At 41.3% G+C, this 144,179-nt stretch overlaps 3 protein-coding genes and 2 long non-coding RNA genes across 19 annotated transcripts; 3 read left to right on the plus strand and 2 right to left on the minus strand.

Annotated features, from left to right (window-relative positions):
* The first annotated feature begins 1,242 nt into the window (after positions 1 to 1,242).
* Positions 1,243 to 49,533, plus strand: LOC135185647 (neurabin-1-like). 7 transcript variants are annotated; one of them, XM_064162570.1, is made up of 19 exons: positions 1,243 to 1,434; positions 2,135 to 3,985; positions 14,047 to 14,179; positions 14,632 to 14,752; positions 15,266 to 15,370; positions 15,546 to 15,666; positions 16,779 to 16,925; positions 17,910 to 17,963; positions 20,271 to 20,500; positions 22,282 to 22,378; positions 22,461 to 22,650; positions 24,027 to 24,178; positions 24,970 to 25,300; positions 28,922 to 29,009; positions 30,162 to 30,233; positions 30,793 to 30,988; positions 37,284 to 37,400; positions 45,709 to 45,897; positions 48,036 to 49,533. In XM_064162570.1, the coding sequence occupies exons 2-19, from the start codon at positions 2,381 to 2,383 to the stop codon at positions 48,201 to 48,203; spliced, it is 4,116 nt and encodes a 1,371-aa protein (XP_064018640.1). In that variant the 5' UTR covers positions 1,243 to 1,434; positions 2,135 to 2,380; the 3' UTR covers positions 48,204 to 49,533. The 7 variants fall into 7 exon arrangements, with proteins under 7 accessions (XP_064018640.1, XP_064018633.1, XP_064018659.1 ...); XM_064162563.1 differs by lacking the exon at positions 1,243 to 1,434 and adding an exon at positions 1,495 to 1,605; XM_064162589.1 differs by lacking the exon at positions 1,243 to 1,434 and adding an exon at positions 1,495 to 1,605 and having other exon boundaries at positions 22,461 to 22,635.
* A 525-nt stretch (positions 49,534 to 50,058) lies between these two features.
* On the minus strand, positions 50,059 to 66,405 carry PDK1 (pyruvate dehydrogenase kinase 1). The gene is made up of 11 exons (XM_064162747.1): positions 65,955 to 66,405; positions 61,236 to 61,377; positions 59,482 to 59,553; positions 58,681 to 58,865; positions 58,324 to 58,413; positions 57,732 to 57,809; positions 55,844 to 55,920; positions 55,036 to 55,134; positions 53,976 to 54,086; positions 52,767 to 52,880; positions 50,059 to 52,640 (listed from the first exon to the last, which is right to left on the minus strand). Exons 1-11 carry the CDS (start codon positions 66,070 to 66,072, stop codon positions 52,500 to 52,502), a joined length of 1,227 nt encoding a protein of 408 aa, XP_064018817.1. The 5' UTR covers positions 66,073 to 66,405; the 3' UTR covers positions 50,059 to 52,499.
* On the plus strand, positions 64,021 to 90,165 carry LOC135185713 (uncharacterized). Its single transcript, XR_010306577.1, has 7 exons — positions 64,021 to 64,084; positions 64,557 to 64,632; positions 72,712 to 72,864; positions 75,773 to 80,417; positions 80,765 to 80,901; positions 81,563 to 83,296; positions 89,972 to 90,165. It is a non-coding gene; the product is annotated as an uncharacterized LOC135185713 (long non-coding RNA).
* Positions 70,686 to 116,446, minus strand: ITGA6 (integrin subunit alpha 6). Of its 9 annotated transcripts, XM_064162626.1 has the most exons (27): positions 116,286 to 116,446; positions 94,495 to 94,622; positions 94,014 to 94,093; positions 91,716 to 91,971; positions 90,157 to 90,288; positions 89,017 to 89,133; positions 87,867 to 88,077; positions 87,258 to 87,451; positions 87,055 to 87,143; positions 86,232 to 86,359; positions 84,507 to 84,596; positions 83,972 to 84,033; positions 82,457 to 82,614; positions 81,486 to 81,644; positions 80,898 to 81,013; positions 79,884 to 80,073; positions 79,717 to 79,800; positions 79,452 to 79,531; positions 79,237 to 79,314; positions 79,032 to 79,134; positions 77,803 to 77,976; positions 76,976 to 77,074; positions 76,467 to 76,577; positions 76,285 to 76,383; positions 75,816 to 75,941; positions 74,395 to 74,524; positions 72,675 to 72,763 (listed from the first exon to the last, which is right to left on the minus strand). In XM_064162626.1, the coding sequence occupies exons 1-26, from the start codon at positions 116,444 to 116,446 to the stop codon at positions 74,417 to 74,419; spliced, it is 3,333 nt and encodes a 1,110-aa protein (XP_064018696.1). In that variant the 3' UTR covers positions 72,675 to 72,763; positions 74,395 to 74,416. The 9 variants fall into 9 exon arrangements, with proteins under 9 accessions (XP_064018684.1, XP_064018751.1, XP_064018760.1 ...); XM_064162614.1 differs by lacking the exon at positions 74,395 to 74,524 and having other exon boundaries at positions 70,686 to 72,763; XM_064162681.1 differs by lacking the exons at positions 74,395 to 74,524; positions 116,286 to 116,446 and adding an exon at positions 116,157 to 116,237 and having other exon boundaries at positions 70,686 to 72,763.
* Positions 116,447 to 116,463: 17 nt separating this feature from the next.
* Positions 116,464 to 117,535, plus strand: LOC135185719 (uncharacterized). The gene is made up of 2 exons (XR_010306578.1): positions 116,464 to 116,760; positions 117,057 to 117,535. It is a non-coding gene; the product is annotated as an uncharacterized LOC135185719 (long non-coding RNA).
* Positions 117,536 to 144,179: the final 26,644 nt, after the last annotated feature.

Raw genomic sequence — 144,179 nt, forward strand, 5'->3', positions numbered from 1 at the left:
CATGCTCTGTGGAAGTAACCATGCTAGAAGCTAATGAGCCATCCAGATTCTGTCTTTAACTGGTAAGTAGGTTGAAGCCAGTATTTTTATTTGGGCAAACAAACTAGAAAACTGGACATACACAATACTGTGTATATCCAATAACCACGCTGTGTAATTTGCATGGTTATTCCATCTACAGGTTTAGTTTGGACTCTTTCTGTCAATCTCCATAAGAATTCTGAATATTATGGGCTACTCAGTTACTGCACCAGATCAGAGCATCTCAGGTCTTTTAACCAGAAGAGACAGTAGCTGCATTTGCTAGGTGTAATAGAAAATGTTGACTGTGCTACCTTTATGACAGATGGTAAGATGGTGAGATTTTCAGTTCTAGTACTTTAGAGGTGTTCGAGAAAAGACTGGATGGGGCACTTGGTGCCATGGTCTGGATGCTTGATAGGGCTGGGGTATAGGTTGGACTGGATGATCTTGGAGGTCTCTTCCAGCCTGGTTGGTTCTATGATTCTGTGATTCAATACTGCTTGCAAAACTGCAGTTATTACTGCCTAAGGCTACCCACGACGAGCATCCTTCCCTCAGTAGTGGAGAGCTGCAGCGCCGTTCCGCCCGGGGAGCAGGTGAGACGCGGCAGGCTCGCCAGATCGTCCTGCGCAGACATGTACAAGTATCCACGAACTCGCCCGCCGTGCGCAGGTAAGTGCGCTGTGAGCCTCCCGTGCTGAGAGCAACTGCAGTTCTGCGCGGGAGCTGCCTCTGCTCTGTTCTTCTGCTTGGGTCTGAGACTTACCTGTCCGAAAGAGGTTTAAAACAAGGTGATTTTTCCCAAGACAGAAGAGGGGGAAAGCAGTTTGGCACTGCTGCCACTTCCGGCTCTCCGAGCCTCTGTCGTGGCAGCTGCCGCGACTTTCCCTCCACCCACTGAAGCACGCTGCTCGGGGGTGAAGCCGAGGCTTGCCGCTTCGCCCGCCCCGCTAGGTGCCCTGGCTTTGAAAACAGCGCGCAGCTCCCCAGCGCTGGCAGCTCGGGTGTCTCGTTTCCTGACGGCTCCGTGGCCCCGCGCCGTCCCTAGTCATAGCGGCGGCAATTTCCCCGGCGGTGGGGTCTGTAAGTGACCCCCGGCCGCCGACGCTGCGCTGCCCAGGGCGACCGGCTCCAAGCCCACTCGCCTCCCCGACATGGTATCACCCGAAACCCGTGTGCCGCTATGGCGTGGTATATCCCGGCGCGGGAGGCGCTTCCCTCAGGCCGGGCACGCTCGCCCGCCCGCCGCGCCCCCAGCCCCTCTCTTCCCTCACGCTGAGGAGAACGAGGGCGCGCCCGCCGCTCCCTCCCTTTGTGTGCGAGCGAGGGAGCAGGCGCGGGCGGGCCCCAGACACAGCGCGGGGGGAAGGCGCCGAGCAGCCGGAGCGCCGCCGCGGAGGCGGGAGGAAGGTGGAGTGAGGATCGCGGGGCGGTGGCGGGGTAGGGTGGGAGGGAGGGAAAGAGGGAAGGAAGGAGGGCGGGAGGGCGACTGGTGGCGGATAATGATGGCGTGGTGTGTGCGGCCGCTGGGCGGCCGGGAGCGCTGAGGGGGAAGGAGCCGGCGAGACCCCGGCCCCCCAGGTAGGCTGGCGTGGAAAGTTTGGGACTAGGTGCTGGGGCGGCTCCGCTGCGCGCCCCGCAGGCCCCGCGCCGCAGAGGAGCTGCCACGGGAAAGCCCCAACCTGGGCACGAAACTTGTGGCTTCCCCCTTCCGGGCAGTGCGGGGGCGATCGGCCCCTCCTCCACGCCGAGCCGCCGTGCGTGCGGCGGGGTCTGGCCTTTGCCCAGCCTCCATCGGGCGGCAGGAAGGGCTAAGCGCTGCCCCCTCCCCCGCCGCCCGGCCCGGCTCGACTCGGCTCGGGACAGCCGTTGGCGGGAGGGGCGGGCAGCCGGGAGAGGCGGGGGGGCCGCCTGCCGCCGCATCCCTCGCGGGAGCCGCCAGGTCAGTGTCCGGTCGGGCGGCGGGGAGCAGCTGAGGCCGCGCGTCCCGGCAGACACAATGGCCTTTATCCCACGGGGAGCTCTCGGACGGCGTTTCCCACTTTGAGTTTCGGATTCGTGTCACACGCCGGCGAGGCCCCGAGTTAACGAAAACTCTGTCTCTCCGCAGATGGCTCTACGGATACCGCGATCCGCGCTGGGAATAATACCCTATGTGGCCATTTACGTGCTGTGATTTCTTTCTCTGCGTATTCCTGTGCACCACAGCAGTGTGAGCGGGGAGGCTGGCTGAGTGAAAGGCTGCTTTTCGGATATTCTGTGGCATCTGCCTTGCCTGGTGTTGAAGGGTAAAAGCTTTGTGCCTCGAAGGCATCCTTCCCATTCTTCAGGAGTCGAGGGAGCTTGCGTTCTGACAATGATGAAAACCGAAGGCAAAGGGGAAAGGACTTTAAGAAGTGCTTCTCCCCACCGAAATGCCTATAAATCAGATTTCCATGCTATCAAATGCTCTTTTGATGGTGTAAACAATCCTGAGAATGCTTCCAACAAAACAGGCTTGCATCAGAAGCTGGGCATCTCTTCCAATGGAGGGGGAAGTGACCCACACAGTCGAGGCAGAGCTGCCACTTATGGCAATAGAGTACATAAGATCAAGAATATGTTTCTGCAAATGGGAGGCTCTTCTTCCACACCCCCTTGTGAAAGCAGTCCACCTGCTGAGACCAAATTAATCAACCGGGCGACATCAGCAGAATATGGACCTTCTCCAGGTAGTCCATCTTTCCTCATTGTCCAAAAGAATAATTTTCTTAATACAAGTACAAGCCCCTGTGGCAGTCCTGTGGATTCATCATCTGTGCCTTCTGCTACTACTGACAAGGTCATCCGTACCAATGATGAGGCAGACTTGGACAAAGTTGCCCTGGCAGAAAAATTTTCGGAAACCAGGAAGCTATTTGAGAGAAACATAAAACAACGGAGCTCAGTGGACAGATACTCCCCCGGCAAATGTGAAAGAAGTGAGGATAAGAAGAGACGCAGTTCAACTTCTGATTGCAACAGTGTGGTTGACCACATTAGTTTCAGTATGGAAGCAAGTCCTCCAGTTGCACTGGAGAAAGTTGAGAATCAAAGTTATGAGGAGTTGAAGCCGCAGCATACCAGTAGTGGTTCCAGATCTTCCTTCCTGAATGCAGGGCCCATTTCCAGAAGGCTAGAAAGTTTTCTGGGTGACAGTGACACTGAAGAATCCAAAGAAATTTCCAAGAATCATGGTCCTCAGAATCGGGACCCTTTGAGAGGCCACCACAATTTGGATTCATTTGCTGTTGCTGAAGGATGTCCAAAGGCAACTGCATCCACCAAAGGGTCTGTGATACTCAGAGATGAGATGAGTGAGGCATTTGGAAAAGACAAAAGAGAGCAACTTGAGAGAAGCCTATGGGATATGGGCAGTATGCCTGGTGAGGAGGCTCAGCAAGCAGATTGTGCCCTCTCCCGGGTTTCTCCTGTGGAGGAGACTTGTACAGAGCTGGTTGCACAAGATGAAACCTCAGGGCGTGAAAAAGAAGGTTTGGAGAAAGATCACATTGTTCAAGAGGATCAGCTGCTCAAATGTCACATACAGGAAGGAACGAGGAGCTACTATTCCTTGGAAATTGTAGAAGAGTTTACAGGAGGCAGCAAGACCAATCCAGAGGAAGAAACAGATGGGATGTCTGTGGGAGATGATCCAGTTACACAAATTCAGGGTGTTCTAGAGCAGGAAGGGGATACCGAAGAAGAGGAGCAAGTGGTGGAAAGGCAGAGCGAGAGTCTAACTGCTTTTGGAATAGAGAATGCAGCTTTTGATGATGAGAGGAATACAGAGCCAGAAAACCAAGGGCCTGAGGGCAAAGAAATTTTGGAGGGAGAGGAGGAGTATATGTATGACAGTGAATATGAGGAGTTTCCTGGGCTCTCTGAGGAGGAAGATCCTAACCCAGACCGAAGAGTCAAGTTCTCAACAGCTCCTATCAAGGTAACTACACTGGAATTTTATTTTTATCTTTAAATTTTTTTTTTTTTCTGTAAAAAATACCCAGGACGTACATTTTGGTGCTGTGGTTTTTATTTTGTTTCGTTTTTTTTCCCCAAAGCTCTAAAAACTCTTTCTTTAAAAATGTAAGTTTATGGCTTTTACTCAAAACTGAGTAAGTTTTGAGTAAGATAGACAGAGCAAGACAGAAATTACAGCCACTCTAGTTCTGAAAATTAGAAATTACTCAAATGGTTTCCAAATCACAGGAGTTTCATAAGATAATCAGGATAGTGAAACACGTGAGAGCTTTCCTCCTGGACATTTTCAGGAATTCATTCAAACACATGACCTTTAATACTTTCCATCATCTCTTTAAAATTGAGGCATTGCATTAGGAAGGATTTTTTTCGGTTCTACCGTTCATACAAAATTTAAAACTCCCCCTAGCAAACCTTAGGATTGAGCTTTAAGACTTGTGTTCAGAATTAACTGATGAAAATATCGAATCACTGGTTCCAGCTATTTAGCCTTTTGGAATTGCCTCTAATCACAACCGTATATGTATTGTTTGGTTTGTTGATACTGGCTTGGTGAACAAGCTGCAGGAATGCTAACATGAGTATTTTTGAGTAACAAAGTTGCAGAAGTTGCAAGGCAGACTGGATAATGACAAACAGCGTAAGTTACAACGGTAGCAAGTAAAAAGGATTTAGGTATCTGGTCTTCCCTCACCAAAAATACCCTCAGAAATCATTCCACAACTCAAACTATGTTTACCTATAGTCTTGTTGCAGACTTCATTGTAAACCTTCTTAAACATTGGGAAGAGAAGTGGGAGATGCAGATCAGGATGAGATGGGAAACTGCCTGGGCGTTCTCAAGCATGCTTGTCTTCTGCAATATTACATGAATGAAAAACATAATCTTTAACAAACAGGTTTTATGCTTTGTTCATTCGTAGTCTGGACTTGTTTTTATTGATCAGAGGGGTACAAAAATTCTGTTGACTCCTGTGCTTGCTGCAGCAGAGAGTTGTAATTTCCCAGTTTGCTACATATAAGCCAGTGCTGGACCCCAGAAATGTTTTGTATTTACAAGTTTTTGTTGCATGTAGGATTTTTTTATAGTCTCTCAGTAGGCGGATTGACTTTATATGGCTTTCTAGTAGTTGATGCTACTTTAGTGGTGATCTGGAATGCTGAAGGCAGGAGCGCTAGTACTGGAAACTGCAGAACAAGTCTAATAAGAGAGACAGAGGGGTGTCAGTCCATTTTCTCTCACATTTGTGCACTGAGTATTAAAGGAAAGTGCCATGTAGAGTCCACTGTAAATGTGTGTTTGTTGAGTGATTGCTGGTTTCCTGCTGCAGGCAGGTTTTTACTGGTTATTGCTGAAATCCTACTGAAGCAGTGGCTGTAACAAATTTATTCTGCCTTCTCTGTTACATTTGTGCCAGGCTTAGTTGAAAGTATTGGTAGAAATCTTTCTGCCAACTATGATGGAAGCTCTTCTATAGATGAAATCCAGTTCTTGAGAACTAGCACTGTTCAGTTACACCTGTTTCTCTGAAGGCAACAGAACTAACCTGTATCAGATTATGAATTGCACAACAAGAGCTGAAATGTTAGCAGCAACTATTAGCTGCTTTCCAATAAAAATAACATAGTTTTGCCTTACTTGGATTGGCACAATAAAATGTACTTAATAGCAGTATGGTGACCTTTCTTTCTAATGTCTGGACAAGTTGAAACTTGTGATACTTACTTTACTTTATCTGTTTGCAGTGAAACCTGACTGTATTTTTCCTAAAACAGGTATATGGGTCTCTTTCTGTGTGTAATTTTCAGTTTCTTGTTCCTCATGCCTAAGCAATTGTTTTTTACCCCTTTTTGCCTCTTCATTTTGTATTTTCTGTGATATGTAGCAGGAGTGAGTTCTGGTATATGAGGGTTTTTTTTCTCCTTTCATGCTCTGTAAAACAAAGAAATCCAATTTTTCTTGCATTGTCTCTAAATCCCTTTTTTATTAAAATACCTTTAATGTCTCATTAACTCCTTAGAAAATGCTACTTTCAGCTCATAGCAGAAAATATCTCTTGTTTGACTTCATGTGTAAATTTAGTGCATCATAAATTGGAAGACAGAAAAAGTGTCCTGAGTTGTAGTAGAAGATTATTCCTGGTCCCCACCACATCTTGAGCAATGCCATAGCGAGAAATGTATCTCAGTGGCTTCTTTATTCATCTTTATTTAGACTAAGATGTTTGACTGAAATCCGAGTGCCATTCCAGACACCCATAGCCAATAGAGAAGGGCAAGCTAGCTTTGGTGCTTTTGCTGTTTTCCTTCTGCAGTTCTGTAGTGATGATGAAGAAACCATCTTGGTCATTTGCAGCTGTTGTTTGTTAGGTGCCTCGTAAAGCTGGAGAATTCAAAATATTTAGAAGGTGTTCAGGGAAGAAAAAGCACATGGTCAGAGCATCATGGTTTTGCAGTGATGGAGCTCTGACCATTGTAATTATTGTACCCAAAAGGGAGGCTGAATATGTGTCATAAGTGATATCTGTTACCTACACACCCTAAAACCAGTGCTGAGAGAATGTGATTAATGTATTTGTTTCTAGTCATAAAAATTGGCAAGGCTTTTGAGTAACAGAAGGAGACTGTGGAGCTCCCAGGGGATGTATGAGGTAGCTAATACTGTTAGCACTGCATCTGACCCATGCTAGAGATCCATAATTGTTGACATCTGTAGCAGGGCTTAAGAACATAATTTGATCTAGTAATTTAAGGAAATATGGAACATAATTAGACAAATGTTCCATGCTTTTGTGTTGCTCTGTGCCTATGAACATAAGCATAGATGAAGAACATTTCAATTTTGTAGAAGCCAGTGATAAATGATGTGTGGGAAGATTTCTTACTTGCTGTGTGTGGCCTGTGTCTTTAAATCCTGCTACTGTTCGATCTCTTCAGACCTTAATGAACTTTATGTCCCCATTGCTTGTTTTGCTTACAGTAGACAAGAGAGTGATACTGTGTAGATTTTAGTAGAACTTCACAGACTTAGTTTCTGTTATGGTACATGAGCTGTTTTTAGTCCCTTGTTGCCACGTATGAAGCCAGTAAGGAATGTAAAGCATACTCAGCTGTCCAAGGTATTTGGAAGGGAACTGAATTTGTCTTTGTCTTGAAGTTTTCTGAATAAACTCTAAGCAACCAGCATTAGAGATGATGCAAATGGTGTCAGATAACTACTGTCATCCATTTTTGTTTCACTTTGCTTTGGTACTGTAGAGATTAAACTCACTTTCAATTATACAATTACCTTGAAAGGCTTTAATTAATATAAATGTAATGTCTGAGTGTTGTTTGACATTTGTAATTTTGAAACTTTCCATTAGGAAAACAAATGCCTGTTGCCAAATCAACTTCTTGAGATGATTTTACCTCTGACTGTGTCAAACTTTGTTCTTGAAACCTTTAATAGCCCTATGACTAACTTCTGCAATGATTTATGATCCTTAGAAATTCTGTAGCTCAGGTAAGCTCAGAAGATAGCACAGCTACTCTTTGCTTCCACAGGTGTGTTTAGTTAGCAGTGTTATCCAGATTATATTGCATGGGAGTGTCCATTCCCAGCTTTTTGTGAATAATTTTCTCTTTTAAGATCATTAAGTCAAGAACAGTTTTTTTTTTAAAAACCCAAAGCACAAATCTCCATAAAGGTTTTACTTTTATATTTATCACAGCTGAGCCAGGAGTTTAAACTTATTTCTTAGATAACAGAACGGTTTCATAGCTTGTGTGGTGTCCTAATCTGTCCGAGTATCAAAAGCTTCTGAGAGGACATAGAAATCCTTCATAATACTGCCATGTCTTGCACATCAGAATAGAGCTGGTTTATGTACAGCTAGGGCACTAATGGTAATCTTGTTCAGCCTGATATGCTCCTCAGTCCTTTTAGTACAGAACTACTTACTGTGGAAGTTAATGAAGCAGAAAATGAAGATACAGCCAAATTATAATGATTTGCTGTATAACAGCATATCTGTAAATACTTGCCACTTTAAGGGGAAGCAGAATTTCTTCTAGGTCAATGTGGTTCCAAAAAATGTTCCAGAATAGTGCTTCAGCTTCATATAATCTCTGACTTTTGGACTGTAACTTCTGTTCTTGCACTGTTATGCACAGAAAGGGATAGAAAATAACACTTATTGGTGAAAGATACAAACTCTGGATTTTTTTTTTCCTAGGTATTGGAGAATTGATCATTGTATAAGTGGTCAGTTGTGTTTTAGCTATCAGTCATGCACTTCAGTAAAGTACTTCTGTGGCATTAAGAAAGAACTATATAACACGGATGTACATTGATCTAGAAAAATGGAGATGTGCTTTGAGAGTAGATTTAAAATTACTGGTATGTGGGAAGTCATCTGCCTTTTTTTTCCTCTCAACACAAAATACTGTAAACGTATTTCCATTGTGCTTTGCTTCTGGTTCTTTGCAGTGACAACTTGTTTGTTGCAACTCAAGGAATTTAATTGTTTTGAAGCTTGCTTGCATCAGTGTTACATTTGCAACTTAACCTCATAACAACTTTGTGTTTTTGTCTCAAACTCCTCACACTACTTTTGATAGAAAAGAACCCTGTTTTGTTCTGGCAGCATCCAAGAGTACAGCATTTCCTGCTGGTTGACTCAACAGTGTGAGATGTTAAAACCATGGATTTTAACTGGAGGAAGAAGAAATATATTTTCATGTGTGAATATTTCTTTCAAAAGTTCTACCTTTTGAGAAAGATGATCTCTAAATTTCTATTGAAATCTCAATTTTCATAAAAGTTTGATGTTTATGAACCTTAAATGCAATTATTACTGTACATAAGTTTACCTGGTTTTAGAAAGTTCTGTATCCAGTATTTGTGATCCCTTTGTGGTCTTTGTTATGTTTTGATTCTGTGACCCTCATTCAGCACTCCAGGCAGAAGCACTTTCAACTCCAGCTTTGATTTTAATGAAATAGTTGATGTGCATGTTTTACAATGGTAGATTGATTTGGCATTTTGAAAGTCTTTGGTTCAGAGTCCAGTGCCAGGTTATGGGACGGTAGAGCAGAGATCTAAACCAGAACAGAAAAAGCAAAGAAATTCTTTTTGTAACCCAGCTCACTGCTAGGAAGACTTTCTGCATTAATATTTCATTGTGTTTCTACCTGAACTATTCCCTGGATGTGCCTATATGCCATGCTAACTGCCCTGTTGGATATACTTGGTGATTCTATAGAACTATAGGCAAATAAGAGAATGCCAAGATTAATGGATGTCAGATGAGCTGACAATGAGAATGACCTCTCTGTCCTTACTCCTTTATCACTCTCTCCAGCTTCCTAGCAGTTTTACCTGTATTTGACAGGGAAGAGAGATTTATTAATTAAAAAAAATATTCTTGAAGTACTGCTTGGTTTGGGGAAAATTTGCACTTGCATCAGAGTTGCAAATTCATGCTCTCACTGATGGCAGGGCATGTTTAAGTTACCTGAACTTAATATTAGCTAATCACTATGCACTTCCAGCCTGTGCTGTTTTGCTCTGAGAATGGTTGTAGGTAGCAGGAGAGAGGAAATTGAGGTGGATAAGCATTTCATGGGAGATGGAGTCAGAAGAAATACCAAGGAGATAGCAGAGATCAGCAAAGGTGAATTTAAAGGGGACAAGTTATTAGCTCAACAGTTAAGGTGCTAAAAGAGGCAATCTTTTGCAGATGATGATTGCTGTTATTAGTACCTGGGAGTACTTAATCTAGACTGGATAAAGAGTGAAGAGGCAGTAGATGAAACTTGTTTGTAGTTTATCTTGTGAGAGATGGAAACTGAATTGGTGGTGGAGTACAACCAGGTCACAGCAGAGCTCCATTTCCATAGAGGGAGAATGTGGAACATCTCTCAACTTCTGCTCAGAATGTTTGAAATGAAGTAAAATCAGTGAACTGAATCTGAGTGGATGCTTTCTCCACCTTTGCTGTTTCCTTCGTTGGAATTTAAAAAAGAAATAGGTAGCATAACTTGACTGAAACAGGTGTCATGTTGTCTTTCTTGCCCTCTAACTCCAGTGCCTTTGCTCCTGCAATGAAACACAGAATTGGAGAACAATATTTTCCTGGTTTTGTCAAGAATTAAGCAAAGAATAGTGAGATTGGCTAAAAAATTACTTAAATGACCAGTATGAAATTATATGTAGTGCATGTATGAAACAAGATTGCACCTATGCCTTTGTGTAAACTTAACCTGGCTGAGGTTTTTGATTAAGTCATGCAGAGCTACAGGATCAAGTGCCTAAGTGTGCACAACCTCCCTGTGTACCTGCGTAGTAATGGGAAATGCTACACTGTGCGTAGTGGCTTATAACATTAACCTGTTCAACAATTACCAACCCTTCTGAATGCTTTTTGAAGAGAAGCATAACTCTTATTTTCCTTAAAGTAAGCAAGATACGGTGATTAAAGGATTAGACAGTATAAATTGCCTTAAATGAGATACAGTCACTTTTTGCTTAAATGACAAGCAGTGGTAATAACATGCTAAGTGTGTATCTTTTGGGAACAGAAGGAAGAGTGGGTAGGGGTAATGAGATGTCTACTTTAATTGAAGAGGGAGGTTGTAAGAGTATGTAAGAGTAAAGTGCAGGTTATACTTCAGTCCTGCTTTAGTACTACTGTTACAGGTGACTATTCAAGTTTACTTGGGCACTTCACATTTTCCTGGGTATTGCAAAGGCTGAAACTGTTCACTGTTAGATAATTTTCCCTGAACCATACCTTGTCCTTTGAATATTTGGCTTTAGTGTGTATCAGTAAACTCACATGTTCAAAGTCAAGATTGTGTTTCAGAAGAAATGTGAAGCAACAGGTGTAATCATTGCTGGGTGTGGTATCCAGACAGGGATGTCAGAAACAACTTCAGAGTCCCTCTGAGCTGTGCAGGTGTTGTGAGGCTTTCCAGCAAATGCTGCCCTAATACGTGAGAATTTCAAAGTGGTGTTGATACTCCTCCCATTCCAATTAACTGTAAGACCTTCTGGGCAGATATTGATTGCTGAATCTTACTGTTTAATTACTTTTGTGATGTTCTACTTTAGATCAGGCACAAACAATTCTATCTACTAGAAATTAATATGGGAGTAGAGTTCTTTGGACTGTGTTTTATGACTCTGTAACATGCACACACATGGTAAATTAGTGTTTGTTCTCTAATAAAGTTAACATTCTGCTAAAGCTAACATAGCCCTTAAGTAGAGCTTTATATGTGCTGCTAAGAGTTTGGATTGAGCAAGGTCACTGTTGCTTTGCTATGATAATGCTATTTTTTATTATGACATTTAAGATGATGTATTGGAGATTTTGTTGTTGTTCTGTATGGTAACAGGGAGCACAGCAAGATCTTTTTTACAGTCTGTTACATTCAGTTCTTTTGAATGCTGATCTTGATGATGTTAGGAAGAGGCAAACTGAATTTTGCATTCAAAAAGTGATTGATTTCCTTAGTGTTCTGTCTCTGAATAAATATATTTACTGTCCAAGGTGTAAGTATATACTTAAACATTTTGAGTTATGTGATTTAACAATTAAATTATTTAAAATTCTTCTAACTTCTTGGATTCAAAATATTTTTATTCATTCTGGAGAAAAGAGGCCTTTAGTGTAAAAAGAAATTACATATATGTGCATATATATAAGATTTTCCATCATTTATTAGCTTGAAAAGATCCAGAAGTCATAAATGCTAAATATGTGCATATATAAGTATTAATAGATGTAGATATTAATGTTAGATGCTCCTGGATATGTAACAAGCTATGGTAACAGGCTTGTAAAATTCACAGGGTTTCCACAGTAAAGTTAATCTATTTTCTCCCATGTAGAGACAATAACTTGTGTTTGCTAAGGCATATCACTAAAAATTATCACTTGCACACTAATAATTTTATGATCTCTGGGTAGCAGTGGCTTCTAAGTAATAAGAATTTCTTTTACTCCTAATGCATTACATGAAGTGACAGACACAGCCTGCCAGACACAGCACAGGGTTGAAGTGCATTTAGTTTTCTCACTGATCTTTTTAACTGTGTAACTTCTAATGCATATTATTTAGTATCCACATTTTAACTGTGTTTAATGTTACTTTTGCTATTTTGCAGCATCAGCTTTCTGAGTACTTCTGTGTTTTTTGCATTAGTATAAACAATTTTACTGTTTCAGTCTCATAAAGGATGAATACCATGTTATGATTCCACACATGCACAAGAAATATTTCTATCGTCTGCCCTTGGCTCTTGCTTTTCTTTTTTGTTGTTGCATTGTTTGGCTCTTGGTTATGTATCTGGTTTAGTTTTCTTCTCTTCCTTGTAATTTCATGGTTTTACTCAAAATTACTTTTCTGGAGTTGAGGGGAGAGTATTTACTTACTATTTTGAAATGGGTCTGTCTTGTCTTATTTGTGAGGTTATGGTTTTTAGACTATTACTAAATATTCTAAAGCACTTCAGTAACTGTTTTCATGTGACTGAGGCTACTGCCATGCAAAGCTAACACCATAAAGTAGTGGATGGAAATTCACTGGTAAAATGCTGATTGCAGCTAATTACAATTAGTCCTGTCTTATTTACATGATTGCAGTTACCTGTCTTAGGTCTTAGTGGGGAAAATGTAAAAGCTGCAAAACCTTAGCAAGCCAGTGTAAATTAACTTTGTGTCAGTACTACACATTCTGATTAGGGAGATGGCTGCTACAGCTGCAGTCTTTGCTTTTTGTTGAGTGAACCACTCAGTGCCTGCAAAATCTTCAGCAGATAAACTGTTGTTTTTAGATAAATGAAGGGTGATTTATTTTTATGTTTCCTATCCACACATATTAATTTAAAGGCAACTAATGAACATATTAATAAGTAAAATGGATCATGTTATGGATAGCTCATTCCTCTTTTCTAGATTTCTGACTGAAGTCGTGTTGTTTATCTTTTATTTTTAACAATTCAAAAGTTCAGCTGGAGTGATTACTAAAAATAGTAATGAATGTAACAAGGCATTTCCTTTTCCTGGGAAACTGCATGATTCCCTTGCAAAATCAAACTACATCTATTTGAAGCACTCAATTGGAAGATGGCGTGGGGAGGAGGAGAAGGGAAGAGAGGAAGAAGCCATGCTACCTCAAAGAGAGGATGACTGATTTCCCTGACTGATTTCTTTTAACTATTTGGTGCATTTACAACACAAAAAGAATTTAAGGAATTGCTTTGAAATTTCTGAAATATTGTTTCTATGTGAGTTAGAAACTGTCTTGCAGCAGAAGCAGGCCAGTAGGACAAGGGAGATTATCCTTCCCCTGTACTCAGCACTGGTCAGGCCACACCTTGTGTACTGTGTCCAGTTCTGGGCCCCTCAGTTCAAGAGAGATGTTGAGGTGCTGGAAGGTGTCCAGAGAAGGGCGACAAAGCTGGTGAGGGGCCTGGAACACAGCCCTGTGAGGAGAGGCTGAGGGAGCTGGGAGTGTTTAGCCTGGAGAAGAGGTGGCTCAGGGGTGACCTCACTCCTGTCTACAAGTACCTGAAGGGACATTGTAGCCAGGTGGGGGTTGGTCTTTTCTCCCAGGCAACCATCAACAGAACAAGGGGACACAGTCTCAAGTTGTGCCAGGACAGGTCTAGGCTGGATGTTAGGAGGAAGTTGTTGCCAGAGAGAGTGATTGGCATTGGAATGGGCTGCCCAGGGAGGTGGTGGAGTTGCTGTGCCTGGAGGCGTTAAAGCAAAGCCTGGATGAGGCACTTGGTGCCATGGTCTGGTTGATTGGACAGGGCTGGTTGCTAGGTTGGCCTGGCTGATCTTGGAGGTCTCTTCCAACCTGGTTGATTCTGTGATTCTAAGTACTTATTAAATTGACGATTGTTTGGAAAGTGAGACCCCTAAAAATACCACTTTAATTTTCTTACCGATTTGCTTTCAGTTATAGTGCTTTTGGAAGGGTGTGAGAAAGCAAGCACTAAATAAAGTTTTCTGTTACCTTTCTTAGGTTTTCAGTACTTACTCAAATGAAGACTATGATAGACGTAATGAAGAAGTTGACCCTGTGGCAGCCTCAGCTGAGTATGAACTCGAGAAGAGAGTGGAAAAAATGGAAGTGTTTCCTGTGGAAATAGAAAAAGGTGCATTTGCAAGAGGGACTTACATGCAGAAAATACAAACCAATTTTAAATTGTGTTTTTCTTGAATTTCTATTTAAGTTTTGAATTTCCAAATGTGTGTTCAGGTTTTCATTTGTGGCTGCTTCTGTTGAATTTAGTAAACCTGATCTGACCTCTACTAAGTTCAAATTGTCATATTTAATTGGATTTTGGAAGACTATATTACTGAATCACAAATCCACACCAAAATATATTCAGTTCCTAAATCTTGTTCCCTTCTCCAGATACCTTGAACTTTGGAGGTAGCACTGAAAGACTAAGTAGTAACTAGATAGAAAATATGTTGTGAGTTTTTTTTTTTTAAGTGACTTTTCATTTCTATGGAAGAACTTTGAATGCTTTGAAACAGTTCACTGCAGCTGAGTGTTACATCTTGTGTTATGGAGCTCATGTTACACTTTTGAATCTTTCAGGTGACAGTGGTCTGGGCATCAGTATTATTGGAATGGGAGTTGGTGCTGATCAGGGCCTGGAAAAACTAGGGATTTTTGTGAAAACAATAACAGAGGGTGGAGCTGCTCAGAAAGATGGACGGTGAGTTTTTCACTGGGTTGATTGTGCTTTTTACACATTTCTAACTGAAACTAGTTCTTTTGATTGCATATGGTAAATACTGTAAGTAGAAGTGCAGAATCTGAATGCAGTTGAATACGTTCCTGCTTTAGGTTTGTTTTCTTTTAAAAACAGGGGTTTATTTTCATAGGGGGTGTTTTGGCAAAGTAAGTGTAGATCTGCTTACAGCATGCATGAGAAAAGCATACACTATGCCCATGTGTAAACATACCACAAAATTGTGTTGACACTCCAGGGCACCAAGCACTGTGTAAATAGTATGAAAAATATGAAGGCAAACACCATGTACATTTTAATTGATGCTTTGCATAGTAACTGAAGATCAGGAGATTGTTCTTAAGCAAATAAGTTCTTGAGACTCAGAATTTGTAAATACTAATGACACATTTTAAGTGATGCTTGTCATGTCAAAAATCTGTCAAGCCAAAATGTTTTTTTGTTGAACTGATAAGTAAGCATTTATTTATTTTGCAGAATTCAAGTAAATGATCAGATTGTTGAAGTCGATGGCATAAGTCTAGTGGGAGTTACTCAGTTCTTTGCAGCCACTGTTTTAAAAAACACCAAAGGCACAGTGAGGTATGTGTATTTTTATGAAAGAATGCCTCCTTTTTACCATTTTTCATTAATAGAGACTACAAAACCATAATCTGAATGTTTTCAGAGATATTGTTGAAGGCTACATTATGACAAACTAATTTCTTAAACATATCTTCAGGTTTTTCCTGCAAGGTAATTTGTGTTTCTTCTATAGGTTTCTGATTGGGAGAGAGAAGCCAGGGACTCAGAGTGAAGTAGCTCGCCTCATTAGTGAGACCTTGGAGCAAGAGAGATGTCTGTATGAGCAGCACTATGTTCATGATGACACAGAGCAGGTAAAACATTATACCTACTCACATATTTTTGAAAGTACATGATTACCACTACATGCAATAACCTCTGAAAATGCCATAAATGGTTTTTTGAGTCAAATGGTGGACAAGAAGCTCAACATGAGCCAGCAGTCTGCATTTGCAGCTGGAGGGCCAGCCAGGTCCTGGGCTGCATCAGGAGAAGTGTGGCCAGCAGGTCAAGAGAGGTGATTCTCCCCCTCTACTCCACTCTGATGAGACCCCACCTGGAGTACTGCATCCAGTTCTGGAGCCCCTATTGCAAGAGGGTTATGGATGTGCTGGAGCATGTCCAGAGAAGGGCCACAAGGATGATCAGAGAGCTGCAGCACCTCTCCTCTGAGGACTGAAAGAGTTGGGGCTGTTCCGTCTGCAGAAGAGGAGGCACGAAGGTGACCTTCTTGCGGCCTTCCAATATCTGAAGGAGGCCTACAAAGAAACTGGGGAGGGACTTTTTAGGCTATCAGGTAGTGACAGGACTAGGGGGAATGGAACAGAGCTGGAGGTGGGGAGATTGAGACTGGATGTGAGGAGGAAGTACTTCAGTATGAGAGTGGTGAGAGCCAGGAAGGTGGTTGAGGCCCCATTCCTGGAAGTGCTTAAGGCCAGGCTGGATGAGGCTGTGACCAGTCTGATGTAGGGTAGGGTGTCCCTGCCTGTGACAGGGGGATTGGAACTAGATGATCCTTGTGGTTCTTTCCAACCCTGACTGATTCTATGAGTCAAATTGAAGCAAAAAAAGAATAAAACAGGCAATTTGTTGAAAAAAGAAAAACTACACTTCATACATTGCTATTATCAAGGCACATGATTATCACTGCTTGCTGTACTACCAGCAATTCAAAAGATATTTTTAAGCATCAGCCACATGCAGTTGTTCTGTGCATGTCTTAGTTGGGTCTCTTGTGGAGCTTAATGAAGTTGTTTGCATCTTTAAAACTTATTGTAGGTATAAGAAATGAAAAAGGAGTAGCAACTAGTTAAGGAAAAAAGACAATTGTTTGTATTCCTCAATTGTGTGCTTTTGCTATTGCTGCCACTGTGATGCAGAGAGCATGTGTGTGTTACAGAATGTCATGATCTTCCCATTTTCTCAGGATGATGACTATGAGGAGGAGGATGATGATACATATGAATCACATTTCCACGGAAAATCGGTAGAAGTTTTTGATCTTCCTGAAAATGAAGATATTGGTTTACCACTGGATATGGATTCAGCTCAGTCTCTTCTTAAATTTAAAGAGGTATGGTAGCAGTTTCTTAAATATTTTTTGTGATAAGGGAGCATCTGCATCTTTTGAGAGTTGGATATAGCCATTGGAATGGGCTGCCCAGGGAGGTGGTGGAGTCACTGTCCCCGGAGGTGTTCAAGAAAAGACTGGATGAGGCACTTAGTGCCATGGTCTGGTTGACTGGGCAGAGCTGGGTGCTAGGTTGGATTGGATGATCTTGGAGGTCTCTTCCAACCTGGTTGATTCTATGATTCTATTTGGTGCACTACGCCTTGCCAAAAAAAATTCCCTCAGGGCTATAGATGGAAAGTAAGATACAATTAAGATATGTTAATGATAACATTTACATTTGGCTTAGGTGTAGCCTTTACCCACTTCTAATGATCTTGTGAAGATTTCTGTTGTATAAAGTATCAGGCTTAATTTTAAAACAAAGTTGGCATACCTTTTTTGAAGTGCTGATAAGTAAAAATAATTTAGTACTGTTAATTTTTGTCAGTTGTCATTATAAATTCATTAATGCTTTTTTATTGGGACACGTTGAAACGTTATTTTGGCCTCCTCACTTTTATACACCTCCCAGGGAGGTGGTGGATTCACCGTCCCTGAAGGTGTTCAAGACTGAATGAGGCACTTAGTGCCATGGTCTAGATGACTGGCTAGGGCTGGGTGCTAGGTTGGACTGGCTGATCTTGGAGGTCTCTTCCAACCTGGTTGATTCCATGATATGCAAAAAGATGGGATTTTTAACTGTAAGTTGTCATGTACCGACTTTTGTAGCAAACAGAATACCGTAGAATTTTTTTGGGGTTGAGTTCAACTCAGTTTTTTTCAGTAAAAGCTCATGATCACTTCTGTAACTGGCAAATAATTAGGTTGATTTTATGCTACTATAAACAAATGCTTTGAGGAGGAAGGGAATTGTGGACAAATGCTTTAAAACTAGCATTTAAATTCTCTTTTTGCATTTGCTCATACGATCTTGTTTTGTTTCAGCTACAATTAAAACATGCAGTAACAACAGCTGAAGTGAATCAACTGAAGGAGAAGGTAAGTTTTCAAATAGCCTTATTATTTGGTATGTTTTTAGTTTGTGGTTTATCATGTGTTGTTTTTTTAATTTCTACTGATGAACTTTACCAAGCAGAGGCTAAATGCAGAAGGTGATCACCTGTACTACTTCAGGCTCTATGTACTCTCTGTTATATGCCAGGCAGTGTTCAAATTGAAAACAAAACAAAAAAACAACAACAAACCAGAACTTCCACCACCACCTCCCAAACAAACAAGCAAACCAATACACCCCCCCCACCAAACAGATAAAAAAAAAACAACCCCAAAATTCACCCCTGTGCCTTTATAAAATAAATGCTTTAGTATTACTTCTTGGAGTGGAACTGAGCATAGTGGAGTACTGTATGAAACAAGCTTCCAAAGATGAGAATGTTTTCAGTGGATAGAACTAGTCTTTTTTGAGGATAGATTTGGCACTCAATAGACAGTGGTTTGTACCTGGAAGCTGAGGTACAAACCTGTAGGAGGTTCCGTGTGAACATGAGGAGGAATTTTTTCACTGTGAGGGTGACAGAGCACTGGGGCAGGCTGCCCAGGGAGGTTGTGCAATCTCCCTCTAGAGATATTCAAGGCCTGTCTGGATGCGTTCCAGTGTGATCTGCTCTGACATGGGCACTGGACCAGATGATCTTTCAAGGCCCCTTCCAGCTCCTGACATTCTATAATTCTGTTAGCAGGAAATTACTTCTACTGCCTTGTTTATACCCTCTTTCCATCCTCAAATTTCTGACCTGCTCTGGGGAAAGTGTTTATTCTTTGTTTTTTCTGGTGAGAATTTGTTCATCAATTCTCTTTCTCTGAGAAAAGGTTTCCTATTCGTTTTGCTGCTTTTTCCACTGATGGAGGTCTGTGCATAACCTTTTCCTGGAATATTTTTTATTCCATAAATATTCTTTATTCCATTACCTTTATGTGTTGCCTCACTGAGAAATGTGTACTCTAGGGCAAGTTGTGGCATAATGCTGAGGGAAAGTAGCAAGTGAGGAGAGGAGAGGGCTTCAGATTGCAGATAGCAGTATATATTGGGGATTTTCTTGCAGTATGTTTAGAACTCAAAAAAATGTTTAGACCACCAAAACTCTTTTGTGTTCTTATGACAGTTCTGATTTTGATTTGTGACAATGCACCTCCTCCTTCCAGTATTATTGAACTTGGCCCCAGCTGGAACGCTAAGAAGCTGTTAAAAATGTTGGCGCTGATGTAGCTTATTGCCTCATTTTTAATTCAAGAAATTCTTGGACCTTTCACAACATTTCTGTTCCATCAGCAGATGATCTTAACTGACTTCAAAAGGAACGATTTCCTCAGTATAAATGGTGTCCCCAAAAAAGGAGGCATGGACAAAGTAAGCAGTTTCCTGCCTGCTAACTTCTCCAAGGCCTGGAAAACTGCACATTCCTTTCTATAATGTGACTGCTGCCAAGATGAAGGGGCCCCATCCCTTTCCTTAGTTGAGGGAATGTTTGGTGTTTTTATACATTAGTCTCAGAAAAGCAGGCAATGGATTTATCACAATTTATTAGGAACACCAATGTCTTAACAAAGTTCTGGGGAAGATCATCTGGTCTCATTACCTTTATTCAAAGAGGTGTTGGTATGAAAGTAGGGCAGAGAACTTATTTACACATATTAAGATCTACAACTACCTGAAGAGGGGTTGCAGCCAGGTGAGGATTGGTCTCTTCTACCAGGCAAGCAGCAACAGAACAAGGGGACACAGTCTCAAGTTGTGCCAGGGGAAGTATAGGCTGGATGTTAGGAGGAAGTTGTTGGCAGAGAGAGTGATTGGCATTGGAATGGGCTGCCCAGGGACATGGTGGAGTCACCATCCATTGAGGTGTTACAAGAAAAGCCTGGATGAGGCACTTAGTGCCATGGTCTAGTTGATTTGCTAGGGTTGGCCTGGATGATCTTGACATTCTCTTCCAACCTGGTTGATTTTATGATTTCTATCTCCACTTGCCTTTGAAAGCAATCAAAATAGGCCTCTCCAGAGGTGTTAAATTGTGAGATCTCGAACAAATCAACATCATGTAACAATAAAGGTCTTATTAATTTTATCTCTTTAACAAGAAGTAATACTTATGAGGAAGTAGTGAAAGAGTCTTGGGTTTGGATTCTAACGTAAGTGGATTAGAAAGGTTGGAATTTCTTTAACAATTTCTTAATGAGTTAATAAGTATTCAATTGTTTTTAGCTATTCTGTGCTTAAACATGCATAAACAACTGGTTTTTAGTTAGCCTTTTAATTTAGACTAATTCCTTAAGTATTAATCTTTTCAGTTAAAAATTGCCGAAGCAGAAAAAAATGAATGGAAGCTAAGTCGGGCCCAACTTCAGCAAAACTTAGATGAAAGCAAAGAGAAAATTAAGAAGTTAGAGACCTACTGGTTAGAGGCACAGAGTTTATGCAAAACAGTGAATGAGCATCTTAAAGAAACTCAAGAACAATGTGATGCCCTTGAAAAGAAATACAACAAGGCCAAGAAACTGCTTAAAGATTACCAACAAAAGTAAGTACCCCAAACTACCAGGTCTTTATTTCTTTCATGTACATGTTGTATGTTGTAGGGAAAACTGACAGCAGTACCTAGGGTTAGGTTTTGCTTAACACATTGTCTTTTAATTTGTCAGAGTTTAGGGAAGCAGTGGGCTACACATGCTAACTTCTTCAATATCTTTGTGTCAGCAGCCTCTGGAAAGATTCTCCAAAAAAAAAGTTGCTGCTGCTTTTGATTCTAAGCTTAGGAAAGCTGATTTAATATTTCAATAATAAATTATTTTAAACAACTTAGGTAAGAAACTGTAATGTGTCTGTGCTTTTGGAAAGACTACTTGAAATTTAGCTGTTTGTGAGAAAGCCTTCAGCTTTGGCCCACTTAAATGTGCTAGGTAGAGTAGGCATCAAAGAGCATGTAATAAGAGCTAGATCCAGTCAGAATCAGTGTTGGGAGAATTTAAAGGAATTCTGAGGAAAAATTAAGAGTTTGGGGTGTGCATCCAAATGGCAGCATGGAAACAGGATCTTCAATCTACTAACAGGTTTGGGGGTTTCAGTAGAGGTAATTCTGTTTATTAGACAGACCTGTGTAAGACTTCAACACTCTTATCATCCTGTTGTGCCTGTTTGTTCTACTTTCTTTTCTCTTGGCTAAACAAGACCTAATTGCAAAAAAAATTATAGAAGTGTCTTGAGGATACAGAACACACCTGTTGTTTTGGTAGTTGCTGTAAGCATGTGATTCTTTTGTCCCAAATCTCTCCACTTGCTACTCATTTTTAAAGGCAGTTTGCATGATCTTTTGCTCTGTAGTCCACATCCAGAAATGCTACTTCTCGTAGCACATTTTTATGCTGTTTGGTGACCTTGTTAAAGGCCTTCTTTCCTCTCTCCTTCCAATCTTATGTGCTTGAAAGTTCAATAGTACCTTAAGGTGGCTGTTGTCATGCCAGTTTCCATTTCCATTTACTATTTAGTAAATTCCCTTTAGTCCTTTGACAGATATTCTGCACTTACTTTCTGCTGTTGTATGTTATTCTATTTGACTTATACCAAAAAGTAGCTTTTCTTTTGTTTTCCTCGTTGTAAACATTGCTGCTTCTCCTAAGACACAGCCATTGCAGTTTCTCTGGGATATGAACCAGATGGAAGAATTGAAATGCAGTTTATTTTCCTACAAAGAATTTTACCATAGAACAAGGGGACACAGTCTCAAGTTGTGCCAGGGTAGGTCTAGGCTGGATGTTAGGAGGAAGTTGTTGCCAGAGAGAGTGATTTGGCATTGGAATGGGCTGCCCAGGGAGGTGGTGGAGGCACCGTCCCTTGAGGTCTTCAGGAAAAGCCTGAATGAGGCACATGGAGCCATGATCTAGTTGACTGATTAGGGCTGGGTGCTAGGTTGGACTGGCTGATCTTGGAGGTCTCTTCCAACCTGGTTGATTCTATGATTCTGGAAGGAAAATACTGTATGTACATGTATTTTTGTGAAAGAGCAAAATATAATGGTTGTTGTGCGTGTGTTTCACCCTTCAAATGTGTATGCAGGTAGAGAAATGGTTGTAACATGGTAGAAAAAGTGTTGCAACACATCATTTTTCAACCCAGACTAAATTACAGTGCCATATGTATTTGATGTTGAAGACAGTAGATGAATATAAATGCATAGGTCATTTTGTGACATCACAAGATGACTAATAGCTTTTTTAGTAAATGCAGCTGTGCAGATATCTATTGTATGTATTTATCTACATTTTTATATACTACTATTTCATATGTATGTATTTATTCCTCCAGAGAAATAGAATTTATGAAAAAAGAAGAGGATCATTCAAGGCTGCTTGAAGAGAGAGACCAGGCGCATGCAGAACAGATGAAAATATATCAGGAAAAAGTAAAGCAGTATTGGATTTTGAAATAAAAACTTCTGTGGTTTTGGAGAGTTGTAACTCATTTCTGACTTTTAATCCTTGCAGATCTCAGAGCTTGAAAGTAAATTAAAAATGTATGAGAGAATGCCATGTGTGTTTGGAGGTGGGAGTTTATTGGAAGATAGTTGTCAAAGTCCAAGCCAATATGATGAACAGGCAAAGATTAGAGAAGAAAATGAACAAGAAACTGTATCAATAGGAGACAGACCAAATTCTTCAGGTATGCTAATTTCTGGTAAGTAGGTTGTAGGATCTTTGATTTGCATTTAACAAATATTAGTGGGGTTTTGCTGTTAAAAGAAGTCAAGTGTTTGCTATTTCCTGTTGACTGGACAAATGACCTGAATTGGTATGAATATTTTGGTTTACATTTTGGTATGACTATTGGTATGAATATTTGGTTTACGTTTTTGAGGACATGATTGTTGTTATGTCTTTCAGCTGTGGAAAGAGGAGATAGATGTAGAGCAATCTGTCTTCACTGTTCCTCAGATTCTGTATTAGTGAAATCAATAATGTTAGTGGGACTAGACCACTGAGATACATCAGTTAAAATCCCACTGGTTTTTAGCTATGGCTTTACAGCAAAACTGGCTATGGTTTGTTTTTTAATTTGTCCTGTAATTTTAGCTCCATAATGTTATAAAATAACAGGTGGTGCCTCAAACGAGAAGCATATTGTAAAATGATTTGGTAGATGCTCATGTACTTTTATATAGAGATGCTGTCTTAAAGAACAAGGGTAGGTAAGTACATTTAGAGCACGAATTCTTATGTTTGAGAATTCAGTTTTCAGGCTTTAATACAGTTACATCCTACTGGAATTTTGTTTTAATAAATTGGATATAAATGTATTTCAAATAATGAGAAATTGCTATCACAGTATATTAAAATATTGCAGAGATTCACAATGTTAGGGGTTGGAAGAGGCCTTAGAAGGTCAGTTCTGGGCGCCTCAATTCAAGGGAGATGTTGAGGTGCTGGAATGTGTAAAGAGAAGGGCGACAAAGCTGGTGAGAGGCCTGGAACACAGCCCTGTGAGGAGAGGCTGAGGGAGCTGGGGATGTGCAGCCTGGAGGAGAGGAGGCTCAGGGGTGGCCTCACTGCTGTCTACAACTACCTGAAGGGAGGCTGTAGCCAGGTGGGGGTTGGTCTCTTCTCCCAGACAACCAGCAACAGAACGAGGGGACACAGTCAAGTTGTGCCAGGGGAGGTCTAGGCTGGATGTTAGGAGGAAGTTCTTGCCAGGGAGAGTGATTGGCATTGGAATGGGCTGCCAAGGGAGGAGGTGGAGTCACCATCCCTGGAGGTCTTCAAAAAAAGACTGGATGAGGCACATGGTGCCTTGGTCTAGTTGACTGGCTAGGGCTGGGTGCTAGGTTGGCCTGGCTGATCTTGGAGGTCTCTTCCAACCTGGTTGATTCCATGATTCTATCTAGTCCAACCTCCAAAGTATTGTAATATTATATAAATCAGTATTTTCATATAATATGATTAACAGGTAGAATAATTCTGATTTAACTTCTGAATATTTTTCTGGACAGTGGTTTGGAGAACTTGCCTAATAGGTGGTTGGTTGGTTGTTTTTTTTAAAGTACATATTTGTTGCAGATTTTGATGCGTTTGTTGGGGATACTCCCAGATTAGACACCAGTGCTCACAAAGCAAAAGCTCAGCTGGCTTTGAAAGTAAAACGCCAGCCACCTTCTCGATCAAAGCTGAAGGAATCTCTTGGAGCTGGACATCAGGCTGCAAATATGCAGGTACTGATATTTGTAGATAGTTGTGCATTCAGGAGCCTGAATGTATGCTCAGTTTTATCTGTATTTACAGTTGTGTTGTCTGTGCTTCACTCAGACTGTACCAAAGCATCATATTTTTATTCCATATCAAGTGAAAATCTTTGTTGGTCTCATACAAGATCTGTGATCTCTTGCTTGTTCTTTGTGGCACAGTTACTTTGGAGTTAGCAAAGCAGGACACAAGCTTGTTGTATTCTTCTGTTTACTGAAGGGTTTTGTTAAAGTGTAAAATGTGCTTATCTATCTTAATTTCTTCCTCTGAAACAAGTTAGTTAACACATTTCTTCAAAACTAAAACAACTCTGAAATGCTTCATTAAACAATCATTTAAGTCCACAAAAAAGTATAGCAGTAAAAGTTCTAACATGGTTCTTGGAAACAGTTGAAAATTTGAGGTGTGTATAGTTGATATATGAGAGACCCTGCCATAGAAGGAAAAGACTGAACTACTTCAGTTAGGCTTAGAAGTGATTGCATTGAATTGGAACAGGTAATATGTACCAGAATGTTTTTGACTTTGACTAGATAAAGATGATTTGAGAGGTACAGAAAGATCTGTGTACAGGTGGATAAAGGAAAGCCTATAAAATCAGTTCCATTGATTTAGCTGGTATCTGCAAGTGATTAAGTTAAAACTTTCTGAACTGAGGAAATCTGTGTGTAGCATAGCATAGCCTTACATCCTGGGTTAAAAGATCAGTCAGTGAATGATTATATATATCATGCTTATAAAATCACTTATTTTGTTGAAGGATGAGGATTCAGAAGATACTGTTTTCAGCAGAGATCTTTCCAGTGTGTACCTAACCAAGACGTTAGAAACGAGTGAAAAATTAACTCTCCCGCACCTGGACAGCATTGATCAAAAGAGTGAAAAAGCTGAACAGAAGGAAAGCACAGAAAGTCCTGTAGAGTCAAGTCCTTCAGCTTCCACACACTCTTCTCCAGTACACAAACTAAACAATGAAAACAGCACAACCACGGCTTGTTCACCTCCTGAAGACATGGTTCCAAACTGTCCTCCAGGGTATTCCAAGAATCTTAAGCCAAGAGAATCAAAAGGGAAAGGCAAAGAGGCCAAGGGTAAGAATTAAGGGTTTATTATTATTATTTTGGTCCTTTGTGGTTAGAGCTTTACAGATCTTAGCTATAAAATAATATTAAACAATAAACTACTCTGAGGAGAAAATGAATTGACTACAAAACTAATCACCTGTTCTAAACCCACTTGTTAATTCTTCAGGGAAGTTTGAAGTTGGCAGAAATGTATGCAAGTTGATTATGTTCCATTTTTACTCACTGATACAATAGAAGTATGTTCTGATATATGGTTATCTATAGATTCCTTCATCTGCAATAAAGTTACCAAGTTTATACAAAAACCTCAACAATTCTAAAACAACTTGCAGTGCCAAGTGCCACTGAAAGGTGCCTGCAGAATAAGTGTTGGTTCAGTTAAACACTTACCAAAAGGAGTAGATCTGAGTGGGTCTGGTAAAAGCGCACACCTGTAAATCTAGAGTTTAAATGGTTGCCTTGGCATAAGCCAGAGGGAAGCTAAGTTATTGACTGTTGTCAAGGTCCAGAGAACAGAGATTAACAATATCTCTGTCCAGAGGAGCAAGATCTGTTCTTATGGATTTCTGTGTTGTGAGATTAAAGTGCAAATGAGACCATATATCACCACAAAACTACTTATTAAAGGATAAAGTTGGTCAAAACAGAGGATGAGAGAGAGAGATGGAGACCAGACAGGAGAAGAAGCAGGGAAGGAAAAGAGCTGGGATCATATCACCCTCAGTTGCAGGTCGAGGGGAGAGAGAGATGGGTGCTTGGCCCAGGGATGATCTGTGGAGTTCGTCAGGGGTTCTTCTGGTGGTGGTGCAGCTCTGGCAGTCTGGTGGAGGTCCGCCCTTGGTGGTCTGGTAGAAGTGCACACTTTGGCAGGCATTCCTCCTGCCTTTTATACAGTTTTTTGCTCGGTGTCCAGGTACAGCTCCCCAGGAAACCTTCTTGTGTATTCTCATGCATTCGCAGGCGTCTGGTGCCACTGGGGGGAGGGCATCCGCCCCCTCCCTGGCTGCACCTGTCCATACCCTGAATACACATAAGCCTTTTCTCTTGGGGGTAGTTGAGATATGTGGGCATCCTGGGCATTCCATCCAGACTGAGGTCCAGGAGTTTCCAAGGTGTTGTCTGTTGATTTGTATCCCTGAGCTTTCGACCAAGCACCTAGTCTGAGTCCCGGAAGTTAACAAAGGCAATCTTTATCTTTGTCGATTTGGGAGAGACGATGCAATCTTCATCTCTGCTGATGAACAAGAGAGAGGACTTAGACTCTCACAACTGTGGATAAGCAGTAAAGGTTCTAACATGTTTCTGCAAAAAACTAGCCTCCTGAGTGGCAGTGAGTCTGAGAGTAAGTCTGACTGATTTCCAGATTCTCAGAAAATTAGTGTTGGCTTTGTGCTTCCAGATGTCTGCCAGCTTTGAACAAGATACAGCTTCTGATTGTTATGGGAATTACTGCATTATTTATCTTGCCCTCTTGGGATATTTCTAATAGGAAAAGGGTAAAGGTGTCACAATCAGCAGGACACTACTAATCATCATTTGATAGAAATATGTGGCCTTTTTATCTTACAAATAACTGGAGAAGGGATGAGATAAAGTACTGTACATGCTTGTTTTTTCCTTTAGTCAGCCAGCACAATATTATACTTGCTGCCTTTAATACCCTGAAATCAGGATTTGTTTTATACTCTCATTCTGTGTTTCTGTAAAGCCTTAAGCAAAAATAGGCTTTGCCTCAGCTTCTGTTTGTTTGTTCAAAAACTAAATCTTATGAAAACAAGTACCTAATATACAAGTGATACTCCTTTCTTTTCTACTTTATTTTTTTTGTTGTGATGGCTGAAGCATTGTGAACTGGCAGTTACTGGAAAGCTGATTAATGCAGTGCTTCAAAAATGAGGATTAGTATTGAAAAATCACTCTTTGTAGGCAAAATGACACTAAATACTACTTACTGCTAGATTTTTGCCTTATAACCATATTTAAATGTCTGTTATTTCACTGAAAGAATCCTTTCTATTATCTTCCTATGTATTCATGTCCCACTCTGTATTTTAACCTCTTGTACTGCAATTCAGAGATTTCCTCTGGAGAAAGGTGGAAACCAGTGTCAATATTAAAATTAATTATTCATGGTTTGTATGTAAAATGACAGGAAAAATAACCAGTTTAATTGGCAATTCTAATTGATTGAATATTCCATGTCTAGAAAGAGTTAGGCTGGATGTTTGGAGGAAGTTCTTCACAGAGAGAGTGATTGCCCATTGGAATGGGCTGCCCAGAGAGGTGGTGGAGTCACCATCCCTGGAGGTGTTGAAGAAAAGCCTGGCTGAGGCACTTAGTGTCATGGTCTGGTTGACTGGACAGGGCTGGGTGCTAGGTTGGACTGGATGATCTTGGAGGTCTCTTCCAACCTGTTTGATTCTATGATTCTAATTACGTAGCGTTCCGATGTCAAAACTACTGATCAGATATGCCTTAAAAGGGGAAAATTCCCTTTGATATCACCTTTGTTTCAGGAAGAATTGTTAGCTGATGGGATGGTTGGAAGTTTTTCTCAGTTTTGTGATTTTAGTTTTTATGATTCTTGAAAATATCTGTGTACATTACTTCACGTCAGGAGTTGTCTTGAAGGCAGAGCTTAAAACTAACTTTGTCTCACAAAAAGCAGGCTGCATCTCTTTCATGGGTGGCTTGGTTATGAATCACCTGATTTGCAATATGAAACATACTTCCATTATTTTTTAAAACTTACCTTAGTAGCCTAAGAATTTAATTGGAAGTATGTTCAGGACTTGCAGTAGTCTGTCACAATCCATTGGTATGAGGTAGAGTGACACTTAAGTTTCATCCTTTAATTTCACTTCTAATTTAGTTGGAATTGAACATGCTCCCACTGGTACAAAAATAGATCCTGGCAGGTTGTATCCCAGTTTAAAAATACTAGTCCTGATAGTGCTTCAAAGTCCCAATTCTTTGGAACAGTCACAGTCTGTATACTGTTTCCAAGAAACTCATCTTGTTAGGATGGGTCTGCTCTCCAGGTACTGGCTACCACATGCGATAGGTAGTTTCTTTAGCTAGCAGCTTGCATATGTAACCTGTGTTCCAAGTAGCTGGAATGGACTAGCTACTGACCAGAAAAAATGCAAAGCAAGCTATTAAATGCTTAGCTTACACAGCTGTTGCTTTAAAAGTGATTTTCTTTCATGCATATTATACTGGTCTTCTAGTTGGTGTGTTTTGAAGTTGACATTTTGCAAAAGAGATTTCTTCTAAACCTATTTTTATGCTTTTGTTTGTAATTCATTGCAACAAAATAATATGATGAGTTGGGTTTTTTTTGTGTTTTGTTGTTTGGATTATTTTACATAGTGTAGAACTACTGTTTACTAGAAGCAGTATTTTTGGTCAGTCATAAGCAGCTGTTGTGTTGCTATTTCTCAGAGGCACAGCATAGCCTGAATGGTGGGAAGTTGCGATGAAGAATATGTTATGTTGGTATGGCTGTAGTATTTTTAGCCTGTGTAAATGTGGATTTTAACACTGTTACTTGAAGTTTAGGATAATGATTGTAACTTGCAAGTATTTTTAGAACAGCATGTTTCTTTTTTACCCCTCTATGAAAAGCAGAAGAAAAGAAAAGTGAAGACAGGACAGTAGAAACAAATGAAGGAACATCATCAGGGAAGTCCAAAAGGAGATTTCCAGATTTTGGGTAAGATTTTATTTGTATTCATTTAGATCAAGATTGGTATCAGTGTCAATACTGGAGAATATCATGTTATTTAAACCAGAAAAAAAATGTTGAGGAAATCTACTAGTGCCACTTCATAGCAACACCTCTGGGCAGAATCTTGTTCGTCTTGAATTTATGTTACATTCATATTCCTACATTTTGATTTTTATTTAGCTGTACTTTCCCCTCCTCAAGGAATATCTTGGGATTCTTCAGGTTTCATCTGAATATACAATTTCTGTATGAATTAAATTGCAGATTCATGCATAAGTTCTATGCCAAAATACTGTTTTGTGCCTAGACTCTAATGTTAAGTCCTGTTGGCGCTACTCTATAATAGGTACTCGTCTTGCTTTAATTCCCTCTACAGTAGAAGTGTCATTACATAGGGTTTGGCTATATCAGCTGCTTACTGAACCATTCGTGGAGGTGAGCAGCACTGATGAGTGGATTTCTGAATTTCATTTAGAAGATGAAGTTGCAAACAGGGTAGAACAAAAATACAAGCTGCGTTATTTTCTGGAAATGCAGTTGTGATGGTTTGGGTAGACATCACCATTGTTTTCCTTTCACAGCCTATAATCTAGTTCTTCTCACCAAAACATTCTAGCTAGCTTCAAACTAGCACAGCAGTCTTGTAATTTAACTCTGGAGATTTGAGAGAAAAGCTTATTGAAGCCAGCTCACATGGGAGACTCAGGCTGGTGCTGCAACAAATAAATCACAATATGTAAGGTAACTTATTTCACACACACAGAATGTTGTTAGTGACTTGGTTCAAGTTACTCTGCATTACATACAAGCATTTATGTAGCAGCAAAAATGTGTCCTTCCTCTTGGCTGTCTCCACTGTATGTTAAGGTTTCGGGGTTTTGGGCATTTTCTGTGGTTATTTTGATTAAATGTGGTTTTTGAAGGACCGCACATCGAGGTTCTTCAATAAAACATGAATTATAGTAGTTTTTAAATAGTATGCATAGTCTGTAAAATCATGCTTTTTGAAATGACATAAATATGACTTTCTGTTACTGTTGAAATTGATGTAAAAAAATAGCTTGATGATTAAAAAAAAAAGCATTTCACTGTGTACATGTAAATGCTTTATGAAAATTGTGGTTTTTTTCACTTCAGTGGATTACGGAAATCTGGGGGCAAGGGCAAGAAACAAGAAAAAGAAAATCTAAGAGGTTCTCTGGATAGCAGGTAGTTATTTGTGGGTTTTTTTGTTGTTGTTTAAGACATATATGCAGCATTTCTAAAGTTCTTAACCTAAGCATTTCTTTAAAACTATCATTATTGTTTGACCTTAAAGTGCATTAAAGTGGCAAGATTCTGTGAAGATTCCTATAATGGTGTGGACATTAGCTTCTAATCTCATGAAATAAGAAAAATACATGGAATAGTATTGAGGCAACTGTAAAGCAGAGTTACTTTTTTATTAAGTCACTCATAAGATTAACATGTTTTATCTTCAATATAAAAATGATATTCTGATTAGGAAGATGAATGTTGGGTAAGTTAGCAAGGCGTTTGAAATGGTAAAGTCATTGTGCGAAATACCACATAGGCTCTTTGGTGTGTGTGTTGTTCAGTAACAGATTATTTTGCAGTGATATTTAAAGACAAGTGTCAGTTTTCATTTTAAAAACCAGCTGTGATGTGAAAAATGAGTAATGTTTGTTTTCTGCAGGTGTAGTGTGTTTGGAAGGCAGGGTGAGGTTTTTTGCTGCTGTTGTTGCAGTGCAACTTTTACTTCTTTCAGAGGTTCCAGAGAGCTGTTGGATGACTCTGGCAACAATCTATCTGCATCAGATTCAGATTCCCCTGTTCCTACTTGCATGCCTTTCTCTTGGTTTGGAGACAGCCACAAAGAGCCTCAGATTTCTAGCAGCAGCCTGCATGTTACTCAGAGTGGGCAGGACAGTTGTGAACGTGGCCAGGAGAAGAGCAGAAATAAGGTAAGGATGACTAATTTGGGCTAACTCATGTTGCATGTGTTAAAGTAAAAACATCAGTGCTCAGTATGTAAAAGCTTGGTGACTTAGTCCTTTACCATATCACCTCTTACAAATGCTGCTTCAAAAGTTTGAGACCTTACAGCCCTCACAAGCAGGAGCTGTGTGAGTGTTCCTATTCTTCCCTCCTGTTCAGATGAAGCATCAGTTATAGCTATTCAGGCTGAAATAGCATCTAAGGTTTGTAATGCTAGCTTTAGGATAGTATAATTTAAAAGCCAAATCTGTTTCTGTGTCTGCAGTCTAACACTTGGAGAAAGAACATAAACAGAGGTCAGCTTCCCAAGCAGACGACCAGTTCTTTATATCCTGGTATTTAAGGCTGGAGTATCAGACAGATGGATGAAGATAACATACTGGTTGTCATTAATTAATTTAGTATTTAAAGACAAGAGACACATAGAATCTGTAGAACACTCTCTCCTAGGAAACTGCTTCTGAGTACCTGATAATTTAAAGCTTTTTAACCAAATCTTGAGACTGAGGCCACACAGTTCAGTCTAGAACCATAATGTTACCATCTTCACAGCTTAAACTATGAAAAAAAATGCCTGCTGAAACTAACAAGTTCAATTTATGTGCTGTCTAAATATTTTGTTAAAACCTATTTCAATTTAAGGCTGTTGTTAACAGTCTTATCAGTACACCTTCACGTTTCTTTGGATGGGATTACTCTTGAGTTTCACAGGTTTTCCTCCACTTTGGTTGTCTAAAATACCCCTTCACTTTTTCATTTTTGTCTGTGTTTTTAGTTACAAATCTAGAAGAGAAACCTGCTGACTTCCAGCTCATGAAGTCACTGATACTTTGCATAGAAGGCAGATAACAGCAAGTTAGCTTTACATGTTTCCTGATGTTGACTGCTCTAAATGCTGTTATAATTCGTTTGTTGGTTTGGATTTTTTAGTTGTCTTTTCTTAGTTTGAATTCAGAGTCCCAGTGACAGGAGTAAGCTGTCTGCATGCAGACTTTGTGAAAAATAGAGAAAGTGGGTTTAGAACCATACAGTACCTTAGTGTCACACAGTAACTTTAAGAAGAGTAGGAGCTTTTTAATCTCTAAAGTAGAATAACATTTTAGAGAATATCATTCAGTGTGTGTCAGTCTTGTGTATTTACCGCCCCTGCTTTGTTTGCTTCTGTTGAAGCTTACAGGGGCCAAAAGATGTTTCTATAAATAATTTGAGGATCTTGAGACTGCAGCATCCATGTTGAAGGAGCTGTGCATGCACTTTGGTACAATTTTTGATTAAGCAAGAGTGCGCATTTGACGTCTTAATAGGCCGTGGCAAAGCTAGCAAGAGATGGTTTTTGTGTAGACAAATGTTCAGTGGTTTATCTTTCAAAGCCATTAGTTCAGAGGAACTCATTTATCCTCTCTTCATTCCTCTTTTCTGTCTGACTCAAGTATTTTTTCTGAGCATAGTGGAAGTCCCAAGGATGCATTTCTCCTATAGGCACTCATACTGTGCGTGAGTACTCCCTAATGTGTTTATATAGGTAGGCTTTTTGACAGTCAAGAAGGTACAGGTCTTGGCAGATTGGTTGCTCTCTTCATTTCCACGTTGCCCTGAAATATTTTTCTTTCTTCTCATTGTTACATACTTCATCCAAGTTGATTAACCTTCCAGCTGATTTCTGTCTACTGTTTCATTTTTTATTTTCCTTTCATGCTCTAGTATGTAGTTGTGGTTTGCTGCTCTTTTGCTTTGTGCCAGTTGCAAACCAGTAGCTGGAAGAATATAGAAGTCTACAGCTAGCTATAATCCAGCTTTTGTAAAATGGTAGAAAGCCAACCGAGCTAAAGAGCAGTTTCTCATGCAGTAGTCAATCCTAAAATCATACAGTCAGGTTGTTTGCACTTTGCAGCATTTGGGGTCTTTTATAAAATGACAATAGCTACTGTTTGGAATAATGAATCTTTGTAGATTGTTAGGTTTGCACTACAGTAATATGGCTTTGGCTGGTAAAACTCTATGAGGAGAGAGTAAAACTGAGAAAGAAATTCATTTGACTACTCAGCAGTGAGTCTTGTTACTAAAACTAAATAACAGCAGGGATAAAATCATCTTCCCAGGATTTAAGAAAAGAATGCTCCTTTTTGTTCACTTTAACTCCACAACACTTACTTATAGAATAGAATCATAGAATCAGTCAGGGTTGGGAGGGAGCACAAAGATCATCCAGTTCCAACCCCCCTGCCACAGGCAAGGACACCCTACCCTAGATCAGGCTGGCCAGAGCCTCATCCAGCCTGGCCTCAACCAACTCCCTGGGCAACTCATTCCAGGCTCTTACCACTCCCATGCTCAACAACTTCCTCCTCACATCCACTCTGAATCTCCCCACCTCCAGCTTTGCTCCATTCCCCCTAGTCCTGTCACTACCTGAGACCCTAAAAAGTCCCTCCCCAGCATTTTTGTAGACCCCCTTCAGATACTGGAAGGCCACAAGAAGGTCACTTCGGAGCCTCCTCTTCTGCAGACTGAACTGCCCCAACTCCTTCAGTCTGTCCTCATAGCAGAGGTGCTGCAGCCCTCTGATCATCCTCATGGCCCTTCTCTGGACACTTTCCAGCATCTCCACATCCCTCTTGTAATAGGGGCTCCAGAACTGGATGCAGTTCTCCAGGTGGGGTCTCAGCAGAGCGGAGTAGAGGGGGAGAATCATCTCCCTCAACCTGCTGGCCACACTTCTCCTTATGGAGCCCAGGATCTATTTGGCCCTCCTGGCTGCAAGTGCACACTGCTGGCTCATTTTGAGCTTCTCTTCCACCAATACCCCCAGTTCCCTCTCCTCAGGGCTGCTCTCCGTCCACTTACTGCCCAGCCTGGATTTGTGCTTGGGATTGCCCTGACCCAGATGCAGGACCCTGCGCTTGGTCTCGTTGAACCTCAGGAGGTTCATTTCTTTCACACTTGTAGTATCCCATATAATAAGGTGAAAGCATTCTTTACAAAACAGGTAAAAGTAGAAACCCTAAAATGAGAATTTTGTGAAAATCACTAGCTGTTCTACTGAATCTTTCACATTGTGTATAATTTCTATATTTGTTTTAATGTTGATGCTATAAAGCCTGTAATTATGTTCTAGCTGGTTTCTGTTTCTGCAAAAATTGCCTCTTAAAATAACTGCACCCATAAGGATTTTGTTTTCTTAAAATGATACTGAAATTAATCTTACACTTATAATTTGGGAAAGGAAAGAATCAACTTCCTGTGGCTTGTGAAAACTAGAAGCAGGAGAAGTAAAATCCTGAATTCTCTCTCCAGACTGTTAAGCCTTAAGAGATTTCTGAATTGCACAGTTCTTAAATTAATCACTTCATATAATCTGTCCCTTGATTTAGTCTCATTCTCTGACAAAATGCAAACACATACTCACTGTTCATATTCATTATTTTTTTAGACCATTATTTAGCTTCTAAACTAGGATGTGCTGGTTCATTTTCACTGCAAGAAAATACACCATAATGTAAACTACTTATACCTTACTCTCTTATATCTTAAGAAGAAGCATGCCTGTAAAATCTTTTCTATCCAAATTATGTGCTCTACAAGAATCAAACATCTGTGCAACTGGCTTTAAGTTGCTAAAAGGAAATAGCTACTTCTTTAAATGAACTAGGAGTAGAAGGAGGAGGAAACATTGCAACTGCTTCTGAGATGCTTTGGGTTTGGCTGTATTCTTCATATTTTGTTTTGGGTTTTTTTCCTAGTCTCATTGAACTTTGGTTTTGGTACAGTCTTCTTTGTAAATTGTTCTTGATTGCTCTGCTTCTCAAGGAGGAGGTAGCTAAAATAAATACTTCTAAAGAGATTTTTATAGATTGCACAAAATGTTCTGTTGTTTCTGGTAATATTTTTTACATCTAGAAGGCTGAAGAAGTCCTTAAGATATAATGTAGTTAATAAGCTAATTACATGGTAAGTACTACCCCATTTTTCATTCATGTGCAGTACCACACCCCATGAAAATGTAGCAGAAACAACTCAAGTTATGATTTATGGGTTTTTTTAATTGTGGTTTTTTTTTCTTGCTGTGTTTTTTTTTGTTTGTTTTGTTCTCTTTTTGAGACTGAAAATGTGTATCAGTAACTTAGGATGAAAGAGTGCAAAGTATCTACAAAACCAGAATGCTCTAGAGAATTTGGAGTTCAGGTTAAACTGAAATCAGAACACAGATCTCTAAGCGCTCAATGAAAACAACTGCAAAAACATGGTTCTCTCCTAGGGGTTATAAGTTGACAAAGAAAACTCTCTTCAACATAGGCTTCATTCTTAATTTAGGATCTCAGTTGTTGAGGTGTATAGGGAGGTCATATCCTTACATAGTTCATCGATTAGAGACTTGGAGAAAAATAGAAAATAATGATAATTTCTTACTGTTTGTAGGCAACAAAAAGTAGTGCTGAGAAATAAATCTTAGAAAATCAAAAGTAGGAGGCATGCTTTGGGCAGAATTCTTTTTCTCTCAGTAGAGGAAAATGGTGTAGAGGTTAGGATCTGAGTTGCAAATGGAAGTAATCAACTTACTAAATATTAGGGGAAATACATACATTTGTATTCTTTAGAAGGATGTCTTACCAAGCCTACTGTGAAGCTTTCAGGTGTAGCATCTGGGCTTTTGCGTAGTCGTCAGCTTGAGTCACAGGCTGCTCAGATAACCTGCCTGAGATGGCACGAGTACTTGCTGCTCAGTAAGTCTGAACCTAGATCCTGCTGCTTCTAGGTACTGAGGCAGGCATACAGATCCAGAAACTTTCTTTAAACACAGACTGAGTGTGATAGCCAAAGGTAGACAGTAAATGCTGTGAAGATTTTACATTCTTTCAGTATTATAGCTCTAACATTAGTCATATTTCTAACCTCAATTTTACTTTGTTACATAAAAAAAAATTAGTACTTTATGTTTGTCATTTTTTTTATTTCAAAAGAATTAACTATTTTGGAATCATTTATTCAGGCTATCAAACTGAAATTACAGTAGATGTGTTTAAACCATTGAAGTTTGGTGGGTTTTTTAAGGTATCTGAGTAACTTCAAAGCTGTTCAGCTTTATTATAGTGTTTTTACACTATTACAGTGTGTTTACACTTGAACTGTTGAGATTTTTCCGTAGTTTGATGCAGTCTGTTTATTATACAGGTGTTTTGCTTCTATGTGGTACTTTTCACATCAAGTTAATTTTCAGATTACAGGATCACAGGATGTTAGGGGTTGGAAGGGTCCCAGGGCGATCATCGAGTCCAACCCCCGATTACATTATTCTGTGCTTCAAATGCAGCCACCTCAGGACTGAATCATAGAATCATTGAGTAGTTTGGATTAGAAAGGGTCTTTAAAGGTCATGTAGTCCAACTCCTGTGCAATGAGCAGGGACAACTTTAGATCATGTTACTAGGAGCCTTGTCCAACCTGACATGGAATTCTTCCAGGAATGGGGGCATCTACCTCCTGTTCCAGTGTTTCACCGCCCTCATCAAAGCTGTTGAAATGAACAGCAAAACAATATACTATCTAAAATAAAAATTTAAAGTTTTGTGAAAGCTTGTCCTTAGGCAAGCTCTGTGTTCTCTGATCCTGAGCTAATGTAAACCCTGATCTGCAAGCTGCCCAAAGCTTCTTACTGTTTCAATTATCAGTGTATGTCAGGAAAGACAGCCTATGTGTTTTACTGTCAGCTGCAGTGGTTTGATAATGGGCAGTTATGAAGTATAAACCTAGGTGTCACTTGCAGAAACTTTGTAAGTTATGGGGAAAATTCTGTGCCATGGGAATCTTAATGACCATAAACAATTAGGACTGACTTTTTTCTCACCAAAACAACAGCACCTTCTGAAGTACATTTGTAGTGGTTGTGTAGGTTTCAGTTGAATACAAATTTGGCATGAATAATTTCACCATATGTATCTTAAATTGCTTCTCTCCAAGCGTGCTGCCTGCTGAAAAACTAACTGCCTGTATTTCCTGGTGTACTTGAACACCATTTCAGGTTATGACTCATTTTCCACACAGGATGCTCTTATTGAGGATGTTGCTTCTTACTGTGTTTTTGAATTCAGAAGTTTGACAAAAACAGGTTGGATGCTTGATGTAGTAAATACAATTCTTAAGTGTTCTGTAGTTATAGTATTTCTCTTTATTTGTTAAAAAATAATCAAGATTACTAGAGTGTCACCTTATGAATTGGTTTTCCAGAGAGTGAGTTAATAAAACATTATTTCCACTTGTTTGCAGAGTAGAATTGTCATAGATGATACATACCATAGCAGGCCAAGTTGTGAACTATCAGGGTTAGTGACAGAACCAAATCTATCAGGTCGTTCACACACTTTAACCTTCTCTTCAAATGAGGTGAGTTTCAAAGTGTGTATATGTGTCTTGTTGATGTTGTTGTTCACACTACAGCATGTTTAATAGAAACACATGTGTGTGATGTGAAACTAGATGGCTGCTTCCATATTTTAATGTTGAAGAACACTTTTAAGAGTCGTATGCTGTTGCTGAACTAAGAGCATGGGCTAGTAGATGCCATATCAGCCTTTGTGTTCTGATCCCAGTCATATAATAAAAATTGAAATTTACTCTTTGATCAAAATGCAGGTTTTCATTTTAAATATAACACCTTTCTGTTCCGTTAATTTAAAGCAGCTTCCTGGGTGAATGAAAACTGCAGCACTTTTGACCTTGCTTTCCAATTTGTGCAGGTTTGTTTTATCATCAAATTTCATCTAAATTTAAAAAAAAAAAGAAAAAAAAAAAAAAGAAAACCAAGCAGAATATAGTGGTTCTGATACATAGGTAGAAACTATATATCTGAAGTCAGTGTTCATTCCCCTGGAGAACAGATTTATTTGGTTACAGCTGAAACCTAAAAATGACACTTCAGTAACATTCTGAGATACTACCTCATTTGGCATTTGACTGATGGGCATCTTTCTAAATTAAATCCTTTATGGATTAGGATGAATCATTAAAAGCTGAACACAGTCATCTTCCAAAAATGAATTAGAGTGCTTGCCAGACTGTAGTAGTAATGTTTGAAGAAAGAAATTAAATGGTGGCTCATGAACATGAGGGCTGTCTTAAACCAGGCCTTGGTGAAAATCTTCAAATATTCCAGTAATGTGTAGAAAGTCAGAACAGTCTACAAGCTATGTTGAAATCACTAACATAAAAATCTGGGGCATCACAAATTGTGTAATTAGTTTACAGCTTTCAGTAGTGGATTAATTTCTTGCATTTTGTGTCAGAGATGACAGTCACAAAGCTAACAAAAACCAGAGGCAATCTGGTTAATATCTATCACTGCAAGTGCTCCCTGCACTTTTACAAGTGGAATGTGTGTTTCTGAATCTTCCAAACACTAGAAATCTTGCATAAGACTTTTAACAAAGACAAATACCTCTTAAAATGCTGTTCTTTGAGTAGTGGTAAAACTCCACTTCTGAAACATAAGTAAAAGTTGTCTGTTGCTAATTGTGCATGTGTAAGCATATTTTCTTTTTGGTTATAGCTGAGCCTGATACTAGTGTTCTCTCTGGTCATACATGTAAACACTACATGGACTAATGAAAGCTGTTTCAACATTTTCATTCACTAATTATCAGGGCCTGTTCTGAGAAAAATTATCATAGAATCATAGAATTAGCCAGGTTGGAAGAGACCTCCAAGATCATCCAGTCCAGCCTATCACCCAGTCCTAGCCTGTCAACTAGACCATGGCACTCAGTGCCTCATCCAGGCTTTTCTTGAAGACCTCCAGGGACGGTGCCTCCACCACCTCCCTGGGCAGCCCATTCCAATGCCAATCACTTTCTCTGGGAAGAACTTCCTCCTAACATCCAGCATAGACCTCCCCCGGCACAACTTGAGACTGTGTCCCCTTGTTCTGTTGCTGCTTGTCTGGGAGAAGAGGCCACCTCCCACCTGAGTACAGCCTCCCTTCAGGTTAGTTGTAGACAGCAATGAGGTCACCCCTGAGCCTCCTCTTCTCTAGGCTAAACAATTCCAGCTCCCTCAGCCTCTCCTCACAGGGCTGTGTTCCAGGCCTCTCACCAGCGTTGTTGCCCTTCTCTGGACACGTTGCAGCACCTCAACATCTCTCTTGAATTGAGTGGCCCAGAGCTGGATACAGGACTCAAGGTGTGGCCTGACCAGTGTTGAGTACGGGGGAAGAATAACCTCCCTCGTCCTACTGGCCACAGTGTTCCTGATACAGGCCAAGATGTCATTGGCTCTTTTGGCCACCTGGGCACACTGCTGGTTGTTCCTTTGGAAAGCAGCATGTGTGAAGGGGGAAAAAAAGGTAGTTCTAGTCTTTTTTTTAATTAGTAGAAAAATGCATTGAGGTCTAGGGGAAAATAACCAATCTTACCACAATTTTTCTATTTCAAACCCTTGAGTAAGCCCTTGTGCTAGTTTGAGGCAAATTGGAGCAATTTAATAAGAAAAATTAGATTGTAGGCTGTGAAACTTAAACAGTGGTGATGCCTACTTCACTCACAGGCTTGCTGAGATGTATGAAAACAAGAACACAAAACATAGATACAATAATGTGGTTCAGTGTGTGGGTCTCTGTCACAGTCAGAGCCTGTGCTTTTTTTCCCCTCCCTGTGTAACCTAACTAATTTGCTTTCTAACCTCCCTTGCTAATCCTCCAACCTCATCTTGCACGTAAGGCAAACTCTAGGATAAGGTAGAAGTGGGGTGAAAGAAGGTGGAAGGGTGGTTGGGAGCTCCTCCTAGGAACTCTGGTTTCTGGGAGGGCTGTTGTGCTTCCATTTTACCTTTAACTTATATATACAATATTTACAGCTATATACAGAAATATGCCTGCTTGTATATTGTGCTAAGCTGTAAATATAAAGCTTCATTCCTTAACTTCCAGCCAGCTGAATCTAGTCTGGGTGATTTCATAAGGGGTAGGGGTGGGTAACTCCCAAACTGTCACAGCCCTTCACAAGAATAATTTCTACCTGGTGCTTCTTGTTTGGATGGGTTCATAAATACCCAGCAGGGATCATGCTAGCAGTGTAACAACCCCTGCTATCAGGAGCTATGGATTACTGCATGCTGCTTTACAAGTCCTGGAACTGTTAGTAGACAGGAGATAGTGATTTAGTTGGGGCAATTATCAAGGCAGGGATTATAAAATCTGTAGCCAATTTTCTTTCCCCAAAGCCCCACCCACAACCATATACAAATTAGTTAAACTTGGGTTCTAATTCAGTTGGGGAAGATCTTCACAAGGATGCTTATGGGCAAGTCATTCATTTAGGAGACTCAGAAGAACTGGAGAAGTTTAGTCACAAAATGGCTTTGCCTGACTTACAAACAGGTAGCCTGCAGCCCTAGGGAAAGTCTGTTCTACTCACTGCAGTGGAGCAGAAACTTCAAGATGGTCTCTGGCTCCTTTGTGGCAATGTTGGAACTACTCAGCCGTTGAGAAGCTTCTAGATCTTCCCAGGATGCTGGGAAAGAGGCAAATGATCTCTGACCTGATCCTGCCAGAGGATCCAACCTGATCTTGGCACAGATTTGCAGAGGTGCAGGCAGCATCTCTTGCAGATGCGCAGAGAGCAGGATGTCAGTGGCACTTCTCACCAGTCGTGAGGCACTTACATGCCTTCTCCTGGGAAACTTGAGGCTCTTAAGTTTCCAGGTAGTTCAAGCCCAAAACATCAGCATTAAGCTGCTGTGAAGCACAAGGCAGAGCAGAACATGTCCAAGAACAGTGAGGCAGAGGCAGCTCAACTGCTTGCAGCTTAGCTCAATTTATATTACTTGCTGGAGTATAATGGCTCCTTTGGACGTGGAGGTTCACCAATCAAAATGGCATTTGCAGAGCTGACCATATTAGGTGAGACCAGGGCTTGCTCACCCTTATTTGGGCAAGACACTCACAAGTACCTAAACACCTGTGGGTACCTGTTTATCACTTTGGGAAGGGACATAATGGCTCAAGCCTTTGTTTTCCTTCCCCCCTCCTTGCTTCCTCCATCATCAGAGGGGTGAGGCAAGCCAGGACACCTAATAGGCCTATTAGCCTTCCAGGACAGATGGAACACAACTTAGATATTTAGACAGGAGCAGCTGTGAAGAGTCTTCCTCTTCTGAGTGGGTACTAACAGGCAGTTTGGGGAAAGGACTACTTGTTGACAGGAGGTTAGCAGCCAGCTAGATTAAACAAAGGCACCTCCACTCAGAGTTGGTTAGCAAACTAGCTGGTAATCCCTCCTACCCTTCTAAAGTTTTTAATCTGCTGCATGGTGTGATGGCACTGACGTTTTCCAGTGCTCTGTGTTTTCTTCAGAGCCTTCAGTACTTGCTTTCTGAATCACCTGCATTTTCATGCAAGAGCACATGGTCTTCTCATGCTTCCATACCTTATGAGTAGTTTTCTGCTTTCTGAATCTGCAGCTGATCTTTTGCATGTATGGTGGCTGTTTTGTAGCAAGCATCTCGGGACAGTCCCTCTACCTCTGGAAGGACAGAAAACAATTGGAGGAAAAAAATATGTAGAAACCTTATCTAATGACCAAAAAAGCATTACTCAAAAATCAACGCTCTTCACCTTCTACATGTTTCTGTTCATGTTGGGATGGGGGGGAAGCTTTTCCCTTGTGCAGTAGTGAAACATTGAAATTTTACAGAATTGTCTTCCTGTTCACTTGCACTTTTCTGAGGAAATATGGAAGTGTTTCAACGTAGATTCGATTTTTGCTACAACTTCTGGTTTTAAGGTTTCTTTACCAATGTGAAGTAGGAGGATTTCGTTAGCAACTGATGATGCCAGAAGTCTAGACTGGAATTACTGCTCAGTCTGGGGGACTCCTCCATAGTGCAATCTATTAGCTGCCCTAATCGATGCTACTTGGAGGATTAGTGCAGAAGACTCCTGAGATTGTCAGGTGACTTCATTCCCCTGGTGAAACGTGTGCCTGTGGGCCTCTTTGAAAGGAGTACACCACCTTCAAACACTTACACTCTGAAGTTACAGAAGTGAAATTGTTGCATAGCTAGCACAGGTTAACTAAAATTAGTGAGTTCCAACTGTGTAAAGAAGATGGATGGATAGATACATAGATTGTTGTAGAGCACTCCAAATTCCTTCCTTCTCCCCCTCATCTGTAGGGGTTTGAATGGGCAGGAAAAGATGGTGCAAAAAACTGCTTCCCCCCACCTGTGGGCTTGAAGTGGGAACAGCAAAAGCACCTTTTCCCACATGTGTACTGACATGTGTGGAAGCACCCACTGGGAATCAGCTGGTGGTTGGTTGGGTTTTTCATGCCCAGTATAAATGGTAAGTGAATGTTTTGTCCAGGATATAAGGCATAAATAGAGCAGGGGCAAAAAAAAGTGTGGTATTCCCACCTGACAGAGCTCCCAACAGGACAGGGTTCCCAGCTTGATAGAGTTCCTGCCATGAGAGAACGCCTATCTGGAGAGTTCCCATTTGGACTGTCCCTGCTCATGGATGGCCCCTGCCTTTACACAGCTCTTGGGTTTTTGCACCATTCCTGCCTCTGGGCAGTCCCCCCACTCCTGCACCGTTCTGTGCAGATCCACGAGCCCAGCAAGTCCTCGGGCCCATTTGAGAGAGACCTGCCGGTGGCCCCTGCACCGTGCCGCAGCTGCCATGCCGCAGCTGCCTTCCCGGGTGCTGTTCCGGCTAGGGAAGACCCTAGCAGTTTGGCTCTTCCCTGCCACTGTTAACACAGCGTTGCTTCCATGAATCTTTTGTCTTGTGGAAGCGGTGTCTTGTGATATCTCTGAGTTGGGTGGATTTTCCCACCTGCCTTGGATTTTTGCCGCATGGATCCAGACTATAGGATGCAGTTTCAGGAGGCTGCTTCCACAGAGGAATTGAGCAAGGGATCATCGCCTATTTCATAACTCATCTCCATGAGTAAAAAGCTGTTTCCCTTAATTCTCTGCTCAGCCTGACTGGTACAGAATCATAGAATCAGCCGAGTTGGAAGAGACCTCCAAGATCATCCAGGCCAACCTAGCACCCAGCCTTATCCAGTCAACTAGGCCATGGCACTAAGTGCCTCATCCAGGATTTTTCTTGAATACCTCTAGGGATGGCGACTCTACCACCTCCCTGGGCAGCCCATTCCAATGCCAATCACTCTCTCTGGCAAGAACTTCTTCCTAACATCCAGCCTATACTTCCCCCAGCATAATTTGAGACCGTGTCCCTTTGTTCTGTTGCTGCTCGCCTGGCCGAAGAGACAGGGGGAGAAGAAAAACACATGGACAAAACTCAGGGTCACTCTGGGTGAGATAATAGCTAGCTGAACTCCCAGCAGCCTCCCTGGAGCTACCTCTCTCTTTCCCCTTCTAGCAATATGCATAGCAGTGATGTTGCATCCATCTTTGCAAAGACAGTTGTTTGGAGCCTATTTTAAGGTGGAGCTAGAGGTAGTGGGGTAAAGCTGTGTTTGTAGCTTAGCCATTTCCATTTTCTGACTTCCTAAATCTCTAAATTGCCCATAGCATCCTGTGAAGATTTTTCTCATTCAAAGTGATCATCCTGTGAAGATTTTTCTCATTCAAAGTGAACCCTAACTAGTTTTGTATATGGTTTTGGGGCAGGGTTTTCAGGAAAATCAGAAATAATTCTATTCTTATAACTCCTTCCTCAGCCAATTAATTCCCTGCCTTCACAACAATAGTACACACACATAAGATAAAATTAGGTTCATACAAAAAAGCAAATGCATATGGCAATATGTCATTTTTAGTATGTATATGGCAATATGTCTTGTTGCTACTAGGCCATATATGACTCTGAGATACAGGTCAAACTTGAAATGCAGAAGTTTCCCCTTTTTAGTGTCTTATTCATGAATACTTACTAGTATGAGATAAATGAGATACATGTTTTTGCATTATAGTATCATCCTGAAGAGTGCTGTTATGTAACATTGAAGTAAATGGACACTTTAGAGTTCCTTTAGTAATTTATACAGTGAATCTTCATTCTCTGTACGAAGCATCTCAGTCTTGATAGCTAAGGCAGAAAACTCACTGTGCCTCAACTGTCTTGATAGAGGTGCCGTATGGAGCACTTCAAGCTAAACCTCTTCTAGAGCCTTTGTTGTTATTTTGTGACAGTTGCTGTTCTTTGCCACATCAGGAAAGTGGATGTGTTCATATTAGTTGTAGCTGCAGCAGCATTTCAGTTTGGATTAGGAGGTCATTTTGGAAGTAAATCTGATTGTCTCCACTTACTGTACTTTGATTTGTCTTGGAAAGCAACTCAGGATGTGCTCCAGCAGTGTTCCTGGTGCATTCCATCTGCTAGTGGCCATTGAGTCTAACCAGATGAGAGCTTTTCAGGAGTGAAAATCCTCTGAAATGCTTGTAGCGTGAATTTTAGGACCTCAGCACAAACTCTTCTGCTCTAAAACTTATTCCTATTTATCTGCACTTCTCCTTTCCCTTTTTTCATGGATCAGGCAAGGCGAAACCATATCTAATTACATGTAGTCCTCTGGTACATTGGAAATTTTAAATCGTATGTTTCGCCTGAGATGTCTTCTGTGTGTGTGTGTGTGTGTGTGTGATTGGATCATGTGGCAAGCCCACATCTCAGTATCTTTCTCTTGCCATTGCCAGCATCGTTTTGTTACATCCAGTCAACTCTCACAGATTTTCTGTCAGGAGAGTTGGACTTTGTGAGATCTCTCTAGCTGGGAGTTGCAGTTGTTCACCTAAACCTAAAGGGTATTGTCTCAAATCCATCACGAGCATGATGCTTATTTCCATGTTTTCTCTCTACAAATGTAAGGCTTGCTGAGAAAAGTTTGCATAGTTCACACTGTTTGGTAAGTAGTGGAAGCTGCCTAGCAGAGCAGTTCACAAATGCAGCATGTACTCAAAGCGTGTTTTAGTGAAAGATCATTTTGGATAGTTAATAAAACTGCAGTTAACTCTGTTACTAGAATTTCTTCTGTACAGACGTCAAGCTTTTCCTCAGGATGAACGGCAGTGCCTTTTTCCCCACGGAAGCCAGCTGAAATTGAAGCAGGGAGCTTCAAAAGCTCTGAGCTGACAAAGTGTGTTTTCAGTGAAAGGCTATAGGCTCTTCTGTTTCTGAAATGAGCTTCTACTATGCAGACCTTTTTAAATGTTGATGTCATGGCATCAGGTGAAGGAATGAACAATCCTCTCCTTTCAGAAAAGCACCAGATTTAATAAATCTGTACCTGGAACTGTCACTACATTTACTGACTACTAGAGTGCTTTCATTCTGAATTTTCATTACTCAGTAATACAGTTGAAGTGCTACTTGATTCCTCATGGTGCCTTGTAAGGAAGTATCTAACTTTAGGATTGAGCTACCTTAATTGAGGGAGATTTGTCAGGGCACATCAAATTTTAAGCAAATGCTTTGCTAGATAATTTCTCAGAGAAAACAATTTATGTTCTCTGCTTTTGACTTAGAATGTGTTGAGTGTTGTGGTGGGGTTCTTTTCTTCATAGCAAGCTCCTAGACTATATGACTATAAACTGTGATCTGAAGAACTTCGTTCCCTTTGGAGCTAGAGGTGTTAAAAATGTGTTTTGCTAATCAAACTCAGTTAACAACTGGAATTCAACATATAGTCAAGAAAAATATTGCTTACAGTGACTTTTCTCAATTGGTTAGGCATTAGATGATGAATTTGCAACAACAGGAAAGCAAAATCAATGGCATAGTAGACCTATTTCTGAATGGACCACCCAGCAAGTGTGCCACTGGTTAATGGGAATGAACATGGAGCAGTACATTAAAGAGTTCACAGCTATGAACATAGATGGCCAACAGTTAATGCAGCTCGACAGTGACAAGTTAAAGGTATGTGAATATCTCACAATAGATTTGTAACTGCATAAGTTTTATTGCTTACTTGGAATAATTTTAATGTACAAAGTCTTATTTTCCTGGTTTTATGTCTTTTAAAGGATGGAGATTTGCATTTCAAATACTTGGAGACAATACAGTTAGGTGACAATTTAGCAATTGACTGCAAAATTAAAAACAAGCCAACTTTAATCAGAAAAACACCAAGTATTTCTTCCTTGTTTGCATCTTGAGGGGATAAAAGTAAATACAGTTCTCCAGAGGGCCTTGATGTGTCTATCCTCGGTCTCAGCACAAGGTCATACTAAAACAAGATCTAGCCAATTCAAATGCATTAAATTCCATTATCCAGTTTTGAAAGTCCTCTTCAGATAGGAACATAAAAATCTTACCTGGTGACTTTTAAATGTTTTTGTTGTTGTTGTTGATTCTGCTTAAAACATCTGTTCTGTAGCACTCTGGCCATTCTGCAAGTTGCATAGTATGTATCCCTTATAATATTAGTAAATTCTGAGGTTTTCTTTCTCATTAGATTATTAGTCTGCATTTTGGAAGGGTAAGGTCTGTAACTAAAATGAGCTTCACTGGTCTGTCCTGGCATAAGGGAAAATTAATGATAATGATCAATGGTAGGATTTGAATGTTTTGGGGAGGAAAATAGTGTTTTACTTCAGTCTCCTAAATACAGAATCATAGGATCAGCCAGGTTGGAAGAGACCTCCAAGATCATCCAGTCAAACCTACCACCCAGCCCTATCCAAATAGACCACGGCACTGGCTCATCCAGTCTTTTCTTGAGCACCTCCAGGGACTGTGCTTCCACCACCTCCCTGGGCAGCCCATTCCAATGGCAAATCACTCTCTGTGTGAAGAGCTTCCTCCTAACATCCAGCCCATACCTCCCCCGGCACAATTTGAGACTGTCCTTGTTCTGTTGCTGGTTGCATGGGGGCGGAGACCTACCCCCACCTGGCTACAGCTTCCCTTGCCTGATTTAAAAATAGATGCGCCTTTATTTTGTTAAGTATTCCCTTTGACACAGAGGAAATACCTGTTAATGTCTGTCTTTATTTGAGGAGCTTCGGATGCGGATTCGTAAAGCTCCCTTTACACCTAATGCCATTGGGAGCTGCGTGGTGTGCACCGCTGCTGCCAGTAGCTTGGCGTCGGCTACTGCCACCTGCTGGTCACAACTAAAAGTGTGCCGGCTACCTGCGCAATGAAATGTTAACAACTAAAGCATTGATACCGAATATAGATCTTTCTTGTATAAAAAGAGCTGGAAACATATTTTGAGACTACTGCTTATGATGCTATTTTCTGGAAGTTCTCAAGTGTCTAAATGTTTGCAAAATGCAACAAGATGCTGGGTTTTTTTTGCAACTGAACAGAAGTAGGTCCTTGTTTCCTTCCTTACCTTGTTATGCAGATGATCATTTACAATGGTAGTGTGAACTCACGTCTTTGTTATTCAAATAAGCAGAGTATCTTGCAGCAAAGTGAGTAAGACTTTCTTTAACTGTTCATGTACAAGCACTGTTGACAGTGCTGTTACCTTGAGTACTGTATCCAGTTCTGGGTCCCTCAATTTAAGAGAGATGTTGAGGTGCTGGAGCATGTCCAGAGAAGGGCGACAAAGCTGGTGAGAGGCCTGGAACACAAACCCTATGAGGAGAGGCTGAGGGAGCTGGGGGTGTTTAGCCTGGAGAAGAGGAGGCTCAGGGGTGACCTCATTGCTGTCTACAACTACCTGAAGGGAGGTTGTAGCCAGGTGAGGGTTGGTCTCTTCTGCCAGGCAACCAGCAACAGAACAAGGGGACACAGTCTCAAGTTGTGCAGGGAGAAGTACAGGCTGGATGTTAGGAGGAAGTTCTTCCCAGAGAAAGTGATTGGCATTGGAATGGGCTGCCCAGGGAGGTGGTGGAGTCGCAGTCCCTGGAGGTGTTGAAGAAAAGCCTGGCTGAGGCACTTAGTGCCATGGTCTAGTTGACAGGCTAGGGCTGGGTGCTAGGTTGAACTTGGATGATCTTGGAGGTCTCTTCCAACCTGGTTGCTTCTATGATTCTATGATTCTATGAAAAGTTAATGATGAGGTGGTTTTTCTTTCTTTTTTTGTCCCCTCCCCCCTAAAGGCTTTGGGAGTTTCCAGTCAAAATGACCGATCAACAATAAAGAAAAAAATTAAGGATATTAGAAAAACACAGGAAAAACTGGAAAAGCAAAAGGAAAAGGTTCAAAAGAAGGAGAGAGAAGTTCGCAAGACTGGCAGAGTGGTAGCCACACTTGAATCAAGCTGCTAAAGTAACCCTGTTTTGTTTTAGTGTAGACTTGCTTCACCTTGAGGAAGTTCAGCAGATTTGTAAATAATTGTACAATTGAGGGAGGAGGGAAAGTGCAACCGTTTAACATGGTAGGTGTTCTTCACTTTTTAATTGTGGTCCCTCCCCATTATAACACAATAAAATCAAATAACGTTTTCAGTATTTTTTATTCCTAGTTGACTCAGCCTTGACTAATAGACAGTAACTTAATTTTCTGCCTTAATTAGTGTTTGTGCTTCTAAGACCTCATATGCCCTTTTATTGAAATCAATGTTTGGGAAAAGTAATTCTGGTGTTAAACATCATTCCCATTTTAGTCAACTAGCATTTGATAGCCTCAAATCTGATAGAGGGCCAGCAGAAAAAAAACCCTGCCAACAAATTCAGTCTGTGACAGTCTGTTTGTCTCTTGCCACTAAAGATGTATAGCAAAAAGTTAAGGAAACAGCCAAATTAATTTCAAAAGAAAAGCATGTATTTCAAATTCGTGGGATTCATTTAAATTCACACCATTTCTGGGGTTTTCACTCAAAGTTCACTGTGGTAGCACATTGTCTTGGAATTCTACATGTTGCAATTTTCTGAGAAAACAACAGGTATTAAGTAGTTTTCACAAACTACACCTACTAAGCACATTATTAAGTTTTCTATACACAACATGTGGTGTTGGGACAAGGTTGGAACCTATAAATAAGATCTTTTTTAACCTATTTTTCCTAAGTAATACATAGTTTTATAGATTTATGCGAAGATCAATTTGCAATACATGTATTTCTCTTTTCTACCTGCTACAAGATTTTTGTGGACCAAATTTATATATTTGCTAATTTTAAACTGTTTTTCAAACTTACTGAAGGAGGAATTCTAGGAAAAACTATCACTGAAGCACTGGGTTTCTGCATTTTATTTAAGTGTTCAATTGTAGCCTGCAGATTATTTCTCTTTAAAGGAGGATTTGATTCAGAATAGTTTAGAACACTAATTGGTCTTTTGTATATTTTCTAAAGATACTACAACAGCACTTCCTTTTTAATTAGATTATACATAGACTAGTTTATAAATTCCACCATAGAATGGACTAGAACGAAGCTTAACAAAATTAGTTTATGTGGACCAAGTTCTCCTTTAAATCTATGAGCTGTTTTTTTTTTTCAATTTAATTAAATGAATGAATTTCACTGTTGGTGTTTCACAGTAGTTGTTTTTTTGTTGGTGTAAGTGTATTATGAATTTCAGCAAAAGGACTGTGTGGAAGTGCTTCTGCACACTATGCATTTCCAAAATAAACATTTGAAAACCTTGGTAATAATTACTGTTAAAAAGAGGTTCAATTTTCAGCTTTTCGCATTAAGAAATGTTTCTTTGGTCGATAATTTAACTTATTCACTTTGCTTCCAGTAGCTTTGAGTTTGTACTCCACACTGACACACCTTGAAGAATGCTGCTATTGATAAAGGAATTAGAAGTACAGAATGATGAAATGCTTTGGATCATACACATAGAACCACTCTTCAATTAATGCAGTCAAGGAATTTCAATTCTCAGTTAAGTGCTTGGAACAGAGAATAATCATAGAACCTTGTATTACCTTTTTCCTTCAAGTCTACTGAGCTGAGTGGTGTGCCCTGTGACATTTGTTTCTGAGGCAAGTGGAAGTAATAGTTTCAAAGACTTGCCTGGGTGCAAAGCTGTTGTAGTTAATGCGGGCCGTAGCAAAGTCAACCTGGTACCAAAGCATAGGAGCACTGATTATCACAGACCGCAGTGTTTAACGTCTGTCAGATGCTAACCAAGAAATCTGGCTCCACAAAATCACCCAACTGAAAGCTTCACTTTTAAAATCATTTTAATGAATAAATGTAGTGATTCTTTCAAAAAAAATTAACACAAACCAGGATTAATTTTACAGTGCAAGACTGAGCTCATTTGCATACAAAACTATTAATGTCAGCAATCTGATATCTGAGATAGTGATTCACTTCAGCTTAACCAGTGTGCTAGCAATGACTTCAGTACAGTAATGAAAACAGTAAACATAAATATTCTCTTCTGAAGTTCTAATTAAATGAAAAGTAATCAAATATCAGACTTGGAAGTAGAGTTAAACACTATAAACCAAAATACTACTACATTTGTGTTTCCACCACAGTCATTCAGGGTGCCAGGTGATGGCAAGCTGTTCTAGTGAGCAGAATTCAATCTGTAGCTGGCTGAGAACACTGAAGAAGGTTTATCTCAATAATATCTTTGTTAGACTTCCTAGAAAATGAACTGTTAGCCTTTCATCAGAAATATTTCTTGGAGTCCTCCGACATTGCTAAAATCAGGTTAGTTTACCATTTAAAACTCAGCATCTAAACAAGAGTGTTCAACTTCATAGTTGAGTTGTTTTAAAATTCCTTGCTGTGGCTTTCAGCTTTAGTTTAGCAAAAGCAATAGCTGCAAGTATCCTCTGTTAACTGCTATACAGGATGTAGAACTTCTCACATACATGCTTTTGCAGGGTTGAAGAACAGAACTACAGATTCTCTCCAAATGTAGCCATACAGATCGAAAGATAGGCCAGTAACCACCACACCTTTGTGCAAAAGTAAAACGGGGACACCTCAAAGTGCCCACAAGCCTGAATGGAGCAGGTAAATGTACTGTTCTGGTGACAATTACGGTAGAGTAATAATCCTTTAGAGTGTCGTCTCAACTGTGTGTAGACTGTTTGGTAAATCTCTCATTCCACTGTTTTTCAGAACCAGGTTAGGGCAGCTGCAGGTGCTGATCTTTAATCTGGCTCAACTACAACTAGAGTAGCATGACTTCAATTTCTGACATACCAGCTATTCCCTTCACTTATGCTGTCTCACCATCAGCTCTGTGCTGAGCTAGGCAGCTAGCAAACTTTAGACTTATTCTTTCTGAGAGGGATTATGCAAGTCTGCTGCAGTAGAAAATTCATAGAATTACATAAATTAACAGAAAGGGATTAGCTCAGTGTCTTTAACTGCATCCTTCCTGAAATGTTCAGGAAGGTGCAACAATCAATGCTTATGATTTGAACAAAGCTGGAACAACTATTATTAAAAGAAGTTGAATCCATTATTAAATGAAGGACTTTGTACCTGAAATCTAATACTCCTTCCACTCTCTATCTTCCCCAGCATGTTTTGACAGTTCGCCTTTGACTGATACTGTTTACCTTGTTTATGTTAAAGTGTGACTTCCAGCTACTCCATAGATGAGGCCAGAAGCACATTACAAACACAGGTATTTTCAAAAACCTGTTAACCCCACTTTTTCTTAAATACTCCTGAGAAGGTAGTTTCTATTGTCAAAGCAATAAAGTTGCCCTATTATGGGCAAATTTTAAAAAACTGTTTATTAAAATAGTTTCCATTTGGAGCTGTAACCTGACATACCAGAGTCTGAGATCTTACTAGGGCTAGAACATGGATATTGCCTACAGAAATACAAGCAAAGGTAAGACACTGCATCTTTACTGTACACCAGCCAACACTATCTGCTAATTCACAATGACTGGGGCAAGGTAAGTTTTTCACATGTAGTAACTATTCACATTACAGCCACAGAAATATGACCGATACCACATACCTGAGATACATTATACCAGTGGTAGCAGCTAGAACTGATTTTTTTAAGCCCTGCAGACCTAAGTGTAATGTCTACAGCTGTAGAAAACCTTGATGTAGGCAGTATGTGTAGGCAACAGATCTGAGTTTGCAAACTCAGCCTTCAGCATGCTTAGATAAAAAACTCACAAAGTGCTATACATCTGCAAAGGTATTGCAATGAGCTCCTCAATATTTCTTACATGAGTTTCTCATTAGTCTGTAATATGGTATAACAGAGAAATGCTTTGGTGAGCTTTTTCAATAGTTCTTCTATCAAAACAATTCTGTGAGTATCTGAATTAATAAATTTCTCACCAGATGTGACATGGATCACATTGGTCCTTATAAAACCCAAAAACACTGCTCCCTTGACTTAGCTACTGAAAGCAGTCAAAAATAGAAAAAGGGACAAATTTAAGTGTGACCTTCTCACTTTAAAATATAAAAATATTTCGTTTGGGTTTTTTTTTCTCTTGAGTGCTTTGTTTGGTTGCTTTTAATTCCAGAAAAGAGTAGTTAACTTCAAAGTTCTGTTACTCCACTTAAAAATTACTTTCACATATCAGGTGTGGCTCAGCATCTTGGTGTAAAGCAGGTCTTTTGAATTCCCTTTACAGACACCACTTCCTATGCACTGCTGCTGGTGAAAAAGCTATGTACTGCGGAAAGTGGTCATGTCCTTGGGCTCGCTGCTTGGCACGCACCAGTCGTCTGCTTCGTGGTTTGCTTTGTAATGCTTCCAGGCTGCTTTGTTATAGACAGGAAGTCTTTCAATTGATTCTGTTGATAAGGCCTGTAAGTAGAGAAGACTGTAGCTGATGAGTCTTTTTAATCGAAGTTTAGTAACAGAACAAAGTGTTTCATTAGCAGTTAATTGGAGCTGCTGTTAAACTCTAAATGGCAAAGTGTTACATCATACCTTTATGTAAATAACTGCATCTGTACCATAGCCTTCTAAGGAATAGAGTTTCAGGTCTCCTTGGAAGTACTGTGCATACAGCCGTGATATGGGTAAGCCATAACCAAATCCAGCCTGATTGAGAAGAAAAAGTGTGTTTTCCTTAATTGCATTAATCAGTGGTGTCTTCTGTTTTAACTGAACAGGTAGACAAACTAGGCATGACTGACAGTAAGAGAAGGAATTCCAATGTTGACTGTTACACATCATAGACATGGATGACTGTGATTATCAAAAACCTGGTTTATTGCTCCATTAGGCTCACTAGGTAACACTTCCTGTATTATGGTAGCCTCTTCAAAAAGACATGACCTCACTAGAGAAAAACATAGTGAGTCTGCCTTACATCTTGTGAAGCTGCTGATCTTAAGAACATTGAGTAGTTAAGTCAGATACTTTTCATCACCAGTATATAAAGGAGGTCCAGGAAGCAGTATTTATATTTGTAGCCCTGTCTACAGTAGCAGGACCTAGCCTTAAAGTGTTAAGTATATTTTTTTTCATCTATTAAATGTCAGAGGTAACCTCTCAATGAACTAATGAACATCTGCAACACTTCTGGATAGAGATCTGATGTTTAATGAGTTGCACATAGCACACAATGTACATTTAAAAGCCACATTTTGCAAGTTGAGAGGAGAAATTCAGAAAAGCTGTTTAGAGCTTCTTACTGAGAGCACAGGCTTTATTTCTTGTACCTCTATTAAATTCACATGAGGCCAAAGTAAACTCTTCATATGCCCTGTCACACACATGTACCTTCATCCTTGCTGGGGGATGGTATGACTGACTACACAGTACAGTGAAACTATGGACTTGATCCAAAAGCATTGCTCTAATTATTTTTCCTCTTGTTCAATGGCCAAAGGAAGAATTTAGAGTCCTGTCCTGACTACAGCATATGCAGAACAGCCAAGTGTTCTGCTTGAGGCAGCTGATATTTCATAAAGAAAAACAGAATGTTGAACAAGTTTATGTTACTGTTTGTAGTTTAGGATTTTATGCAATTTTCTAGTTATTTTCAGGAAAACATATTTGAATTAAGCTTCAACATTCCAGTGGTGATAGCCACTGCATCTACAAGATCAGCACTTTGGAGCTTTGGCTAAATGGTTTCTTTTATGGCAATTAAACATATCCAAGATGACACAGTAGAAAAGATTTGCATACCAAAGGTGTAGCTCGTGAGGTCTCAACACGTGGACGTGGTGCCGTTGAATACATATAGTTGAATAGCCTATCAATTTTCCTCATGGGAACACCACCACCACGATCACTCATCTACAACAAGAAGAAACATGTAGCATTGTGCCTCTGAATACATTTTTATGGAAGACAGCTTCTTCTCAAACAACGACCCAAAGTTCAAGCTAAACATACTATAAAGCTGCCCCTATTACATTCTGGGTTTTCTTAAAGTCTCATCTTCGTTACAGCAGCGATCAGAGAGAGTAATCCTTCTCTTTCATCCCTTACCCAAACCATTTAAGTAATTTACTACCCTAAGAAGCATTTGTAAGGTCTCAGAAGCAAAAACATTCTACTTAAATTGTGCACTCCTTTTATCTTGTTCCAGTTTTGTTTGAGGTCAGTATCAATACCTTTGCACAAAGGCCAGGTTTCCTGTATGTTTATCTTGCAGAAATACTACCAGTTAAATGTGCTCTATTAAAACTAATTACTGAAGGACTAGCAAGAATTGGTTTACTATGTTTTAGTTGATGCAGACCTTACAAAAAAGCCAGTGCTTGCAGTTGGTCTGTGAAAAGCAACATGGGTGTTTTACAGAAAAAGAAGAAATTACTCTGCAAACTGTACTTCAAGGAGGTTTACTTTGCAGGGAATATATAATGCTTATTTCCCTTTTTTTTGTCTTCCTTTCAATTGTTTCACACCTGTATAGCTCTGCCATTGCCCCACACAAAATGCTGATACCACAACTGTATAAAGATGCCAGATCATTTTTAGGCATGGTTGCTTATAAGCTAGACAAGATACAAGCATGACAATAGCACAGAATTCTGTTGCAGTCTTCAGAGCGACCTCTTCATCTATTTCCTACCGGCATAGTATGTGAAATTCCATAATGGTCTTGTTACTTACATACTTTCATCATCTCATACAATCTATTGTTGGAATCAGATCACCCCCAACAGTGAGTAATATGCTGCCAATAACAGGGGAAAAAATACTACTCAAAATAACCTTCAAAAAATCAAAAAGTGTGTACCTTCACAGTTAAGTCCTCATTTCCCAGTGTGACATGCACATGAATTGGAGGATAAATGCATCGATCAGCATTGTGTTCCATGGTGGCTCTCATAGCATTCTGCAATTTTCAAGCACAACTTAAATCCTGTTCTTTTCACTCCATATATAATCATCAATTTAGGAAAGCTACTATTATCCTATTTTTTCAGAAACAGGACAACTGTATGTATTTTTAGCATAGTTTTTTTAACAGTTCTGGTTTATTCTGTATCAGTATTTATATAGTTTACTTAGTTTACTATACTGTAGCTTATTATTAAAATATTCAGGTTTTTAGAACAAACAACTGAATATGTTAACATAAAGTTTTAGTTACAGAGTTCTTTATAATGCATAGTGCACACAATATAACATAGAGATCAAGAAAATTCTAGGATTGAACTGCTTGAGGAAAGCTCTGAAGGAACTGTTATACCTTATACCAGATTTTAAGATGTTGCAAAAATTGTTTATTCTCTCTTAATTTATTTTAGTTAATGTCTTTATACCTTTTAAGGGTTTTTTTTGACAGAGCTGTCTACTCCCAAGATGTCAGATGTATTCAGTGTGTAGACAAAGGTGACAGATTTTCTAAAGCTGATCATTTTGTATGCAGTTACTGTTTGTCTAAACAACACAATTTAGGTATCTTCCTGCAGTCAAACAGCAAGGGGCTTGCACTTGCAAAACCACACTGCTACGTAAAACTGCTTCAAAAAAGTCAACCAAACACAATCTCACTAAACGAAGTGTATAAAAAAACCTGTATAAGGGTTAAGTGCACAGACCTTGAAAAGTTCAAAAACCATGTGATAGAGATGTGATGGCACATACACGACATGCATGGGCTGTCCTGGTGATTTATCTGGAGAAATGAGAGTATAAATAAATAGATGGCAAAGTAGGTTACCTTTTTATTCACTCCCCCAGTAATTCAAAATATGTATTTGCATCACTGACAGAATTTACAAGAGAAGAAAAAGTTTGAAAAGTTGTACATTAATCAAGTCACACTCAAGATTTTCTAATGTGCTTGCTGCTTTAGAAATTAAAACTAACTCTCTGTGGCACCACTTTTTAGGGCATAAAGCAATTGCGTTCTGATATCTATGAGGAGGTCATAATGAAGATAAGTCAGGCACTTCAGGTGGTGGGACACCAAAAAACAGTGAGTTTGTGATAAAATAACAAAAGATTCAGACTTGATAGAGAGAAAAACTTTTTCACTATGACTGATAAGCACTGAAGCAGGTTGCCCATAGATGCTATATAATCATGATCCTTAGAGGATTTGTAAGGCCAAACTGGATGAAATCCTGCGTAACCTGGTCTGGCTGGCTGTGCTTCAAACAGGCAATCAGGCTAGAAACTTCCTGAGGTCCCTTCCAAGCCAAATTAACTACATGATCCTATAATGCACCAAATAGTAACTACAGCACAACTTACAGGATTCATTTAGATAAAAGATGATTTCTAAGAAAAGCCTTTCACAAAAAAAAATGCATTATTATGTATAATATATATACACATATATGTATTATATATTATGTATATATTATCTATTAAATGGTTTTCAGTCTATTTTTAAAGAGTAAATCCTAGAAAATATATAATGACAACATGTTCGTTATATAAATATTAAGGAAAGGTTGCTCCAAAAATGCTGCTGGCTCTTAACATTCTTTCAGTTGAACAAATCAATACTTTCTCACCAGTCTCTGTTAGTGACCAGTGCCCTATGAACACAAAAGGTGAAGACTACTGATGTCAGAAGACCTAGAACAATTTGTGTGCAAAGCAAGAAAATGGAGACAGGAATCATGCTTTGAAATATATCAGGTACTGATCTTCAAGTTAACTACTTTCTGCTATGCTTCCAGCCCTGGATCCCATGCCTAAGGCTGGGGCAAGGAATGTGCATTTTTCATGGATCAGGTTTAACTCATCTTCACAACTGATTGGGTAAAAGGTCACTCCTTTTGTAAAAACTGAACAACCATTAAATGATCCCTCAGCATAGAGAATTATCTAGTGCAACAGATGGCTCCCTACAAACGTGTTTAGCAGCATGCTCCAAAGATGAAGATCCTAGATACAGAACTTCCAGTTTAGTACAGTAGAAAGGGTAGACCTGGAATGAAAGGCGACACTTTCTTTGCCCTTTTCTTGGCACAGGCCAAGTTACTTTGGCTTTCACAATTACTGGTAGGACCAATTTTGACTGCTTGCTTTTGTAGGTCAGTCTGACTTTAGCCTCTTATGTTACAAACTAAACTTCAAGCCCCTTGATACTTTGCTCCAGCCATCACTTTCATTTTGAAGACGGTGTGATGACAGCATGGTATTGAAAATCAGCAGCAGATTCAACTCAGCCCAAACAAATGGACAGCGTTGGGTGAAGACATACAAAGAACCTTAGAGAGATTAGATCTGCTAAATCAACGTCTGTAGTGTCAAAAAAACTCTACTACTAATTTCAGTTTTCTAGTTAGAGGTAGAACAGAGAAAGCCAGATGTTAAAAAAAAAAGCCAAGCAAAATACCTCTACCTATTTACAACAGTAGACACAAAGAACACATTAACTACATGAAAAGCTGAAGAAAACATTTCAGTAGCATCTACTTTAGAAGACACCATCACTACATTCAAGCAGCACTTCATCCCATATTCACTTACTGTTCATCTCTTCAAGGATGAGTTCTGGAGAGCTCATGTAATATAAATCACAAAGGCTCTTGGCACTTTCATAGCCATCTGTAATAGAAACAGAGATTAATTTCCTCCTCCACCTTATTTTTTTTCTCTTTTATAGTTTGCCAAAAAGAAAAACAAGAATTTGAAATGCTGTGTGCTGTCAGGAAGATTTTGTATTTTCTGACAACAGCTGGGTTTATAGGGGAGAGTGACAAAACTGTTACACTTTAAACAAAAGTTCTGCTCCAGGTAGGAAAGAACTAATCAATACAGGAGTATCAAGAAGGGCATTGCCTCTCAGAATAGAACAGAATCATCCAGGTTGGAAGAGACCTCCAAGATCATCCAGTCCAAACCTATCCCCCAGCCCTATCCAGTCAACTAGACCATGGCACTAAGTGCCTCATCCAGTCTTTTCTTGAACACCTCCAGGGACGGTGACTCCACCACCTCCCTGGGCAGCCCATTCCAATGGGAAATCACTCTCTCTGTGAAGAACTTCCTCCTAACATCCATTATGGATATTCATATAAGTTTCCAGGATTCTTGTTCTTATCTGATGAATTGAGTTTACCTCTAATAACCTCAACAACATTGCAGGTAGGATCAATGCTTCCGATGTGTTTTGGATGAGCCGGGTTAATTTTCCCACCAAACAGTAAAGCTGCCAAGAGAATACAGCATTAGTCAGCAACCAATATAACTGTATAAGTTTAGTTAGTTTCTTCTTTTTTGCTAAACAGGAATTTGTAGGTAAGCTGTAATTCCAATCTTCACCACACCTGAAATCCTCCAACTAATAAATGCTTTGAGAACTGCATTTAGATTTAGTTTACAGCTGAACAAGACAAGTAGTGTACTCCTAAGAAGCATTTAAGTATGTTGACATAGTACAGGTATCATTTCCCCTCCTTGCACCAATGGCACTTACAGTGTTGATTGAGCAGCATCCTAATTGAAATGCGACTCATGTAGAAACGGTCTAAAAAGTACTGCACGTTCTGTGAGGTCACTGGATCAATGCCAAAGCTTTCCTTGTACTCTATCACTCCTTGAGCCATCGTGGGGATGACATCATTGTGTCGATTCCGGATTTTTATCACAGTGTCTGTAAAACTAGAATTAATGCCTTGTTAGTATGTTGCTTCCAAGGGAATTTAATCCTCTGGAACACAGCCTACAAAAAAGACCATAAGATACAGAAATATCACAGGTCTGCCTATGGCAGAAAGAATACAGGTCAGTCTTCACAGCCTGTTTCAAGTAACTACCATTGAAAGGATCAGCAATCAACCATTCATGATTATTTGTGAACTATATTATTATCTGTAATTATTATCTGTAGACTATATTATTACTGCCACGAAAAAGACAAAACTGCAAACCATCTTCATGTAGATCATTCTACACCTGTCAGACAGCAGTTATGGTCACCCAACAATGACAAAGCCTACTTTACAGGTGAGATGTTGCACACATCAGTTCCAACATTAAAAGTAAGGAATTGGTAAACATTTGGTTAACACATTCATGGCTTCTTCAGTCCTGACCAGAATAATAAGGCATAAAAGTGCTTTGTTCCACATTTTTAATGTACCCTCCTGGGGACAGAGGGTGATGTTACTACAATTCTTGTGTAAAGGTTGGAGAGAGATGACTTTTTTTTCTTCAAGTGTCATATTCTTGCCAGCCCTTCTAGACAATATTAACACACATGACAGCAAATCCTTACCTATGAATAGCCTTTGAATCTTCTGAGCTTTTGTCCTTAAAGTCAAGGATTTCCTGAAGACTTTGAACATACCTTTGAAAAAAAAAGAAGCATGATAAGGACCAATTTCAGCATGCCTCCCCAGGTTCCTTTGGCAAGTAATTTATGGTCTTCTGAGGTTGCCTGTTTCCAAATCATTGGATTTGATGTATTTCATTGACCTATCCTCTGTGAATTTTGTTAGGTCCTTTTGAATATATTCATGATGTTTTCTTCCAAAATTTCCAGTGCAATGAATTCCACAATTTAATTAGAATGCATAAAAGATCTTGTGTTTCAAACTCAGTAGGTGATCACTTATTTGCAGCCCCCAGCAAGTTCCTGTCAATAGAAAATCTTCCCAGGTTGTTTGTGATTTAAGTATTTCTGCCATCTCTTTCCTTAGATATGTATCTTCCAAGCTGAAGAATTCTATTTGGTTTCTCCTCATGCAGAAATTGTTTCAACCCCCTGATTATCCCTCTTGGTCTTTTCTGCTCAGGATACAGTGGCTAGAACTGCATGCAATTCAGAACAATAATGGGCTGCCACGGTGGCACGATTACACTCCTCTGTTACTTTGTTTGTAACACTATTTATCTTCTTGCCTATCAGCTGATATATTCAGAACAATATTCCTGGCAGAATTGAAACTTTCTGTTGTAAATAAGCATACAGGGAAAGGAGCTTCCTCTCTGTGCCTTTGTCCAGATGGAGTTAATTTCCCATTTGATCAATGTCATTTAGTATCATGAGAATTTAAGCATTTGTATTTCATTAAGAACCTCCATCTTCATTGATAGCTTTGATTTTTTTAATTCAGTCATCTAATCAATCCCACTGAGTCGCTGGCAAACTTTCTGTTCTCTTCACTGTAAAAACCTTTCCAGCAGTCCAGCACTTTGATCTTACAGAATTTTACATATTACCTGAGAATAAATTTCATTTTTCAAAGGATGTCTTTTTTATTTTAATAGCCTTCTCCTGCTGTTTCACATATTTTGGCTATGAGACCTCTTTCTTTGTCTTTTCTATGTCTTTACTCTTAATCTGCAATAACCTTTTAAATGGTTTCTGATATCTTTTGTAAGCATTTTGCCTGCTTCTTTGGTTTCTTCATCTAGTCTTCATTTTAGTTAAGTCCCCTATTAAACACTTTCTGGTGGATTTCTGAGTTTAGTGAATTCTCATACATTAAGTCTGAGATACTGAATGATTTTTAATTCCCTTGTTGATTCTATTAATTGTTCCTAATGTTTTTTTAACCTAAATCTGTAAATTTAGTTTCCAATTTATGTCATAATGGGATATATACAAAAAAGATGGGGAAGGACTTTTCAGGATATCAGGGAGTGACAGGACGAGGGGGCATGGAGCGAAGCTGGAGGTGGGTAGGTTCAGACTGGATGTGAGGAGGAAGTTCTTCAGCATGAGAGTGGTGAGAGCCCAGGGAGGTGGTTGAGGCCCCATCCCTGGAGGTGTTTAAAGCCAGGCTGGATGAGGCTGTGGGCAGCCTGCTCTAGGGTAGGGTGTCCCTGCCCATGGCAGGAGAGTTGGAACCAGATGATCCTTGTGTTCCCTTCCAACCCTGACTGATTCTATGATACAGTCATTCTAAATAAGTGATGGTCTTGTAACAAGCACATGAAATGTTTTTGCTGTAGAAGAGAATTAGTTCCTTTGACTTCTGCGTATGCAGGTCACCCTTTAAAGGTATGAAATTACATTGTTCTTACCAGCTCTGCACCAGTTGAACTGAAGGTGTTCTTAGGAGGTTATCTGGCAGCAGGCTTATTTCCTTCATTATGTTTGCCAGTCTCACAGGCAATTCTTGTCGCAGAAACATAAACGAAGTCTTTTCACAAGCATTTTCAGACCCTAAATCCAAAATAAATACATGACAACATCAGAATAAAGTCAACACTCATTGCAGAGAGCTACACAAATGCTTATTCAGTAAGAGCTCTGTGGTTTCATTTTAAAGTTGACTCCACTGGTCTGGCAAGCCAATGTTTCCTCCACAGCCCATTTATATTTCAGAATGTAAACTACAGAAACCTCCCAGCCCTCTCACAGTGGCAAAAATCAACATACAGAGAGTAACTAGTGCAATAGCTGCAGACCTGTACTATTTAGCTTTAAATATCACTTCAGTCCATGTAACTTGTTCACTTTATTTGCAGCGAACGTTGACTGCAGCTAGCATTGATCAAACCATCTGCAATTCTCAATATAGAATCACAGAATGGTTTAGGTTGGAAGGGACTTCAAGGATCATCCAGTTCCAACCCCCTGCCATAGGCAGAGACACCTCCCACTAGAACAGGCTGCTGAAGGCCTCATCCAACCTGGCCTTGAACACCTCCAGGAAGGGAGCAATCATAACCTCCCTGGGCAACCTGTTCCAGTACCTCACCACCCTCACTGTAAGGAACCCTTTCCTAACATCTAGTTTAAATCTGCCCTCCTCAAGTTTAACCCATTACCCCTCATCCTGGCATTACAAGACCTTGCAAATAGTCCCCCCCAGCCTTCCTGTAGATCCCTTTCAGATCCTGGAAGGCTACTATAAGATCTCCTTGAAGCCTTCTCTTCTCCAGGCTGAAGAGCCCCAACTCTTGCAGCCTGTCCTCATAGCAGAGCTACTCCAGCCCTCTGAGCATCTTTGTGGACTCGCTCCAATAGTTCCATGTCCTTCCTGCGTTGGGGGCTCCAGAACTGCACACAGTACTCCAGGTGGGGTCTGACAAGAGCAGAGTAAAGGGGGAGAATCCCCTCACTTGCACTGCTGGCCACACTGCTCTAGATGCAGCCCAGCACACAGTTGCTGTCTGGGCTGCATATGCACACTGCTGGCTCATGTTGAGCTTTTCATCAACCCAGACCCCCAGGTCCTTTTCCTCAGGGCTGCTCTCAGCCATTCACCACCCAGCCTGTATCTGTGCCTGGGATTGCGCTGACCCGGTGCAGGACCTTACACTTTGCCCTGTTAAATGACATGAGGTAGGCCTGGGCCCACCTCTCCAGCCTGTCTGGGTCCCTTTGGATGGATCCCTGCCCTCTAGCAAGTCGGCTGTGCCACACAGGTTGGTGTCATCTGCAAACCTGCTGAGGGTGCACTTGATCCCTTTGTGCGTATTGCTGCCAAAGATGTTACACAGCACTGGTGGCAGCACTGACCCCTGAGGGACACCACTTGGCACTGGTCTCTGGGTGGACATCGTGCCACTGATCACCACACTCTGCGTGAGACCCTGCAGCCAATTCCTTATCCAGCAGTGCTCCACCCATCAAGTCTGTGTTTTTCCAGTAGGACAGCTACTGGGCATAGTCATTAAATAGTAGTTCTTCCACACATTTAATTCTTAAAAACGTTTTAAAAGCTAGAAGCTAAATTGCTGCACCTGTTGATAACTGACCTATCCTTTTATAAGAACATGTATCACCTGTGTGGGTGGCAACTGAATGTGGCTATTAAGACCAAGACCTAAAATTACTTCCATAACACTTACTTTATTAGGTGAGAAAGAGCCAAGTCAGGAAGAGGTCAAGAAGTGCTGTACTTTACTCTCAGATGGACTTTTTTCTAGACTCCATGAGTGCCAGATAAACAGCACCTGAACTTACTAACCTGTTATCTGCTGCAGTGAAGTGCATACATCAAGCCTGGTGTTTCACAACAGGTAACGACAAAAAACTAACTCAGGTGTTTCTGTCTGGTTCATTCCTTCTATTTGGAAAGGAGGAGTTGGGGAAGAAGATTAATGGAAGAAACATGGAAAAAGAAAAAGCTATGAGTGTCTTAAACTGGAACAATCTTCACCAAATTGAATTTAATGAATGTATGTCATAAATTACTCTAAAGAGAAAATGTCAATTAATGTAATACAAAAAGTGAGTAGCTTACAAAAAATTCCTCCTCAGTGAGACTTAGCAGTGTCACACATTGTCTAGATGTGGCCTCTGCCCAGAAACACTTCATGCTTCTCCCTAGTTGTACTGTGTTTCAGGCAAGACTGTTACTGGCCTTTCTCTTGGGTAAAATTCTACATACCAGTCAGATTGAAGATGCTGAAGAACATCTCTCTTATGAGGAGAGATTAAGGGAGCTGGGGCTCTTCAGCTTGGAGTAAACTGAGAGGTGACCTCATCAGTGTTTCTAAATATGTCAAGGGTGAGTGCCAGGAGGATGGAGCCAAGCTCTGCTCGGTGATGCCCGATAACAGGACAAGGGGCAATGGCTGGAAGCTGAGGCATAGGAAGCTTCATGTAAACACCGGGAGGATCTTTTTCACTGTGAGGGTGACAGAACACTGGAACAGGCTGCTCAGGGGGCTTGTGGAGTTTCCCTCTCTAGAGATATTCAAAACCCACCTGGACATGTTCCTGTGTGATCTGGTACAGGAGATAGGCTCTGGCAGAGGGATTGGACTGGATGATCTTTTGAGGTATCTTCCAGCCCCTGACATTCTGTGATTCTATGATATCAGAATACTGCAATAACCTAATGCCTCATACACTCAGCAGGTGACATCCCACAAATTATCTTTGCCATCCTGGGTCAAGCACGGAAGACAGCCTTAGGGTAAGCAAGACTTCAACGAATAAGCAAATGCATTTGTTCCCCTGTGCAGCTATGGTCTATCTGGGCTCCTACAGAAAATACTTGCACTTATAACCCAAGGTATGACTGACATATGATCCAAGCCTAAGTTGACTTATGAATGGTTTCATTTGATAGATTGAAGCCTGGAGGAACTAGAAGGATTTTTTTAAAGTTAGCACTACCAGATTGTATGATTTCCTCATTGACTACTCTCACTCTAGCAAAAGGAGTCCAAAAAAATCCCCAATGAAAACAATATCAGATTACAATGACTACAGAATGGCTTGCTGACCATACTGTCTCAGTGCTGCAATCCTTTTTTATCTCCTTTTTTTTTTTTTGGGGGGGGGGAAACTTTGTTACTATTTATAACTGCCTGTCATTAAATCCTTAAACAAAAAAGGGGGGGAAATGCTAAAAGTTTTCAATATTATCTTTACCTTATGCTCAGGTACCAATGGCAGAAAAGTAACCTGATTTTTGGCATGACAAAATACCATGACTTGAAAATTACCACCGATTTTAAGGTAAGCAGTATTTTATTGCTATTATAATGCTAAAATATCACAGATCAAAATTAACTCTAAACTGCAAGATTCTTTGCTTGAAAGTATGGTGGAGTTACTGTACAAACGTGGAGATTTAAATACTGGACACGTTTTACTGCACTGTACAAAACACTGAATTGATGGGGACAGTCAGCAGAAACGTTGTTGTAAGCCTTCCTACTTGAAATCTGGGGGTCTATGATTAGTTCAGTTACATTTTAGTTACAAAAAGGTAAAAAACAACACTAACAACTAAGCTACTAACTAAACAACACTAACTAACACCAACATTAACTAGTTAGATGTTTACATATGACATTTATGTAAGTATGTATGCATATATGTTCCTCAGGTACAGAGTGTATTGTATGGCTGCATCCCCAGCCCTTGGAGTGGGCTGCCCAGGGAGGTGGTGGAGGCACCGTCCCTGGAGGTGCTCAAGCAAAGCCTGGCTGAGGCACTTAGTGCCATGGTCTAGTTGACTGGATAGGGCTGGGTGCTAGGTTGGACTGGATGATCTTGGAGATCTCTTCCAACCTGGTTGATTCTGTGATTCTCAGAGGGTCGGAGACTTTTCTCTGCATAATCTTTCCTCTGAAGCAGAACAGAACAATTCCTTTGAACGTGGAGCATTAGGAGTGGTTTCAGTATAAGACTGAGTATCCTATACTGTTTACTCGTTTTCAAGGCCAGATGCCCAGTCTTCCAGGATGGTTCATGTTGTTTGCAACCTACTCTATCACACCCGTCCCAAAACACCACCTGGGCAAGGTGTTTCTGTAGGGCACTGGCATGTGACCGAGGCCAAGTGCCAGCAGAGGTTAAACCTCTCTCGCTTTTTCTACACTTTTAAACGCTGCACGCTGCTAGCTTGCAAAAGGCTTAGCGAATCTCTCCCGAGCCACGGCCCCGCTTGCCCTGTCCCCACGCTCTCCCCAGTACAAGTTCTGCAGAAAGGAGGGGGGGGGGGGGGGGGAAGGCAGCTACTTTCGTGGCGATTTGAGATGGATTTCAAGCCCTGCCCCAGTTCCCAGGGAAGAAGCCAACTGGGCTCACTTCTCCTGGAAGGAAGCAGAGCCTTTTTCTGCCAGAAATGCCAGCACTGAGGAGCGTTAAGCCACGGCAGGGGAAGGCGGCAGCGCCGGCGCGGGGGGAGGGGAGGAGGGTGCTGTTTGCGCCCGCGCCGGAGCCGTCCCGCCCCGCTCCTCACGAGCACCTGCGGGCGGCGTGGCGCAGCGGCCGGGGCGGTGTGGTGCAGCGGCCGGGGCGGCGGGCAGTGGGGCGGCCCGGCGGGTACTCACCGAAGTCCAAAAACTGCTTCATGGAGAGCGGAGAGGGCGAGAAGCGCGAGTAGAAGTCCACCTGCTGCGGGATGCTGCCCGGGGAGGCGCCGCGCAGCAGCGCTCGCAGCAGCCTCATGGTGCAGGTCTCGGTTGCCCCTCAGCTCGGCTCAGCCCAACCCGGCCGCCATTTCCCGCCACGCCAGCTCCCCCGGCCCCAGCTGAAGCAGCGGCCTCCTCCGCCGCGCAGCCAGGAGGAGGTGCCCGAAAAGGCGCCTGTCTCCTCCCCGCCCAGCCCCACGCAGCGGCGGCGGGGCGGAGGAGAAGGCGGCTCCGAGGGAGCTGGCGTGGGGCGGGGGGCGGCACTCGCGCAGACACGTTGCCGGGTCGCAGCCTGCGGGGCGGTGTGGCCGCCCCTCTTCTTCGGTTGTCCGCTGGAGAAGTCCCTGCTCGCTTCCCTGAGGAGCCCGGCGTCGGACAGGTACTGTGGTGTTACTCCTGGGGGCGAGTGCCGTGCCAGCGAAGGGCTGCGGTGTGCTCTTCACCCTCAGGGCGGGAAGCCATGAGAGGGCTGGAGGCAGCACCGTGGGTGTGAGGGGATGAGCAACAGTGACCAGGGCCGCAGAGTCTCTGCGAAAGGTGGTGTGTGCCCTCGCATAGCGAGACTGAAAGGCGCCCACGCGTCAGTGTCGACACTGTCGTGGGAGGATTATCTGCGAGGTTGGCCACTTCGGTAAACTGCGAGTGGGGAAGGTAGGCGGTGGTGCCGCGCTCGGCGGTGTTGCTGTTTGTCTGGGCCCGGCGGGTGGGAGCCCACGGGCGGCGTATAGAAAGAACTTCGGTCATAGTGGGACTCGGCTCCCGACTTGGGTCACCTGCGAGGCTGAAGCGGGAATTAGCAGAAACCTACACGGGCACAGACAACGTGAGGGCAAAGCCACACCTGGGGCGTGTTGCCTGTGTGTCTTGAGTGGTGCACCTGTGTCTGCTGAGCTGCCTGGCGGTGCGGGAAGGGCCTCCTCCAGCCCTTCGCGCCTTGCGCTGGGCTACGGCGTGCGAAGCAAAACCAGGGCAGGGTTAGCTTAGCTTCAGCTGTCTGCGAGAAGACAAAAAGGGACAGAGGAAAAGTAGGGTTTCTGCCTCCACGTATATACTCCCGGTTAACAACACAGTGCATGGCTCTTGGTTAAGAGGTGCTTGGACTGTATGTCACCCTAAATCGCTGTACCAGCAGTTAGGGTATTATGAGGTACCAAGTAAGAGTATTTTGTGTTTCTGCCAACTCGGGTAAAAAGACTAACCAAAAAGGCAGTTAAGAGCGATTATAAGCATTTCTGATAAATTATGGGAGTGCAGCTATTGAATCCTGTAACTCAAATTTGTATATAGTACCAGAGTGGATCTGGCCATGTAAATTTGCAGCTTTTATTGTGAATACTATTAGTTGTCCTATAAATATATTTAATGGAACCAACTCTTAGATATTGCTTGGTTCACTTTAAATGTGCCTTGTGCCTGTGACTTGTCCGTGACCTGATAGTGGGGATGGCCTTTGCTAGAGCAGGAATTGTTCTGCTATTTCTGTCACGTTAATCTCTTTGGTGATTTGTTGGATTGCTTGCAGCGTCCTATTAGAGATGAAGATACTATAATGAATTAAGGGCTTTTTTTTGGTTCGTTTGGATGTTGAGATGAAATACAGAAACACCTAACTCAGTCTGCCTCCAGGTGCAATTTTCTGAGTAGTTAACTACACCAATAACATGTAACAGCAAAGTAATAGTTTAGGATTAGACTGCTTCATCTGGTTTGTAATCAGGTGCACCTCTGCCTTGTGCCAAAACATGGATGGCCTGTTCTGTGCTGGCCAGAGCTCTGGCTTGTCTGTCCCTGCTAGTCTTTTACAAGGGCAGATTACAAACAGGTTTTGCTTTATTGCTGTTTGTAGGCCATCCTGCGTTAGCTCATGCTAATCAAGTTTGAAATAGTTTGGCACTCCTACTTATGAATTGCTATGCTTAAAGCCCTTTTATGATGGCCTCTCTGCTGTTGGTCAGCACTAGTTTAAAACGATGCCTACAAGCAGGAAGTTGGGTATTTGTGAGTTGTTGCAGTTTCTTAGGATGGCTCTGGATTGGTGTCTCTCTTATGTTTAATATGTTATTGCCTTGCTGCCTGATGTTGCAACTGAAAAGCATGCCTTAAAAACTGGCCTACTGCCTACGGTTATCTTTAGACAGCAGTCTGAAGCCAAAAGATATGGCCAAGGGTGTAAGAGGATAAATAAGTCATTCCACTTAGTAAGTCAGAGTTTGTTCTCTAATAAACAGTGAGCACTTTTCTCACAGAAAACAAGGCCTTTCAGTATCTGAAGGGGGCCTACAGAAAAGCTGGTGAAGGACTTTTCAGGATGTCAGGGAGTGACAGGACTAGGGGGAATGGAGCAAAGCTGCAGATGGGTAGGTTCAGGCTGGACGTGAGGAGGAAGTTCTTCAGCATGAGAGTGGTGAGAGCCTGGAATGGGTTGCCCAGGGAGGTGGTTAAGGTCAGGCTGGATGGGGCTCTGGGCAGCTTGATTTAGGGTAGAGTGTCCCTGCCCATGGCAGGTGGGTTGGAACTAGATGATCCTTGTGGTCTCTTCCAACCCTGATTCTATGATTCTAAGGCAGGATGAGCACTCACAGAAGTAATAGAATAAAGAATTGTGGGTAATGCAGGGTCTTTGGGGCAGGTATGACCCTGAAAATACGTTGCTTGCAAGCAACCATTGTGGAGAGCTAGAAAATTAAGAAGGAAAGGGGTCTATCTTCCAGACCTTTAGAAAACACAAACTGCAGGTCCCTTTTGCCTGTGTCACATCCTGGCTGTGGACTCCCAGAGTAAGGAATTACTGTGTTTTTCTTGTTAAGATAGCAGCAAGGCTCATGAGGTTACAAAAGGCATGTAGTATTAATTCTGAAAGCACAGCCAGGGAAGACAAACAGATGCCTAAAGATGTCTGTGGAATGGGATTAAAACTGAAGCTTACAGAACCACCATAAATACACAGGTGTGTTGTCGGACAAGCCAGCCAAAGCATGTCCCAGTACTGTTTCTGTATCAGAGCACTGGCTACAAGTTGCCTGCTGGTTTCATCAGTTTCTTTTGGGATTTGCAAAGCAACTCCTGACACTCTCACCTACTGTGTGGTGGGCAAAGTTCCTGCAGTTGTCTCTACACAAGCAGCTTACTAGTTCTGTGTAGTCTGTTTATTTTAGTTCAGATGCCATGCAGTGACAGGTGGGTTCCCCAAATGAGGCATGGTATTTGTGGTGTCACTTGCAACAGCTTCCCTTCACCTCTAACAATTCCTGACACTTGTCCAAGCACCCTGTTCTATCTCTTCCACATATAACTCTGCACAGATAGTTACTGACACTGGGCTGTGAAGGTCGCTTATAGGGGAAGCTTCTCTCAGAAGAGACATCTCCTGTGCTGTGACAGTGAAGGCAGTCTACTACCACTGTATTTATGTACCTTAGGCTATATACACATATATATATATATAGCATGTGTGTACTATCAAATAAAGTACATTAAGGTTATATATGCAAAGTGTACTACTGTGTATAACATATATATTTAGTACTAAATGTGCATAGTTTAAATGAACATACATAAAAATATATTTGTACTTGTGTATATCTTGTGAGCAGCTGCTTAACTGGCCTCCCTGTCTATATTTTTGTCTTGTCCTAGACAAATGTTTGTGGGTGTGGTTATGTGAATGAGAATAGCTGCTTTGAGCCCATGCCTTCTATGTGCTCTGAGTGATCTATCAGCAGTTGCTTGGATGCAACACCAATCACTGGTCTAGCATGTACCCAGAAAAGCCTCGTTTTCAGGCTTTTTTGCAGCAAAAGGTGTTTCTTTTCAGGCAAAGCATCTCAAAAGAATGAGATAAATTACATGTTTTCTGTTGGTGGTTTGTGATTTTTCTGTTTTTTGTGGAGTTAACTCTCAGTATCAAACTTCTTGCACTGCTAAACAGATTAGGACTTCGCATAACTGACATAATTTTGGTGGGATATGTCTGCCCTAGTTAGAGAAACACCTGCCTGGCAGGAAGGCTTGTGGAAGACTGTTGGCATTGCATGTACCCTAGGCAACAAGAGTGAAGTGTGGAGGGAGAGGATAGCTCTACCCTACTGGAGGTGACACTTAGTGCTTTGCCAGAGCCTGCTCTGCTAGGCTCCATGCCTGACTCTTACCAGTGCTTGAGAACTGCTGCAGGCAGCAGGCATCCCGCAAGCATAAGGTAAGTGTGTTACCTCCTGCAGCTGCCATAGCTGCCCCTTAGCATGGGGGAGTGCAGGGAGTGGTTGCTCTCTTCTCTCAGGTGGCCAGCGCCAGAATGAGAGGACACAGCCTCAGGCTGCGCCAGGGGAGATTTAGGCTTGAGGCGAGGAGAAAGTTCTTCACTGAGAGAGTCATTGGACACTGGAATGGGCTGCCCGGGGATGTGGTGGAGTCGCCGTCCCTGGGGCACTTCAAGGCAAGGTTGGACGTGGCACTTGGTGCCATGGTCTAGCCTTGAGCTCTGTGGTAAAGGGTTGGACTTGATGATCTGTGGGGTCTCTTCCAACCCTGATGATACTGTGATACTGAAATAGTTAAAGCTTGCAAATTCCAGCTTGCTTTTCTGGTGAACCTAGTAGAATTAACTTCTGCCTTAGTTAATTATGGCAAGAAATCACTATTTACACAAGGATGTTTAATTAAAAAAGATTTATTTCACCTCTATACAAATATCCACAGGTAATTTCTAATCATGGAATGATGTAGCATTGCTAGCTGGTATAAAAAATGTTTGAGATAAAGGTATACCAGTGACATGACTTATTTTTCAAGAACTTTCAGTTTAATGCTGCTAAGACATTCACGTTATTAGGATGAGGACCACAGTCTGTTTTTAAATCCAAGGCAATTTGTCAAGCTTTTTAGCCCTTGATTAGCTTGGCTTCAGATGCTGCTCTGAGCCTTTCAGGAAGTAAGCTACAATTTTAAAAGCTCAAAAGCAAGTTAGAGCTGAATGTGTTAAGAGTTCATAAAAATCACAGTCACAACATACTGAGTTTGTGGGAGGAAGCCGACTCTATTAAATTAATGCACTTTCTATAATGGCAATTTTTAGGTGGCCACACCTTCCAAGAAGGTATGCTCAAAATTAGTAATAAAAATAAGACACTTGACAACTGCCCTCCTAGCAGATTTTTACCCTATGAGGGGAAAAAAGTACCAAGAGGTTTCTGCATAGTTCAAATTACTAGCAATTAATGTACATACTTTTTGAGCAGAATTGTTTCACATGAAACAAGTGTGAACTAAATCTTCATTCTTAAATAGTACCAATGCTTTAGAACATGGGTAACAAAAGTAAACTCTTTAAATATTTTTATCAGTTATGTTACAATAACTAGATTACTGATAACCACAACATTGTGGTTGTACTTTCATCAACATTCAGGTATTCAAGACAATTCAGTAGTCTCATCGTGAATCAGCTCAGATCCCTGTAGTAGTTAATTTGGGCATTTATAGCCTCCTTCAAGTGCTTTTTAACAGCTGCAGTAGTCAATGCCTTTTGCGAAACACAAAGTCTTTAGGAAGCTGGAAATCTGTTTCCAGAGAACCTCTCACTTTCTTCCAGTAAGTATAAAAGTGTATCTAAAAATACTATTTTTGCTCGGTGTCCAAATCCTTAAACAGTCTGCATTAATACATAAATCATGTTACAAGACCAAATTCCTCCAATATAGCTACAAGTATCAGGGAGAAAAAAAGCCCCTGTACAAATCACTGGAATAAATATTTACATATTTAGAAAGCACTGGCATCTGCAGTGACTTGTTAAAATGCAGTGACCACCTCAGGTCTCACAATCTGAAGTTCAAAAACAGTTTATTTGAAAGTCCAGTTAAGTCTTTGGCCTGACAGTTAGAGACCATGATTTATAACAAAAATAAATACAAAAATGACTGAAATATATATACAAAAAGTACATCTAATATTCAAGCCTCTCTTTAAAAGAAAACAAACCACAAACCTGTGTATATTTGTTTTGAATAAGAATCACACAATCTGATCTTTAAAATGGAGCAAAATGACCTATTGCACATGTAATTTAAGATGATGCTTTTTTCTTAGGGTTAACTACTGCAGCAGGCAAAGTCTGTGAATAAAGTAGATTTGCAGGTCTTCAGATTATACATGAACAAAAGCATGTTAAGGGCACTGTGTGTTTATAGTGGAGTAGGTACTGAGGAAAGGAGAACCTGTCTTGACCTTAACTATGCATTCCTTGCATGGAAGGTGGTTAGGATCACAGGAAAAGGTCTGCTGTTTCTTTTTGTTTTGCATATTTTGCAGAAGAGACCCCAAATCAACACAGTATCTTCTAAAGTGTGAGTTAGTTTTGAATGGGGGGAAGAGGCAGTCTGTAAATGAAATAATGCATGTGAAGTCTGTTGAAGCAATTCTAACTGTGCAAACAAAAGCCTCAACAGAAGTCGTGATGTCTACAATCAAATGGTGAATTTCCATAGTGTTTGTAGGTATACATCCATCAGTATTCCGTTCATTAAAACCTTAACCTCTATCTGAACTCTGTAGATTAAAATAGTCTTTTTTTCCTAAGAATAACTTTCATTTTCATTCCATTTTGTGAACCACTGTTTTGTCTCAAGGTCTTTGCATTCCCCATCTTTGATCTGTCGCTCTTCTCTTCGGATTCTTACAGCATGGTATCGGGGGACACTGTGTTCGTACCTGGAACGCTGGAAGAACCCACACTGGGACAGAGAAGAAAATGGAACACAGTAAGTTGCTGAAGCTGCTGCCAAAGAACTACAATTACAGAAACAATAAATTCTTCCTTCACAGAGATATACAGGTAAGAAAATTGGAAACAAATAGATGTATGCCAAAAATGTGGCAAGTGTAGCTGTAAAAGCGTGAGCCAGCAGGTCTATATCAGCTGTTCCAGCAGCAGTTGAAGACAAACAGCACATTCCACTATGTATGGTAATACAAGACCTTAAAATATTCCTTCCACTAAAGTCTTTCAAGTCTTCTCACTCTGCTATTCATATCATGGGAGAATTTAATGCTATGCAAAGTAGATAGAGTTCAGGAAAGCTGAATCAAAGGTAAGTATGTATCTTCTTCATTGTTTTCCCTCTACAGTGACATGATTTACTTTTTAAAACATAGAGAAATATTTCAAGTTCAAGAAAAGTTACACTAGAGCCTTGTTTTTCAAAGCACCATCTCAACTACAGGCCCTTGGCTGCCTACATATGCATTATTAGAACTTAAGTTTGCCATAGGATAAAAAAATAGACATAACTTGAAATATAGTACAGCAGCTTCTTTGTGCCCTGCAATTTTCTAATCAAAGCCAGTGTAAAATTGGATTGTAAATACTAATTGGACTGAAAATAATTTTCAAACAAAATGGGAGTTATGGCCCACAGTGTCACAAAGATGATGACTGGTCAGACACTTGACTTTACATGCTTATGGGTCACTGACTGTCAAGATTAAGGTTAAAAGATGCTGTCCCATGCAGCTATCATTAAATACTGCTAGATTTCAATTACAGCAACAAAAAAATTACAATGGCAAGGTTTTGTTCACGCTATTTGTGGTGGCAGGTTGTTCAGTTCTAATATTATTTTTAAAAACCCATCAACTTACATGGAATTAAAAAAAATACACAGAGGTGCAGACAGAATCTTCAGCTATCCCTTAGTTAAGATTTCATTAAACATTCTTCTGACATCATTATTTTAGTCAAGAATTCCTCCCCCACACCCTTCCTCCCAAGCACCACTTAGTTAATATAATGTACATGCATGTAATATCTTATTTTGAATAAAGGTTACTAGAAACAAAAAAACATCATGCATCTAGGAGCTCAAGCAAAGAAAAGTGTGTTCCTGGAAAAGTATACTGTAGAATTGAAGGAAAAGAGTTCTTTCCACAGCAATTAAATTCTCTTTATGAAAATCCTTCCATTACAATCAACATGTATCCTTCAGCATGCAGTAAAGGTTAGTAAAGCAAGTGTATGTCATCCACCAGTCTTAGCTTTAAATCTTATCTCTGCAGTAGCAATTACCATCTCTGAAGCTTAAAAAAAATGCTTATACTGTTAAAACATAAATTAAAATAGTAATAATAAAAAACATTGCAAAAATCAATATGTCATCTAAAGAAATAAACCAGAAGCTTTTTAGACCAAGGTAAACACCTGCTTGTTCACGTGCACCCAAGCTGAAAATCTACTGACAGAATGAGCAAGCAAGTACGATAGTTTGAAATCCCCAAGTTAATAGAACAAGTGCAGTAAAAGCTTCACAGTTAGCCACTGCAACCAGAGCATGTGCCACAGCTAAAACTTAAAAAAGTCATCAATTACCAATTACAGTAGTAGATCAATACTATGCATCAGAAGTAAGCCTCTCTTTATCAGATGGCTGAGCATGGATCTCAGCCTTGTGATATGTGGCATCGTAATGATCTTTCTTATTTCGCTTGAAGAAACCACACTACAAGGAAGCAAGGTATTTAGTCATTTTTTTGGTGGACTGGAAGAAATCAAACCTACAACAACTGCTTTAAAAAACTGTGTAAAATATCTTCCTATTATAACTTCACAGGCAAATACAGTAATAGTAGAGCTCAGCTGTTACTATATCTGAGAACTTTGACTGACTTGATAATGTAAAACAGTACAATAACCTGAGGTAAAGAATATTAGAGGCATTTTGATAAATGTAATGCATGTACCAGAAAGGATGTCCATAGCAACTAAAACTGGCTGCAAAGGGCAGAAATAAGTCTATACAGAAGTCTGTTTGTGGATTAGCAAAACCTTAGGGCAGAACAAAAGTGAGTAGAGTCTTGATCTGTACCACACAAGCATTTGTCTTAAACCAATCATGTACCCATCTTTGAAGTAACATTGGTCCTGTGCTATATGTGAAGTTTTGTGTATTTTCATGTGCAGCAAAACACTAGCAGTTATAACCTAACAGCCCACCCAAAGTACTAATTCATCAAGAAAATCTGCAGCAGGGGTATTTATTAGAAAATAAAGGAATTCAGAGCTATCCTCCCCAGCAAAGCTTATTGCTGCAGTTTTTCCAGAAGAAAGTATGCTTCAGACAGGATATTCTTCTTCACCTCTTTCTTAATAACCTTCCACAGTCTAATAACAGCAAATACTAACTGCCTGTGACTGTAATAATAAAAGGACAGCCCTGTTGTACTTGGAACTACAATTAGCTGTAAAAACACCCCAAGTAGTTACAAAAATAGGTACTTGGGTTTTTTTCTTTTGCAAATTGTTAATCTTTTGTGTTATGCACTTATTTACTCCTTTAGGGGTACTGAGGTAAACTAATTCTGTGGCAATTCATCACCACGTTTGGCTATGTATTCTTTCTGTACCTTTTGGTTATTTTAGTCTACTACCAGTTTGCTGGTATTTCTTATGTTCCAAGAACAAAGCCCTACTAAAACATTTGTAGATAGTTCACATCAAGTTTTACACCTAACTGTAGAAGCAGTTAGCTGTATCCACTCATATCAAAGTAACTATGATCTCTGAATGCTGAGGATGTGGAAACAGAAAAATTCCATAACACATCTTCCCATGTAACCATTTTCATTCCAAGTATTATGAAACAGAAACTGATAAAAGGCGGTAAGGGGCAGGTTTGCTCCATTTTGAATTCTGAATACAAACCAAAATATTTAGTCATTTGCTTCATTTGTTTTCTATCTTTTCACAGTTGTAGACTGGAAAATGTAAGATAGCCAGATGAATAAACTCACCTTCCACAGTAAGAGTACTAGCAGCGCGAGCATCAGTATTCCAGCAAAAATTGCCACCGCGATGATCCACCAAGGTACTCCTGTATAAAGTGCTACTGGTTTTGCAGGGAAGACAGTAACGCGGACCTGAGTGACATACAATATGCAAAGAAAGATGGTAAGAGCATTCCAGAAGCATCTGATTTTAATAGCTGCAATTTATACAAGTCTTACCTCTTCCTTAATACAATGGCTTCTCTCTCATTTGCCAAACATTTTTGGAAGAGAAAGACTCTACTGCTATCATTTCAGTATGGTAGTGATTTTTTTTCAATCTGATTAAAGATCAAAATTATTGGGAATTTAAATTCAAAACTCAGTTAAAAAGATAACCCTTTGACCACTTCTGAGTGAACAATTTCTTTTTTCCCAGTCTTTGAGATAAGGTGAAAATATCACAGGGTATGGTTAGCATTAATGTTAAGCCTACCTGAGCAGCTTCGTTTGTGAGTTTAACATTCTTAGCTGCAGCAGGAACACTGACAGAAGCCCGAACAAGAATATCCAGGTAGTTCATTTTGGAGTATTCCTGTTCCAGAATAAAGCACAGATATTAGACACAGAACAGAAAAGAACTCTGACCTCCCAAACTGGCAGGTTAAGAGTACTTACTTCTAAGAAAGTACTGTTCCACAGTCTGGAGCGCAGCACAATGGATGCCTTGCTATCTAAACCCTTCAGGGGACATTTTATGTCCACACAGCGTGCGTTCACATTGCAATCCTGCAACAGAAATATCTGCGTGTAAATAAAAACACATCCTCTCAAATTTAGTGAAATACCCACCACATCCTGCCAACTTCTTGATTAAAAGTTTGATTATATGCATACTTATGTGCAAGAACCAAAATCTGTTTACACTGACAGCAATAGGAAAATGCAGTTAATATGCCATTACCTCTTTATTTTAATGTACGTAACTATGGAGACATTCTTTTGTATGTCTCTCATCTGTAGATTATCTAAATGGTCTACTTTTAAAAGCATTGATACTTGGTTTTAGAGATTAAAAAAACCAAACAAACCTTTTTTTCCCCTCCCTGCCAAAGTCACAAAGAAAAGCCATCTTGCAAGTGCATGGGGAGGTGGTAATTGCCAGATTAGAGTTGCAATATGCTTACCAAGGTCTTGTATTTTCTTTCTGAGAATAAAGAAAGTGTCTTGCCATCTGTAATCTGTTTCTCTGCAACCTCACGTTTCCTTCTTGAGTTTTGGGATTCCTAAAAGGGAAGGGAAAAAGAAAAAAAGTAGTAAGAAGCTGCTTAGTCATTTATCAGATGTACCTCTTAATTCTGACCCAGTACAAGCAGAGAAATTAGCTCAGTTAGTGGTTTCTTGTTGCAAGATCAGCATACAGACATCATTACACACCTGTGAACCCCTGTTTACTTAATTTCTAGAGTCAAGATGCGGTTTTAATGGTAAAAATTAAAACTCCTCCCAAGCAATCTTAAGGTTGTATGAAAACAAAAACTGATGACATCTTGGGGTTCTAGAAAAAAGAAATAATCTTGCTACAGAGGCACAAAGAAGAGCTAACTTAGCTTGAGAAATTCTTTATATCTCATATTTTGTAAGAATGAACATTTAATTGCAAACCCTTTAAGAAAGTACATGGAGTGAAATATATGGGGAAATGTTTACTGCTGTTTGTTGTTTTCCATGTAAGAACTTGATCAGATCTCAGTAATGCTGACAAAATCCATTAATCAGTAACTTCATACTTTAAGAGCATGAGATAAAAACACCCCTGGCAAAAACAGTCACAGGGCTTCTATCCTTCAGCATGTTATCCTCAGTAGCTGTTACAGTGTCTCTTAATAAGCTTAGCTTGTGAGATGCTTAAGACAAAATCCTTTCCGAGACAAGCTCTTGTGTCTTACCATCACATGCTGCAGTGCTTTCATATTGTGCTAATTAATCATCAACAGAGGACAGGGTAACGTACCGCAAGGTGCAGACTGTTGATTTCACTCTCAGGTTGACAGGAGACTTTCTCCAAATCTTTGGAATCTATGCTCATTAAATAAAGAAGCCATTTGCCATTACTAATCTCTTTTGGCCACTGGATGTCCAGCGAAGCAGTACCAAATGTTTTCAGTGGTCTGCCCAGGTTAGTTACCTGTTAAAATAAACATTCTTTAAACTGTGAAATACCATATAAAGGAATTTTCTTCTTGATCAGAAGTGTTATTTAAGCATGCAGCTAACAGGAAATTTAAGAGCAGATGAAAGACAGTGGAAACAGTATAAAGATAAAGCATGTACCAAAACTAGCACACTTGGATAGCAAGTACATAGAGTTAAAAGATACAAGGATTAAAATTCCCTGATCTTTAGGCTGTTTACTCTTAGAAATTTATCTTCATGTGAAACAACAAGAACTCTAGTTTGGCGAAATTGTTCCATTACAGAACAGGCCAATTGCAAGTTAATGAGGAATTCTGACACAGGATAACCAGTTCTTGCTCCATAATTCTGGAAGTTGTTTGCTCAGCTTAATTTTCACTCTCTTAGTGTTACTGTTCATAATGTCATAATACCTGTGTGTAGGTAGAGGAAAGTGAAGAATTGACAGAAATTATTTTCAGTCTAAACAAACTACTATGTACAAAGACAGCAGAGCTTGCAGTAATGGTGTAGAAAAAGCAGCTCTCTTGTTGATAAAAGTTTTTACAGAATCAAAATACTCTCTCCTAGCCATGTCCTTGCTTACTTATTAGGCAGAAGACCAAAAGAGTGAAATAGATCCATGCATTCACAGTAGCCCCCACAGTGTCTACTTGTGCCTGCTCAATCCTGCATGCAGTGAATACATGTGCTTGCTGTCTGTATGCACCAGCTAACACCTGGGCGCACCACAGTTAGGGCACTGGAATTGTTTCCCACCTGCAACAGGGTTTGATGCCTGCACAACTGCAGGTGAATGAACTGCTGAAAACAACCAAACACAGCCAGCTTCAGGCCACTTCAACAAAATGTACTGATAAAACATCTAAGCCCAAAAGAACTGTCTTCTGCAGTCAGATTGTGTGATGTTCTGATCAGGAAGTCAGGATTTTGGGACAACAAAAGCTAATTTTAAATCCAGCAACTTTTCCAAGTGTTTATATGCATAAGGAGAGAAGCTGTTTCTTTGATTAAAAGCAGCCAGTGGCATAAATGTAAATTACTCACTCTGAATTCATACTCTATGAGGTTTCCAATATTGTCTTCAGATTTCATAGCACTCTCACCAACGATCTTGCCTCCAAAATACACCTGAGATGGCTTAGCAACTCTGTTCAGGTGGGGGTGGAGAGAAGAAGAATGAGATTTTTAATGAAGTCTGCAGTGAAACTGTCATCCCCAGCCCCCCACTTGTTATGCTATCAACACTTACCCGGTGAGTGATAAAAGCAATTCAAGAACCACTTTAGCACTAGCTGTAATTGGAGTTGAATTAACTTGAGTGCTTGTCCTACAATGGAAATGAAACGATGCTGGCTTTAGCAGTTTTCATCTTAGCATTAAATCGCTTGTGAATGGAACAAATTAGTTTCAAAATGTTTACAGCTGCCTATAAAAACAGAGTGTATGCACACACAGAAAACTTACGTTTCCAACTTCAGAGTAACGTCCAAGTCTGTTGTATCAACATTAACTTTAGTGGTACTTAAGATGAGATAAAAGGTTACCTAGACAAAGAAGAGTATGTAAGCATTTAATAAGAACTGTATTAATAGAAACAGTATTATAGAAATAACACTGTCATGTTCTAGTACTAAGAAGACAGACCTAAATCGAATTTCCAATTATGACACACAAAATTAGGACCACTGCACTCAGGAATCAGATTTTACAAACCTGAGGTGCAACTTACATTGGAATTTCTTTTAAAAGGATTTCCAAGTTCACACTCCGCTTGAGAACCATTTTGGTTAGCGCTACACGTTAGCTGTTTCTCCTGATAAAACAAAATACATTTAAAAGTGAAAATGTGCTGAAAAAAAAATTTAATTGACTATTTTTTCTCTTAAAAATACTTACAGGATAACCCTTCATCTCCCTGAATGCAGAATATGTCAAACTGTCTGGAAAAGTGGCAATGAGTTTAGCTTCATATGCATCTTCACCGTCTTTTTGTGGATTTTTAGTATCAGATGGATTGTTTGTCACTGTTATCTCCAGGGCAATATCTTTCTGATCTTTCAGAACCAGCACTGGCATGCCATTTTCACTACAGAAACAGTGCACAGAGAAGGTGTGTGCATTAGCAAAACAAATGTGCATAGAAGTTTGCTGCTTCTTATGGTTTACCCACATCTAGTTCCCTCTATTAGATAAGAATCTCTGGAAGATAATGAACACCTCAGTGGTCATAGGCTTTTTTTTTCCTAGACCAGTACTTCATCTGAGATACTCCTCAGGGCATCAAGAGTTTACAGTATTTCTGAAGCAGTGCTTGTATCTGGCTGTGTTTCACAGTGATTAGTTTTTCACTGACTGTCTCTATTGTAAAGCAGAGATTTGGCTTTAGCTTCCGAGTCAAGCTGTGGCACTTGCCAAAGGTGGCTGGTGACGGTAAGTAGGCGTACTTCCTTCTGTTGGGTTTACACCTCTCATTTTCACTGGCTCTCCAGGGAGGAGGGGTGCAGTGGGGTGTTCAGTCTGTGGAATGTTGTCTGTTCACTTCTCTCTAACTTCGTATCTTGGGCTACTATAATAGACCATTTGCAGTCAAATTTAATCTCTGAAATAGTTAAGTTTCACACAAAATTTACTGCAAGACTGGCTTACAATCTCTTTTCTCTGGGAATCAGAAACATTTTTCTAACTCTTAGCCCACAGTTGTGGCCGCTTGTATCCATGTGACTACCACCACACTTCTAAAGCTCGTTCCCACTCCCTGTCTTTCCTCACCCAAACAGATTGGTGCTATTACACAGGACTCTCTGTTGGCCAGACTAACAACAAAGCTGCTGTCTCCTAGAACCCCTCCTAAATGTTCTTTCAAGCACTTAATAATAATTTGGACTTATCAATGAGTCAATCAAAGCTTACATGGGTAAGTAAGTAAACCTGTCTTCGTTTCCTTCTCTACTGCAAAACCGGTACTGAAGTTTCAGATTACTGTGGCATTCGTTGTCTTCTCCACATCCTTCTTTTAAGAACTCCACCTAAAGAAAACCAAAGCATTTTCACTGCATGCCCCAGAATAGCTTAAAACAAGGTTTCTGGTGTCTAATGCATAAAGCATCTACAGAGAACTCAGAGGCACTTTCCTGGATAGAGTAAGATTCTAACCTGACTCTCACTTCTTGCCTACCAAGATGGTTTTTCTTTACCAGACATCGCCCTTAATGCTGATAATTTAGGATGTTAAATGTAACTAAGAGGCAGAGTTAGATAACTCTAAATGAGAAGTATACTTCTAATGAGGAAAAACGTCCTTAAGTGTGATATTCCAGGATGGTTACAAAGAAGAAACACAGGATCTAGTTTCACAACATTTTGTAACAAGTTGATAACAAAATATAAAATAATATAACCCAGTAGTTACAAGTCCAGTGCCACCCCAGTTATTTCGTTTCAGCTCTCTACAGGCTTTGAAATTCAATGGTGTATCAAAGTGTGAGCTCAAGTACTTACTTTTGTGGTCTTTGTTTCAGATTCGTTTGAATTGAGAATTGGTATAAGGTCTGGAAGTGCTCTCTCTTTTCTTACAGGCAGTGTGCCGGACTCCAGGCCAGCGATTTTAACACTGACTGATACTGGGATGGGGCGCAGCTTATCTTTAATTTTTTCTGGCTGAAATATTTCAAGTGGCATAGTTAGTGTGCAGTGCAGAGAAGGAAAGCCAACATAAAACTAGCATTTGGTGCACCATTAGAGCAAGTAGTAAAGCAAAATATTTTCTACCACATTTTGCAGCATTAGAACTATTCACTATACAGAAGTAAGAACATAAGGAGCACAGCCCTACTGTCTGTTTTTCTTTCTGGCTCCCCAGTCTGATGATTTCTGTCACTGTTAGGAATTCTTAGGAAGAACAACAGATGGTAACTAAGGCAAGTGAAATGCACACTACAACAGCACAGTAAGTCCCTATTGCATTAAGTTCAAGCTTTTCAATTTGCTGTAGTCCAGAGCAACCTTGGAGGCTGACTCACTGCTGCTGAGCAACAGACAGAATTTGTTCAGCTCCTGGAGCACTGCCACCTTGGAGTGCCAGTTTAACAGCCAAGTCAGAGAGCACATAGACCAAGCTTTCTTGTCCTGCCCTTCTGAAACATGTGGGTTGTAGTTCTTTTCCTAGCCAGTCACACCATTAAATTCTGTAACAATTACTTCTGTTCAAAACAGCTCTGCATTTTCAGTATTTATTCTAGATCAGTTCAGCTCTACTGACTGCAAGAGCATGCTGTAGTGGCTGCAGTCTGTAAGAAACGCAACAGGAGGCAGCATCAGGCATGCAGGGAATAATGAGGTACTACTGAACTATGGCTGGTTTGGAATTTTGAAGCTTTATATTACATGTGACATAGATCTTATACAATGAGGCTGAGAAAAAGAAAATGCTTTTAACGGGATCTAAACTAAATAAAAATATTCTTTCTTACCTGCAGTACAAGCTTGGTTGTCACACACTCTTTTGAGTTCTGTCCCCTTAGGGTTGTACTTGCAGTGAACTGATCAGACAGGTGGTCTCTAAACTGCACCCTGGATGGCAGGCCTAACTGCCTCCTCTCATTTTCTGCTTCAAAGGTATAGTTGATCTCTGTATGAAGAAGTAAAGTAGGTCACTATTAAAAAGAACTCTTGTTTTATTAAAAAGAACTTTCTTTTCTCCATGCATGACCTTACAATGTTGTTCTAGAAGACTGCTTCAGGCAGTGCTGGGCATCACAAACTGCTTCCGGTTCTTTCCAAAACTTTCTCTACCTGCCAGTTTTGGCCCTCTCCAGTTCAGGGCCAGCCACACTGTGCATTCATCTGAAGCAAACTTCGAAACCAGATCTTTTTATTCCCAAAAGTACCCCATGACTTTTCCAGCATCCAGAGCTGGCTGGAGGGGCTGTTAATTGCTGCTGTGCAGCCAGCAGAAAGCTGAGACAGGACTCTGTAGAACACTCCTGGCTGAGCTGCCCTTGATTTCTGTCACAAGGGCACCTAAGCAGCCATCAAAACTTTGAGGTCAAGGTATGCTGTTAATTTTAACACTGAAAGCAAGAGTATGACCAAAGCTTTTCAGTTGTATGCTGAAGCATGTTTTGCTAGACCTAAACTGTGCAATATTTTAATTATCTCTGTATTCACCAAGCTAATTCAATGTTGCAGCAAGCCTGCCAGTCCTCAGGAGCATACAGTGGAACACATGTGAGTCACCTCCTGAATGCCTAAAGCACCTGACCTGTTGAAGGACCAGGACCTTACTCAGACACTTCCTATGGATTTTACAGGTAACTAAGAAACTCAAGACAACGTGGCAGGAGAAGGAGGTTTGAGCTTACAATTATTCTCAACTCCTTTCAAAATCCTAAGCAGTTTTCTGAGGTGTAGTAACAGCAGCCTTGGAACTAAAGCAAAAGAGGAGACATGAAAAACTAATGCTTAACAGTTTTGACTATACTTATGGCACAGTTTTCCAGGATCCTGTTAACACCAAAAAAAAAATGCATTTCAGCTACTGCTTGCCACAGACCCATTTCATGAATGCAGAAAGCTGTTTTATAAAGGTAAGTCCCCAATTAGAAATAATGCTTACTAATGATCTATAAAATGGCAGTTTAGAAATTTTGTCCAAAGCAGCAGTAAGAGGCAAAATGGTTTGGGTTTGTATAGCAGCCATTTGCTCACAGACAGTTACAGAAACAAGAAAGCTTCAGTTCAGTCTGTCACCTACAGAACTCACGAACACAGCAGAGTGGATCTAAATACACATTATGTACAGAGAGTGCAACAGGTGATCTGCTTTAGTACTGAGTCACGTTTTAAATGCGACAGGCACAGTCTGAAATGAGTCACTTAGAGTACTATTCTTCCATCATATGATCTAAAGGGAAAAAACCTCCAGAAGACACAAGCAAAAAAACAAGCCACAGGACAGATCAAACATATTTATCTTCAAAACTTACTTATTCTTGGATTTAAGTCACTGGGGTTTGCAGTGTATTGAAAACATGCTTTCACATCCAGCCTGTAAAAAGAGCCAAGACATATTAACTTCAAGGCATAGTCCAACAGACAGTTCATTGATTGATAAGAGCAGTCTTAGGACTGTGGCTTTCATGCTAGAACAGTAATTTGCTGCTTAGTGAGCTGAATTGCAAAGAAAAAATGGTTAATAAGCAATTGGAAAAACTCTTTCCTGTCATTTGCTTTTACTCATGCGAAAGCTGTCCAAGTTAAGATACCTACAAGCACTGAAAATCTTAAAGTGGAAAACTGCCACTCCTTTTCAAAAGTGGCATTCCAACCAGGACATGCTGCACACTGACTTCAGCACAGCAGTCACAGCCAATGCAGGAAGTCAAAATGCTCACTTGCAGTTTGCTTAACCTGCATGACTGTCATATCCCTTCACTTTAACATCAGCACCCACTGAAAGAATTTTGGTAACAGAACTCTCTACACCAAGGCTTCCAACATTATCATTTCTTTAAAGTTTACCATATTTTACTAGGGTCTTCAGAGTTCTTTAGATCAATTCTGTCAGGCTGGACTGTAATGCTTCTTCTGATGCTTATCACAGGCCGAGATCTTCATTTGGGTGAAAAATGGGGAAGGGAAAAAAAAAGGTCAAAAAAAGGAACAAAGTTTCAGTTAATCTTAATTAAACAATTCATTCAGATGTCCTCCACACTCTCACTTATTTGCAACGAAGGCACCCCAAGAAATATGGAGTTGGGATTTGGTAGTGGTTAGAAACCAATGAGAACTACTTAAAGCTAAGCAAAGCAAGTCACGAAAACCCAAGTACATTAATGTGATGTTGTGGCTGTCATTTTATACACATACAAAAAAAAACAGAAAATCAAAGCAATGGTTCCCATTCCAGCAGTAACTCATTATATGTAGGTACTAAAAGTTCATTCACATTCATGTTCACAACAGCTTTGATGCAGAGCCTGAGTGGGTGTGGAAAACATTTTCCTTTTCTGATTCTTCAGCATGCAGGCTGTAGCCATAATTCAGCCTGGCTTCTCCTTTCTCTTCCTTTTTGGAAGGGGTAAGAAACATGAACAGATGAACGAGCATCATAGCATCTAAGGGTTGTTTAAAATGGTTGCTGAGCCTCCTTTTCTAGCAAATGTCTTTTAACCAGGCCAGCCTTTTTCACTTTGTCCCTAAAAAGGGGTTTTGTTCTCATCTTTGTAATGTTTTTATACTGCCCTTACCAGCAAATGATTAAAGCTCCTTTTGAGTAAGGCACAACTCTTAATCTAATAACCAATATCCCCTCCACCTACTCTGTTCTATTCCACAAGCAGTATGTGATGCTTTTGTTGGGAGCTGTTTCAGTGCATATATATATTCAGTGTACTGTACACAGATAGTACACATCTCAGAGATGGGATCATCAGAAAATTGCAGGAGAGGTCGTTTTGCCTGAATGATACAGTTGTTCTCAGCCGCAAAATCAAGATCACCAGTTTTGGAGTCTCTGCTCCTTCAAAGACCTGAGCTTGATGCAGTGTTCACAGCTCTGATGAGGAGACAGTGTTTTTCCTGCTCGTTACTAGTAATTCAACTCAGAGGTACATTTAACAGGAAAAAAAAAACAGAGATCTACTCAAGACTGTGACCTCATCCTTAAGTAAGGCATGTGCTACAGAAATCCAAAAGGATCCTATCTGCAGGGCTTCCTCATGGCTGTTTTGCCACTCCACAGTAACCTCAGCAAGGCTGTGTGCCTCACAGCTTTTGGACCCTCAGCTACAAGAGAGGTGATTGGTTTTGTTTGGTTATCTTCAAAAAGCAGGATTAGATTTATGTAACAGCAGCAAACAAAAGCTCTAGCAGATAGATCAATTAATTACTTCTTTCCTAAGGCAAAAGAATTACTTACCACTCTTAGATGTCCATCAAAGGACATGGGATCCAAGTGAGTTACCACAGGACAAACAAGGGCACAAACACACTACACACATCAGCACTGCACAGTAACTTCACATTTATCCTCTCGTTATGTCTTGATTGTAAGGCATCTTCCCAATGGGAAGAGGGGAAGTAACAAATCAATTGATAGAATTTTCCTCCTCCAGAATTTCCAGCTTCTTGAAGGAAAAATCCATGCCAGGGCAAACAGATTTTTTGGTACTTCTAAGCAATTTGTTTGTAAAAAACTAATCCCAAAACTCTGGGTTTATACAGTGACAGTTCTGTATACAATACCTGAAAACAGATACAGAGTCTGAAAGAGAACCAACAGCAATATCAGGGTAGGAATTTTTATCCAGGTCCATGTTTCCAGCAATAGAGTAGCCAAAGAAATTAGTGCCTGTTTTTTCACCATCAAGAATCTAAAGAGCAAACAGATTGAGGGAATTCAGATGTTTAAAAGCTATAAAAGTGAAGTAACAAATGAGCATTTTTATTTGTGTCCAGAAAGAGAGACAAGATATGAAGAAATTGGACCTCTGTGCTGAGGTGTCACTCAAGTGCCAAAATTATTTGCTTTTCTTCCAATAAATTACTGTTTTGCACAGAAATGTTACCTAGAATTATCTTTATTTATAGTAGTTATGCACTACAGCCACTTGAAACAAAAAGCCATCTAGAAAGTATTCTGACAGTATTCTAGGAAGGGTAATCAAGTTCCATTCTCACCTGGCAAACTGAGCAGTCCTCAAGAGGAGAAAAAAAAAGCTATATATTTTGTTGTTTCAAAAGGTGAGGTAGTCATAGGAAGAAGAATAACCCAAAATTTTCAAATCCTGAAATTTCTTTCAAAACACCAAAACTGAAATATCTACATGCCTCCTTTCTGCATGTTGTTAGTGACAAATGACTGTTTCGGAAAGAAAAATGTGCGTTAAAGTCGGTAATTAATTCTTACCGTTTCTGGTCAGCAACGCAATCTTCAAAGGGTTTTGTCACTTTTTCTTACCTACACCCACTACCTGCTACTGTTAAGGAAAGGGAGAAGAGGGACTGGCCTGTCGTTCCTTTAGTTTTGTGCAAGGCTCATTATATATAGTCAAGTGTTTTTCATTACCTGTGCTGGTTTTTCAATGATTCCATGCTTGGATCCGTGATAAATGTACACTTTGCCGTAGCCATCATATGGAGCCCCTACGGCAATATCTGTTGAAAAGAGGTCACAACATCCACAGTTATTCTTAGTCTTTCTGCAGCTTGCAATTGTAAGGGGAAGATGTTCCAGGTCTTGTATTTTAACTGTAATCGTTTTTCACTCACCTGGGTATCCATCCTGATTTATGTCCCCAACATTTTCAACTGCAAGCCCAAACATGGAGTCAGTGGTTCCATTTAAGCGAATAGGTTTTACTCCTTCCCATCTGCCCTGACGGTTAATGTAGACGTACACAGCACCACCAATATCTCCACTTCTGTCAAAATACTGTGGGGCTCCAACAACAATGTCTTGCCATCTTAGAATTAAAGGGGGAAAAAAAGCAGTGTTTTTAGAGAAGAACTGTGAAAAATAACTGATGAGACTACGGTCTGAAAGTCATTTGGCCAAAGAGTTACAAAGTAAATTACATTAAACTGGTTGAGCAACAACAGTGCCACGGATACTACGTAGCAATTTATATTCTCTCTATGACATACACATCTTTACCTGAGATTTGTTTCTTCATAGTTTAAATAAAGCTCTTTTCTATAACAAGAAATATAGCCTGTGCCCTGACTAGTTCTCTGAGATGTTCGCCATTTCCTACAGCCAGACACAGACCAGAAGATGAATTTGGCCTTCCTTGTATTGCTAATGTGAAAACCAAAGCAGAAATAATCCAGGCTGCCATCTGTCATTATACAGGCAGCAGGCATTAAGCAAGGCCATACCCATCACTGTTGAGATCCACAACAGCAACATCATAGCCAAAAGAGGAGGCCAGCCCTTCTCCTTCAAACATGTGCTCCAGTGAAAGCGCTCGCTGATTCTTCTCTTTTTTCAGTAAAACAACTGCTCCACTGTGATTAGCTCTTGGGGCACCAGACACAAAAGTCATCTCGTCTTGGGAGACAATTCCTTTACCAGAGTCCAAAGAGAAACCTTTTAACAGAGAAGGAAATAAAATATGAACAAACTAACAGCTCATCCTGTTAATAGGAAAATTACATTCCTCTACTATATTAAAGTGGTATATTGGATAGAAGTTTTGTCTAAACCACCACAATGCACTGGGAACCTTCCATTTCTCTTTGGACTCTTGAATGCATGTTTACAAGCCTACACTCCTCCACACATTGAAGTATTTCCTCTAAAAATGTGTTTCATCATTGCTTACCCGGATCAGGATACCAAATAGGAGATCATTTTTAAACATACCAGCATTGCACCTTACCACTTGAATATAGCTCGAGTGTTTCACCTCTGGCAAAACTGTTCAAGGCTTCCCAAGTACAAACCAGTGTCATTCCATTGCAGACATGCAAATGTACCCCACAGGCAGAGCGTCCACATGAGTGATGTGTGCAGCAGAGTGTTTGAGAATCACATCACATAGTAATGGTGAAATTGGCAACTTAGATTTAATGCAGCCCTAAAGGACATGTTCAAATTAATTTAGTCTTGGGTATTCTTTATAAAAGTCAATACCATTTAGTACAGATGAAAAACTGAATTAAAGGAATGCACTGCATATACCAACATAGCCAATAAAGGCCACAGAAGAAAACTGGCAGCAGAGACAAATCCTTCTGAGACACTTCACCACTACTACGAAAACTCTCAACTGCAGCAATTCACAATGAGATAGTTTCAGGCAGTCCCACTGTGTGGAGGGAAGAGAAGGTTTGGAGAAATGCAAGACAAATCAGATGCTTCTCTGAAGTCACATTATTTTGCAGGCTCCTCTTCCTCTGAATCCCTGTTTTTACATGCATTTACTTGCAATGTATTTGAGATGAAGGGGGATGGGAGGGAGAGGATCATGTCAAAGGTCTGGAGAGCATGTCTGAACAGATGCTGCCACCTTAAGTGGTCACAAACCTAAGTAGCTATTCATCATTACATCCACCGATTTGTCCACTTGTATGCCAGGAGGCAATGTTTTGTATACAAACTGATCTGGATGACTATCAGATACAGCTGTCAAAAACAGAAGACCTGTACACGAGTGAAAGATTGAAGACAAAAAAAAACAGTAGTTAAGCGATGCCATGGTTATTTACTGTCCACGTGAGGGAACAGCAATGTCAGCAAACAGCAGGCTTGCCTGGAAGCGGTTTTGGCTGTGACAAAACACAGGCAACCTTTACATTAGGAGAAAAACACATTTGTTATGAAACTGCAAAAAGTTGGTGTTACTCTGTTCACAGCAAAAGGTTCCTCCACCTCATCTCTCACCTTACCAACTCTTACTCACCAGCAAAGGCTACCAGTTTGTCTTTTTCTAACCTAAGATTTTTTTTTACTGCTATTTAACAGTTTTTGTTCTACTTCTTTTAACAAATCTGTAGTTCTAAGTTGTCTCTCTTTTACTCGTTTTTGCACTAGAACATAAAGGCTCTTTACACTTGACGCCTTTCCAAAAACACAGTGTAGCCTTGTCTCTGCAATCTCAAAGGTGTATGGTAACATGCACTGGCCTAAGGACCTATTTCTGCTTTCCTGTGCATACAAAGTGTTAGAAACTCACCTCCTTCCCCACACAAACTCACTTAAACACTACTCATATTATGGTATTTTAAAGGCCTCTAAAAAGTCCACCAGAGTTTAAAAGCTTTAAGAATACAAAACTGGCACTCACCTACCAGGAGAGAGAAATGGCAGTCTTAACAATTACATCCAGAAATTCAAATGCTGATAAACCTGATAACACATGGCAGAGACCTTCTGACTAAGGACTACAGGTCCATAAGCTGTACTTAACAAGTTATTATTACCACTCCCTAAGTATCTGCAGGTCCTCATAATAGCTTTTATATCTCTCATTATATTACAGCTCTTTCAGGTACCTCGGCAGAGTATCATCTTACACTTAAACCAGCCCAAAAACGTGGAGGGAGATGCGAGTCGTTCTAATGCGTTACAGGATCCACCAATGCTTCCATTTCATAGCAGTGCAGCAGGCTGGGATCACAAGTTTTAAGAAACCTGAAGAAGTTTAGCATATATACTTAATCCTACCTAAGTAACTGTTAGCAGGAACAGGAACTAGATTCTTATCTTGGCGGCTCTCATCACCAACTTCATAAGGCCCATCATCAAAGATACCCAGATCATAAAATGTCTGGTTCTTTTGCTCTGCACGAACCACCCCTGAGGAAATGAAATGATAAAATAAAAGCAAATGAATGGTAAGAAAGAAAAAAAACAACAGATAAATGGTTCCAAACTAACATTCATTATGATGAATGAGACAGTGACTGCTGTGTGAGACTGGCAGAGTAATGCACTGAGTGAAAGTGTTTTCAGAAGGCAATGAAATTCTCTGTGCCAGAACCTCCACTTTACAGAGGCCATGCAATGATTCCAACAATATGGAATACTAAGAATGTCCTCAACAAAAAAATGGGACTAACTTGGTCAGAAACCACCCTCATCCCACAGTTCTTAACCTTATAAAGTTAGCCTGTCTTTAAAAGAGGTGATACAAAAGAGGGCTACAAATAAACTGTTCAACTGTTACAAACACCAGTGGTACAGTTAGAAAACACTGTTTAAGAGAAGAGATACTATTGTTCAATAAAATGTTCCTCCCTGTTATCAACAGGCACATTTAACATTTTGGCAAGCATAAACATGTTCTTCTGTGAGATACAAGTATTTTGTGGCTGAGATGCAACTAAAGCAAAGCAGCATCTGAACTCGGTATGCTGTTCCAGCTTGGCCAGATTTGGCTGATAGATCCATGGAAGATTAAAGTTTTCACTAAAGCATGCCTTGTGCCAGAACTTAACCCGAAAGATTTTGCATGGTTCACATAGCAGGCACAGGTGTACAAGGGGAAAAAATGTAATGGTTTGAGGATCAGATGTTCTAAAGAGGGAAGTATTTACAGCTGTTGGTGTAATGAAGTGCAGTGGGAACAAATCACAGAGACAGAGCTGGCCATTTAGATGCTTCTCAGTATAAAGTAACTGAGAAAGTCCATGGGTTTTGTCCCTTAAGGCTTGGAGAATACCTCCTAGATAATAGAGTACTTAGCTCTTAGGCAGATTATGCATGGAATTTTATGTGAATGTCCACGAATTTAGACATAAATACATGCAGAACTGCTGTTACCTTCCTGCAATCCTCCAGTGCTTAATTTAAGAAGTACTATTGTGCACAGACTTCACAAATAAAGTGCAGAATACTGCAGGATAAACAAAGAACTCCGTGCAACTATCTAACATTTGCTGAAATGCAGGAAGAAGTAGTTTAGCAATTTGTTTCAGTACAGACATCTCAGAAGCAATCTCTCAGTCCCACCATAATACTAAGACAAGTAAGGGACAAATTTGCTGTACGTATCTGCAAAGTTCTACTAATACTCCTTCACAGATATTTTAAGGAACTTTCAGTAAATACTTTTCATAGAGGAGCACAGTATTTTGTGAAAATAGGCTAAGATCATTAGACCTCTACTATCTCCTTCCCCCTGAAAAAAAGGAGAAAGAAAAAAATTGCAACTTAGGGTGCAACCCTCGTGAGCAATCTCAGAGGCAATGGGAAGAGCATGCAGGAAGGAATCCAGGTCATACCTTTCCAATTGTAAGTGCCTGGGGCACCAAACACAATATAATGATAGTCTCTAGTAAACGTCGCAGCAACACCTTGCTGACAGGAACCAAACTTCTCATGGCCTCTCAAACGACCATCACAAAAACTCCACACTCCATTGTCCATATCATCCTTAATGGTGAGATCCTGGCTCAGCACATAGCACCTTCCAATGATATCCCGGGTCTCCTGCACGGTGTTCACATACTGCCGCTTCTCATAGCGATGCGCACATGTCTGCAAGAGACAAGAAATACAAGTGGTGCTCTCTGCAGCGACTCAGGGCAGGAGAGGAGGCTGGTCTGCTTGAGCAATGCTCTAACTCGAGTCACCTTGCAGGCACATCTGCGTAGCAATGCAGAGTCCACTGTTCCCTATGGGCAGCACATGGCAAAAGTTGGGCATCTATGGATGGATACAAGTGAGAGTGACCAGATCTATGGTTAAATCCCTCTTCTCTGGGGGACTTAAGAGTTTTTATCCCTACAGCCTTTTTTTATACCAATATCTCTCTTTCAAGAAGTGGAGATCCACCTTATGTCTCAAAGAAAAAAGTGAGTGTTTCTCCACAGCTGTTAAATGACTTAACATGCTTGGATGTTCCACTTACAGGATATTTGTCACTGGGACAGGGAAGCAGCACTGAGGTCCCTTTTTCACCTTAACATTAAGCCACCTGGTAACAGGATTCTAATCAAATATTTAATACACAGGTTGAACAGTCACTGAGTTAGGTGGTATAACCACCAAATCATTGTAACAAGAGGTGGAGCAATCAAACAAACCCCTTTTCCAACAGTGATTTTTGCAGATCCAGGTGCAGTAGGTGTGCAAAGAGCACAAACAGATCAGGTCTCTCAGCAGACATCCCTTTTCTATTGTTCCTATCAAGGCTTAAACATTAAGCAAACATCCACCTGCTCCACACTTAGAGCACTGCAGTACTGCACTGCTGCACAGCAACCTCCAGGCTGCCCGCACGTCATCTAGTAACATTTCCCATTTAGAACAAGAAGTTCCTTCTCAGAAAACACAGGACAGCATTAGCTGATGATTAACTACCGAATGAGCACAACTCTTTCTGTCTGCCCTTCTTCTCTCTTTGGGTTCTGGGGCAGACTGAAGCAAGTTATTTCTGCCTCTATATCCATAACTCCAGATTCATGCCCTGAAGTTGCTTGCCTCCAGTTTGCAAGCAGTGACATCAACCTGTAAGAATATAATTAGATAGAGAAGCTTCAGTGCACATCCATTATGATATAGCTAGTGTTCTGCAACACCAGGAGAGGTTTAACTGAGAAAGGATAGGGCAGGGTGATAGCTTGGACTGGATGATCTTGGAGGTCTCTTCCAACATGGATGATTCTCTGAAAAATTATCATTCTCCAGTAACTCCTGAAAGTTTTTCCCCTCTGCATTGTATAAAATAAAGAATAGACTACTAAATCATATGAGCAATTCAGCCAAAGTCCTTGATGAAAGTTCAAGTGAGGCTGACCATTTCTGAAAGCAGGCTGACTGACATCCTGCTACTTCTACAACCTCAGAACACTTCTCTATTATTATTTTTTATTTCTGTAGCCAGTGCTATTTAAGAGAAACAATGCATATATCTCAAAAAAAATAAGTGGAGACCTCGAGAATGAACTGTCCATCCTAGATGGCTACAAAGGTCACAGAGAAAGGTTAATTCACAGAAATCCAAACAATTTAAAGCTTTTACAATCTCAAGTGTCATACTTTGTTAAAGAGACATTTAAGTGTATCCTTACAAGACATCAGAGGAGTAAACATAGGAAAGCCAGCAGTGTGCCCAGGTGGCCAAGAGAGCATCCTGGCCTGGATCAGGAACAGTGTGGCCAGCAGGACAAGGGAGGTTATTCTTTCCCTGTACTCAGCACTGGTCAGGCCACACCTTGGGTACTCTGTCCAGTTCTGGGCTACTCAAGTCAAAAGAGGTACTGGAATGTGTCCAGAGAAGGGCCACAAAGCTGGTGAGAGGCCTGGAACACAGCCCTGTGAGGAGAGGCTGAGGGAGCTGGGGGTGTTTAGCCTGGAGAAGAGGAGGCTCAGGGGTGACCTCATCGCTGTCTACAACTACCTGAAGGGAGGTTGTAGGCTGGGTGCTAGGTTGGACTGGATGATTGTGGAGGTCTCTTCCAACCTGGTTGATTCTATGATTGTAAGTTATCTTTCAGAAAGCTGCAAGAAACACAAACCATTTGTAACATTTACCACAGACCCAAAATATTTTTATAAATTGGTCCTTTTAGACTTACCACCACATTTCCTCCTGGTCCCTGACTCTGAACAGTTACACCCATCCATTGATCTTCTTTACTCTCCTTCTTCGGGTCAGCTGCAGAGTATCATAATACAGATTCAACTATTAACAATTAACTTTTTTCTTTTTACTACATTTTTGTACTTAAAGCTTTTGCTAGGACAGGCACTTCATGCAGCACACTGTCAGGACAGTCTGCAGGTGGCAGTATCTGCACATTTTGTTACTGACAACATCCATTTTATGAGACACTTTATCAATTTACAAAAGAATAAACCCACTGAAATCTGCCCAGATATAAGCATCTCATACCACCTTAGCAATTAAACTACAGATTATTCTCATGCAAAGAAAGTTATGCATAACACCACAGAAGCAACCATCTAATAAACTGCCTCTGGATAAGCACCACAACATATGATAAAAATCAGGCAGCTGTTTCCAACAACCCAGAACAGAAGTGCTCAAGAACTTACTCTCCTCATCAAATACAACACGTGTGCAGCCTGTATTTGGAGATGTGATGTCACAGCTGTACAAGCCTCCGGTTCTGTTGGCTTGTTGGGATGGAAAGGCTTTTTCCCGAGGAGCTCCAACCAGTAGTCTGCAGAAAAACAAATTATTTCAGGGAGTCTATAGAAGGAATATTAGAAAATAAGGCAGCAACAGAATCAGGAAGAAAGCTACACCACAGACCTGCTCCTTAAACAAATAAAAAAGGCGGTGGGGGGTGGGTAGGAGAGGATAGGGGCAAGAAGGTCTGTAAAGTAGCAAACACTGGACCTGCAAAACAGTAAATGTACTGCTATTATTCCTGGTATTGTTGCAGCGTCCATTGAGAGTGCTGGACAGCAATAAAAAAGAGAAGAGGAGGTGTCTTGCAGAAACCATCCTTGCCAGGGATGCCAGGGGCATGTTTTTTGTCCTAATAGAAGCTGTTCATAATGATGGGAAAAAGATTGTCACATAGACACAAAATACTGCTGCCTCTCAAGTGTGTTAATTGAAACTAGTAACAATCAGTATGCAATCTGCTCTAGACCAAACTCAGCTGAAAAACTGAGGATGAGAGAACATCATGTGGATAGGTGAAATGGATGGGCAGACAGATGGATGCGGAACCCGACTCTGTTTCCTGGCCCTGGTACAGAACACTCGAGGGAAGAGATGCCTGACATTACAGTGTCAAGGAAGACAAAGCTGGAACTATGGAGTTGGATTCACAAAGAGCCTCTTTAAGGCTTCAGATAGAAAGTTTTGCTCAAGAAAAAAAAAGCTTTTCTGCATGCTTTAGAGTGGCAGTGAAACAAAGCACACTGGTATCCCTCAGAATGCTTTTACACTAAAAAACAGGAGCCACTTTTATTCATATCTAACAGTTAAGACTGGATCAAGATGTTATTAAAACATGCCACTAAAAATAATGAGACTCCAAATGAACCAGATGTGAAAAGAAGTACTTCCTCCTTACAAACAGATAATTACATCTGTGCTGTGGAACAAACAAGCTCTCACTGCTTTTACAGAAATTAATTCTCCCACAACTCCCAGTCTGCCCCCATGACTGTAACTCCCTGAATGGTGAGACCCCTTCAGGTAAAATCCACAATACAGCATGCAATGCAGAGAGTGAGGACACGCAGTGCAGGTGAGGTTGGAGTTAAAGTATTTCCTTCTATTCTCCCTGTGATGGTCTGGGTGTTACCCACCCCCCCCCCAGTTCTTATGAAATCACCCACACTAGACTCAGCCATCTGGAAGTAAAGAAACAAAGCTTTAGATTTGCAGCTTAGCACAACATACAAGCAGATATTTACAATATATATCAAAATATACACAGCTATAGACAGAAATATACAAGTTAAAGGGAATACAGAAATGCAACGCCCCTCCCAGAAATCCCCAGGAGGGACTCCAAATCACCTTCCACCTTCTTTCCACCCCTTTACCTTATCCCAGAGTATGCCTTAAGTGCAAGGCGAGTTTGGAGGATCGGCAAGGGGAGGTTAGAAGCAGAAGGATTAATCACAGAGAAGCCCAGGGAGAAACTCAAAGTCCAAGAGACAGAGACACACACACACACTGTCTTATCTATATTTGTGTTCATGGCTGTACACATCTCAGCAAGCCTATGAGTGGACATCACCATTGTTTTCTTTTCACAGGCTATACTCTAATTTTTCTCATTAAAATATTCCAATGAGCCTCAAACCAGCACACTCCCCTATGTATGTCTGGCATCTTTTTCAAAGATTTTTTTTCAGAAACTCAGCAGTCATCACTGCAGTTTGCAGTCTAAACAACCATGCATTTAGAAGGGCCATTAGTAACTTTCTAATTTTGGCAACGATGCATTTAACTGCAATCTCTTGAAGTAATGATTTTGAAAAGCATCTTTTTCTCAGCTATTCCTAACATAAAAATAGATACACTTTCTCCTCAGTTCTGTTATGCCCTAGAGAAAGACATTTTTATGCTTTAAAAGTTTTAACTGGTTTCCTAGCTTACAGACATTTTTTCATTCAAAATGGGGGGTTAAAAAGTATTGAATGTCACTTACAGAAATGTGATCAGAAGCTTTTTGTTTCAGCATTGTGAACACAAAGCTTCTGGAATGGAAATACTTGGAGATTTTGGTGAGAAGAAATAGATTACAGGCCGTGAAAAGGAAACAATGGTGATGTCTACTTCATTCATAGGCTTGCTGAGATGTGCAAGAACAAGAACATAAACACAGATAACAAAGTCTCTCTCTGCGCTTTGGCCTGCACTTTTTTTTCTCTCTAGCTTGCTGCCTGACTAAATCTTCTGCTACCTACCTCCCCTGGCTGACCCTCCAAACTCATTTTGAACGTAAGGCAAAGTCTGGGGTAAGGTGGAGGGGTGAGAGGAAGGTGGAAAGGTAGTTGAGAGCCCCTCCTGGGGACTCTGGTTTCTGGGAGGGGTGTCGTGCTTCTGTATTACCTTTTTAACTTGTATACTTCCATCTATAGCTGTATAGATTGTAAATAGCTGCTTGTATGTTGTGCTAAGCTGTAAATATAGCTTCATTCTCTAATTTCCAGATCAGCTTCATTCTCCAATTTCCAGGCCATCTGAGTCTAGTCTGGGTGATTTTCTTAAGTGGGGGGGTGAGGAGGCAGGTAACACCTAAACCATCACACTTGGCTATTTCCTCTCCCTAGCTTAAGTATCCTTTATAACATAACACGATGTTGTTACCACGAGGCTGCATTCCAGAGTGCCAGGCCTTGGTGTTTTTGAGAGAACTGCTGAATAATTGCATAGTCCTTTAGTTCATTAATTGAAACTGAGAGTGTCCAGGAAGTTAGTTAGGACCCTTTCACGGTTTCAACTAACGAACAAAGCAAAGTGTTTTAACAATCTAGGAGTTAGGAATCTTACAATCTTGAAGCACATGTTGCAAATTAGGATAAAAAAGCCAAGCCAAATGATTAATGAGCTCAAGGACCATCTGTGGACATCAAATGTGGACATCAATGTCAGGTAAGGAAAGCTTACGACTGTTTAAGGAACATCCTTAGTTTTATCTAGGAAGTTGGCAGTTGGTTAAATAAACACTTAAGTGTTCTGAGGTGACTCAATACCATAAATGGATAACGTGGGGAAGGAGATGCCAGCAAACCACCACCACAGACCTCAAACAAGAGCACAGGTAAGTGTTTGCCAGTACAGCAAAATGAAAATGCACATGTGTTAAACTATACTCACACAACCTTATCAATCTGCTACAGGCAGAAGGAATAACTGTAATAGGCATTATTTGTATAACTCATGTACAAATCACCTTGGAAAATCCTCACTGGTGTGCAGGCTTTGTAGGAATGCCCCTAGCACCCAAACTTGTGCAGCTTTGTAATAATGTAATGCCTGCTCATTAAGGTGAAACCCAGCACTAAGGAGTTTGATTCCCCATTTTGGTGACAAATGTGACCATAATCTTGATGAGAATTCCATCAGCGGCGAGACCTACTGAGGCATCAGGGAATAAAGAGCATAGCCAAGAGAAGATGAAAGTGGAAAGACAGGCCATCTGATACAATGCCCTGAACACTCAGTGGCATCTCAGACACCTGTTAAGATCAACAGACTAAAAATGCAATTGTTTAGCCTTCTTAAAATGAAAAAAAGTCAATCCAACATGATCTCAAAGGAAACAGGTGACCTTAGTTTTTCCCTTGCACCCATATCCCCTGTCCAAATCTTGCATAAGTTATTTTCCACTGTAAATAAAGTATTTCAAAGCAGCTGTATTTTAAACCCTCCAGACTTCAAAGAACTTTGTCAGGAATCTGTTCAGTGGCCTTCAAGACTCATCAAAGACAATCATCTTGAACTGCGTTAGGTACATCACTGCAAGTCCTTATTCACAAAGCAGATCAACAGCAGCACGAACAAAAGGGCTGGCACTTGCCAAAGGTAGGAGCCCTCAGGTAGGCACTACAGTAAATCCTGAAGTATATTATAGCCAAGTAGCAGCCAAAGACCCATTAAAAAGTGGCATAACTCCTTTCTACTTCCTCACTACTTATTTGCCCCCAAGACCACAGCAGAGAAGACTCAACCTATACTTCCAGGTTCTGCAGGACAGGTTTCTAAAGATAAGGATTATAAATGTTATGAGGACTACCAACATTATCAGGCATGTAAGAAAGTCACAGGCTTCTAAGCTCTGGATGAATAAATCAAGCAAAATATAAAAACCCTCTGTCAAGCACATTGCTGCTTCTGATCAACAGAACTGCTCTCCACCTTGCCTACTGTTCAAGAGGCCCATTTCAAAAATCCAAATTCTATTCTAGAAGCCAATTACTTCATTTAAAGATAAGTGTGCACAAAATTAAGGAAGTATGACATGGGTCAGGCACCAGTATGAATTTCAGCATGACTGCAGCAGCCCAAATGAACTGGCTTGTACATGAGCTGTGCTACGTGCTCAAGAGTCCTTCGAGGCTGAGGACACATTCCTGTCGTTACTCTATAGCTACTTAGTCAGCTGTGTTTTAATAGAAGAATTTTAATCAAGTTTGAGCTCATTATGCCAAAATGGGTTAGGTTTTGCCACAGCTATGCATGTTTCATTCTAGCTTTCTCTGTGGCAATCAAAACCTCTTTAAGCAAAAGGAAAGTGGTAAAGGGGGAGAAGGTACTCTTCTAGACATCGCTATCTTCTTATACTGCAGATGGAACACTGAGATTAAAACCAAAGAACTTCCTTTGCAAAAAAAGGCTGACAAAAATAAGTTCTTATTTTCTCTCCACCCATGACCATAGAAGGATTCATTTTATTCAATAGGACTTCTCCCTGAAGGCATACGAAGGCTACAGTCAATACTTACAGTGTCTGAATGCCTGAAGTCAGGCTCCAGAATCTGTATTTAGACATCAAGATAACACCCCAGTGTCAAGACTGCAGAGTTGGAGATGAAAACCCCACAAACTCCAACATGCTGAGATTTAACTGACTTTTGTTCCATGGCATGTTTGCCTTATTGCCATGCAGTATACTGAACATAAGCATGTCTGAGCATCAGCTTCTAGTGGAACCTTAGCTTTGTATGATTTGAATTACGTTGACTTAGTAGCTAACTACATGAGCTAAAAGGCAAAAAAAAAAAACTACTCTGCATTTAAATTACAGAATCAGATGCTTCATACTATTTGAGTCCTGATTTTCCTCATTCACCTTAGTTACATTAAATTCTACTAATAGTGCATTACATTTCTGTAGATTAAAATAAGTATCTATAAATTGGTAATGTTGGAAGGGAAAAAATAAATCAGAATTCTCTCACACTCAGACACAGGACTATGATGCCCTCTATCTCTTGTTACACCCCATAACTAAAATATGTGCCTTCCAATTTCAAACTGACATTCTCATTTCAAACCAAATAAATCAGTTCTGTTACTCTGTTGGTTAGATTAACTCTTGGTTTCTCTTAATTACTCTCTCGGATGTTCTTAATTGTCTTGTAGATGTGTAATAATAACTGAAGTCTCAGTGCCAGTTATAAGTATCTGCTGGCTTCCAAGTTCAGATTTACTTGCTTACAAGCTGAGACTCATGGACAAACTTAACATAGTCCAACAGGATTAGAGTGCGAGGATTGGCATAGAATGCCAGTTTAATTAACTGACCTCAGTGAGACACAGTTTTGCCTCAAGGGGATGGTGTCTACATTGCATGGACACTGGTGAGCCTCGCTCCATCTGTATTTGTCACGTGCAGCCACAAAGTGCAACTAGGAGGGCATGAGCATCCCCTCTGAAGAGAAAGACCAGGGCAACCCCACATCTTTCCACACAACTCTAGGGCACAACTATACTCACCCTACCTTTCTGCAATACTACATAACACCTGCACAAAACAACTGAAGTAAGAAAACCTCCATGTCATCAGTTATGCTGAGCGCTGCTCAAGCCTCAGGGAAGTTTCTTACTGACTCGACTCATACTAGGACCAGATAACTGTATGTAGGAAACACACTTTATAAGCCCCACACATTTCCCAGAAGTGAAAGGAGGTAGGAACTCATTGCCAAGGTATGTAGACACCAGGCCTCAGTTGTCAAGTGCTGTTGATCAGTATCCAGCAAGAACAGTCAGGAGAACATCAAGAAAAATGTCTGTAACTTTATTTAATAAAAAGTAGTTATTAAAATCCAAAGCAAAATATATCAGAACTAGCTTTCTATTTTAACAGATGTTAAATATTAGGAGTGGGGTGCAAATTTTAAAACTCCTCTTGCCTTGATGTCTAAGTTTTGAGTTTAGTAAGTGACTGTGGCTCCTCCTCAGCTGATGAAAACAACAGTGAGAACTGGGAGCAGTTTCTGCTCACAGTGATCCAAACTCCCTCCAATACTGCTCAGGAAACTAAACTGGTTGCTTCCAAAAGGAAAGTTGTAGTTTAGATGAGAAAACCATTTCAAAAGGAAATCAGAAATCCTCTAAGCTCCTGGAAGTACTCCCTTCACTCCAAAATTAAATTCTTTTCCTCATTTACAGCATGGAACTGTCTAAGGACAACATATGATTTTACAGCATACACTGGAGAAGAAAAATCAGTGATTCATTACAGTTGTATTTTGGAATAAACACTCAAAAGAAATCAAATCAAAGGAGAGAGAGTATCTTCAACATTTTTGAAAGCAAATCAAGTTCATCAAAGAGGCTTCCAATGAGTAAATTACATTATGATTTAAATAAATGCAAAACGAATACCAAGGCCTGTACTGAGCTCCAGATACTCTGCTATCCCTCAAAGCTTCCCTCATTCCTTAAATTCTTTCATTTTCCATGGCATCTACTCCAAACAAGGCATCAGGTCTTTGCTATTCTTTCTTTAAAAGTAACAGCAACACACCAGTAGTGCCAGCTTGGAGCCTAACAGACTGAAGCAGAAATCACTGTGTTTCCTGGGTAACAAACCATTCAACAGTTCCACACACAGGTGGAATAAAAGTCAGTAGTGTAAGCAATTTCCAATTTTGCAACCTTAATTGAGCACAAATGTTGAGGGTAACGTTGCTGTTCTCAGAGAAACAATGCTGCTGCAGACTCTGCACTTCACTGTTTTCAGAAAGACCACACATGGAAAGGGAACAAATGTGGAAAGCGATGAAGCTACACACCATGGAACGTCTTCCATCCTTGACTAGACAAAATCCCTTCTTCCTCTCACAATCCCAGTAGCTGCTTGCAAAGTTTCACTGAATTGAACAAAATGAAGAAACTAAAACAACTACCACGAACTCGAATTTAGATCAATCCAGGCAGAAATTCCTGATCTCAAACAGCTACCTAGAGCCCTCCCTTCTATTGATGCTCTATTTTCAGTCCTCTGCACCAGTCTGATCTCAACAGTTTTTAAACCTGACAAAAGGGGAAGATGGTAATATCTTAACCCCCACATTCCAACATAAGCTGGTCAATGGGACAGATGCTATGTTTGATTACTGGTGGTACCACCTGTGCATTGTGCCTGGAGTTGGGTTCTTACAACAAACAAATCACAGGACAGCAGCACCACAGACTAATTACCACAGAAGAGATGGTTCCTTCATACACAAGACCTATGAATGGTAACTGGACGCTGAACTGTGGGTCTGAACTTCTCCAAAGAAATACAGTCAGTAACTACACTAGCAAGGAACTTTGTGATGCAACTTACAGAGATGCTCCTTACTGCCAGTCTGCTATTAACTATTCAAGTGACTGATGACTCTTCCAATCTGCTACTCCACAGTTAAGTTTCCAACTGCCAGTGTAAAGCCATGGCCAAGTACACTATTAATCTCTGCTGCTTGGAAGCTTGGCAGTTGAAGGATCCTGAATTTCACTTTATTCACTCAGCCTTTTTTAGCAAGCAGATTAAAATGGAGGCTGGAAAAAAGAAGCCAAAAGCAGCATAAGGAATAGTACAAGCTACTACAAACTAAAACTGGAACTACAAAGATACCTGTTGTTCTGGAAAGGCTACTTATTACTGACTTTCTGAAAGTCACATGGAAAAATAAACCCCTTCCCCTCATTACTGACTTTCCGAAAGTCACATGAAAAAATAAATCCTTTCTCCTCACAGTCCAGAGCCCAGCCTGTATGGATTTGAAATAGGTTTTGCAGATCCCACTTTCATTGGAAAGCTTTTGTCCTGCAAGGAACGGTACAGTCTGTTACGATTTTCCATCTCAGACACCACTCTCTGGCCTTAACCAGGAGATACCTCACGTTTTTCATACTGTTAAACAGCAAGTGAAAGCTGCATAACATTTAAGAGCTTTAGTTTCTCCCTTACAAGCTACACAGATTTAAAAGGAGTAACACCCATGCCAGGTACAGACTTGAGCATGGAGTGATACTGTAAAACACAGTTCTAATTAATTGATGATAAACTTACAGATTAAACACTGCTAAAGGGATTGTCACTCATTTTTTTTCTAACACAGCTGTCTCTCTTACTGCATTAAATCCTCTCACAACATGAGGTTTAAATCCAGAAGTGACAAGTGGAGGGAGTAAGGAAGGTGATTCTGAGACCCCATCTGGAGTACTGCATCCAGTTCTGGAGCACCCATTACAAGAGGGATGTGGACATGCTGGAGTGTGTCCACAGAAGGGCCACAAGGATGATGCAGCACCTCTCCTGTGAGGACAGACTGAAAGAGTTAGGGCTGTTCAGCCTGGAGAAGAACAGTCTCCAAGGTGACCTTATTGTGGCCTTTCTGTATCTTAAGGAGGGCTAAAAAAAAAAGCTGGGGAGGGACTTTTTAGGCTATCAGGGAATGATAGGACTAGAGGGAACGGAGCGAAGCTGGAGGTGGGGAGATTCAGAACGGACATGAGGAGGAAGTTGTTCAGCATGAGAGTGGTAAGAGTCGGAAATGGGTTGTCCAAGGAGGCAGTTGAGGACCCGTCCCTGGAAGTGTTTAAGATCAGGCTGAATGAGGCTGTGGCCAACCTGCTCTAGGGAAGGGTGTTCCTGCCCATGGCAGGGGAGTTGGAACTAGATGATCCTTGTGGTCCCTTCCAACCCTGACTGATTCTGTGAAGTACACCATTTCAGCAAAAACTTGGAAGATGAGGCCCTAGCAATGGTTGCCAGCCATGCCCATTGCCCAAGCCCATAGCCACCTTGCCTGCACGAGGCTCACTGAAACTGTTAGAGAGTCCCACCACAGCCAGCTGGGCACAACTCGCTCCTCTTCGCTGCAGGCAGCAGGACTGCACGGAGGGCAGAAATAAAACAGTAGCCAGCTACTCACAAGGCCAGAAAAGGTGAACTGTCTCTCCTTGCTACCCACACGCTGCAACCTTGCTCTCATGCTAGCAGCCGCCATGCACCAGGACACTAGCTGTCCCAGCTCTGTCAGCAAAACAGGCTGTAAAGCAGCAGTTGCTGACACACAGAGTTAGGGCTGTGATGGGTATTTTGTGGACATGCCCGCTCTCCAAGTTCAAATAAGCAAGTGCATAGCAGAAATCAGGAACTACCATCTCCTGCACCTGGGCTGCTGGCCATTCAGGGCCTTTGTACCCTCACTTGACATGTCATCTCCATCTCAAGTTCATGAAAAACAAAAGGAGTGTCAATCACATCATCTACTAGTTACACCTTTTAGTAAACAACCCGGGGAAGTAACCAAAACACAGAAACATTTGCTCTGACTTTTCTTTTTAAAAAATGAATAAAAAGCCCCTCAATCTGCCAGTGCAGTGCTCCCAGTCAGTATCTGAAGGCACTGCTTGTTAGGGAGGCAACAACCGTAACAGGCACCCTACTGTTCACAGCGTGGCAGAAAACATTTAAAAAACAACCTGCAGCTTCAACACTGCATAAAACAAATATTTGGGTTGAAATGTCATCCCTCTATTTCCATCACTAAATGAAGTACATCAGTTTCATTTATGACTACAATTAAACCATTAAAAGGCATGAAAGAAGTACAGTAAGAGGGATGGGCACTTGACAGAAGACTTAGCAGTCAGTACAGCATGCTACAGTAACTAGTCCCACAGCCCTGTCCTATCTGAAGAGCAACTGCTCCACAGGCTAACACAAACCATAGCTCCTTTGCCCATACATCCAATAGATGAGGCCTCTCTTGCTCCCTCTTTTCCAGATTTAATTACCTCCTCCCCCCGAATTGCAGGGGGAGAACAAAACAGGTAGAAACGTCCTGCACTAGATACACAATAACAGAAATGGAAATACACAACTCTGGCAGATTCATCATCTGAACAAAAGTAATTCAGTATGTTTCACTCAAGTGTACCAGCCAGAGCTCCATGGGAAGCTCACCCCCACCAGACCAATACTGGCACTCTGAGCTAAGCCATGCTCTCTCAGTTGCCACCACAAAACCATGGCATCACAGAGGGGTGTCCACAGGGAGTGGGCTAAAGAAGTTCTGCACGTGTGGAAGAGGCATATATCTTCTTGGTGCATAATCCCTAATAAATGTTTCAGGGCATGAGTACACAATCCACCAGCAGCAAACATACACTTCAACAAGTCACTCACAGCTGAAGCAAGGTTCAGATTATTCTTTCAGATTAAAACTATCAACTCCCTGGGTTGAACACCTGTAACAGTTTGAACAAGGCATTTCATCAAACCGTAAACAAAAGCAGATGTGTTACTGGGCACCTGTAATGACACACAGTCCCCTCACTCCTTCAAACTAACTGAAAAACACAGGCATTCAAACCACTTAGAAGACAATCACTCCAACAAGATATTTTTGCAGAAAACACAAGCCACACAAATGTCTGTGCAGCTGGGACACTTGTGGAGCTTTTTTTTTATATGTCCCATGCAGATAATGAAACATTGATTAAATAAAAGAGAAATAACATTGATTAAATAAAAGAGAAATAAACCACATGGTCACAAGAAACTTCTCCATGTACACATTTGCAGAAGAAGAATCAGTTATATTTTTTACTGTGAGTGGGAATGTACAAACTGAGAATTTCTACCAGCTTGCAGAACCTAAGAACAAGATTCTTCTGTTTGCAAAGCAAGTTCTATTTCAGACTATGCCAAGAAACCCACTGCATTCTCTTCCGCTATATACTGCTCCACCTCCACATGCACACATGCTTAATTTTTATGTGCTTCTCCTCACACATACTTTTTTTTCCAATCTTTCACCACTCTCCACATTCTCACTTGAAAATAAATACCTAATTCCATGTCCTGCCACATTCCTGTAGGCTGAAAGTTGTGCAAACAGTATTGCAGCTATTACTAAGAATCTGAACTGACAACAACAAAAATATTCTTCCACTATATACAGAAATACAGCTTAGCTGTGAAAGAGAAAAGAAACCTACCTCTTCAGCAATATTATGGGACCACATTATATAATCATCAAATATTTCTCTATCAGAAAAGTAAGTTGAGTGGATGAAAAATTTACAGGGAGTTGCACAATTATGCATATTTGTAGCAGCAGCTACAGGAGCTGGCTGTGTATCAAATTCATTTTAGCATCTCTGGCCAAGAGAATAATGTGATTTTTCACTCAAGATCTGTTACACACTGAACAAACACAGACAACTAAGTATGAGCCATGATCTCTTTTCACATACTTCTCTAGACACTGCTAGGGCCTGAGAGACAGCAGGTTTAGCCACCATGCAGCTTCAGCAGTCCCAAGGACAAAACATTAGGCTAATCAATCTTTATAATTCCCTCACAAGAGTAATGTGAAAAGAGCTAGGAGAAAAGGAGGACTCAGAAAATTCAGCTACACATGACAATAATACGCTTGCTATCAGCAACAGCTGGTTGCCACTTTTGGGCACTTCCAGGATAAGCATGAATTTCCCTCAGACCTTTGACCTTCACACGTGTGGGTTGCTGAGCAAACAACCTCGGGCACTACAGTGGTGAGTGACCACCAGCACACCTACAACCTTGCTTTGCTTTTTAAAGATTTATTTTACAGACCTATTTTTGAAAAGGATATCAGTGCCTCTTGAAAAAGGCAGGAGCTAAGCACATTTAGCTCCATTTCAAATACCATCTATCATCTCCACTAAAAAGGGAACAACAGACTCCGTAAGAAACTCTGCCATTCCCATGGACACTATCAGCAAACTCAGCAACAATGCCAATCATTTGCTGTTCATTCTTTCTTAAAAGAACTCCAAACAAAAGGAGAAAGCAAATGCAAAGAATATAGCTGAAAAGTAACCCAGAACCTTGCCAGCTGACAGTGTAACCCAGCACAGGACCCACAGTTTACTCTGGAAGAACTCAAAACACATTTCTGTGTTGTAGATAGGGAGCATCCATGAACTCCTCTTGCTTTTGCTCTTGATTGTGCAGCCCACCTCTCTTCCAAACAGTCAAAACACCCTCATGTGCATTAGTACAACTGCTTAGAGAATATTTGGAAATTACATATTTTTAGATGCAGTTCTGTAAAAGGAAACAAGAAAAACACCCAACACTCCAACAGAGCCAATAAAGGTCAAACCATACCAGCAAACACTCTGAAAACCACAATGCCAGAACCCATACTTTTGGACTTTTGCTATCATTTTGATACAGAAATCTAATCTCAGGCACTTCTCAGCAGAATACATCTGGTCTGCTGTTTAAACCAAGACAACTCCAATTCTCTTTTCCAAAGCAGCAATTATGGAATTCTCAAAACAGTAGTAGTAAATGTGACACTTGTGATACGTTAAACCCAAGGGAAATGCATTTTACCAAGAACACAATACATTTTATGGTGAAGTCGCAAAAGAAGCTTTATTAACTATTTTGTTCACTTATTAACTCTTTAATTGAATTATTTTTCCCACATTCATGTTCCCTTTTTCTAGGCTGTAATATTCTGCCATTACTTTCATAGCAGCTTGCTTATACACCTCAATCAACAATATCACAGTATCATCAGGGTTGGAAGAGACCTCACAGATCATCAAGTCCAACCCTTTACCACACAGCTCAAGGCTAGACCATGGCACCAAGTGCCACGTCCAACCTTGCCTTGAACAGCTCCAGGGACGGCGACTCCACCACCTCCCCGGGCAGCCCATTCCAGCGTCCAATGACTCTCTCAGTGAAGAACTTTCTCCTCACCTCCAGCCTAAATCTCCCCTGGCGCAGCCTGAGGCTGTGTCCTCTTGTTCTGGCGTTGGCCACCTGAGAGAAGAGAGCAACCTCCCCCTGGCCACAACACCCCTCAGGTAGTTGTAGACAGCAATAAGGTCACCCCTGAGCCTCCTCTTCTCCAGGCTAACCAATCCCAGCTCCCTCAGCCTCTCCTCGTAGGGCTGTGCTCAAGGCCTCTCACCAGCCTTGTCGCCCTTCTCTGGACACGCTCAAGCATCTCAATGTCCCTCCTAAACTGGGGGGCCCAGAACTGAACACAGTACTCAAGGTGTGGTCTAACCAGTGCAGAGTACAGGGGCAGAATGACCTCCCTGCCCAATGCTAATAAATTAATTAGTGTTTTCCAGACCTTCCTACATATTTCTTCAAATACTGTATCTCTTACTGTACCTTCCTATGTTGACGCCAGGAGGTATTAACATTCCAGCTAACATTGCACAGTACAGATCACCATCTGCTCAATCTACTGATCAAACAGATTTCTGCCTACTTGTTTTCAAATAGCCATTTGCCCAATAAGCCTAATCTGAGTCTCGTCCTTTATGCAGAACATGTCCCCAGACCACGGCATTTTTGCAGTTACAACTGTAATGATTCATCCAGCCCTAGGCTAGTTCTGAAATATTTAAACAACAGCTGATTTTAAACAGCAGTTCTTCTGAAATGTAGGAGGTATCTTCCATGAAAATCGACCAGAGCACATTCTTCACAAAACTGACAAGTCACCCTGGCACCTGCGGAATGGCCCACACCGACTGGTGAACAATTTACTGTTGTAACATGTCAGGCAACCCAACACACACACAATTTGGGAAATGTTCTGTTTTGGGGAGAATCCACACAGCAACGAATTAGATCAGCAAACCATTATTCTCTGCTTGTTACACTCTAGGAAAAAGGCAATTCTGAGAAGCCAACCTAAAAGTGCTGCTTCTGCTTGAGTTTTGCTTTGTTGTTTAAAAGTTAACATTAGCAGCACTGGTAATAGATACTACACAGGAGATTGCACTCCTCTCAGCAAGCATTGTAACAGTGATTTTGTGCTCCTCCATTTCTGTTTTACAGTTAAAAACACAGTATCACTACAAATTATGTTGAAATTTTGGAATGAAAAACTATGCAACTGCAGAGTATTTATTAAAAGATATTCAATAGTAAAGAGACTGCTTAGAAACTTAAATAAAAATGTTTAATTAAATAATACCACTTAATTCGAGCTATGCTACTACAAAGATTTACATTTGTCTTGTACAGTTACAGATTGGATCCACCAGTCTAGGCGCTGACTAAAGGTCTCAGCAGGACTTCTAAGAAAGGTACATAGAATCATAGAATGAACCAGGTTGGAAGAGACCTCCAAGATCATCTAGTCCAACCTAGCACCCAGCCGTAACCAATCAACTAGACCATGGCACTAAGTGCCTCATCCAGTCTTTTCTTGAAGACCCCCAGGGATGGTGCCTCCACCACCTCCCTGGGCAGCCCATTCCAATGGGAAATCACTCTCTCTGTGAAGAACTTCTTCCTAATATCCAGCCTATACCTACCCTGGCACAACTTGAGACAGTACAAAGACTGATTACTTATTATTTCTTGGCATGGTCATTTTGCTACCAGATCACAATAAAAAAAACCTAACCAAACTAAAAATAGTATTTACTAAAACACAGATGAATGGTAGTTTTAACAGTAGACAATGCAGTATATGAAGCTTCACACCTGGATGAGGACAGGTTGCCTGATGGCAGGGTCGCCTTATAGCTTATTCTTCAAGTATAAGTCACCTTAAAGTCTTATATTCACTATGCAGGCTAGTCAGCAGAGTGAAATTGATGCAGAAATTGTCACATATCATCCGATAATACATCGGACACAGACGTACCCCTGTGCGCAATACTACCTGCACATCTCTCTGCACACCTGTTTGAAAGTTCTTTGAAGTCTCGAGAAAAATCTGGAAAGTAAGAGCAGAAACCAAAGAAAATCTACATGATCAAATAAAAATGCTCAATTTTAAGATTCTGCCTCATAGATCATGTAACAATACAGTGCTCCCTCTGATGTCACTGTTGGAGAAGAACTCCTGGCATATCTCTTCTAAATCCTGCTGCTTTGGAACAAAAGCAGCACACAGAAAACAGGCCTTGTGTTGTGCATTCTACATACTTTGGATACTTGAATGGTTTGCTCTACACTGCTCTATCCTGATCAATATTCTTTCTGTCTCACTCGCTTTCTACCCTTCTGTAATTGATGGGGTCATGTTTTAAGTCTAAAGCGTGCCACAAATTTTCCTGTGTGTCATTCAGTTTGTAAGACCCAGACAGCAATGAGCTTCGAGCAGCTGTCTGACAGCTGAAGCTCTCAGGATGCCAATGCCACAGAGAGCTTTGATTCTTTGCTCAGCCCCAGCCTGCACAGCTGAAAACAAGGGCAGAGCATGTACACAGCATGCATGACCCAGTCCACATTTCAGCACCTCACCTCTCCTTCCATGAAGGGAACTGTAGAAAAAATGCTTCTCAAGCTTTCTCCCACCTCAGGTTTTAGACAGTTAAGCATTTAGGCCCTCTAAACACATTTCAGCCTATTCAACTTAGAACAACAGTTCTCGAACCATTAGATTTACAGGGTATAGGATGGCTTCTTCCCCCTAATATTTAGAGCAAACACTGGTAAGGATTACAACTCCTTTGAAAAACAGAATACCTCATGGACAGTTTAACTGAAAGCTTTATGTCAGACATGCACATAGACACAGCTACTTTACCCATCTGTGTGTGTCTACATCAGCTTAGTCTGAAAAGCGAGAGAATAGTCGTCTGTCTTTCCAACTGTGAGCCCTCCTTCCAACTTTTCTCAGTCCAACCTTCATGCATCATTAAACACAGTTGTCAGGACCCACAGCCCCTGCTCAAGAACACAACTTATGAAAGAGAATGCTGTCCCTTTGTCCTTAACTCATATTTTGTGCAGTTCATTAGTTTTCATTCACATTAGTAAAATGAAAAGCCTTTCTCTCCTTCCTGAGATCAAGGTCTGTCCCTGCCTACATCGTTATTTTGTTCTACTTACACTATTTTAACCTTGCTGATTTTACAGGATGCAAGACTAAGTTTTTGATCCATGTCTGAGATGTGTCTAATACTTTGGTGACAACAGAGCTTGCTGGGCCAGCATGCACTACACAACCCCAAACCAGGATTGATTTATACCCTAATATTCTTTAATAAGAGCTATATTGCATAAATTTCATCCTTTTAGAAACGGAGCACTGGAACCTAAAGCAGTTTTGGTTAATTGAGCCACTACTTCTATTTTTATACTCTTGAAATGTCCTGGCAGGTCCATATTTTACATGGAATAACAGCTTACAGAACACTCTCCTCTTTCCAGACACGCAGCCTGAAGAGAGGAATTTGTGCCTCCATAGATTTCCATTCACATCTACTGAGACATTTAGAAATAAGAAAGCATAAGCCAAAATGCTCCTGTCATCACCTCTATCCTGTAAAGGTCATGCTCCAGCAACTCCACTAAAGACATGGTACCTCTTTACATTAGAAACCAATTCATCAATTAGGCTCGGCACAGGTACAAACAAAAAGCTGTATGAGGTACAAGCATTTTCCAGTAAGACTATAACAATTTTATGAGCTGTAATTAAAGTTGATAGCCCAGGCTGTTTCTCAAAGCTGGAGCCTGTACATAAGGCTGCTTACCATCACTGCTGACAAAAGGCACATGCCACAGTGCTCACTTGTGGAAGGCTCCTGCTAGCATCTCAATGAATTTTGTTAATAACATCAGATGCACTACCAAAAGTAACACATTTACCAGAGGGGCTTCTCTTTTTCTACACTGACGGATGTGGTTATGCGAGTGCAACTTCCTAGTGTATACCAGCAAAATGCTGCATTTTATCCTTCTTGTCTTAGTGGAGTTCTGCAGGACTAAGAGTACAGCTCTTGTTCCTTTGAGGGGGGGAAAACAAATAAACTAAACCACATACACAAAAAAGAAAGATGTTGACCTCTTTTCCATCTGAAAGGGAGTCAGACAGTGACTATGTATACCTGACCTGTAAACCTGTCAGCCATGTCTCTGCCACAGACAACCCACAACAATTCAAACTTAGCACTGGGAAAAGTGTGCCTTCTGCAGTTTGCTTCCAGTTATACTGATTCCATATTCTTTCTCTCTGCAAAATAAAATTTCTCTTCCCACTTCTTCCATTTGTGGTATTAGTACAATGCATTTTCTTTTAAGAAAGACTTTTCCCTTATCACTGCAGCAAAACTCTTAAACTACTCCTCCCTCCCCCTTCCCAACTTCATTTGATCTGACCTTTGACACAGGACATCTATCTTGAACACAAACTCCTCTCCTATCACAAATTAAGAAAGTAATTAAACACGCTAAGCAGGTTTCCAAGAATAGCTTGCATAGACAAAAACAAAGAAATACTCAAGAAAAAAACAAAACAAAACAAAACTAAGTGCAATGAGACAGTAAGGACACATCCCAAAAAATAATTTTTAAAAAGGAAGGAGATTAATAATGCATGTTTTTTCTTGACAGAAACATGAAAAAGACCAGAATTTTTAAAGCATTTAAATCTTGAAGATGGAAGTATACACTGTTACCAACTCAGTCCATCTGAATTCTGAATTACACTACACAACCTCTGCAGTAGAAATTGTCATATTTCACTGTCTATCAGCTTAATCCAGCTCTTTTATTGCTGCAGCAAAACATCTAGGAGCACAAGTCCCCAGTCAACACTGGCTAAATGCCACTGAGGATGCACTGCAGCAATACAACAATGTCAGCAGCCCTGCTGACCTCAAGCAACTTTGTCATATATTGATATATCTCATAGCAGAGATAATGCAGTACCAGCAAAATCCGTCACAAGTTAAAATTTCAATAAGATACTGGAATTTTAAGGACCTTATGGTTGCTAACAGTCACAGCAGTCTTGACACAAAGTGGCTAGCCACAAGTTCACCACACAGCTTTTCAGCTGACAAAAAGATGTTGAGTTGATTACAATAGACGCATACTTCTTTGCCATAAATAGCAACAGGCAGCCTACATGAATTCAGCTCCACACTTCTGCTGAATAAAACATCATAATTAATTGCAAGTAAAGTTACACACAGATTTAGATATCCTTGAGTTCTACCCTTCTGTTCTAATTCAAGATACTTGCTTAAATTATTGAGAATTACAACCAGAAATGACTGTAACAGACCTTCTGGGCATCTTATAAGGAGTATGTATGCACTTATGTCATATATATATATATATGATAATTACAACTATACTCACTACAGACAAGTAGCTAGCAATAGTATTCTAATAGTAACATTCATAATATACAGAAGTTTTTTATATATGTATGTCTCAAGTGCAGACCCCATTTACAGATGTTTGACACACTCACATTCTCCATCAGAGGACTACTTAAACTTTGTTGTGTTACCCCCACACTGTCCCCAAGCCTCTGGCCTCTCCAAATTATAAACCTTCTTCCAGCCTGCCTATTAAACATAATGCTGTTATGCCACCACCCCTCACACAACTCCCTTATTTTCATCATATTCACAGATTAAAAGCAGAAAAAGGCAACGAGCCTAGGTCTCTCAGAGCTCCATTAGCCTTTTCTGCTACCTGATTCACTGTGCTTTACAAGGAACCAGAACTGCATACAGTAATCTAGGCAGGCTGCTTTTAGCGCCTTCAATGCTAAAGCTCCCCTGATGCACATTAAGATTGTGTCTGGCTATCTTTCCTACACACATACCATTAGCAATGACTTTCAGTCAACTGTGAATTAATACCATTTTTCTCCTCTTCATCTGACAAATTTCCAGTGTTTTTCTAACAAAAAATACTTAGAAAGAAAAATGAAATCATGTTACTAGTCCATATCCTCAGCACAATTTACAGCTAAAGCCAAAGCAGTTAAACAGGCATTTACTCATTCCTCATTACCAAACAAGGCATTAGTAGCTAACATCCTGTGACTAAGAAAAGGGGATCAAAAGCAAATACCACACTTAATGAAAGGTAGCAGGAACCATTTCACTTAAGAATCACTTAAGTGAGGTAAGTGAAAAATTACACATCATTTAGTTTGTTTTACCAAGCCTTGCTCCAAGCCACAGACTAAAACAGCCCTTGATTAGAATTCATGTATTTCACCTTCTCTCATTTGCTTGTTTTTCCAGGGACTGATATTGCACACACCTGTTATAACCTGCTCCTAATTTCACAAAACTGGAGGGGCAAAAAGCTGCTCCTGTTGGCAGGTTTTTTTGGAATGGGAGTCCAGATGAGAATGCAAGTGTCACTTTTAATTAAGTTCAATGGTGACATGGGCTTTATGTATTTTTGGCAACTACTTAACAGTGTTCACACTCAAACTGTAACTGAGCTTTAAGATAAGCATCCATTCAAGAAGGGCTAGAATAAATACTTCTATCTGACTAAGAGATAGCTGCACATAAAACCACTTTTTCAGTAGAGGTAAGACAGACCAATATGCAATTTGGAATGCACAGGTATTGTACCCCTGAGAATGAACTAATAAAATTCCTGTTGTAACAGATACCAGGCAGCATCCAGGCATTAGACATACTTGTTTCTCAGGAAGAGAACTCAGTATGACCTCCATTCCTACAACTTCACACCTTCAACGAGTATCTAGATAGCAGACAGAGTTTGCTCCACATCTAAAGAGTCAACTTATTTAGAAACCGTAAGTGGTTTCTGTGAGTAGGCCAAACAAACAGTTCAGTGTTAGAGCAGCATCATTCACTTTCATCAGATAGAAATATGCAGCTTATTGTAGGATGTAGACCTCAAGTTTTCCCCACCAAAACTTTGATCTGTTTCAGGGGACAGAACTTGCATAAAGAAAGACAAACACGACTGTCCTTATGACACCTATAGTTCCGCATGTTTAACGTCTTGTCCCCTTACAGCCACACACTACTACAGTTACACGTGGAAAGTGAGACCTGAGTGGCTAAACTCGCCTCTGTGATGTAGAAAGTTTCACTTCAAGAGTACTACCCAGCCGCTACCCAGGCTAGCACTCAAATTCTTTATGATAAAACTCATTATTAGATTTTTAATGGCCAAGACATCTCATACTCAGAAGTCCATGTCCCCATAAAATGCAATTTCTCTAGCTCATTTTCTCTCCATTCGAGACCCTTTCTCTTCATGAAAGCCAGGATTCAGAAGGCCCCATCAGGGCAGATAGTATCTGGCTCTGCTCTGTCCCCAGATCCAGCCTGCCTGTGCAAGCACTCACTACAGATACAATACAGAACTTTCATGCTAATATGCTGTGAAGTATTTCCGCCAAATACCACAGACGAGCTTGAATACTGTGACTGCTCTTGTGATGTCTCAGAATTGGCTGTCTCTGCACATTCTGAAACGACAAAACAATAGGAAACTAACAAGCTTCAGGTGCTGCTTTCTTAGCACAACTGAGACCAACACAAGAGTAACCTTGTCAAGAGCCAAGATAAAGACCTCTCAAGAGAAGCTCACAGATTTGCATTTCATTCTTTAGGATACCCTGGGTCGTTCTGGTTACTAGGCAGAAGATAGGACATGGATATGCATCGATTTGCACTCTTTCACATACTGTAATTCTTATGAAATCACACAGAACGCAAGCATGAGCAAAACAGGCCCACATAACTATTATCAGTTTTACAAAGGATGCTATTTCTTTCCAGCTTCTTCCTCCCATTAACTCTCCATGGCTTACAGGCTTGTCTTCCTCTGAATTACAGCGCAGTATTTGTGGAAGAGGCATTTATTCAACGACACCACCTTACACAAGACACACTCCATTCAACGCTGCTGGATAGGGTGGGGTCAAGCACTGCCCAGACACAGTCATGAGGAGGCAAAGATCCTGAGGGCGTACAAAGGAGCTTTGCTTTGCTTTCTGAAGTTCTCAAACGAAAACTCCTAAGTTTCACCCACACAGCACCAACATTAGTGTATTTTTCCTGACTTCCTGGTACCACTTCCCACCTGCACCGTCGGGCAGGGCCTACCTTGAGCGCCAGGCCGGGTGCGCGCTGTGAGAACAAACCCGAAAGCGTGGACCTGCTGCCCCGCAGTACGAGCCGAACGGGGCGCACAGTGGGCACGGCCCGCGCAGCAGACCGCGGTCGCGGCTGAGGCGGGAAGGTCTTTCAGCGGGGGCCGCTGCTCGCTGCTTCCTTTCTCGCCCCGACTCCCCACAGGCCACCAGGGAGAGGGGCGGCACCTCGCTCCCCGGCACGTCCCCGCCGTTCCGCTCGGGCGCACGTTGCCTGCGGGCGGCCTGCGGCACGGCAGCACCCACGGGCAGCGGCAGGTGCCGCCCCGTCCTCCCCCAGATCCCACTCTGGCCCCCTCCCCATGGGGCACCCCACGAACTCATCCCCGATGTGCACTGCTCACCCCCAATGGGCGGCCAGCCACGAGCCCAGGCCGGCGGCCCCGACCTGCCGTCAGAGGAAGCTTTCCGGTAGTGAGCGGGAGGAGGGTCCCCGCGGGCGGCCCGGGACGGGGCCGCAAGGGAGCACTTACAGACGCTTCTCCTGCGGCTGCAGCTGCCGGTGCATGGCCAGGGAGAAGCCGAAGAGGCTGCCCGGCTCCCCGCGCCGGCTGATCACGTTGCCTGTGTCCAGGTTGAAGGCGCCGGACAGCCCTGGCAGGAGGGGCAGGTAGAAGAGAAACGCGGCCGCCATCTGCTCTCTGCAGCCAGGGGAACCTGCTCCGAGCGCAGCCGCTCCCCGTGCTGAGGGCGCTCGTCGTGCCCCGCCGGCTCCGCGCCGTGACGGAGCCCGCCCCGCCCTCCGCGCTGCCCGGCCCCTGAGCGGCGGCTGCCCGCCGAGGAACCCTCACCCCCACTGCGGGGGCAGCGAGCGCCGCACAAAATGTCCTCGGGGCTCAACCTCCTTCCCGGGCAGGGCAGCCGAGAGCGCAGCGCCCCCAGCCCTGGCTGCCTTTGCCCTTCGTTAGGGAACTTAAAGCTGTGCCGGGGAACGGGTCCCCGCTGCAGGTGAGGGTCGAGCCGCAGCCTAGGGGCACAGAGACCCCCCGCGGGGCACGGAAAGAGGCGGTACTGGTCTGGGCGATGCTCAGCGGCATGTCAGTGTACCGACTGTGTGTGTTACACCTAGCTGAGACACGCTAAAGGCGATACAGAGCTGTGAGCAGCATGCTCATGCAGATGTTTCTCTTATTCGGTCTGTACCCCGAAACGACATATCCGTGAGAAAAATAAACGAGGAAAATAGGGGGGTGGGGGGAAGATAACAAAATAAAAACCAGTTCGTATGTACTTTTCTTCTCCAGACTGTTCAGACGGCACATGAGAAGAGAGGCTAGAAACTTGACGAGTCTCCTCCAGCATCTCCTCTCTCCGAACAGATCTAACAATTTCTTACCCCTACGTTTTAATTGTTTGAAAACAATATGTGGTTTCAGATCTTGGATTGTTTTATCTCATGCGTTCACCCGTAACTTCCAAGGGGTATTTGCAGCCATACCTTAACACATTTCACCCAGAGAAGTTTATGTCTCTTCCTAGCAGAGTCTTGGGTTAGTGCTCTGGTTAAGGGAGATCCTCATGAGTGCCAAGCATCATGGCAACTACCCTGTTGTTCTTTTCTACCAATATCCAAGATATAAAGAGAGAAGCTTCTCTCCTTCTATGAGAGTTCAGAGAGAGTGAGAAAAGAGCAATCGAGACAGAGCGCTCAGATATGTTGATACTCCAAATAACTCCTTCTTTGGCAACAATACTTTGCTCCCATGGAGTTAATCCAGGCTACTTTTTCCAGAGTAATTATTCTAGGATAACTCCGTGTATAGACAAGTCTTTGGCTCAAGTCCAAAACACCCTTGATCAAAAGAGAGGAGAAAACACTCTAGAAATGTGCATCCAATGTGGAAAAAAAAAAGTTAAATTAAGCACCTAGATATTTATTGCTAATGGAGTCCTTCCATGCTTGCTCTTCATGCCCAAACTCATTCAAAGTCTTAATCCAACATGCAATCACTTCACAGTCATTGCCACAGCAGAAAACTGTACTGGTATAAACACTGCCTTGCAGTTTCATTAAAGGACCCATAAGAGGAAAACGTCCCAGACTAATTACAAGTAGGTTTACTACAATCCACACATTTCACAGTAGTTAGCAAAGATGTGAAAACAAGTCTTTTAGAACAACATTAAAGTCTGTACCAAAGTTGTAGCAGTTTTCCCTTTGGGACCATTTACATTTGCATGCTTATAGCTACTCTTACAGTAACTGTAGTTACTTTTTAAGTAGTGCTTGTACTCAGTAACTTCTGTCAGGAGTCATAGAAATACTTTCATCCAACGCCATGTGAATGATACCAGCACATTAGGTTCATCTGATTTCTCCTCCTCTCTCCCTCCCTCTAACCAGCACTGCCTGGGCATGTTGTACCTGTTTGTTGTTATCCACAGAGGCTGCCGAGGGGAGACAAGGGTTTTCATCTCCTGATGAAGTAATAACCATTCCAAGACATAGCTATATTAAAATCTGTCTCGAGTGACCACGGCAGAAACAACAAAAATAGACCATACGTAAGGGTGGAACAGAACGGCGCACAAACAGCTTAGAGTCACCTTGGATGGACTCTCATTATTTTGTACTATTTTCATTTGCCCTAGATAAGGAGAGGAAAAAGAAAAAAAAATTGTTAAAAAAGTCAGTTTCCTTCCTTTGCTCTTCTCCCAAAATAAACATGCTCTGGGTTATCTATAACTAACACGGACTTCAGGAATTCCTTTTTTGTACCCTCTGCAGAAAGAGGGACCAAGATTAGGTCTGACGGCCCATTAACACTCTGCTATGCATAATAACGGGGTTAATTCTAAGAAAGCCCGAGGCCAGACCAAAGCTATCTCTCCTTTTTGTGGCAAACACTCTGATGTTGCCAGTTTCAAGCTGTCTGCGTATTAATGGTCTGTTGATACTCAGCCAAGGGGCTACAAGGTGTTTGCCTGCTGTGTCTAGGTATTGAGCAAGCCTCACGGACAGCAACACTTCCCCCTGCGCAATACTGCAGTTAATTACTAAGGGGAAAGAGAGGAGAGGGAGAGGGAGAGGGAGAGGGGGAGGGAGAGGGAGAGGGAGAGGGAGAGGGAGACAAGAAAGAAAGTAAGTTAGTTCTGGAAAACAGAAGAGGTGGAATGGAAAACCTAGAGCTTGGCAAGACATTGTATTCTTTCCCTAAAGGAAGGCAAGGTACAATGCTTTACATTTCTGAACTTTTATCTTTCATATGAGCACAACATACTCAGCTTTTCCATTTTAATGCAGCACATCAAATGGTCCTGAAAAGCCAGGATATGTAAACATCCCCTTCCCATTTAATTTAAAAACAAAACGAAACAAAACAAAACAAAAAAACCACCCACCAACCACTTATGTTGTAACTGAGGTAATTCCAGATGAAAAAAATATAAGGGTAAAAAGGGTCGGGTTCACTGTGCACATTCTAAAGCTCTGCAGTTGTTTCACTTCAGAAACATGATCTACTTTTAAGTGTCATTAACAGGAATACTTGGGTACTGTGTCCAGTTCTGGGCTCCTCAAGTAAAGAGGGAGGTTGAGACACTGGAACGTGTCCAGAGAAGGGCAACAAAGCTGGTGAAAGGCCTGGAACACAGCCCTGTGAGGAGAGGCTGAGGGAGCTGGGGGTGTGCAGCCTGGAGAAGAGGAGGCTCAGGGGGGACCTCATTGCTGTCTACAGCTCCCTGAAGGGAGGCTGTAGCCAGGTGGGGGTTGGTCTCTTCTCCCAGGCAACCAGCAATAGAACAAGGGGACACAGTCTCAAGTTGTGGCAGGGGAAGTATAGGCTGGATGTTAGGAGGAAGTTCTTCCCAGAGAGAGTGATTGGCATTGGAATGGGCTGCCCAGGGAGGTGGTGGAGTCACCATCCCTAGAAGTCTTCAAGCAAAGCCTGGCTGAGGCACTTAGTGCCAGGGTCTAGTTGACTGGACAGGGCTGGGTGCTAGGTTGGACTGGATGATCTTGGAGGTCTCTTCCAACCTGGCTAATTCTATGATTCTATGAATCAGCCTTCTGGATGGTGCCTCCTGAAGGCAGTGCCATTTCTAGAACTGCACATTCTCCAAATTATTTACATTTGTTGAAAGGATACATCTCAACATCTGCAATAAACAACTGAATTTTTGTACTGCCAGGCTGTATTTTTGCTAGTATATCTTCCATGACTGTCCTTGGTTCTCTGTTACAATGTCATTAAGTCTAGCAAACAGCAGCATAGGAGATAAGGGTGCTTACAGTAATAGTATGGGGGACAAACTGCTCAACACCAAAATGTTTTGCTCTGAACAGTCAAGAAACTAGAGATTAAAATACTTATATTCTGCATTATACAGAACAAGTGCTCTGTATATCATTTATAACTGCATGAAGAATGTCTCAATCTCTCTTTCTTTACTAATCTTTTCAGAAAGATTCCCAAGATACAACTTTTTTACTTCTTACTTTACCGTTTAAATCAGATTAACTACAGTTCCAGAGGAAGATATTACTACATTCTTACAGCATTTATTTTTCTCTTTAATGAAAAGGAATGTCTTTAATGTGACATTTCTGTACAATATGCAAAGTGCTACACAAATAAAAATATTATTTGAAAGAACTATTTCAGTCCAGACTCAGAATTTTGGTGAACACTGTGACCAGTGCTATGTAGCAGTTCTTTAAGTCTTCTACATCAAGAGAATATTTTTCCACCCAAGTTCATAGAATCAGGCAGGTTGGAAGAGACCTCGAAGATCATCCAGTCCAACCTAGCACCCAGCCCTAGCCAATCAACTAGACCATGGCACTAAGTGCCTCAGCCAGGCTTTTCTTCAACACCTCCAGGGACGGTACCTCCACCACCTCCCTGGGCAGCCCATTCCAATGCCAATCACTCTCTCTGTGAAGAACTTCCTCCTAAGAATAAGCCTATCTTCCACATGAAACCTTGCATGTCTTGCAGCAGTGCAGAGAGACATAACTGCTGATATCAGATGCAAATTTCTGGGCAACTTTAGCCAACTTTCCCTCAATGTCTTTTCACGTGTGCATCTTCCAGCCAGTTTGGACCAAAGGAGTCAACCATTGCTCACAGGCTAGCAGAGAGCATGTTAAAAGTAAGGAAGGTATGTCTTGGGTAGGTACTGAAAAGGAGCAGGGAAGAAAGAGGCGCTTACAAGCAAGATATTCATAGGATCTCACTGAAGATTCTGCACGGGAACTCAAAAATCAAGATGAATCTTCATGGGACATATTTTAACTCCATCCAGAGTAAAAAACAGAATTATGCAGGACAAACCAGTTTTTTTTTCTCTTAGCTCACACAGAGTGTTTGACCATTACACAAAGCACAACCCTGCAGAACCTTGATAACGCTTAGCTTCCAAGACCTGCACTGGGTGCTAGACATACAGGAGCTGGCTCTGGGACAGAGTCTGCAAGGCACAAGACCACCAGGAATTACAGTTACTTGAGGAATCTGCTCTCTAGGTCACTATCTAGCTTCTTATAAAAGCACAGCATAGCATAGCTGAGACCCCCCCAGCTCCCCTTGCAGCAAACTAGGAGAAGCAGCTGCTTGATGGTTACTACACTCGTTACACCTGCTCCTCCCATCAGGTCCTGGATCAGACCCAGCTGTGAGGGCAGCCAGTTGGCCGTTTGGCTTCCATGGAGGAGGTAAAGCTCAGCCACTTTGCAGAGAGACTTCCAGTGACTGACAAGAACCACACAAAGAAATCTGACCTCTTCTTTTGAAACATATTCAAGTGTTTTTCACAGTCACTGTCTGTAACAGTTTTAGTACTGTAATCAATTAATTTGCATGTGCCAACCAAAACATACCTGGTACTCACTCAACAGAGCCTGTGCTCAGGACATGTTTAAACATAGGTTTCTGATCACTGCAGATAAAGCCAGCAGAAGCTGCTTCTCTGGTTAAGGTCCAAAGCTAACAGCCTCAGAAGGATGCTTCCTTTACTTTGTTTACTTTTTCTTTACTGATGTAAGTATTTTTTTTCTTTTCTATATAAAAATAAATCTAGCAAATGTATTAACTTTTGTCTTTAGATTAATGTCCTGATTTCTGAAGAGTAAGCACCACAGTCATCTTTACTTTGTTTGAATCTCTATTAAAAAAGAGCACAACAAAAAAACAAAACCAATTCCAAATGAAGTCTGTGAAGGCCCACTTTGAGCTACTATCTGAAGGAAAATCAAGTTGTTCTCTCACCCTGCATTGCCTGGACATGAACAGGCTGAAGACGCATTGTAATTCTCATAAGCTCCCTGATGAGCAATGCAACCTTTAGTTTCTGGAGCTTCCTAAGTTATTATACAGAAACAAAGGATTCTTATATTTTCATGTAAATCTACCTGCACTACTATTTTGCATGCAAAACCTATCAAGTACTTGCACTTTCTCATTTAGTCCAACAAATGAAAAAGAAAATCAACATTTTTTTAAAAAATCTGCTCTCTAATAAATATATTTTTAATACCACTTATTTCATAGAATCATTGAATCAAGCAGATTGGAAGAGACCTCCAAGATCATCCAGCCCAACCTAGCACCCAGGTCTAGCCAGTCAACTAGATCATAGCACCAAGTGCCTCATCCAGGCTTTTCTTCAACACCTCCAGAGATGGCGACTCCACCACCTCCCTGGGCAGCCCATTCCAATGCCAATCACTCTCTCTGCCAACAACTTCCTCCTAACATCCAGCCTACAGCTCCCCCACCACAACTTGAGACTGTGTCCCCTTGTTCTATTGCTGGTTGCCTGGCAGAAGAGACCAACCCCCACCTGGCTACAGCCTCCCTTCAGGTAGTTGTAGACAGCAATGAGATCAACCCTGAGCCTCCTCTTCTCCAGGCTAAACACCCCCAGCTACCTCAGCCTCTCCTCACAGGGCTGTGTTCCAGGCCTCTCACCAGCTTTGTTGCCCCTCTCTGGCCACGTTCCAGTATCTCAACATCTCTCTTTACTTGAGGAGCCCAGAACTGGACACAGGACTCAAGGTGTGGCCTGACCAGTGTTGAGTACCTCCCTTGTCCTACTTGCCACACTGTTCCTGATCCAGGCCAGGATGCCATTGGCTCTCCTGCCCACCTGGGCACACTGCTGGCTCATCTTCAGCTACTATCTACCAGCATCCCTAGGTCCCTTCCTGCCTGGCTGCTCCCCAGACACTCTGTCCCCAGCCTGTAGCACTGCTTGGGGTTGTTGTGGCCAAAGTGCAGAACTCTGCACTTGGCCTTGTTAAATCTCATCCCATTGGCCTCTGCCCACCCATCCAGCCCGTCAAGGTCCCTCTGCAGTGCTCTCCTACTCTCTAACAGATCGACATCTGCTCCTAGTTTTATCCAACTGCTCACCATTTACATCCACCAAAGGAAAAAGACTGAGAATCGTCTACCTCAGCAGTATTTTCCATTTAATTGCTCCTGTTTAATTATTAAACAACTACACTAAGCTTAACAGGAAGAAGAGCTTTTGGTTATTATTCCAGAATAACACTGCTCATACATGAGCTAATTGGGAACAATTTCATGTTTAAACAAGCACTGCAGAAGTATTCATACAAAGAAAAAAAAAAAGGGGGGGAAAAAAGTTCCTCTGCAACTCCAGTTTTATTCAACAAAAAGATTCATTGCATGATGCTGCCATGACCAGGCAGGTTTAGTGAGTGAATTGTAGTTTCATCTAATCGGTTTGGCAAAGGGTTTTATGAAAGCTGCTATGTTGGTTTTGCTGACTTCAAGTGATTTGTTCTTTAGTTCTTTTGCTGCAGACAATTAAAAATTGGGACATGGAAGGCAATGCCATTAATTATGGAAGTGCAGATTTTTATATTTTATTGGAAGGGTTTCAAATGCAGTTTTGATTTTTGTATTCATGGTGTATCACAGGATCACAGGATATTAGGGCTTGGAAGGGACCCAAGGAGATCATCGAGTCCAACTCCCCTGCCGGAGTACGACCACACAATCTAGCACAGATCACAGAGGAATGCATCCACACAGGCCTTGAAAGTCTCCAGAGAAGGAGACTCCACAACCACTCTAGTGGTTCCTGTTCCAGTGCTCTGTGACCCTTACAGTAAAGAAGTTCCCCCTTGCGTTGAGGTGGAACCTCTTGTGCTGCAACTTACACCCATTGCTCCTTGCCCTATCCCAGGGAGCAAGTGAGCAGAGCCTGTCCCCCTGCTCCTGACCAACCCTCAGGTGTTTATAAACATCTATTGAATCCCTTTTCAGTCTTCTCTTCTCCAGACTAAACAGCCCCAGGTCCCTCAGCCTCTCCTCATAAGCCATGCCCTCCAGTCCCCTAATCATCCTTCTAGCCCTCCACTGGACTCTCTCCAGCAGATCCCTGTGCCTCTTAAACTGGGGAGCCCAAACCTCAACACGGTATTCAAGATGAGGTCTCACCATGGCAGAGTAGAGGAGAAGGAGAACCTCCCTTGATCTGCTGCATACACTCTTCTTAATACACCCCAAGATCCCATTGGCCTTCTTGGCCACAAGGGCACATTGCTGTGCCGTGGTTAACTTCTTACCCACCAGCACTCCCAGGTCCTTCTCCACAGGGCTGCTCTCCAGCAGATCACTTCCCAACCTGTACTGGTGCAAGTGTATTTTCTTTTCTTACTACTTTTGCCCTATCTTTTGATACATCTGTGTCCAGTTCTGGGCCCCTCAATTCAAGAAAGATGTTGAGGTACTGGAACATGTCCAGAGAAGGGCAACGAAGCTGGTGAGGGGCCTGGAACACAAATCCTATGAGGAGAGGTTGAGGGAACTGGGCCTGTTTAGCCTGGAGAAGAGGAGGCTCAGGGGTGATCTTATTACTGTCTACAACTACCTGAAGGGACATTGTAGCCAGGTGGGGGTTGGCCTCTTCTCCCAGGTAACCAGCAATAGAACAAGGGGACACAGTCTCAAGTTGTGCCAGGGTAGGTATAGGCTGGATGTTAGGAAGAAGTTTTTCACAGAGAGAGTGATTTCCCATTGGAATGGGCTGCCCAGGGAGGTGGTGGAGGCACCGTCCCTGGGGGTCTTCACGAAAAGACTGGATGAGGCACTCAGTGCCATGGTCTAGTTGACTGGCTAGGGCTGGGTGATAGGTTGGACTGGATGATCTTGGAGGTCTCTTCCAACCTGGTTGATTCTATGATTCTATGATTCTATGATCTGTTTCAAGTACCCTTTCTAGGAAAAGACAAAATTACTTCTGCCTTGGAAACAATCAAGCTTTAAGGCACCAAGTTTTAAATAAGTATTCAAATAATATCATAAATTAGTAAAAGATTTGTGTCACAAATACATTCACACATTTCTACACATTGTAACTACTCTAATGTTTATTTTCAGACTATCAATTTCTTGGTCATTCTCTCCAGATAGTATTTTTTTTACCTGACAGAATCTATCTGTAAATCAGGTTTTGTGCTTTTGTGTAGTTTTCCTATTTAAGCAAGTCCAGACTTATTTAATGGGAGAAGAGGAGCTATTCTAAACTACTTATTTTAACAATTACTTGTACTTTCTCCAACTGCAATTAACAGATATTGTGTGAGTGTGCTGTGAAGTGTCTCCCTTGGTTTTTTACTTGCCTTTTACACCAGCAGTCTCAAAGAAAACATCCCAAACCTATCCAAGCTCATTCCATACATCTGGGAATACGAGCAACTGAGGAACGTAAGATTACAAGCCCTATGAGGAGAGGCTGAGGGAGGTGGGGGTGTGCAGCCTGGAGAAGAGGAGGCTCAGGGGTGACCTCATTGCTGTCTACAACCACCTGAAGGGAGGCTGTACCCAGGTGGGGGTTGGTCAGCAACAGAACAAGGGGACACAGTCTCAATTTGTGGTGGGGGAGGTCTAGGCTGGATGTTAGGAGGAAGTTGTTGGCAGAGAGAGTGATTGGCATTGGAATGGGCTGCCCAGGGAGGTGATGGAATCACCATGCCTGGAGGTGTTGAAGAAAAGCCTGGCTGAGGCACTTAGTGCCATGGTGTAGTTGATTGGCCATGGCTGAGTGCTAGGTTGGGCTGGATGATCTTGGAGGTCTCTTCCAACCTGGTTGATTCTATGATTTCAATTTTAATGTCCAAAATGGCTTAAGAAAGAGAGGTATTATTTTCATTCACAAGATTTGAGTTGATGTTATCGTCAGCATGCTGGTGTTTATTTTAATTATAGCTTGTAAGGTTTTTCTAGCATATCTACTGATTTTTCCCTACTAATCTTCCATACTGAAATGAAAAAAAAAAAAAAAAAAACCCAAACCAACTCATCCTGTCATTAATATAAAGCATTAAGATAACTAATTATAACTCTCTGGTGCCTTTAACTGGACTGGATGATCTTGGAAGTCTCTTCTAACCTGGTTGATTCTATGATTCTATCATACAGTCAGGGAGAGGCTTTCTCAGTTTTCACTAGAGCTGTACCTTTCCTATGATTTATTGCATGGCCTTTTTTTTTGTCTGTGGGTGTGTGTTTTAGCACACACCAGACAAACATTATGTTTTCTGTAGCAAATAAACTTATGTAAACTTCTGACTACAGTGAGTGAAATGCATGAATCAGTTCCTATTCGTTAACTTTTTCTGAAGTCCATCAGCATCTCCAGAGATCAAGGTCCACTTTTAAGCAATTCAGCAACCTAACTGGCAGCTAGATCAGCTCATGATTATTTGCTTCTTGAGTGAAAATAAGTTAGACTGGCCCATTTTCCTGTGCATCTGTTCTTAACATTAATCAAATAAAATACAGTCATTCTACAGTAATGATGTGTTTCCCATGCAAAACATAAAGGACTATCTCAAAGCATTTTCATTCTTCCCCTGTGAGGTATAACAATATTATAATCTCCATTTCCAAGCAGAAAAGATTGATGGTCTACTTAGGAGCAGGAGAGTGCCCCAGTATCACAGAGGAAAGCTTCAGCAGAACCAGCAGTCAGCTCTGGTTTCTGCATTCTGCCTTGTTTGAAAAGTCCCATCTAAATTTGAAAATGCACAAGTTTGCTTCTGCACAATTATCAGCTGCTGAGCTGGGATACCAGAATATATGACATTTGGCTGACTGTCTCCATGCTTTGAGTTAACATGTTGTGACAGTAAAAAGCATCCTTCATTGTAGGCAAGCACTGATGTCCCTCATGATTCTCTGTGACTCTCCATCTCTGGGAATTTTTGCAGTACAGTGTGGGTTGCAGCTGTACTCACCACAGTTCAGTGTTAAAAATTCCCTTCTGTTCCACTTCATTTTCACATATTAAAGACTCCAGGAGTTCTCTCTGTTCCACTCCAACCTTCAATGGGCCAGCTTTCAAGCCCTTTGCTGTCACTGCTGGAGCCAACTGACCATTGTTGGAAATACAGCTGCCAGGTGTGCAGCAGCTAGAAAAGAAATCTGAGCAGTTTTCTGCAGAACATAAATGATGATCAACAGATGTTACAAGCACTTGTTGACTGACTGCACATGGCAGGGCAGTCACCATGTAGTGGGATCAGGTCATGGTATAAGCCTATGCCTGTCAGCAGTGACTGGACACTCTTCAGATGCTGTGGTCTTGAGGTTGCAGGCCAAGTTTATTCCAGCCTCAGGATGCCAAAATGACAGCTGCTTTGAGAAGGAAGAATCAGGATATCTATCTTATGGGGAAAATTTGCATCACTCAACAATCTGGTGTCAGAAAAAGAAGCTATTACAAGAGGTAGTCAGTTTGCAGATATCTGTCACCATTAATTATAGCCTTGATGGAGAAGCACTAGATAAAGCACAGGAATTAATACTGAAGTCAAATAAGAAGACTTCCCTACATGTGTAGGTAACAGACTGGCCCTATCTAATGACAAAAATGATGTGGTGAAGTAGGAACACAAAAAATACTCCATTGTAGATAACAAAATTGGGAGTTATTGTTCCCCTGTACTCAACATTGCTCAGGCCACACCTTGAGTCCTGTGTCCAGTTCTGGGCTCCTCAATTCAAGAGAGATGTTGAGGTGCTGGAATGTGTCCAGAGAAGGGCAACAAAGCTGGTGAGAGAACTGGAACACAAACCATATGAAGAGAGGCTGAGGGAGCTGGGGTTGTTTAGCCTAGAGAAGAGGAGGCTCAGGGGTGACCTCATTGCTGTCTGCAACTAACCTGAAGGGAGGCTGTACTCAGGTGGGGGGTGGCCTCTTCTCCCAGGAAACCAGCAATAGAACAAGGGGACACAGTCTCAAGTTGTGGTGGGGGAGCTGTAGGCTGGATGTTAGGAGGAAGTTGTTGGCAGAGAGAGTGATTGGCATTGGAATGGGCTGCCCAGGGAGGTGGTGGAGTCACCGTCCCTAGGGCTGTTCAAGGCAAGATTGGACGTGGCACTTGGTGCCATGGTCTAGCCTTGAGCTCTGTGGTAAAGGGTTGGACTTGATGATCTGTGAGGTCTCTTCCAATCCTAATAATACTGTGATACTGTGATACCTTCGGTGTCCCACTTCCTGCTGCAGTGTCCCACTCCCTGACTACACGTAGTCTGTTGCTATTCAAGTTAAAAAGCAGAAGAGCAGGTGCCATGACACAGTCCACTGGGAGAGCTACTTTAATACCAATTTGAGTTGCAGAGTACCTGAGGAGTTCTTTCATCTTTTGTGAATAACATCACAAAGTGCTTGAGAGAGCCCCACACAGAGACACAAAGGTGATTAAAGGAATGGAACACCTCTCTTATGAGGAGAGACTGAGGAAGCTGGGGCTCCTCAGCTTGGAGAAGAGGAGACTGAGAGGTGACCTCAACAATGTTTATAATTATGTCAAGGTGAGTGCCAGGAGGATGGAGCCAGTCTCTGCTTGGTGACGCCTGATGACAGGACAAGGGGCAGTGGGTGGAAGCTGAGGCATGTAAACATGAAGAGGAATTTTTTCCCTGTGAGGGTAACAGAACACTGGAACAGGCTGCCATGGGTGGTTGTGGAGTTTCCCTCTCTGGATATATTCAAAACTGTGTGATCTGGTGCAGGAGACCCTGCTCTGGCAGAGGGGTTGGACTGGATGATCTTTCAAAGTCCTCTCCAGCCCTTGACATTCTGTGTGACTCTGTGTGCGTGACAATGTATTGCAGTAATTTGAGTAGCTAAAAGCAGTCCAGCTGTGGCAATGGCTATATATGTCTTTACAGATGCTGCAGTAAGCCTGCATTCCAGTACCTCAAGCTAGGTCATGATGGCATGTGAAGTGTCTCCACCCTACCACAGACCTGCCCACTGTGAATCCCTCAGAAGCTTTTTCTCTGCTGGCCCAAGGTGTCCCTTCCTAAGGGGCATGGGGACACACTGTCAGCTGCAGGTTGCTGGTGTGCCCCATGCAGTGTGGGACTGCACTCTGCAGAAAAAGAGCAGCTCTGGCAAGGCTTCCACAGCCATTTCCTCATTTCCTGACATTTTTCCTTATCAAACACTTCTTTATCCTTGCTGGAGTGATCTTTATTCCTGCAGAATGTGTGCACCTTGGCTTTGCATAATCCACATTGTAATGCTCTTAACACATCTGTAAATGTTTACTTTAAAGGCACACTGATTCAGAGGGGGAAAGAAATTAGGTATCAAGCCTCTTTTTTATTCTGGCATCATATAACACAAGACTTGCAGTTCTTAGTATAAAGAATGGTTTACTCTCATGAATACCTAGCCACATTTATCTTCTTTTTCATTATTAGTAGTAACTCAGCAGCAGCTTTTAGGACCTTACAAGACAGGTCTCAACAAAGCTGCAGTATAGTTTTTAGGAAGCACCATCCAGAAGGCTGATTCATAGAATCATACAATTAGCCAGGTTGGAAGAGACCTCCAAGATCATCCAGTTCAACCCAGCACCCAGCCCTGTCCAGTCAACTAGACCCTGGCACTAAGTGCCTCATTCAGGCTTTGCTTCAACACCTCCAGGGACGTCGACTCCACCACCTCCCTGGGCAGCCCATTCCAAGCCAGTCACTCTCTCTGGCAAGAACTTCCTCCTAACATCCAGCCTATGCCTCCCCTGGCACAACTTGAGACTGTGTCCCCTTGTTCTGTTGCTGATTGTTGCCTGGCAGAAGAGACCAAGCCCCACCTGGCTACAGCCTCCCTTCAGGTAGTTGTAGACTACATTGTATTATAATTCTAATTTTATTTAATAGCAGGCTCAATGACTCATAAACAAAAGTTCAGCTAGCCCAATATTGTGCCTTAAAGCTGCCAGTAGTGAAAGCATGTGTGATAGAGTGCACCTGCTCTTGCTCTTTCCGGCTGATACCCTGTAGACTATGGACTTTGCTCATGGGTTCATTCAACCACTCTTTTAATTGACATTTTCTTATTTATATAATATAACTTAGATTTATAATTATATTAGTAGCCTCTATGGCAACTGTGAAAACAACATATGCAATTGAATTCTGCACTGTGTGAAAAGGGACTTTTTGCTTCAAACTCTCCTGCCCCAAAACTTCACTGCATTATATGATCATAAGTACATGATCACTCCTTAGTCATCTTTTTCATGATTTTATAAACTTCAATCACCAGTTTTCAGACAGAAGACTCCTTGTCCAACTCATTCCTCAAATACAAATCATTACACCTTTTTAAATACCCTGGGAATTCTTTGTACTTTTATCATTTCACTGGATGCCCTTCGAGATAGAAGCGTCAGAGCACCACACAACATTCAAGATTCAAAGACATGGACTTACACTCTGCTTCATGTGTGAAATAATTCCTCATTTTCTAATTCCATTTTTGACTACTGCTAAACACTGAGATGACATTGAGCATACTACAGGAAGACCAAGATCCTGAATGCAACATATTAATTCAGAGTCCACCTTTTAATTCAAGGACAAGGAAGGTTATTCTTCCCTTGTACTCAGCACTGGTCAGGCCACACCTTGAGTCCTGTGTCCAGTTCTGGGCTCCTCAAGTAAAGAGAGATGTTGAGATACTGGAACGTGTCCAGAGAAGGGCAACAAAGCTGGTGAGAGGCCTGGAACACAAACCCTGTGAGGAGAGGCTGAGGGAGCTGGGGGTGTTTAGCTTGGAGAAGAGGAGGCTCAGGGGGGACCTCATTGCTGTCTACAGCTACCTGAAGGGAGGCTGTAGCCAGATGGAGGTTGGTCTCTTCTCCCAGGCAACAACCAGCAATAGAACAAGAGAACACAGTCTCAAGTTGTGTTGAGGGAGGTCTAGACTGGATGTTAGGAGGAAGTTCTTCCCAGAGAGAGTGATTGGCATTGGAATGGGCTGCCCAGGGAGGTGGTGGAGTCACCATCGCTGGAGTTGTTCAAAAAAAGCCTGGATGAGGCACTTGGTGCCATGGTCTAGTTGATTGGATATGGCTGGGTGCTGGGTTGGACTGGCTGCTCTTGGAGGTCTCTTCCAACCTGATTGATTCTATGATTCTATGATATTGCTTTATCCAGTACAGATCTTAGTCTCGCTATTTTATTTCTCAGTCATTTAATAGCAAAACTTTTCTTTAAAGCTTGCTTTTGTTTTGGCCCATAAATAATTGTACAGAGGCAAAATCAACATTCCTTCTTATGTCTTTAAAAACAGCAAACAGCATACATCCCTCTGAGATCTCTCTGTGTGAAAAATACATGTTCCTCCCATATTTTTCCTTTTTCTCAGCTAGCTCTTATCTACAAAAGGATCTTTATTGCACATCAGTAAGTTCTCAAGGGCTCAAAGCAACTCGAAAATCCAAGGAGGTTGTGACAACTCTCTTGTCTTTTTATCTACAGGTTCCTTGCAACCAGTCTTTGCAAAATGCATAATTTCCATGTATTGACTACTAACTGTTTTCATTACAATTCTTGTCACGTTCCTGGCTTAGCAGCCAGCTTAGTTTCTGTAACTCTATTTCAAACTGTTCTCAAATCTGTTCATTACTCTGGTAGCATGATTATAAATGACAGTTAAAACTCCATTTTGGAGGACTGCAGCAATTTCATGCCTTCATTCCTTTGAATCTCAGAACAGTAAATCCCTATAAAACTCATGAATAAGAATGCATTGAATCAACCACTGATGTGCTAAGCAAACAAGGATGAACACACACACACAAGTCTTTGCTCACTTATGTGCTTTTGGAACATGCACAATTGCCAAAGCAGAGCCTAAAATCTCAAGTGAGACCTAAAGAACTGAAGAAGCACTACAAACACAAAAGTTACCTTGGGAAGGTAACATATACCTCCTCCTTCCCTTACTCTCCTACTTACCATCCAGGCTCTAAGTCTCCCTGTTATAAATAATGCCAGCTGCACCTACTCTTTGGAAGCAGACTCCCGGTAGCAGCTGCCTTACTGTTACATTTCAACTGGCAGCACCTAAACCCTCTTAGAAGACAGGAATCCATGAAAATCCCTTTAATTTCCTTTGGCCCCTGCTCATCTTGCAGCAATGACATTTTTCAAGCAACACCAACTTTCTAAATTCTCCATAGTTTTTCATAGCTCAGCACAACTTACTTCTTAGCTCCTGTTTTATGCTAAGAACTTGAGCTATTCCTGTGCAGTTGCTATTCACATAGCACTTCTCAAATGTTTTATGAAAAGAAGCGTCTCTTTCTTCTTAAAGAAGCTGCATGACTACACTGAGCCCACACCTAAATATTTGTGTGCCTTGTCTCCACATGCCTTCGTTGGAGAGACATAACCTCAGGTCTTATTTATAATGAGTGCACATTCATAGCTATGAAATTCTTGGCAGTTCCACATTCTCATACTTATAAACTGCGTAGACAACTACAGATTCCTTGCTGAGCAATAACCTTCCAATGAATCAACCTCTGTCACCACAGTAAAAGAGGTTTGTCAGCATGTATAGAGCTGGGTGATAGGTTGGGCTGGATGATCTTGGAGGTCTCTTCCAACGTGGTTGATTCTATGACAGGTAGGGCTCTATGCTTGTTCTGAGGCAAGGCAGGGATTTCCCTTACATCAAAAAGCACAGTAGTTAACTATTGAAGTTCCACTGTGTTGTTACCTACTCAACATATTTCTCATTCTAATCCATAATATTCAACAGAGCATTTAATCATAATCCATTCAAAACCTGCATCCAACAGAATGAGTCTGCACTTTAAGCAGCATTTCCACTTATCTGCAACTTACTGCTTTTCCACACCCAGCATATTTGACCCTCTCAAAATTTATAGCACTCACAAATATGTTATGCAAAATGGAAGCTCACTGTTTAAAGGTGAAAAAAAACCCAACCAACCAAAACCTAACTTTAACACCTGTAGCTCAGGTTAATGTAGTTTTTAACTGTAGACACAAACTACTAGTGGAAATAAAAGTGGAATGGGCTTTTCAGATCTAAACAAAAAGGATGCTTTATGTATTTCTAAGAAGTAACAAGAAAGATAAGCTAAGACAGAGACAACAGTAAGTACTTTTAAAAGCTTTTGGTTTTCCTTCTTGCTGCAAATAATTTGTTTTCTTGAAAACTGCAGTTCTGGAACTTCTTTGAAAAAAAACAAGTCTCATTTCTTTAGGGTGAAAACACAAACAGTGTGTTTTTCTAAAACCTATTTCAAGATTTGCATTTGTCAAAATCAGAAGAGGCACATTTGGAAAGAATGAAGCACTGGCAGTAGCACCACTACCGGTGATAGGTTTTTCCGTCAGCAGCTAAGTTTTCCCCTTCCTCACTCCTTTACTTTTGCTCCTCTATAAAGCAGTAACTGGTGTGATACTTGTTATAAAGCTTTGTTTATTGACTGCTTGATTTTTTTTCCTACTCATTTGTATTCTTTAGCTTGAATAATGAGGGAACATTTGGGAAGAGAAATAAACCATTTTGTGCCAAAGATGCACATATGTTAACTTTATTACATGAGTACTTCCAATAATTGTAAAGGAAGTAATCACTGGAATATAATTAGGCATATGAATAAATACATGGAAAACAGAGGACCTAGTCAGCTGCTAAATATAGGAATTTACTCACTTTCTTATTTAAAATAAACATGTTCAAAATGAGATCTACAGAAGTCTCAAACAAGGCCTCTGCATACCTGACAATTTACTTCTGGACAAGAATCTAAAACATCCTTTTCAAGAGAAATACTTTGATGGGCTGAATGATGTGGACTCAGCCCCAACTGCTGCCCAGCATCCAGTGGTACACACATTAACAGAAAACATACAGCTGCATTTCCCATCCCTCCCCCTTCCCCAAAACACAATTATCTTGTCCAAAACCACAAAAGCAGGTGCTCATCTCACCATGTGGACATCCCAATCAGCCCAATACTACCACTGTATTGGCACTTTTGGGGGTTCTTGTTGTGTAGCTGTCACTCTGCAACTGTGGGACATGGCCTGTGGCCAGTGTAACAAGGAGGAAAGCAGAAATAAGGGCTTCAGATCCTTTTCAGTTGGAAATTTGGCCTGTCTTGTTATAGGCTGGATGTTAGGAGGAAGCTCTTCACAGAAAGAGTGATTTGGTATTGGAATGGGCTGCCCAGGGAGGTGGTGGAGTCACCATCCCTGGGAGTATTCAAGAAAAGCCAGGATGAGGCACTTGGTGCCATGGTCTAGTCAACTGGATAGTGCTGGATGCTAGGTTGGACTGGATGATCTTGGAGATCTCTTCCAACCTGGTTGATTATAATTTAACAAAAGGAGAGGTCTACAGTTTACTTTGAAAATAAATCCATTATGGTACAACCTTTAAGACACTTTCACTGTAATTTTCAGCTTGCATGAGAAGTTCCTAAGCTATGACATTGTTTGAGAACATATCTATTCTGTGCTAGAAAAGTAACAAAAAGTAAACTGAAATTACTTAGTGGAGTTTGTCATAGCCCTCAGATCTCAGTAACACATACCAGGAGATACTCATGAACCCAGATCTGAAATCCTTCTCATGATTTTCAACAGGACATTTCAGACTTTTCCTTTTTTCCTCCTTTGTCACACCTTTTCTGAAATTCCCAAAGATGAATGGCATTATTTCTACTCAGCCAGTACAATGGTATGGACTGCACAAAAAATTGGGCTGGAAGCATCTGACAAAAATCATCCCTGGCAAAAAAAAAAAAAAAAGTGGGACTATGCCATTCCTAAGACAGTACACAGGAACATTGTCACTGAATGGGCAAGCAGCAGCATGAGAAGGCTTTTAAAACTTGTCCTTAGGACATATGAAATATTTATTTCAAACTTATTCTGTATTTTAATCTCAGACATATCAGTCACAGGTCCAGAATCCGTGGTCACAGCACAGGGATTTCTCAGGAAGTTTTAGATATTTGTTGTGCCAAATTTTGTTTAAATTATCAATTTTTTTCCTCTTCCAGAAGGTAATTTTAATCATAGAATCATAGAATCAACCAGGTTGGAAGAGACCTCCAAGAGCAGTCAGTCCAACCTAGCACCCAGCCCTATCCAGTCAACTAGACCATGACACTAAGTGCCTCATCCAGTCTTTTCTTGAACACCTCCAGGGACACTGCCTCCACCACCTCCCTGGGCAGCCCATTCCAATGCCAATCACTCTCTCTGGCAAGAACTTCCTCCTAACATCCAGCCTAGACCTACCCCAGCACAACTTGAGACTGTGTCCCCTTGTTCTATTGCTGGTTGCCTGTCAGAAGAGACCAACCCCCACCTGGCTACAATGCATTGGAGCAAATTTCCATTTGGTTTTTTTAGAGTCTTAATATTCAAAACATTTAAAATTGCACATGTAAGGTTAAAAAACAGACCACCAGTCCATGACCAACAAGCATAGACCATCTCATACTTGCTCTGCATGAATCTGTTTGAAAAAGGAACATTCTCCAAGCTTGGTTAAGAAAACTTATTAACTAAAGCAAGCAGAAATCATGAAAAACAAAGTTATGGCACTCTGTGGAGAAGTGAGAAGGAAGATAACATGCAGCCAGCTGCTCCCCCTCCCTGTGCAGCTCAGTCAGCATTTATTTACCACCATCACTTCTGAAATCACAGGCAGTGGGAGTTTCCTACAGTATCCATTTCTCCTAGCAGACTGAGAAGACAATGAGGTTCTCAGGTGTTTTCATCCCTCCTATTTACAATCTCACCTCACATGAGAAACCTCTTTGCTGCAGTTGCTCTGCATCCTCTCTCAAAATCACCCCTTCCCAAAGGGCAGTTTCAGTCTTTCACTTCTGCAGTTACTAGGGTTTTTAGATTTTTTTTTTCACTGGTGTAATTGTCTTTATCTGTGCCTCTCTGGGGTAGCAGACAGCCTGGTTACTATACGGCAGCTGCTTGACACCTCTCGCTTCCAAGTAGGCAGGGAGCAGAGACTAGCTCCTTGTTCCTTCAGGTGCAATATCCCCTCAGTAATTCTGCTCCTCAGGCAGCATCAAATTTCTCTCAGCATTCCACCCCAGCACCATTGCCATGCATTACAGCTGTCAGTCTTCCCCACACGGTGCCTTTGGGTCAGGGTGCCTAGTGCACACAAACACCTGATGCTCTGCTCTAATCCCATGACAAGACACCAGGGAGGCACCTCCAGGGCCAACAGCACTGTGGCTGTCAGCCACTCACTCCCAAGTACTGGGAGGCAGGAGAAGGGCAGTGGGACAGTCGGTTTAAAGACTGACTTCATGGCTTGCAAAGTTGGAGCGGGGAACAGGGTTATGATAATGAAGAGCAGTGCAGACAAGACCAAGGAGCTTTGATACCTGAAAAATCAGATCCACTTAAGAGATGCCATTTCTCAATTCCCCCTCCCCATTGCTGGGGGCCCTGCTTTTGGCTGGTGACAGCAGTCTCATATGAACAGAGGAAATGCTCCTTTCTGACCCCCTCAGCTACATCAGCTGGGGAATGGGAAACCTGCAAGAATTGGGTACGCCGGATGGAACTCCACAGCTGCCACAGTGGCAGGTGGGAAAGGCACGCAGGCAATCCCTGCTGGCCCTGGGATACACAGCACCAGCCAGCTATTAATAAATACAAGAGCAAAAATGAATGACTCTGCTTCAATTTAAAAGCTCAAACCCAGCCTCCAAAATGGGTCAATTTCTGGCCATCCATCCAACTCCTAATTCCAGTGCAGGAGCTCCCCCATCCAGGCACACAATTGCAGCTGATTTAGCAGGATCGGTGTTAGGGCCTCAGCAAGATGTGGATTAGACAGTCTGAGGATTATACAAAGTGAATGATGTTGCTGTTTAAACCACTGTAACACACAAAGGGAACTGCACTTGCACAGCAGTACCTTAGTTTTCTAAGTTTTTTTTCACTCTTAGTTTTCTGCATCTCTCTATGTTCTCCAGTCCTACTTGATAGATACAACTTTGTATCTGATACTTGCCAAACCTCCTCTCTGCATTACAGAAGTCCTTGATCTTACAAAGCACAAGACAATAGACTTCCTCACTGAGTTTGCACAGAGTGCCTCTGAGGTCAGAGTTTGCATGGACACAACATTCTGGCTGAGAGAACATGCACACAGCCAGAAGCACCAGATTAGATATGCACTCAACACACAGGTCCTTGTAAACCAAAAGACAAATAACCAACCCCCTTAATGCAAGGCTTTAGGGGAAGTGGCTCTATTGTTCATAAAACAGGAGAATGACATTTGGAAAATCAATGACACTTCCCTGTTTTCTGTAGCATAAACAGAGTTTTAGATTTCATTGTGAAACTGCCCAGTAGATTTTTGTTATTATTTTGCTACCTTATTAGATATGTTGGGGACTGAATTACCTGAAATATTCCACACATTCCCTTGTTAGCAGATGCAAATTTTAGGGCTGGGTGATAGGTTGGACTAGATGATCTTGGGGGTCTCTTCCAACCTGGTTGATTCTAGGATTCTATTTCACTGCCATGTGGAGGCAAACCTAACACAGTGGTATTACTGGTACATAGAAGAATCATCATACTATCTGATACAAAAGAAACTCTTACAAGGATTTACAGGGAAATTAATCAGTCTTGGCTATTGTTTGACTCTTTAGAGGTTTGGAGTTGCCTTATTTCCTTTTAAGTGCCCAAAAACTCTACAGGGAAGCAGTTGTTTCCTGCATACCAAAATGCTTTGTCATTTACCCTAAAAACCAGCTTGAAATAGTTGCTGACATTTACTTTCCCCTCCTCTCAAAATAAAGGTGCCTAAAATAAACAAATGTGTGTCTTCTCCATCTTTCCAATCTGCTTTAACGCTGATCAATCCACTTTCAGCAGCCAGGACTCCCCTGGACATCAGAAGGGAACATGCCTCGACTTTCCAATTCACATTCCAACGGTGAAGTCATTCCCTCCTCCCACCACTGCCTTTAGCAGGATATGTCTACTGGTCCTTTAGGAAGAGATGAATAACCTCTTTAAGCAGTGGCTTAGGCCACAGGGACACAAATATCACTGGCAGGAAACTTGTGTCGAAGGAACCACATCATGGATCTCCAACATGGGATCAGGGGGATGACATGGCCAGGACATTTGTGAAACTACGCAGGTATCACAGTATCACAGTATCATCAGGGCTGGAAGAGACCTCACAGATGCGATGATAGGTTATCTCCTCTCAAAATCATTGATCTCTGAAAGTGGTACATCAGCAGATATGCATGGGTTTTAGAGAGAAAACATCCGTAAAAGTCTTATTAATTCCCATGAGAATTCTCCACAACCTGTCCTCACAAAGGAAGGAAAGGCTGCCTGTCCCTCTGGCAGCCCTACCTTACCACATCCTCATTTTGTTCTCTCTACTGGCTTTCATTGCTGTATTAGGCTTCACCCCGTCTCTTCTGAAGCCTGTGGCATCATAGCCCGTGGCAGGTGTGCTCACTCACGGACACCCCTTTGCTAGTACCATGTGGCAAAGCAGATAAAGCCCTTGGAGCTTCAGCAAAAACCCTGAAGAAAATGGAGTAACCAGGTACCTACAGATGTCGTGCTACACCATGAAGCCCCCAGGCACTACTTTTCCGCTCCTCTGAGATCTCATCTGAGGTATTCTGCTTTTTTTTATCTGTCTGCTCTTTTTCTGCAGTCTCACTGTATGCAGTGGTTGTTCAGATGGAACCATCCCTGATACTAAACCAAAATTACATAAAAAAACAGAGCCACAGCATTGCCCAGCAGGCAGCCCCACGGTTGTTCAAGCACGCAAGTGTCTTGGCAGAGCTCGGTTTTTAGCCTGCCACTTCACTAGCACAGAAGGAGTTGTAGTAATTCTATAAACTTGAGATTTTCCAAAAGTTACCAGGAACTGCTGGCTGATGTCTTGGAACAAGGACAGAGACAGCAGCACTTCTTGTAGCAGCCACATATAGCACTATTACAGAGGCTCCGGTGACTTCATCAGCTAATGCTGATAATGAGCTTGCGACAGTGCAGATGATCACACATGGATGAGCATTCAATTACTCACCCTGTGGTTAACATGCAGTGAAAGCAAAGGCTATAGCCAAGCAGGCCTCTGTGCCTTTCATTTCATAATGTGCCATTAAATCTCCATCAAATAATGACAGCTTTGTCCCAAGAGCTGGGTAGGAGGTAGTCCATCTCGGTTTGCAGAGCTTGTGGAAACCCAGCTCAACCCCACCCATGCCCTCTGCTACAGGGGCATCACTGCCTGCCTCAGGCAGGACTTGAGTGGTGATTTCAAGACAAAAATACTTCTGCTCCATTCTCTGCCTCCGATGTCCTCCTTGCTTTATGGAGTTATTGTAGTTTAGCAGCCTGAGAAACAAATCTCCCTTTGACATCCTGAAATAGATGTGGGTTTGTTTGGGTTTGGGTGGGGTTTTTTTTTTTTTTTTGAAGATCAAGTGTGAGATATTGGCATTTTTATCACTCAGATGTGGAACACGAAGCTGGTGTGGGAAATTGGAGAGAGCTATTTCTAGTACTCTTGCCACATCCTATGAAGCTACATGTGATGGTTTGGGAGTTACCTGCCCTCCCCCACACTTAATAAAATCACCCAGACTAGTTCTCAGATGGCTAGAAATTAAGGAATGAAGCTATATTTACAGCTTAGCACAATATACAGGCATATATACACAAATATATATAGTTATATATAAATTAAAAGCAACACAGAAACACAATACCCCTCCCAGAAACAAAGTCCCCAGGAAGGCTCCCAACCTAAACCCCCTTGGCCCTCCCTCTTTCCCTCCCTTCAGAAATAACCAGATCAACCCACTTATATCTCACATGACAAATCTGGAGATCTGAAGTGAGATGTGAAAAAACACCCACAAGGAGGTTAGAGGAAAAAGGGGTTAGGTGGATTAGAGAGTTAAAGGCAGAGTCAGCCAGAGAGATCAGACTGCCAGAAAGAAGGCATAGCCAGAAGTGAGAGCTAAGAAATGTGTGTGTGTGGAGTGCCTGTCTTATCTATATTTTGACTAGTTGCATTTCTCAGCAGAAGAATGAGTGATACAGGGCACATGTTGGGGTTTTTTCTCTCCCCTCACAGCTAAGGATTTAATTTCTTTGTCTAACATTTCAGTTAGTCTCAAACCAGCACACTACATTTAAAAACCAATTAATGCAGAATCAGGATTAAATAACATCAGAAACGACTCCACTTCCTGGCGAAGCTGGAACCTTACAAAAAGGTTCAAGAAACCTTGAAGCATTCATACGTGTTTAAATAGGCAGATATGTTCTTTGGAATTGAAGCAGGGGAAGAGCTTAATTACCACTGAAAACAAACTAAGCAAAATCAAAGTTAACTGCCTAAACACTCAGGCACTTTGTAACATGTACTTTTAATCTGTTTGTATATTTAAGCATCTGTATTTATTCATAGAATCATAGAATCATAGAATCAACCAGGTTGGAAGAGACCTCCAAGATCATCCAGTCCAACCTAGCACCCAGCCCTAACCAATCAACTAGACCATGGCACTAAGTGCCTCATCCAGTCTTTTCTTGAAGACCCCCAGGGACGGTGCCTCCACCACCTCCCTGGGCAGCCCATTCCAATGGGAAATCACTCTCTCTGTGAAGAACTTCTTCCTAATATCCAGCCTATACCTACCCTGGCACAACTTGATGATAGAACATCTCTACGGTGTTGTTGTACTGTATTTGTGGGCTGCATTCTTAAATAAATAAAATCTCACTGTAGGAAAATCATGGATCTAAAGACTGAAGTTCCAATACTAAACCAGATCATTATTTAAAAAAAAAAAAAAAAAGCCCTGGGAAATCCTCTTTTCACTGTTTGAACAGCAGATCTTTGATTTACCAAGATGTGGTTCTCTAAACAAGTATCATAGGTTTATCTTTGTTTGTTTTATTTTTAGAAATAATAAACCCACAAACCTAACAAACCAATCCACAGGTATCTCAGGTATCTTTCCTAGGTCAAGATTTACCATAGAAAATGTTTTGGGAAATGACAGAATGGTGACACTCTCTATTCACTTGACTTCTGGGCATAGCTTCTGCCCTCAACTGTGCACTAGATACAAAGTGAAAACAGTTTCCACAATAGCTGTAGGTGAGCAGCCCTTGCCCTGCTGTAGAAATCAACTCAGGCACAATCCTGAATTCTTGTATTTGTAACCAAATTCTGTTGTAAGGCTGTTGCTCTTTTGTGACCCCCCAAAAAAACCCAGGTGCTTACATCAACCCCTGTGTAACCACTTCAGCACAGTATTTGAAAGGGACAAAGTGGCAGACTACAAAACAAAATTGGTGTTTCCAAGCGTCCCTTCTTAGTCACTTCTGCAACTGTACCAATTTAAGACGAAAGCTTTTTAGATATCAAGTTTTTCATAATGAATTTACCACCAACCTTGCCTAGCTCAGTTGCAAGAGCTACAGGGGACAAGTGTGGCTGCAGACCTCAACTCGTTAGGGCATCATCTACATGGGAAAAGATTTTCTAGTGTTGCACACACAATACGGTGGCACAAAACCTGCTTTATTTTCCTCTCACTTAAACTGCTTCCTGGATGACATAAGCTAAATTAATCCTTCTGAAACTGATATGTAAATGCTTATGTGCAAGCTCATGGTATGACAATAACAAAACCTGGACCATACTGGGGAAAGGATGTGGCCCAGGTCATAGAATCATCAATCAACTACGATGGAAGAGACCTCCAAGATCATCCAGTCCAACCTAGCACCCAGCCCTAGCCAGTCAACTAGACCATGGCACTAAGTGCCTCAGCCAGGCTTTGCTTGAACACCTCCAGGGAAGGCGACTCTGCCACCTCCCTGGGCAGCCCATTCCAATGCCAATCACTCTCTCTGGCAACAACTTCCTCCTAACATCCAGCCTAGACCTCCCCTAGCACAACTTGAAACTGTCCCCTTGTTCTGTTTCTGGTTGCCTGGGAGAAGAGACCAACCCCCACCTGGCTGACCTGGGCATTAGCCAAGCAAAATCTGCCAATGAGTTCTAAATTTTAAAACTTTAAAATAAAGAAAAAAATGAGCACTGCAACATCAGTTACAACTGGAGAGTAAGACTGTTGCTACATCCAGAAATACAGTAGAAAATAAACACAGAACATAGCAATACTTCTAGAGAGCCAATGTGTTGAAGTCAAGTTCTCTAACTGAGCCTGAGATAACCTTTTTGAAGTCAGAAATGCATCTGTAATCCAGGGAGGGAACAAAATGAAGGATCTGCACTAACACGTTTTGTGTTTGCTGATGAACCTTTCTTAGCTTTGCATTACTTTTAAGTAATGTCACATAGATTGTAGGACAAGTTTGTGATTAAACAGATAAAAAATCCTACATGCTTGGGAAGAACTCAGCAGCAACCGTTTAGGGAATGGATTCCTTGGGACTGAGCATTCATAATCCAGCGCCTACTGTGCATTCACTCCCTTCAATAGCTATGGTAATCAGTTTGTCTCATGTTATTGTGACCTACAGTCTATCCATGGGGACACTCCAGGGGAGCTCTGGGCCCTAAATCTACTAATTTCACATTTAGAAAGACTCAGGCATTACAACAATGCTGAACTGATATGCAGAACATTCAGATAATTTTAAACACTTGAATCATTGTCCTCAGATGTAAAAAGATCAGGGCTTCCTTCAAGCACACATTGTGCAAATTCACTGGGTGTGTCAAGTTACTTTGAAGAGATGTTTGCTGAAATGCAACTGTGCCATGGAAGTGGTAGTTGATTAAGTGGAAAATAAGAAGCCTTGGGCACATTGACCTTTATGAACCATGCACAGAACTTAAGATGAGATTTATAGCAAACTTTTCTGGTCAGTTTTCTTCTATGCTGGTAGAAAGTAAGATAATAAAACAGACTATACAGTTAGTTTCTTGCCTAAGGTACAACCTTCTAATGAGATTTTGCTCAGTCATCTAGTTTCAGCTTTGGCAATACGGTATCACTTGATCCAGTCCTAATAAACAGTCTAAACAAAGTAATAACATCATGTTAAATAGTTCCTCAGTGCCTTCGTATTTGCAGTCCTCAATGACTTAATAACATCATGGTCTCATTCTACTGAGGCATTATAGCTGAATGAGTAATCGTGCAGAAACCTTGCAAACAAGTTTCCAGCTTAGAGCAGGACTTCAGCTCAGCCCAAATAACCTACAGTCTAATTCTGTCTGAGGGATTCTGTGGATCTTCTTACCATCTCCTACACTCGAGTGTAACTGAAGTGTCATTTCTTAGAGACAGATCGTTACAAGCAAATATTCCATACGAATTTCCGGACGCTGATGGATGAGGTCCCAAGAGCCTTGCAGCAGCTGCTCTTTAGGACATTGCAAACACCACCTTCCCAGTCTCTCATCGGCAGTTTAAGCAAGCACAGCAGCCATGGAAGTGGAGAAGGGAGGCAAAAGCACACATTCCCCTCCTTGCTATGGTAGCGAACAGAAAGGAAAAGAGCAGACATCTAGAGAGAGAAACATCAAACCATCTCAGCAAGATTTGCCAGTTCTCCCAGAGCCCTTTTTAATGCAATAAATTCATTTTTGAAGGGTTAAAAGAAAAATCAAATCACTGTCATGGTGAATGCTTAAAATTGCATCCTATGAGTTAGATTGAATACAAAGTACATACAGGTTCTCCACTGGGAAAACTGAGTGTATTTATCTTTTTAATTGAATCTGGCCATCTAAAATGATCCTGTTAAGTAGATTAGAAATTTTATGTACTAAGCCCCCATGTGGTTTGCCTTTAATATTTGTGCATTCAATTACTGGTTTTGAAAAGCAGGAATTACTCATTGCAACTCTAATGCTATATTTATTCAGGATTTAGGCCTATTTTAAGATTAGACCTGAGTTAATTGTACCAAACTATCAGCAATGTTGGAGTCAGGCTACTGAAACTCATTATCATATATCTGCCTGGGATCTGCATTCTGCATATCTATGAAGAAGAAAAATAGAATGCTTCCTCT

The sequence above is a fragment of the Pogoniulus pusillus genome, chromosome 2 (genome assembly GCF_015220805.1).
Source record: "Pogoniulus pusillus isolate bPogPus1 chromosome 2, bPogPus1.pri, whole genome shotgun sequence".
Taxonomy (NCBI): domain Eukaryota; kingdom Metazoa; phylum Chordata; class Aves; order Piciformes; family Lybiidae; genus Pogoniulus; species Pogoniulus pusillus.

Coding starts and splice junctions, on each gene's coding strand:
- LOC135185647 (XM_064162570.1), top strand. CDS start 2,381: ATGATGAAAACCGAAGGCAAAGGGGAAAGGACTTTAAGAAGTGCTTCT. Junction 3,986..14,046: donor TCTCAACAGCTCCTATCAAG/GTAACTACACTG, acceptor TACCTTTCTTAG/GTTTTCAGTACTTACTCAAA. Junction 30,234..30,792: donor AGAGGTTCTCTGGATAGCAG/GTAGTTATTTGT, acceptor TACTTCTTTCAG/AGGTTCCAGAGAGCTGTTGG.
- PDK1 (XM_064162747.1), bottom strand. CDS start 66,072: ATGAGGCTGCTGCGAGCGCTGCTGCGCGGCGCCTCCCCGGGCAGCATC. Junction 58,414..58,680: donor GATGCTGCTCAATCAACACT/GTAAGTGCCATT, acceptor TTCTCTTGGCAG/CTTTACTGTTTGGTGGGAAA. Junction 57,810..58,323: donor TGTTGTTGAGGTTATTAGAG/GTAAACTCAATT, acceptor TTTCTATTACAG/ATGGCTATGAAAGTGCCAAG.
- ITGA6 (XM_064162614.1), bottom strand. CDS start 116,446: ATGGCGGCCGCGTTTCTCTTCTACCTGCCCCTCCTGCCAGGGCTGTCC. Junction 81,645..82,456: donor CAACCAAGCTTGTACTGCAG/GTAAGAAAGAAT, acceptor GAAATATTTCAG/CCAGAAAAAATTAAAGATAA. Junction 81,014..81,485: donor CTGAAACAAAGACCACAAAA/GTAAGTACTTGA, acceptor GGTTTTCTTTAG/GTGGAGTTCTTAAAAGAAGG.